This window comes from Vanellus vanellus, assembly GCF_965231255.1.
Source record: "Vanellus vanellus genome assembly, contig: HAP1_SCAFFOLD_343, whole genome shotgun sequence".
In the NCBI taxonomy this organism is placed as follows: Eukaryota; Metazoa; Chordata; class Aves; order Charadriiformes; family Charadriidae; genus Vanellus; species Vanellus vanellus.
The window spans coordinates 1049-142762 of record NW_028127916.1 but is presented as its reverse complement, the minus strand read 5'-3'; the positions used below and the strand labels follow the sequence as shown (position 1 = coordinate 142762).

At 51.9% G+C, this 141714-nt stretch overlaps 7 protein-coding genes across 7 annotated transcripts; 5 read left to right on the top strand and 2 right to left on the bottom strand.

Moving 5' to 3' along the window:
* Nucleotides 1–8981: 8981 nt before the first annotated feature.
* LOC309684846 (olfactory receptor 14J1-like) lies at nt 8982–9917 on the top strand (the record flags this gene model as incomplete). Its single annotated transcript, XM_082500693.1, has 1 exon — nt 8982–9917. The coding sequence occupies one exon, from the start codon at nt 8982–8984 to the stop codon at nt 9915–9917; it is 936 nt and encodes a 311-aa protein (XP_082356819.1).
* A 10422-nt stretch (nt 9918–20339) lies between these two features.
* LOC309684845 (olfactory receptor 14I1-like) lies at nt 20340–65921 on the bottom strand (the record flags this gene model as incomplete). Its single annotated transcript, XM_082500692.1, has 2 exons — nt 20340–20995; nt 65639–65921. 2 exons carry the CDS (start codon nt 65919–65921, stop codon nt 20340–20342), a joined length of 939 nt encoding a protein of 312 aa, XP_082356818.1.
* On the top strand, nt 49794–50723 carry LOC309684841 (olfactory receptor 14J1-like; the record flags this gene model as incomplete). The annotated part of the gene is made up of 1 exon (XM_082500688.1): nt 49794–50723. The coding sequence occupies one exon, from the start codon at nt 49794–49796 to the stop codon at nt 50721–50723; it is 930 nt and encodes a 309-aa protein (XP_082356814.1).
* Nucleotides 65922–71620: 5699 nt separating the features above from the next.
* LOC309684844 (olfactory receptor 8A1-like) lies at nt 71621–72580 on the bottom strand (the record flags this gene model as incomplete). Its single annotated transcript, XM_082500691.1, has 1 exon — nt 71621–72580. One exon carries the CDS (start codon nt 72578–72580, stop codon nt 71621–71623), a length of 960 nt encoding a protein of 319 aa, XP_082356817.1.
* A 7907-nt stretch (nt 72581–80487) lies between these two features.
* On the top strand, nt 80488–81423 carry LOC309684849 (olfactory receptor 6E1-like; the record flags this gene model as incomplete). The annotated part of the gene is made up of 1 exon (XM_082500696.1): nt 80488–81423. One exon carries the CDS (start codon nt 80488–80490, stop codon nt 81421–81423), a length of 936 nt encoding a protein of 311 aa, XP_082356822.1.
* A 12693-nt stretch (nt 81424–94116) lies between these two features.
* LOC309684843 (olfactory receptor 14C36-like) lies at nt 94117–95106 on the top strand (the record flags this gene model as incomplete). The annotated part of the gene is made up of 1 exon (XM_082500690.1): nt 94117–95106. One exon carries the CDS (start codon nt 94117–94119, stop codon nt 95104–95106), a length of 990 nt encoding a protein of 329 aa, XP_082356816.1.
* A 23305-nt stretch (nt 95107–118411) lies between these two features.
* On the top strand, nt 118412–119401 carry LOC309684842 (olfactory receptor 14A16-like; the record flags this gene model as incomplete). Its single annotated transcript, XM_082500689.1, has 1 exon — nt 118412–119401. The coding sequence occupies one exon, from the start codon at nt 118412–118414 to the stop codon at nt 119399–119401; it is 990 nt and encodes a 329-aa protein (XP_082356815.1).
* Nucleotides 119402–141714: the final 22313 nt, after the last annotated feature.

Below are 141714 nucleotides of genomic sequence, written 5' to 3'. Positions count from 1 at the left end.
TAGGATGAGGGATAACGGTTTGAAACTGAAAGAGGGGAGACTGAGATTAGATATTAAGAACAAATTCATTACTCCAAGGGTGGTGAGACACTGGAACATGTTGCCCAGGGAAGTGGTGGATGCCCCGTCCCTGGAAGGCTGGATGGGGCTTTGAGCTAGCTGGTCTAGTGGGAGGTGTCCCTGCCTATGGCAGTAGGGTTGGAAGTAGATGGTTTTTAAATTCCCCTCCAACTTAAACCATTCTATGATTCCATGAAATATGGAATAAGAAATATGAAATAAGAGATGACATAAGCTCTCTGAGAGATCTCCTCCAGTGCTTGACTATCTTGATGGGGAGAAAGATTTTCTTCATGTTTTTCAGCTGACGTCCATTGGCCTTCCTCCTCCCATCATGCACAACAAGGAAGAGCTTGGTAGACTTTTAATGCAAGAAGATACAGGGAACTCATGAAAGAGGATGAAGAGATTTGTCAAAGTGTTGGTGATGTTCCCCATTTGCAGGAGGGGAAACTGCATTAAGGAGGTTTGATTGTCCCCCTCCCCTTTCTTGGCCAAAAAGCCAAGGAGGGATAACATAGCAGACAGAGGAATTGGTAATGAGCCTGTCCAAGGCAGGTGAGATGAACCTCACTGGGATAGTGTGGGTTGTTCCTGAAGTCAGACACAAATGTCAGGGCTGTGAGGTGTCCCCACCTCATTTGGCCTCATGCACTCCTTGTACACACAGGGGTGTTTGGAGACACGAGTCCTTCCCTTCCACAGGCAGAGGCAGAGAACTGCAGCAGTCGTAGTGTCTCCCTGGCCTCCTGTTGCCAGTCCCAGAGGCTGGCCGGCACCTCAGCCCTGTGGTGTGTCCCCCTGCTCTTCACTCATCTGAGATGCCCCAAATCGTGAAGAATGAACAGGGGGATGTCAGTTCAAGGAAGCACATTCCAGTGCTTCATTAAGAGGGTTTCCCAGGGGACCATACTCTCCAGGTGGAGTGACCTCAGGACACCATCTGTCCCACAGTCCTTCATGGCACCCCTAAGAACAGCTGATGGCGTTTGTGCTCACTTGGGTTCATCTTACCACCCACATGCAATGTGTATACTTCTGTCTCCTCTGTACAACGCAAACACGGTCTTCACACCTCGTCTTTCAATGTCCCTCTGTGGAGGGAAGAACAACCTCTCTGAGCTGGGTGAGAGGGCAGTGCTGGAAGCGGTGCTTGTTAGTGGGTGCCCTGTGACGATTGCCCCGGGGCAGCTTCCCTGGGGTGTCCCATCAACAAAGGCAGAGACATCACCCTGCTCTGCTGCTCCTGTGTGTCTCTCCCAGGAGCCCGGGCTGTGTGAGGACACTGCTGTGTGCCCCTACCCTGCACGCTCACACACTTTAGCTGTACATTGGTGTTTCTCCCTCCCCAGCGTTTCCGAGCCCAGCCGTCCCAGTCCTTCCCAGCTCTCCCCACTCCTCTACCTTCTCCCCAGCCGAGCAGAGCAGCCCGGTCTGGTTGGGCCCTGCAGCAAGGAGGAAATGGAGGTAAGTGGCAGTGTCTCTTGTGCTGTCATGTCCTGGAGATCCCATCCCAGGAAGCGTGCAGCCCCCGTTACCAGCGGCGCTCCCCAGGAAAGCACAGAGTCCTGGCCCCGGCGCTCCTCTGGCAGCTTCTGCTGTCCCAGCCGCAGGGCAGCCTGGCCCAAGCTGGCACTCACAGCCAAGTGTTTCTCTTTCCATGTCTCCCCTGCACACACACCGTTCCCTGCTCTTCTCCCAGGACATCCCACCTGCCCACAGAGCCTTTTCCCAAGGTCAGCACGTCTGTGCTGGCTCAGCCAGTCATTGCTGCGCCCTGTCCCCATGGTCCCCACAGCCCCTGAGCTGGTGATGCTGCTCTGCAGAGCAAGTGAGCTGTGGTGCCCAGGACCAATGGGGTGATTCTGCTGGGCTGTGCTGGTCAGGCTGGGAGGCAGACCCAGCTGATGGTGGTCACTGCCACTGAGCACCTCCCACACAAGCTCTTATGTGGCCATGGAAGGTGCTCAGAGGTACCCTGCCTTACTCCAGTGCTGTGAGATGTGTTTGGGTGCTGCGCTGGATCCAGTCTGTGAAAGTTCACTGAGGGTAAAATGAATCACTTGCCAGACTCCTTTCCCTGTGCCAGCTGTCTCCCTCGCGGCTGCAGAGCTCTCATTTGCAGGCTCATACACAGACTTGGTGTGTTGTCTGTGGGTGACACCACAATGGACAGGCTCGTGCTCAGTCGGCACCATTCACTGCTGACTCCCTGGCACACGCTGTCCCTGCAGATCCCTTGTGCTCTTCTGGCAGCTCCCAAGTCCCTCCAGAAAAACGCTGCTCTGCCATCAGCCCTATGAACTGCTGCAGAGCCCCAGGCAGGTTCGTTGGAGACCATTCACTGTCTGCATGGGCCCTGGCCACCAACAAGCAACACCTGAACCAGCCCTAAGTCCCTAGAAGGCCATCCTGGGACCACAATCTCATCGCACTGAGCCCACAGAGAACAAACAAAGCAACAAGGCTCTTTAGAGTCTATTCCTTGGGCATGTTCCTGAGAGCAACTTTGGAAGAAGACCGAAGATTTCAAGCACTGTGCTGAGGACATCCCCTGTCATGATGGAGATGCCGTTATAGAGGTCAGCTGTGTCACAGAAGTGCTCATGGCCTGTCCCTGCCTGCAGTCACAGGACTACCACACAGCAGGACTGTGACCCCTGAGGCCTTACACCTACACAAGAGCTCCAAAGGAGAGCGTGGGAGTGGCAAGAGAGCAGCTCTGGCAAGACCGAGGCTGGTGCGCCCTGGCAGTGCTGCTGTGCTGGGACTCGTTCCCCTCCACCTCTGCACGCAGGCACTGCCCTGTGTCTTTACAGAGGTCTCAGAGGAAGGATCTAAGACAAACAAGTCACTGCAGGGTCCTTTCTTTTGTTTGAATACACAGAGAGCACTGCACCTGATTTACACAGTCTGTGGGTCAAATTCTACAGGTACACAATGAATTAGAAGTGGGAAGACTAATAAAATTTTGCTGAGCACAACATTATAACAAGAAAAACAAAGAAACACACACACAGCAAAAACCTGAGAACACATTCTGGACCTGCTATGAGTTACACTCTGAATGCTGTGCAGAAGAAAACAGGCACTCTGTTGCTTCTGAAAAACAAAAGATGAGGAGTTCTCTGCTGGAGGCACCACCGAGTACAGCACTGACACCACCAGGTCAAGGGATAGGGAGGTGAGATAGACAGGGGCTTCAGGTGGGTAAACGCTGATGTGCTGACAAACTGAAGCCATGAGGAGGTGAGGGAGGAACATTGGAAAGACTTTGTGCTGCCCCTGCTCCGAAGGGATCCTCAGCACAGCCCTGAAGATCTGCACATAGGACAGCACAATGAAAACAAAACCGCCAAATCAACCAAAAACGATACTAATCACAAGTACTGCATCTTCTCTGTGGTAGGTGTCTGAGCATGGGAGCTTGAGGATGTGGGGGATTTCACAGAAGAACTGGTGCAGGGCATTGCCCTGGCAGAGGGGCAGTGAAAATGTAGTGGCCATGTGCAGCACAGCATAGGGAAAAACACTGCCCCAGACAGCTGCTGCCATGCGGACACAAGCTCTGCTGCCCAGGAGGGTCCCGTAGTGCAGGGGTTGGCAGATGTCGATGTAGTGTTTGTAAGCCATGACAGTGAGAAGAGAAAACTCTGCTGCAACACAGAAAAAGAAAAAAAAAAACAACCAAACACCTGAACAGCACTTCCTGAGTAAGAGATGGCCCTTGTGTCCCAGAGAGAATTGGCCATGGCTTTGGGGAGAGTGGTGATGGAGCGCAGGTCAAGAACAGAGAGGTTGAGGAGGAAGAAGTACATGGGGGTGTGGAGGCGGTGGTCGCAGGTGATGGCGGTGATGATGAGGTCATCTCCCAGGAGGGCAGCCAGGTAGATGCCCAGGAAGAGCCCGAAGGTCAAGAGCTGCAGCTCCCGAGTGTTTGCACATGCCAGAAGGAGTACCTGGGTGATGGAGCTGCTATTGAACAGCTACTCTGGGCATGGCGCACTGCTGAAAGAGAAGACATTGACAAGTTAAGGGAGACATCTTTGAGCCCATCCTGTGCTGTTTCCCAACAAATCCCCCGATAATGACTTCTTTTTTCTTTGGCATAATTTCCTCCATTTCTGGGAGGACATGTGTTGAAGGACATGTGTCTGAACAACGTGTATTGGGCACAAGGACTAAAGGACAGCAGTAAAATGATGAGGCTTCTGGGTCAATACTTCCTTCAGTGAAAACCCTGACACAGTGTCCCAGCCTTCCTTTCCACAAAACCCTTCCAGAGGGGATGATGGCCACAGGGCCATGGTCTCATTGCAATTACAGAGACATGGTGGGATAGCTCGCAGGACTGGAATGCTGTCAGACACGGTTATGTACTTTTTCGGAATGATAGGCCAGCGGGGTGAGGTGGTGGAGTTTCTTTCTACGGGACAGAGCAACTGGAATGTCTTGAGCTCTGCCTGCAGCTGGATGAAGAACGTGTTGAGAGCTTATCGTTAAGAATTAAGGGACAGGCGATGTGGGAGACACTGCTGTGGGTGTTTACTACAGACCACCAGATCAGGAAGAGGAAGTTGATGAGGCCTTCTACAGACAGCTGGAAATAGCCTCATGGTCACAGGCCCTGGTTCTCACGGGGGACCTCAGCCACCCCGATATTTGCTGGAAACAACACAGCCAGGCACACACAGTCCCGGAGGTTTCTGCAGAGCATTGATGAGAACTTTCTGACACAGTTGGTGGGGAAACCAACGAGGAGAGGTGCGCTGCTGGACGTATTACTGACAAATAAAGGAGGACTAGTTGGGGATGTGAAGGCTGGGGGTAGCCTTGGCTGCAGTGACCATGAGATGGTGGAGTTCTGGATCCTGCGTGGAAGAAGCAGGGCAAAAAGTAGAATTACAAGCCTGGACATCAGGAGGGCTGACTTTGGCCTCTTCAAAGACATACTTGGAGGAATCCCATGGGCAAAGGCTTTGGCAGGAAGGGGGGTGCAGGAGAGCTGATTAATAGAAAAGCTCCACTTCCTCCAAGCTCAATATCAGTGCATGCCTATGAGTAATAAATCAGGCAGAGGAGACAGGAAATCTGCATGGACAAGCAAGGACCTTCTGGAAAAACTCAGGTGCGAGAGGGAAGTTTACAGAATGTGGAAAAAGGGACTGGCCACTTGGGAGGAGTATATAAACATTGCAAGAGTATGTAGGGATGCAACGAGGAAGGCTGAAGCCCACTTGGAATTAAACCTGGCCAGGGATGTCAAGGACAATAAGAAGGGCTTCTCCAAGTACATCAGTAGTAAAAGGCAGACCAGGGAAAATGTGGGCCTGCTACTGAATGAGGTGGGTGCCCTGGTGACGGAGGATGCAGAGAAGGCAGAATTACTGATACCTTCTTTGCTTCAGTCTTTACTGGTAAGGCCGGCCCTCAGCAATCCCAGACTCTGGAGTGAAGAGAAAGAATCTGAGAAAATGAAGACTTTCGCTTGGTCGAGGAAGATCGGGTTAGAGATCATTTAGGCAAACTTGACACCCACCGCCCTGATGGGATGAACCCAGGGGTGTTGAGGGACCTGGCAGATGTTATTGCAAAGGTGGTCTCCATCATCTTTGAATGGCCACGAGGGACAGGAGAGGTGCCTGACGACTGGAGGAAAGCCAAAGTCACGCCAGTCTTCAAAAAGGGCAGGAAGGAGGACCCAGGAAACGGCAGGCCGGTCAGTGAGACCTGGAAAGGCTGGAGAGCTGGGTGGAGAGGAACATAATGAAGTTCAACGAGGGCAAGTGTAGGGTCCTGCACCCTGGGAGGAAAAATGCCATGCACCAGTAAAGTTTGGGGGTTCACCTGCTGCAGAGCAGCTTTGCTAAGAGGGACCTGGGAGTCCTGGTGGACAATAAGTTGACCATAAGCCAGCAATGTGCCCTGGTGGCCAAGAAGGCCTATGGTCTCCTGGGGTGCATTACAAAAGAGCGCGGGCAGCAGGTGGAGGGAGGTCATCTTTCCCCTCTGCTATTCCCTGGTGATGCCACATCTGGAGTACTGTGTCCAGTTCAAGAAACACAGGGAACCACTGGAAAGAGTCCAGTAGAGGGCTACAAAGATGTTCAGGGGACTGGAGCACCTCTCTTATGAGAATCAGCTGAGAGAGGTGGGTACGTATAGCCTGGAGAAGAGAAGGCTGAGAGGGGATCTCCTCAATGCTTATCAGTTTCTAAAGGACGGGTGTCAAGAGGATGGGGCCAGACTCTTTTCTGTGCTGCCCAGCAACAAGACAAGGGGAAACGGGCACCAACTGGAACACAGGATATTCCATCTGAACACAAGGAAAAACGTCTTTACTTTGAGGGCACCAAAGATCTGGAAGAGGCTGTCCAGAGAGGCTGTGGAGTCTCCTTCTCTGGAGATATTCAAAAGCCGCCTGGCTGCATTGCTGTCCAGCCTGCTGTAGGGGACCCTGCTTTCGCAAGGGGGTTGCACTAGACAATCTCCAAGGGTTCCTTCCAACCCGTACCGTTCTGTGATTCTGTGATCCTGTGATTCTGTGATCTTCTATGATTTCTGTTGGCCAAAGGGATTCCCCACCAGTGCCCACGGATGCTGCCCTGTCTCTCAAAAGTGCTCCATTAGAGCTTGCAGTTCTCTGTACATGTCCTGAACCACCTCTAGCACCTCAAATGCCACCAGGTGTTTGCATTGGAAAAGCTCCCTCCTGGCCTCTGTCTCCATTACTCACAGGGCAGCTCAGAGAAGGAGCTCACACTGATTTAGGGCAGCTCAGCTGAGGCAAGAGGAATCCTCCCTCCAGTGGTTCTGTGGGGTGCACCGGGGAAGATGAATGTCCCTCCAGCCTCAGGAACACTGCTAAGAGCTGAGATGCCTCATTGACTTGGCTCAATCCCTGCCCTGCACTGGTGGAAATGATCCCTGGCATGTCACTGCCTCCGTGCCCTGCCTGGCAATGGGACAGGAATGGGGGTTTCCAGAGGGGAACACGGACACCTCCTGTAGGTCCGTACAACCTGGCAGAGCAATTCCCACCACAGGGATCAGTCCATCCAGGGTTCAGAAAGGGACAGTCAGTAATGACTTCATTCTACTTCAAACTCTGCTCCCCAGGGGAGACCCCGCTGCCTTGGAGGAGCTGTCAGCCCTGGAGGCGCAGGGACACCTCGAGGGATTGCGGCAGTGCGGGAAGGAGGCAGAGAAAGGCCCAGCGGGTCCTCTGCTGCTGAGCTGGGCCGGGCTGCTGGGACGGAGGGAGCTCCTGGCAAGCGGGCAGCGCTGCAGAGAGACAGCTCTGCCCAGGAGCAGCTCCTCTGCACAGCGCAGCAGGGCTGAGGGCACTGCCTGCAGGCAGCGAGGGCAGAGCAGGGAGGCAGAGAGAGGTTGAAGGCAGTCTGGAGAGGGAGGATGCTGAGGGCGAGTGGGGGGAGAACTCTTCCCAAAGCAGAGCAGCTGCAGTAGCTGGAGAGATCTCCAAAAGCTGGCACCTCCCACAGCCCGTGGGATCTTTCAGGAGGACGCTCACAACTTCTCTGCTGCGGAAGAAGAGGACATTCTCTAGATTGAGACTTCCCTGCCTTCACCATCAGAGGCACAGGGCATGACAGCTGCCTTCTCCCACGAACTGTTGAAGGGCTGTGAAAGTGGGTGTGCAGGCAGGGGTGGGCAGGGCTGTCCTTGCCAGCAGGGTCTCTGCACTCTGGGGGCTGTGTGCAGGGCAGGGACTCTGCCGCCTGCCAGGGTCAGCTCTCCGCCTGCCCGGGGAGCTCCCACGGCACTGTGGGGAGAAGCTGTGGGTGGGAGTAGCAACCCCTGGTGGGGAAGGGTCATTCTGTTTTTTAGAGGGATATGTGTGGGTCAGGACTGTTTACACCTCCAGATCACCTCTGGGCATTCCTGAGGGCACATTTCATGTTTGAGTTCCCTGAACAGTAGAGGGTCTGTCTTTTGATGTTTCCCATCTTGGTTGGCTGGGTGGGCAGTGGCAGATGTACAATGGGACATTAAAAGAAAGGTCAAAGGAGGGATCCCTGTAGAGATAAGGAGCTTTCTGGAGTCCGTGTCTTCGGTTTCCAGCTCTGGGGGCTACAGACAGCACCAGCATCCGCTTTCCAGTCTCACCAGGGTCTGTGGCACCTGCTCTTTAGCCCCTGCACACACGCAGAGGCTGCAGGGCAGAGCTGGGCACACGGGGGCTGCCATGGGGTCTGTGAGCACTGGCAGGGAAGAGACGTGGGGGCAGGGAAAGAGCTGCTGGCAGGGAGAGCTCCAGGCAGTGGAGACGGGCAGGGAAGGAGGGAGACTGCTCCTGGAAGCCCTGCTGCAGGGGAGATAGGGGCACCTCCAGCCACCCCTGCAGTGCAGATGCCTTCCCTGAGCCATCCAGCACAGCCCTCAGCCCTCACGGCCATGGGCTCTGGGGTGGGAGTCGACTCTGTGCTCGGCAGAGCAGCAGGAGAGGCGAAGGGCATCCCTCCTGCCACGTGCCCCATTGCTGCTGCCCAGCGGTGGGGCTGAGGGCACCTGCCCTGCATGATCAGTGTCTGGGCGGTGGCGTGCCCAGCAGGGTGAGGGTAATGCTGACCTGAGTGCCCGGCTGCCTCTCCCCATGCCTCTCCCAGTCAGACCCTCATGGCATTTCTCCGGGTTTCTCCACGTGTCTCCTTTAAAGTTGCCTTTTTATTGCTGTCAGCCTCCCTGGGATGGGAATTTCAGCTGCAGAGTCCCACACTGATCTTCTTCCACTCCTGCCGGTGTGTCCATGGGAACCAGTGTCCCAGCTTTCCTCTGACCTGTGGGGCCGTGGGCAATGCAAAGAGAGCCTACGGGAAATGGCTTTCATTTTTTTTACAGAAGTCTGCATTGACTTACTCTGTTTCCCTCCTTGGACAGGTGCCCCTGCCCAGAGGCAGCAAATGTCCAACAGCAGCTCCAGCACCCACTTCCTCCTCATGGAGTTTGCAGACACACGGGAGCTGCAGCTCTTGCACTTTGGGCTCTTCCTGGGCATCTACCTGGCTGCCCTCCTGGGAAACGGCCTCATCGTCACCGCCATCGCCTGCAACCACCGCCTCCACACCCCCATGTACTTCTTCCTCCTCAACCTCTCCCTCATAGACATGGGCTCCATCTCCACCACTCTCCCCAAAGCCATGGCCAATTCCCTCTGGAACACCAGGACCATCTCCTACTGGGGATGTGTTGTCCAGCTCTTTTTCTTTGTCTTCTTGATTGTAGGGGAGTATTGCCTTCTCACCGTCATGGCCTATGACCGCTACATTGCCATCTGCCAACCCCTGCACTACGGGACCCTCCTGGGCAGCAGAGCTTGTGTCCGCATGGCAGCAGCTGCCTGGGGCAGTGGGTTCCTCAATTCTCTCCTGCACACGGCCAATACATTTTCACTGCCCCTCTGCCAGGGCAATGCCCTGCACCAGTTCTTCTGTGAAATCCCCCACATCCTCAAGCTCTCCTGCTCACACTCCTACCTCAGGGAAGTTGGGCTTCTTCTAGTTAGTATCTGTTTAGCATTGGGATGTTTTGTTTTCATTGTGGTGTCCTATGTGCAGATCCTGAGGGCGGTGCTGAGGATCCCCTCTGAGCAGGGACGGCACAAAGCCTTTTCCACGTGTGTCCCTCACCTGGCTGTGGTCTCCCTCTTTATCAGCACTGGAGTGTTTGCCCACCTGAAGCCCCCCTCCATCTCCTCCCCATCTCTGGACCCAGTGGTGGCAGTGTTGTACTCGGTGGTGCCTCCAGCAGTGAACCCCCTCATCTACAGCATGAGGAACCAGGAGCTCAAGGATGCCCTGCGGAAACAGGCCCAATGGACGCTGTTTCACCGACAATAACCTGCCACCCCTTCTCTGCACATTGCCCAGGGCTTATCTTAGGCTGTGATTATGCTTTTTTCTCTTGTGATAATCCTACTTATAGATAATTTTCTGAGTTTACGCTGCTTGTCTTGAGGCTTGATCCTACTGTGTCTGACCCTTGCACAACACTGTGTCAGGTGTGGCCTGACAGATAACAGCTCTTCAATAAAAGGGCAGCTCCCAAGTGCAGTGCCTGAAAGATGGGCTGTTCATCCAAAGTTCCTTCCAAGAACACGTTCAAGGAATCAATATTTTAATGAGTCTCTTCTTGTGGTTTCAATGTTTCTGGAGCTAAGCTGATGGTACTATTGGTTTCCACTGCACCAAATATTCTGGATTTAAAAGCGCTCTTCTTGGTGCCCAATGGCAGGGGAGACGATCCATGAGCTCCCATTATCTCCTCAGTCTTCTTCATGTATGACAGGACTGATGGCATATACTGGACGTTCTGGAAATGTATGTCTTAGGCGGGAAGAGAGGCGGGATTAGGGACTCAACACTTGCCCTTGGGATGGAACGGATGGAGACTCTGAAGGTGAAACACCCTCAAAGTTGAAATCCACTAATATAAAGCACTGAATCAATGTGTCCACGCACAAGGACGCTGCAGTGCCGAGGGAGTCAGCAGGGCCTCATCAGGCACAGGGAGGGGAGAGTGGGGAGACACAGGAGGTGCCTGAGGGAACCCCAGGGCCAGGTCTGCTGTGCTGTCCTGGGGCATGGGGCTGACTGGGGAGACAAGGGGGCAAATTCAGTCAGGGCTTGGAATGAGGCACAGTATGAATTCCGGAGAGGCAGAGAGTGACCAGCCTCTTTTTCCTCATTCCCTGAGCACCAGCACGAGCCCCGGGGCTGATGGGCAGGCTGACCTCCTTGTCTGCCCTCCAGGAGCTGCTGTGCCCTTGGGAGGAGCTGGGGCTGTGCGGTGAGTGCCCAGAGCTCTGCATCAGCCTGCAGCGGGCAGTGCTGTGGGGCCAGCCCAGACTGGGCTGCTGGGCTGGGCTGTCCTGGGGAGAGGGCAGGGGAGGTGGGCAGAGCTGGGCAGGGGCTGGGGAGTGCTGAGAAGTTCCTGGGAGAGGACAAGGGCAGTGTTAGAGCCCTTTCCAGGGAAGACTGAGGCAAAGAAGTTGTTGAGGACCTCAGCCTTCTCCATGTCCCGGGTGACCAGGTCTCCCAGTTCCTTCCCGAGTGGGCCCACGTGTTCCCTAGTCTTCCTTTTGTCACCCACATACCTATAGAAGGCTTTCTTGTTGCCCCTCATGCTCCTGGCCAGATTCACCTCTACCTGGGCTTTAGCTTTCCTAACCTGATCCCTGGCTGCTCGGACAATTCCTCCCAGGATACCTGTCCTTGCTTCCACCCTCTGTAGGCTTCCTTTGTTTATTTGAGATTGACCAGGAGCTGCTTGGTCATCAACGCAGGCCTCCTGGCGTCTTTGCCTGACTTCCTCTTTGCTGGGATGTATCGCTCCTGAGCTTGGCAGAGGTAGCCCTTGGAGATTAGCCAACTCTCTTGGGCCTCTCTTCCTTCCAGGGAAGAGATCCCTGAAGAGGCCAAAGTCTGATCTCCTGAAATCCAGAGTTTACTGTGTGCCCTCCTGGCTACCTTAAAGATCTCAGAATCTGCCACCTCAAGGTCACTGCAGCCAAGGCTGCCCTTGACCATGACATTCCCCACCAGACCCTCTTTGTTGGTCAGGACAACGTCCAGCATGGCACCTCTTCTCATTGGCTCCTCTGTCACTTGGAGAAGGATGCGTTCCAGGTACCTCCTGGATTGCCTGTGCTCTGCTCTGCTTTCCTTCCAACAGCTATCAGGGTGGCTGAAGTTCCCTCTGAGGACCAGGGCTTGTGAATGTGAGCCTACTCCAATCTGTCTATAGAGGACCTTATCCACTCGGTCTTCTTGGTACCCCCATGTACTTCTTCCTCATCAGCCTCTCTGTTCTTGACCTGGGCTCCATCTCCACCACTCTCCCCAAAGTCATGGCCAATTCCCTCTGGGACACCAGCGTCATCTCTTATGCAGGACGTGCTACACGGGCCTTGCTGTTTGTCTTTTTCATTTCAGCAGAGTTTTCTCTTCTCACCATCATGGCCTATGACCGCTACGTTGCCCTGCACTATGGGACCCTCCTGGGCAGCAGAGCTTGTGTCCGCATGGCAGCAGCTGCCTGGGGCAGTGGGTTTCTCAATGCTGTGCTGCACACGGCCAATACATTTTCACTCCCCCTCTGCCAGGGCAATGCCCTGCACCAGTTCTTCTGTGAAATCCCCCACATCCTCAAGCTCTCCTGCTCACATTCAGACTACCTCAGGGAAGTTGGGCTTCTGGTGCTTAGTGTCTTACTAGCATTCAGGGCTTTTGCTTTCATTCTCTTTTCCTATGTGCAGATCTTGAGGGCTGTGCTGAGGATCCCCTCGGACCAGGGATGGCACAAAGCCTTTTCCACTGGCATCCCTCACCTGGTTGTGATCTCCCTGTTTATCAGCACTGCCATGTTTGCCTACCTGAAGCCCCCCTCCATTTCCTCCCCATCTCTGGACCTGTTGGTGTCATTTCTGTACTCAGTGGTGACTCCAGCAGTGACCCCTCTCATCTACAGCATGAGGAACCAGGAACTCAAGGATGCCCTGTGGAAACTGATGACTGGTATCTTGTCAGAAGCAGCAATGAACTGCCCATCTTCTGCATATCACACATGATGTAACTCATTAGAGGCCCAGATTGTCTTTAGTACTTTTTTTCCTTTCCTTTGTTTGTTTTTTAGCTTTTCTGGGGTTTGTTAATGCTGTCAATAAAAGTGAAGAATCATCCTTTATCCTATTGCTATGTCAGGATCTGTCTGTGTTGTGGGAGCCACAGACTTTGTGTAAATAAGAAACTGTTCTCTCTTTGTTTTTAAAAAACTGAAGGGCCCTGCACTGACTTGTTTGTCTGAGATCCTTTCTCCGAGAACTTCTCTGGAGGTGCAGGGGCCACGTCTGTGTGCTGAGGTGGAGGGGGCAGGAGCCACCCAAGCTGGGTCTGCCTCCCAGCCTGACCAGCATGGCCCTGGGCACCACAGCCCCCGGCTCTGCAGAGCTGCACCACCAGCTCGGGGGCTGTGGAACGCCTGGGGAGGGGTCCAGGAACGGATGGCCAGGCCAGCATGGATGAGCTCTCTCGGGAAGAGGCTCTGAGGGGAGATGGGCTGTGGCGGGAGAAGAGCAGGGCACCGCGTGCGTGCAGGGCAGCCATGGCAAGAGGAACCCTTTGCTGCAGTGGGGCAGCTCGGGGCAGGCTGCCCTGTCCGTGGGGCCAAAGGACCTTCCTGAGGGTGCCCTGGGCCAATTCTCTCATGCCATCCTGGGAAGGACGTTTGGCAGGTGGGGCTGCAAGCTGCCTGGGGCAGAGATCTCCTCATCATGCCGGATGGGTGGAAATTCTCACTGGCCTCTGTGTCCTGCTGTGGGACCAGTCCCAATGGGGCTGCTCTGCTGGTCTGTGCTGGGAGAGGGCAGGAGGTGGCCAGATTCAGGGAGGGTCTGGGCTGGCAGGGCTGGCAAGTGCCCTAGAGAAGAGAACCCCAGGGAAGAGCTGAAGTGTGGGAATGTGCAGGGTGGGGGCACATAGCAGTGTCCTGGCACAGCCGGGCTCCTACAAGGGACATGAGGGACCAGCAGAGCAGGGTCTGGGCTGTGCCTGTGCTCACTGGACACCCCAGGGAAGTTGTCCCAGCGCCATCATCACAGAATCGCACTATCACGGAATTTCCTAGATTGGAGAAGACCTGTAAGATCACATAGTCCAATCATTACCCTAACACAGACAAGCCCACCACTAAACTATGTCCCTCAGCACAATAACTACATGACCCTTAAACACCTGCAGGGATGGGGACTCCACCACTGCCCTGGGTAACGCATTCCAATGCCTGATGACCCTTTCAGTAAAGAAATTCTTCCTAATACCCAGTCAAAACTTCCCTTGGCTCAACTTGAACCATTTCTTCTTGTTCTAACACCCGTTACCTGACAGAACACGTCGACACCCACCTCTCTGCAACCTCCTTTCAGATATGTTTAGAGAGCGATAAGGTCTCCAATCAGCCTCTTTTTCTCCAGGCTAAACCACCGCAGTTCCCTCAGCCGCTCCTCATAAGACATGTGCTCCAGACCCCTCACCCATTTCGTTGCCCTTCTCTGGACACTCTCTGGTGCCTCAATGTCCTTTTTGTGGTGAGGGGGCCGAAAGTGAACACAGTACTCAAGATGCGGCCTCCCCAGTGCCCAGTACAGGGGGAAAATCACATCCCTGGTCCTACTGGCTACACTAGTCCTGATACAGGCCACGATGCCGGTGGGCTTCTTGGCCACCTGGGCACACTGCTGGCTCATGTTCAGCTGCTATCAACCAACAACAGAGGTCCCTCTCTGTGAGCAGCTTTCCAGACACTCCTCCCCAAGCCTGTAGCATTGGCGGGGGTTGTTGTGGCCAAAGTGTGAGACGCAGCACTTGGCCTCATTGAAACTCCTACAGTCTGCCTTGGCCCAGGGGTCCAGTCTGTCCGAATCCCTCTGCAGAGCCTCCCTACCCTCAGGCAGATCAACACTCCCACCCAGCTTGGTGTCATCCGCAAACTGACTGAGGGAGCACTCCATCCCCTCATCCCGATCATTGATAAAGAGGTTAAACAGGACTGGACCCAGCACTGAGCCCTGGGGGACACCACTCCTGACCGCCCGCCAACTGCAATTAACTCCGTTTACCACCACTCTCTGGGCACGGCCTTCCAGACAGTTTTTTACCCAGCAAAGCGTGTGCCCATCCGAGCCATGAGCAGCCAGTTTCTCCAGGAGAATGCTGTGGGAAACAGTGTCAAAGGCTTTTCTAAAGTCCAGATAGACAACATTCACAGTCTTTCCCTCATCCACTGAGCGCGTGACCACGTTGTAGAAGGAGATCAGGTTAGTCAAGCAGGACCTGCCTTTCATAAATGCCTTTGATAATGTGGCACTGAGTTCCACCTGTCTATATCAGATTTTATCCCACAGCGAAGGACCGCAAAACTAGAAAGGGCTACTGTGAATGTGCCAAGAGAATTGGAAAAAGCCATTAATGAGGGCAGGCAGTATGACAGCCTTAGAGGAAGAAATCAAATTATTATCAAAAATGGTAATATAGAATGGCTTAGCTCTAGAGCACCTTTTAGAAGTAGAGGACACAGTAGGTGCGTTCTTGAATAAGAGCTGCTGGGGTTTTTATGTCAGTCAAGACCAGAAAAACAAAACTGAGAGAAACAAGAGAAAGACTCATTTAAAAATATTACACAAAATAGGGCAGGGATCTCCCCTAAATCTCTTTGGGTGGCTAACCTCTTGGCTCCCAGACTTAGGAACAGGACTGTGAACTGAAAGGATTTGGGTTGTTGTATTCACTCTCTTGTTTTGCTTTCTAATTAGATGGGTGTGTATTACCTTATGAACTTGACTTACAACTTAAATAATGAAGAGTATAGTGTGACCCTGACGGTGAAAGGAAAAGGAGGGACTGTTAGGAAAATCTCATTCCCGAACTATTGTAACAATTACTTTTTAGAGTACGAAACTGTATGAACTTTCTTAAGATATACAGCATTTCTATTGCGTACTGCATAGCCATGGTTCAGTCAGCATGACTACAGGACCCAGCTCATTGTCGGGAGGAGAAGACAGCCCCCAGCCTGAAGAAGAAAGGATACTCCAGCACTGCCCGGATGACGCCAGCCTCCCAGCCCCTCTGACACCCCTGTGAAACCCTCCCCTGATCTGGCATCAGAGATAAGGAACTGCAGCAAGACCGACTCCAGGGACGTCTCCATTAGGAGAGCAGCAGGTGGATGATGATGCCACAGCATGATTGTTGCTTTGCCAAACAGCAGCCTGTGTGTACGTGTTAAGTAGCGATCACTCAAATTGTGTTGTACCTGAGTGCTCTAAAGGTATAAGAACCATGTGTGAAACTGCATTTGGGGTGTCCCAATTTGACTGGGACCACTCGTGCTCGTGAACAGAGAATCACTCGTGTAATTCCATACTTTGTGTCCCAGTCTCTCTCCTGGGACAGCATGGGCAGTTGGAAAGTTTTCATGATGTTATCCTCGAAGGCCGAGAATTGTCCCCAGGGGTGGCCCAGAAGGCACTTGACTGCCTTTATGGTGCTGTCCTCCCAGGCAATGATCGTTCAGGAAGGACTCTGACTGAAACCATGACTCGAATACGACTGCCTCAAGCACATGAGAGCAATGTGCCATCCTCCCCTATGCAAGATGGTCCCCTTTTCGAGCCCAGTCGAAAGGAACGGGTGGTTTGCAAACTCTTTTGGGCAAGGATTTCCGATGCTTGTGCAATGCCTCACACAACTGTGGCCTGGGCACTCATAGACAACACATACCTGATCATTTCCATAGTGTCAGTGTCAGTGTGTGTGCCTTCGGAAACCATGCACGTGCTAACAAGCAATGGGATTTGGGTGAGTGGCGTGTATGTACAGTGAATATGAACTACAAATTTATACCCTTGTGAAGGCAGGATTTCAAAAGTTTCAAGCAAAGTCCTTACTGTCAAAAATGCTGAGTTTATTTTTTCTAAGCTAAGAATAACGTAGACATTTTTGCTTTAAATAAATGCCCTCTGTCCCCCCTTCCACTCTTCCTTGCCCAGCAAGACTGCAACCTGCTGCCTCCTGTTCTGCGGGTTGTGAGCCATCCATTGCAGAACAGCCTTGAACATGTCCTCTTCTTTCCCACGGAGCTGCTCCTTCTGCAGTACGCGCTGGAGCTCATTGACGGAGAGCTCCAGAAACTCTCTCGACACCCTGGTCACCCTTTCCAAGTGATGGGGGATGAACGCCTGGGCTGCTTCCCGCAGGTCAATAATAAAGTCAATAATAAAGGCAGTAGTAATACTCGGTGAATCTCCAGATGCCGACGCAGTTCTCCAAGCACAGCTGGGACTTTAAGAACTCGCAGCACAGTCTGACAATGCCCATGATGTTGAACTGGTTGGCCGCTATCAGCAAACGTTCAACGTTGATGGCCTTGACCGGAACTGTGCCGGTGTAGGCGTACTTGGTAATGAGCCGCATCATTTCAGGTGAAGTGCCGGGGATTTTATAGACAACGTTCCCGGCATTGCTCCAGCGGGTGGAAAACAAAGCCCTGAAAAAAGCAAAGCAGTGCTGGGGGAAAAAGCATCTTTGCTGCATTAAACCCAGACCCTATTATCCCCTGTGCCTCCTTCCTGGGGCACCAATTTGGGCACACGCAGTCGCCATGCTGGGAGGCCGTGGGGTTTATTAATTCATGTGTTACGAGCCGGTTGTTTTAACAAGGAGTCACCGCCTCCGGCTGTGCACAGAGAGCCACAGGGCCAGTGCCCTCCTTGCTTCAACAAGACCACCAGAGAATGGCGCTGTGTGGGGAAGGAACACCTCCCGCCCCACGGCAGACAAGCCCGGCTGGCCATGCTCCAGCCCGACACCGCATCGGGGGGTTCGTCAGACACCGCTTCCAGCGCTGCTGTGAGATCTTGGGTTGGGGATGAATTCCGGTGTCCAGGGAGGCACCAGGACTGTGGGGAAGTGCTGGAAAAGAGGTTCAGTGCCGAGGGAAGCGCTGGAGAGACACTAAGGCAGCGTGACACAGCCTGGGAAATGCTGTGTGTCCCCATCCCATCTTGTTCCAAGCACTGACCTGAACTATTGACTGTAGCTACAGAGGATGTTCTTCTCATCACTGAACTCAATGCCACCCACGCTGAGAACCACATCGCAGAGTCTCTCCTCCAGGCAAAGCTCACTGAAGACGGTGCAAAGCACAGCACTCATCTTCCTCTCCCTGGGTGAGGATGAGTGTCGCTGGGAGCCAAGCTATCGCCCACGTCACAGCCTGTGGCAGTGGAAGGTGCTTCTCCTGGAGGTGCTACAGCGCTTTGTCCGTGCCCTCCCTCCAACACCGTCTCCCAACCCCTGCCTGTCTGGTGGCTCTGGAATGTGCCCCAAAGTGAAATCACAGGCGCAGGGGTGACCCGGGACCGGCTGTGAGCCCCCTTTGCAGCTGGTGCTTTACCTCCATATTGATTCATGGGTGGTGGCAAATGCTCTGTGGGTGTGGTTACAGCAGTGGGAGCAGAGCAACTGGCAGTGCAGAGGTAGACCCATCTGGGCTGCTGAACTGTGGCAAGACATTGCTGCCCGGATAGAGAATCTGGTTGTGAAAGTACATCATGTAGATGACCACGTACCCAAGGGTCAGGCCACTGAGGAACATCAAAACAACCAGCAGGTGGATCAGGCTGCTAAGATTGAAGTGGCTCAGGTGGACATGGACTGGCAACGTAAGGGTGAACTATTCATAGCTTGGTGGGCCCATGACGCCTCAAGCCATCAAGGAAGAGATGTGACATATAGATGGGCTCGTGACCAGGGGTTGGACTTGATCACGTTCACTATTGCACAGGTTATCCACGAATGTGAAAGGTGTGCTGCATTTAAGCAAGCCAAGCGGTTAAAGTTTCTTTGATATGGAGGACGTTGGCTGAAATATCAATATGGGGAGGCCTGGCAGATTGGTTCTATCACACTCCCTCAAACCTGCCAAGGCAAGCGCCACGTGCTCACAACGGTGGAAGCAAACACCTGACGGCTGGAAACACACCCTGTGACCCATGCCACCACCCTGAACAACTATCGTGGGCCTTGAACAGCAAGTCTGATGGCGACATGGCACCCCAGAGAGAATTGAGTCAGACAGTGGGACTCATTTCCAAACAGCCTCATAGACACCTGGGCCAAAGAGCATGGCATTGGGCGGGTGTATCACATCCCCTACCATGCACGAGCCTCTGGGAAAATGAAACAATACAACGGACTGCTATAAACTACACTGAGAGCCATGGGTGGTGGGACCTTCAAAAGTCGGGATACACATTTAGCAAAGGCCACCTGGTTAGGGAACATTTGAGGATCTGAATATGTTCGGGAAGACAGTCTGGGTTATTCCTGACACAAGCAAAGGCAAAACTCTCTGTGGGATTGCTTTTTTTAAGGCCCTGAGTGCACTTGGTGGGTGATGCGGGAGGATGGGGATGATCGATGTGTTCCTCAAGGGGATTTGATTTTGGTGAGAATGGCCAATGAATCAAATTATATGATATTTATTGCTAAATTTCCACTATATATCATCACTGATATGGTTGCTATATGCTCTATCTATGGCATTGCAGTGAGAGTGACCTAAATTAATGAAGAATGAACTTTGATGAAACTGAGCAAAGTGCAGAAGTGATGGAACCAGAAGTGGCTGCAGCAACTGGCACCCGGGAATTGTCTTGAGATCGACATCTTCAACCCACAGATGATGGGCATGGGGCATGCCGGCTACACCAGCTGTGAGCTCCAGATGCAGCACGCAACAATTCAACATCACACACCATGTCTCCTGCCAGGAAAGACAGTTACAACAGATGGAACCCAAAGTCATGGACTAAATGAACTCAAGGGACATTTCAGTGGGATGGGCCATGGACTAAGGGAATGATATCTGTGTGTATATACACATATATCAAAGACAGGAAAATGGTGGTGATTTATGGAAAAGTGTAAAACCTGGGCATGAGGTAGATGGTATAGAATAAGGGGCAGACGCTGTCCTGGTTTTGCCTGGGATAGAGTTAATATCCTTCCTGGTAGCTGCTGTGTTTTGGATTGACTATGAGAATAACATTGTTAACTCATATTGTTTTAGTTGTTGCTGAGTGATGCTTATATTAAGTCACGGACATTTTCAACTTCCCGTAGAAGGTGGGGGGGCACAGACAAGACAAGCTGGCCAAAGGAATGTTCCATCCCATAGCCGTCATGCTCAGTAAGTAAATGTGAGTCAGCTTGGGGGCAGGGATCGGTGATTACTTTTACAGACAGGAGGGGCAAATAAGCATTGTGTGGTGACAGCAATTTGTTTTGCATCACTTTATTCTAGATATACTTTATTATTATTATTATTATTATTATTATTATTATTGTTACTATTATTATTATTACTATTATTATTACTATTATTATTATTGTTACTGCTACTGCTTTTATTTTCTGTTACTGTTCTATTAAACAATATTTATCTCAGCCCATGTTTTCTTTTTCCCCTGCTTTTCCCTTTTCTCGCTATTCTACCTGAGACATCCCGTTTCATTTAGGAGCTGTTATCTGTCAAGCCACACCTGACACAGTGTTGTGCAAGGGTCAGACCCAGTAGGATCAAGCCTCAGAACAAGTAGTATAAACACAGAAAAATATCAATAAGCAGGATTATGACAAGAGAAAAAATAGGCTCATGATCTAAGATAAGCCCTGGGCAATGTGCAGAGAAGGGGTAGCAGGTTATTTTCGGGGAAACAGCATCCATTGGGCTTGTTTCCATAGGGCATCCTTGAGCTCCTGGTTCCTCATGCTGTAGATGAGGGGGTTCACTGCTGGAGGCACCACCGAGTACAGAAATGATACCACCAGGTCCAGGGATGGGGAGGAGATGGAGGGGGGCTTCATGTAGGCAAACATGCCAGTGCTGATAACGAGGGAGACCACGGCCAGGTGAGGGACGCACGTGGAAAAGGCTTTGTGCCGTCCCTGCTCAGAGGGGACCCTCAGCACAGCCCTCAAGATCTGCACATAAGACACCACAATGAAAACAAAACACCCAAAGGCTAAACAGACACTAACCACCAGAAGCCCAACTTCCCTGAGGTAGGAGTGTGAGCAGGAGAGCTTGAGGATGTGGGGGATTTCACAGAAGAACTGGTCCACGGCATTGCCCTGGCAGAGGGGCAGTGAAAATGTATTGGCCGTGTGCAGCACAGCATAGGGAAAAACACTGCCCCAGGCAGCTGCTGCCATGCGGACACAAGCTCTGCTGCCCAGGAGGGTCCCGTAGTGCAGAGGCAGGCAGATGGCAATGTAGCGGTCATAGGCCATGATGGTGAGAAGAGAAAATTCTGCTGAAATGAAGAAGCCAAAAAGAAAGACTTGAGCAGCACACCCTGCATAGGAGATGGCCCTGCTGTCCAAGAGGGAATTGGCCATGGCTTTGGGGAGAGTGGTGGACATGCAACCCAGGTCCAGAACAGAGAGGTTGAGGAGGAAGAAGTACATGGGGGTGTGGAGGCAGTGGTCGCAGGCGATGGCGGTGATGATGAGGCTGTTTCCCAGGAGGGCAGCCAGGTAGATGCCCAGGAAGAGCAAGAAGGTCAAGAGCTGCAGCTCCCGTGTGTCTGCGAATGCCAGGAGGTGGAACTGTGTGATGGAGCTGCTGTTGGACATTTGCTTCTTCTGGGCAGGGGGACGTGGTCGAGGTCTGTTACCAGAGATTTCCCTAAGGAAAATGAAAGCCATTTCCCATAGACTTTGCCCCTCCTGTAATACGCCCTTTTCCTTTTCCAGGAGACATTCCTCAGCTTCCTGACTCGAGCTCTGGTTTACTCTTGCTGATTGTGCTGTGAGGAGGGAAGAGTTCCTGGGAAGAGAGGGGTCCGTGCCGATGTTCTACCTGTTCTGATGGAAACACCTACAATGCAGAAGGGCTTGTCAGCATCTGCACATGCACTGCTAAGGGACCAGGATGGCAGAAGGCAGTTGGAGAGGCTTTGGGTATTTTACAGCTCCCCCACCTCCCCTGAGCATTGTTCTGGGATGTCAGAAACCCTCAGCATTTCTGCTGCACTCCAGGAGAACAGAGTGAGTGCTGTGAGACATGAGGATTGCCTGGGGCAGAGAGCAGAGTCAGGGGAGATGGTTTGTCCCTCCATCTTGCACCTTCATGAGATGGAGGGGGATCACCCTCTTCTATTATGCCATCAGACACTGCTGAGAGCAGAAGGATCCATCTCAGACTATGAAATGTCTCACACTTTCTCAAGTCTCAGCAGCCCACCTCTAGCCAAGGACACCCACGGCTCATTTCACCCACCCAACAGCATTTCCTCAGTCACAGAGTCTCTGTGTTTCTCTGTGGGGCTTTGCGATAACACAAAGGTGCTATGGGACAGGTTGGCATCCTGGAGGGCAGCTCACAGCTTCCATGGACACCCAAAGGACATACCCAGTTTTTGGCATCTCAGTGAGAGAAAATGGACTCCTTCCCCACCCCCACGGCCTACATTGCCCACAGCCCCACAGGTCAGAGGAAAGCTGGGACACTGGTTCCCATGGACACACCGGCAGGAGTGGAAGAAGATCAGTGTGGGACTCTGCAGCTGAAATTCCCATCACCAGGGAGGCTGACAGCAATAAAAAGATAACTTTAAAGGAGACATGTGGAGAAACCAGAAGAAATCCCATGAGGGTCTGGCTGGGAGAGGCACGGGGAGAGGCAGCCGGGCACTCAGGGCAGCATTACCCTCACCCTGCTGGGCACGCCACCGCCCAGACACTGATCATGCAGGGCAGGTGCCCTCAGCCCCACCGCTGGGCAGCAGCAATGGGGCACGTGGCAGGAGGGATGCCCTTCGCCTCTCCTGCACTGCCGGGCACAGAGCTGACTCCCACCCCAGAGCCCATGGCCGTGAGGGCTGAGGGCTGTGCTGGGTGGCTCAGGGAAGGCATCTGCACTGCAGGGGTGGCTGGAGGTGCCCCTATCTCCCCTGCAGCAGGGCTTCCAGGAGCAGACTCCCTCCTTCCCCGCCCGTCTCCACTGCCTGGAGCTCTCCCTGCCAGCAGCTCTTTCCCTGCCCCCACGTCTCTTCCCTGCCAGTGCTCGCAGACCCCATGGCAGCCCCCGTGTGCCCAGCCCTGCCCTGCAGCCTCTGCGTGTGTGCAGGGGCTAAAGGGCAGGTGCCACAGACCCTGGTGAGACTGGAAAGGGGATGCTGGTGCTGTCTGTAGCCCCCAGAGCTGGAAACCGAAGACACAGACTCAGGAAAGCTCCTTATCTCTACATGAACCCTCCTTTGATCTTTCATTTGAAATTCCTCTTGGACATGTGCTACTGCCCACCCAGCCAACGTAGAGAAGAAACAGCAAAAGAAATTTACCTTCATATTAAGGGAACTCCATCTTGAAAAGTCCCTCCAGGAATGACCAGAGGTTATCTGGAGGTGTAAAGAGCCCTGACCCACACAGCACCCTCTTCAAAGCAGAATGACCCTGCCCTGCCAGGGGTTGCTCCTTCCACCCAGAGCTCCTCCCCACAGAAGCTACGTGGGACGTCTCTGGGCAGGCGGAGAGCTGACCCTGGCAGGCGGCAGAGTCCCTGCCCCGGCACAACGCCCCCGGGCTGCAGGGACCCTGCTGGCAAGGACAGCCCTGCCCACCCCTGCCTGCACACCCACCTTCACAGCCCTTTGACCATTCCTGGGAGAAGGCAGCCGTCATGCTCGTGCCTCTGATGGTGAAGCAGGGAAGCCCCAATCTAGAGAATGTCCTCTTCTTCCACAGCAGAGAAGTGTGAGCATCCTCCTGAAAGATCCCACGGGCTGTGGGAGGTGCCAGCTGTTGGAGATCTCTCCAGCTACTGCAGCTGCTCTGCTTTGGGAAGAGTTCTGCCCCCTATCGTCCTCAGCATCCTCCCTCTCCAGACTGCCTTCAACCTCTCTCTGCCTCCCTGCTCTGCCCTCGCTGCCTGCAGGCAGTGCCCTCAGCCCTGCTGCGCTGTGCAGAGGAGCTGCTCCTGGGCAGAGCTGTCTCTCTGCAGCGCTGCCCGCTTGCCAGGAGCTCCCTCCGGCCCAGCAGCCCGGCCCAGCTCAGCAGCAGAGGACCTGCTGGGACTTTCTCTGCCTCCTCCCCGCACTGCCCCAATCCCTTGAGGCGTCCCTGCACCTCCAGGGCTGACAGCTCCTCCAAGGCAGCGGGGTCTCTCCTGGGGAGCAGAGTTTGAAGCACAAAGAAGTCATCACCGACTGTCCCTCTCTGAACCCTGGACGGATCGATCCCTGTGGTGGAAAGTGCTCTGCCAGGTTGTGCAGACCCACAGGAGGTGTCCATGTTCCCCTCTGGAAACCCCCATTCCTGCCCCATTGCCAGGCAGGGCACGGAGGCAGTGACGGGCCGGGGATCATTCCCACCGGTGCAGGGCAGGGATTGAGCCAAGTCAATGAGGCATCTCAGCTCTCAGCAGTGTTCCTGAGGCTGGAGGGACATTCTGCTTCTCCAGTGCACCCCACAGACCCACCAGAGGGAGGATTCCTCTTGCCTCAGCTCAGCTGCCCAAAATCATTGTGAGCTCCTTCTCTGAGCTGCCCTGTGAGCAATGGAGACAGAGGCCAGGAGGGAGCTTTTCCGATGCAAACACCTGGTGGCATTTGAGGTGCCAGAGGTGGTTCAGGACACGTGCAGGGAACTGCATGCTCTAATGGAACACTTTTGAGAGACAGGGCAGCATCGGTGGGCACTGGTGGGGAATCCCTTTGGCAAACAGAAAACATAGAAGATCACAGAATCACAGGATCACAGAATCACAGAATGGTAGGGGTTGGAAGGAACCCTTGGAGATTGTCTAGTGCAACCCCCCTACGAAAGCAGGGTCCCCTACAGCAGGCTGGACAGCAATGCAGCCAGGCGGCTTTTGAATATCTCCACAGAAGGAGACTCCACAGCCTCTCTGGACAGCCTCTTCCAGATCTTTGGTGCCCTCAAAGTAAAGACATTTTTCCTTGTGTTCAGATGGAATTTCCTGTGTTCCAGTTTGTGCCCGTTTCCCCTTGTCCTGTCACTGGGCAGCACAGTCTGGCCCCATCCTGTTGACACCCGTCCTTTAGAAACTGATAAGCATTGAGGAGATCCCCTCTCAGCCTTCTCTTCTCCAGGCTATACGTACCCACCTCTCTCAGCTGATTCTCATAAGAGAGGTGCTCCAGTCCCCTGAACATCTTTGTAGCGCTCTACTGGACTCTTTCCAGTAGTTCCCTGTATTTCTTGAACTGGACACAGTACTCCAGATGTGGCTTCACCAGGGCAGAGCAGAGGGGAAGGATGGCCTCCCTCCACCTGCTGCCCACACTCTTTTGTAATGCACCCCAGGAGAACATAGGCCTTCTTGGCCACCAGGGCACATTGCTGGCTTATGGTCAACTTATTGTCCACCAGGACTCCCAGGTCCCTCTTAGCAAAGCTGCTTTGCAGCAGGTGAACCCCCAACCTTTACTGGTGCATGGCATTTTTCCTCCAGGGTGCAGGACTCTACATTTGCCCTTGTTGAATTTCATTATGTTCCTCTCCACCCAGCTCGCCAGCCTTTCCAGGTCTCGCTGACCGGCCTGCTGTTTCCTGGGTCCTCCTTCCTGCCCTTTTTGAAGACTGTCATGACTTTGGCTCTCCACCAGTCCTCAGGCACCTCTCCTGTCCCTCGTGACCATTCAAAGATGATGGAGAGCACCTTTGCAATAACATCTGCCTGGTCCCTCAACACCCCTGGGTTCATCCCATCAGGGCGGTGGGTGTCAAGTTTTCCTAAATGATCTCTAACTCGATCCTCCTCAACCAAGGGAATGTCCTCCTTTTTCCAGACTCTTTCTCTTCGCTCCTGGGCCTGGGATTGCTGAGGGCCGGCCTTAGCAGTAAAGCCTGAAGCAAAGAAGGCATTCAGTAACTGCACCTTCTCTGCGTCCTCCGTCACCAGGGCACCCACCTCATTCAGTAGCAGGCCCACATTTTCCCCGGTCTGCCTTTTACTACTGATGTGCTTGGAGAAGCCCTTCTTATTGTCCTTGACATCCCTGGCCAGGTTTATTTCCACGTGCGCTTCAGTCTTCCTCGTTACATCCCTACTTACTCTCTCAATGTTTATATACTCCTCCCAAGTCGCCACTCACTTTTTCAACATTCTGTAAACTTCCCTCTCGCACCTGAGTTTTTCCAGAAGGTCCTTGCTTGTCCATGCAGATTTCCTGCCTCCTCTGCCTGATTTATTACTCATAGGCATGCACTGATGTTGAGCTTGGAGGAAGTGGAGCTTTTCTATTAATCAGCTCTCCTGCACCCCCCTTCCTGCCAAAGCCTTTGCCCATGGGATTCCTCCAAGTATGTCTTTGAAGAGGCCAAAGTCAGCTCTCCTGAAATCCAGGCTTGGAATTCTACTTTTTGCCCTGCTTCTTCCACACAGGATCCAGAACTCCACCATCTCATGGTCACTGCAGCCAAGGCTACCCCCAGCCTTCACATCCCCAACTAGTCCTCCTTTATTTGTCAGTAAAATGCCCAGCAGTGCACCTCTCCTTGTTGGTTTCCCCACCAACTGTGTCAGAAAGTTCTCATCAATGCTCTGCAGAAACTTCCGGGACTGTGTGTGCCTGGCTGTGTCTTTTCCCGCAAATATCGGGGTGGCTGAGGTCCCCCGTGAGAACCAGGGCCTGTGACCATGAGGCTATTTCCAGCTGTCTGTAGAAGGCCTCATCAACTTCCTCTTCCTGATCTGGTGGTCTGTAGTAAACACCCACAGCAGTGTTTCCCACATCGCCTGTCCCTTAATTCTTAACGATAAGCTCTCAACACGTTCTTCATCCAGCTGCAGGCAGAGCTCAAGACATTCCAGTTGCTCTGTCTTGTAGAAAGCAACTCCACCACCTCACCCTGCTGGCCTGTCTTTCCGAAACAGTACATAGCCATCCGTGACAGCATTCCAGTCCTGCGAGCTATCCCACCATGTCTCTGTAATTGCAATTAGACCATGGCCCTGTGGCCATCATCCCCTCTGGAAGGGTTTTGTGGAAAGGAAGGCTGGGACGCTGTGTCAGGGTTTTCACTGAAGGAAGTATTGACCCAGAAGCCTTATCATTTTACTGCTGTCCTTCAGTCTTTGTGCCTAACACATGTCCTTCAGACACATGTCCTTCAACACATAACCTCCCAGAAATGGAGAAAGTATGCCAAAGAAAAAGAAGTCATTATCAGGGGATTTGTTGGGAAAGAGCACAGGATGGGCTCAAAGATGTCTCCCTTAACTTGTCAATGTCTTCTTCTCCTTCAGCAGTGCGCCATGCCCAGAGTAGCTGTTCAATAGCAGCTCCATCACCCAGTTCCTCCTTCTGGCATGTGCAAACACTCGGGAGCTGCAGCTCTTGACCTTCGGGCTCTTCCTGGGCATCTACCTGGCTGCCCTCCTGGGAAATGGCCTCATCATCACCGCCATCGCCTGCGACCACCTCCTCCACACCCCCATGTACTTCTTCCTCCTCAACCTCTCTCTTCTGGACCTGGGCTCCATCACCACTCTCCCCAAAGCCATGGCCAATTCTCTCTGGGACACAAGGGCCATCTCTTACTCAGGATGTGCTCTTCAGGTGTTTGGTTGTTTTATTTTTTTTTTCTTTTTCTGTGTTGCAGCAGAGCTTTCTCTTCTCACTGTCATGGCTTACAAACACTACATTGCCATCTGCCAACCCCTGCACTATGGGACCCTCCTGGGCAGCAGAGCTTGTGTCCGCATGGCAGCAGCTGTCTGGGGCAGCGTTTTACCCTATGCTGTGCTGCACACGGCCAATACATTTTCACTGCCCCTCTGCCAGGGCAATGCCCTGCACCAGTTCTTCTGTGCAATCCCCCACATCCTCAAGCTCCTGTGCTCAGAAACCTACCACAGAGAAGATGCAGTACTTGTGATTAGTATTGTTTTTGGATTTGGTGTTTGTTTTTTTTTATTCTGCTGTCCTATGTGCAGGTCTTCAGGGCTGTGCTGAGGATCCCCTCGGAGCAGGGGCAGCACAAAGTCTTTCCCATGTTCCTCCCTCACCTCCTCATGGCCTCTGTTTGTCAGCACATCACCGTTTACCCACCTGAAGCCCCTGTCTATCTCACCTCCCTATCCCTTGACCTGGTGGTGACAGTGCTGTACTCGGTGGTGCCTCCAGCAGTGAACACCTCATCTACAGCATGAGGAACCAGGACCTTAAGGATGCTCTGAGAAAAATGATGGTTGGATGTTTTTCAGAAGCAATAGAGTGCCTGTTTTCTTCTGCACAGCATTCAGAGTGTAACTCATAGCAGGTCCAGAATGTCTTCTCAGGTTTTTGCTGTGTGTGTGTTTCTTTGTTTTTCTTGTTATAATGTTGTGCTCAGCAAAATTTTATTATTCTTCCCACTTCTAATTCATTGTGTACCTGTAGAATTTGACCCACAGACTGTGTAAATCAGGTGCAGTGCTCTCTGTGTATTCAAACAAAAGAAAGGACCCTGCAGTGACTTGTTTGTCTTAGATCCTTCCTCTGAGACCTCTGTAAAGACACAGGGCAGTGCCTGTGTGCAGAGGTGGAGGGGAATGAGTCCCAGCACAGCAGCACTGCCAGGGCGCACCAGCCTCGGTCTTGCCAGAGCTGCTCTCTTGCCACTCCCACGCTCTCCTTTGGAGCCCTTGTGTAGGTGTAAGCCTAAGGGGTCACAGTGCTGCTGTGTGGTAGTCCTGTGACTGCAGGCAGGGACAGGCCATGAGCACTTCTGTGACACAGCTGACCTCTATAACGGCATCTCCATTATGACAGGGGATGTCCTCAACACAGTGCTTGAAAGCTTCGGTCTTCTTCCAAAGTTGCTCTCAAGAACATGCCCAAGGAATAGACTCTAAAGAGCCTTGTTGCTTTGTTTGTTCTCTGTGGGCTCAGTGCGATGAGACTGTGGTCCCAGGATGGCCTTCTAGGGACTTAGGGCTGGTTCAGGTGTTGCTTGTTGGTGGCCAGGGCCCATGCAGACAGTGAATGGTCTCCAACGAACCTGCCTGGGGCTCTGCAGCAGTTCATAGGGCTGATGGCAGAGCAGCGTTTTTTCTGGAGAGACTTGGGAGCTGCCAGAAGAGCACAAGGGATCTGCAGGGACAGCGTGTGCCAGGGAGTCAGCAGTGAATGGTGCCGACTGAGCACGAGCCTGTCCATTGTGGTGTCACCCACAGACAACACACCAAATCTGTGTATGAGCCTGCAAATTAGAGCTCTGCAGCCACGAGGGAGACAGCTGGCACAGGGAAAGGAGTCTGGCAAGTGATTCATTTTACCCTCAGTGAACTTTCACAGACTGGATCCAGCGCAGCACCCAAACACATCTCACAGCACTGGAGTAAGGCAGGGTACCTCTGAGCACCTTCCATGGCCACCTAAGAGCCTGTGTGGGAGGTGCTCAGTGGCAGTGACCACCATCAGCTGGGTCTGCCTCCCAGCCTGACCAGCACAGCCCAGCAGAATCAGCCCATTCGTCCTGGGCACCACAGCTCACTTGCTCTGCAGAGCAGCATCACCAGCTCGGGGGCTGTGGGGACCATGGGGACAGGGCGCAGCAATGACTGGCTGAGCCAGCACAGATGTGCTGACCTTGGGAAAGGCTCTGTGGGCAGGTGGGATGTCCTGGGAGAAGAGCAGGGAATGGTGTGTGTGCAGGGGAGACATGGAAAGAGAAACACTTGGCTGTGAGTGCCAGCTTGGGCCAGGTTGCCCTGCGGCTGGGACAGCAGAAGCTGCCGGAGGAGCGCCGGGGCCAGGACTCTGTGCTTTCCTGGGGAGCGCCACTGGTAACGGGGGCTGCACGCTTCCTGGGATGGGATCTCCAGGACATGACAGCACAAGAGACACTGCCACTTACCTCCGTTTCCTCCTTGCTGCAGGGCCCAACCAGACCGGGCTGCTCTGCTCGGCTGGGGAGAAGGTAGAGGAGTGGGGATTGCTGGGAAGGGGCTGGGACGGCTGGGCTTGGAAACGCTGGGGAAGGAGAAACACCAATGTACAGCTAAAGTGTGTGAGCGTGCAGGGTAGGGGCACACAGCAGTGTCCTCACACAGCCCGGGCTCCTGGGAGAGACACACAGGAGCAGCAGAGCAGGGTGGTCTCTGCCTTTGTTGATGGGACACCCCAGGGAAGCTGCCCCGGGGCAATCGTCACAGGGCAGCCACTAACAAGCACCGCTTCCAGCACTGCCCTCTCACCCAGCTCAGAGAGGTTGTTCTTCCCTCCACAGAGGGACATTGAAAGATGAGGTGTGAAGACCATGTTTGCGTTGTACAGAGGAGACAGAAGTATACACATTGCGTGCGGGTGGTAAGATGAACCCAAGTGAGCACAAACGCCATCAGCTGTTCTTAGGGGTGCCATGAAGGACTGTGGGACAGACGGTGTCCTGAGGTCACTTCACCTGGAGAGTAAGGTCCCCTGGGAAACCCCCTTAATGCAGCACTGGAATGTGCATCCTTGAACTGAGGTACCCCTTGTTAATTTTTCTCGATTTGGGGCATCTCAGATGAGTGAAGAGCAGGAGGACACATCACAGGGCTGAGGTGCCGGCCAGCCTCTGGGACTGGCAACAGGAGGCCAGGGAGACACTACGACTGCTGCAGTTCTCTGCCTCTGCCTGTGGAAGGGAAGGACTCGTGTCTCCAAACACCCCTGTGTGTACGAGGAGTGCATGAGGCCAAATGAGGTGGGGACACCTCACAGCCCTGACATTTGTGTGACTGACTCCAGGAACAACCCCCACCATCCCAGTGAGGTTCATCTCACCTGCCTTGGACAGGCTCATTACCAATTCCCCTGCCTGCTATGTTATCCCTCCTTGGCTTTCTGGCCAAGAAAGGGGAGGGGGACAATCGAACCTCCTTGATGCAGTTTCCCCTCCTGCAAATGGGGAACATCACCAACACTTTGACACATCTCTTCATCCTCTCTTATGACTTGCCCCGTATCTTCTTGCATTAAAAGGCTGCCAGGCTCTTCCTTGTTGTGCATGATGGGAGGAGGAAGGCCAACGGGCATCAGCTGAAAAACATGAAGAAAATCTTTCTCCCCATCAAGATAGTCAAGCACTGGAGGAGATCTCTCAGAGAGCTTATGTCATCTCTATATTTCATGGAATCATAGAATGGTTTAGGTTGGAGGGGAATTTAAAAACCATCTACTTCCAACCCTACTGCCATAGGCAGGGACACCTCCCACTAGACCAGCTTGCTCAAAGCCCCATCCAGCCTGGCCTTGAACACCTCCAGGGACGGGGCATCCACCACTTCCCTGGGACACATGTTCCAGTGCCTCACCACCCTTGGAGTAATGAATTTGTTCTTAATATCTAATCTCAATCGCCCCTCTTTCAGTTTAAAACCATTACCCCTCATCCTATTGCTACACTCCCTGAAAACAGTGCCTCCCCAGCTCTCCTGTAGGCCCCCTTTGGGTACTGGAAGGGTCTATAACGTCTCCTTGAAGCCTTTTCTTATGCAGGCTGAACAACCCCAACTCTCTCAGCCTGTCTTCAGAGGAGAGGTGCTCCAGCCCTCTAATCATCTTTGTGAGCCTCCTCTGGACTCACTCCAACAGTTCCATGTCCTTTTTCTGTTGGAGGCTCCAGAGCTGGATGCAGTACTCCAGGTGGAGTCTCACAAGAGCAGAGGGGAAGAATCACCTCCCTCGACCTGCTGGCCATGCTGCTTTTAATGAAGCTCAGGATGTGCTTGGCTTTCTGGGCTGCAGGCACACATTTCTGGCTCATGTTGAGCTTCTCATCCACCAACACCTCCAAGTCCTTCTCCTCAGGGCTTCTCTCTATCCATTCTGCACTCAGCCTGTATTTGTGCTTTGGTTGATCTCCTCTTGCAACTCTAAACTTCAAACATTTTTGGTGTTGTTATTCTCTTTGCTTGGTTTTGTCTTGTTTTAATAAGTGATTTCTCAGCGATTTTGTGTGCTGCCTTTGTTTGCAAAGGCAAGTGATCATAAAATTGGGGTGGGATGCATTGGCAGGGACACGGGAGCGCGGTGCCAGTGTAGGTGCCTGGGACCCTCTGCTCAGGCTCCAGCTGCAGCTTCCCAGGGGCTCTGGTCTCCAGCAGCTCCTCTGGGACAGCGGCCAGGCCCAGGCAGGTGCTTCGGAGACACAGGGTCCTCTGGAGGTACCACTGGGTACTGATGGTCAGACAGCGGAGCACTGCCTGGAAGCCTGAGACATTTTGACATGTGTATGAGCACGACCTCATCAGCTAAAACAAGAGAATACTTTTAATAAACATTTGGTGTTCTCCCATGAGATGTAGATGAGGAGTTTTCAGGATGTCCATTGACAGCAAGACGAGAGCTACTGACCTTTCCCTCTCTTTGCATTGTCAGGACTCTCTCTCTCAGCCTCTGAATTTAATCTCCCTCACCTTTCACGTATTTCCACCTATCCTAAAGGAAGTGACCATGTCTGAAGGCACCTTTCCAGCCGTGCATGTGCACAGAAGCACTTGTGATTGCTCTCTACAATTCCCTTCCCCTTCCTCTTTCATCATTCAGACACCTCTCAACAATCCCACTGCTGCTTTGAGCTTCAGGCAGTTAAAATTTGTCTTTCACTAGTCTGTTGAATTCTGGTTTTAGGAAACTCTTCATTTGTGCTTATTTCCAGAAGAACAGGTTCAACAAGGCTTTAGGTTCAACAAGGTTTCAGGTTCAAGAAGGCCAAGTGCCGGGTCCTGCCCTTGGGTCACAACAACCCCACGGACACAACAGGCTTGGGGCAGAGGGGCTGGAAAGCTGCCCGGGGGAGAAGGACCTGGGGGTGTTGGTTGACAGCTGCCTGAATATGAGCCAGCAGTGTGCCCAGGTGGCCAAGAAGGCCAATGACATCCTGATTTGTATCAGAAATAGTGTGGTGAGCAGGACTGGGGCAGTGATCATTCCTCTGTACTCAGCGCTGGTGAGGACCCACCTCGAGTACTGTGTTCAGTTTTGGGCCCCTCACTACAAGAAGGACATTGAGGTGTTGGAGCGTGTCAAGAGAAAGGCAATGAAGCTGGTGAGGGGTATGGAGGACCAGCTTTATGAGGAGCGGCTGAGGGACCTGGGGTTGTTTAGCCTGGAGAAGAGGAGGCTGAGGGGAGACCTTATTGCTCTCTATAGTTCCCTGAAAGGAGCTTGTAGAGAGGTGGGGGCTGACCTCTTCTCCCTAGTGACAAGTGATAGGACAAGAGAAAATGGGTTCAAGTTATGTCAGGCAAGGTTTAGATTGGATATTAGGATTTTATTTTTTTTTTTCACTGAAAGGGTTATCAAGCATTGGAATAGGCTGCCCAGGGAGGTGATGGATTTGCCATGCCTGGAGGTGTTTAAAAAAAGGGTAGATGTGGTACTTGGGGACATGGTTTAGAAGTGGTTCTGCCAGGGTAGGTTAATGGTTGGATTTGATGATCTTAAAGGTCCCTTCCAACCTCAACAATTCTATGATTCTGTGATTCTATTCTATGAAATCCATGCTGATGGTTCTTGGACACATTCTTCTGCTGCTGGTGCCCAGAAATGTCACCACGGAGGACTCTGACTGATGGCACAACACTCCTCACCAAAGTGAGCTTGTACAGCCACTGGCTCCCTGGGTTGCACATTTGGACTCTTTCAAAGACAGGTGCTACACTTGCTTGTCCTCTTTCACCAGAGACCTCTGCCAATCCCATGACCTTTCAAAAGGGATATTCCAAAGAAATATTGATCTTCCCCTGTAACCTCATTACCACTCTTCTCCCTGTTACACACTGTGTGTACTTTCTCTAATCTTTCAGATGCTTACCCTTCTCCTGAGACAATGTTCATTTCTAAAGTCATCTTTGCAGATGCAGACTCTCTGGGCAAAGGCCCTTTCCTTTCTTCGCCAGTTTTCTCCTCCCCTTACTCTTTCTTCGCTCAGATACCTCTCACCTGTGCTGCTGCTTTGACTTTCAAGGAGTTCAAAGCTTGCCTGTCTTTCAACAATCTAATTGTCTCCTCAGCCAACTCCTTAATTGTGTTTATATCTGTCTTGTCTATCTACCTTCCTAAACTCTTTCTCATAAGAACTCCCTTGTAGAAAGGCAGCCTCATTAGAGGTAGCTTGTCCTGAGCGTGTGATTGCGGACTGTGTGTTATTGTTTAGGAAAACTGATTATGCTTTACTTTTCTTTTCTTACAAACAGGAAAAGTTCTCCTGTGCCTGGGTGCAGCCAGGGCTCTGAGGAGCGCAGGTGGGAGATGGGGCAATGGAGCTGTGACATCCAGCTGCAGACTTCAGTGGAGAAGTCTGATGCAAGGACCAGGGGTGTCAGTCCCAGGTGGCCAATGTCAGAAATGGGGAGGGTGGGGAGGTGAGGAGCAAAGCTGTCCTACAGTGTCAGACCTCCAGGGACTGCTTCTCCTCCCTGTCCAGACCCCCTGAAGGGACACCCTGTATCCAGAACAATCAGAGAATGCTTCTATCCTAATCGTAAGTGATAATCGGGAGTAATACATTATACCCTTTAAAATAAAAAAGACATTTTTCTTAGGTGCACTTTGAAATCTCCTCCTTAACTACACTCTGAAACCTCTCTAATTGGCTGTACAAGTCTTGAAGATTTGAAGAAAATTACAAGAACGATGAACACCTTGTTAGGGCTTTCTGTCTTTTAATGAGCCCCACGGTGTATTTGGTGCTGAGTCCATGAGCCTCAGGCACTGAGAGGAGACTGAACAAAGTGCTCCAGAAGTCCAAGTCAGAAGCAAAGTACCTTGAAGCCTTGATTGGCCCCACGGAGGGTCGTTACTGCCAAAGCCTCCCCAGGGACTCGTTAGAGGAGATAACTGGAGGCTGTGGCTGCAGGTAGGCAAAGACACTGTGCAGGTGGCTGTAATGCTGAGGAACCCCTTGGCTTGGTTGATGCAGCAGAAAGGCCAAACCTTGACCCTCAGGCCCTGGGAAGGCAAGTCCTGCCCACTGGTGGCTCAGGGCTCTTCCTGGTGGCCGTGGGGTGTGAGGGTGAGCGAGGCTGAGTGTAGGAAAATTCTGTGACACCTCCTGCCCTCCCAAAAAGGGGCAAGGACAAAACAAAATCCAGAGTCCCAAAAGAATCACAGAATCATTGAGAATTGCAAAAGACCTTTAGGATCATAGAGTCCAACTGTAAACCTAACACTGCCGAGTCCACCACTAAACCATGTCCCTGTGTGCCACATCTGCACATCCATTAAATACCTCCAGGGATGGTGACTCAACCACTTCCCTGGGCCGCCTGTTCCAGTGCTCGAAAGCCCTTTAGCTGAAGAAATTTTTCCTAATACGCAATGTAAATCTCCCCTGGAGAAACTTGAGGCTATTTCCTCAAGTCCTCTCTCTCATTACTTGGGAGAAGAGACCAACCCCCACCTTGCTACAACGTCCTTTCAGGGAACTGTAGGGAGCGAGAAAGTCTCCCCTCAGCCTCCTCTTCTCCAGTCTGAACAACCCCAGTTCCCTCACAAGACTTGTCCTCCAGACCCCTCACCAGCTTCGTTGCCCTTCTGTGGACACGCTTCAAGACCTCAATGTATTCCTTGTAGTGAGGGGCCCAAAACTGAACACAGTACTCGAGGTGGGGCCTCACCAGTGCCGAGTACAGGGGGACGATCACTTTCCTAGTCCTGCTCACCACACTCTTACTGGTACAAGCCCGGATGCTGTGGGCCTTCATGGCCACCTGGGCACACTGCCAGCTCATATTCAGCCACCAACACCCCCAGGTCCTTTTCTGCTGGGCATCTTTCCAGCCACTCTGCCCCAAGCATGTAGCGCTGCGTGAGGTTGTTGTGACCCAAGGGCAGGACCCGGCTCTTGGCCTTGTTGAACCCCACACCATTTGCCTCGGTCCATGGATCCAGCTTGTCCAGATCCCTCTGTAGAGCCTTCCGACACTCAGGCAGATCAACACTCCCACCTTAATTGGTGTCATCTGCAAACTTACTGAGGAAGCACTCCACCCCCTTGTCTAGATCGTTGATAAAGATATTAAAGACAACTGGTCCCAGTACTGAGCCCCGGGGAACATCACTTGTGACCGGCTGCCAAATGCATTGAACTCCATTCAGCACCACTCTTTGGTCCCGGCCGTCCAGCCAGTGTTTTACCCAGCAGAGTGTACACCTGTCCAAGCCATGAGCAGCCAGTTTCTCCAGGAGAACGCTGTGGGAAAACGTGTCAAAGGCTTTAATGAAGCGCAGGTAAACAACATCCACAGCCTTTTCCTCATCCACTAAGATGGTCACCTTGTCATAGGAGGTCAGGTTTCTGAGGCAGGACTTGCCTTTCATAAACTCATGCTGGCTGGGTCTGATCGCCTGGTTGTCCTGTATGTGCTGCATGATGGAACTCAGGATGATCTCCTCCGTAACCTTCCCCAGCACCGAGGTCGGACTGATAGGCCTGTAATTCCCCAGGTCCTCCTTCTGGTCCTTCTTGTAGATGGGCGCCACGTTTGTTATCTTCCAGTCAACTGGGACCACCCCAGTTAGCCAGGAATGCTGAATAAATGATGGAAAGTGGCTTGCTGAGCACTCCTGCCAGTTCCCTCAGTACCCTTGGGTGGATCTCAAGCGGCGCCATAGACTTGTGTATTTCTAAGTGATGTAGCAGGTTCCTCACCATTTCCCCTTGGATTGTGGGGGCTTCATTCTGCTGCCCAACCCTGTCTTCCAGCTCAGGGGGCTGGGTACCCAGAGAGCAACTGGTCTTACTCTTAAAGACTGAGGCAAAGAAGGCATTAAGTATGTCAGCCTTTTCCTCATCCCTGGTCACCGTCTTTCCCTCCACATCCAATAAAGGATGGAGATTCTTCTTGGCCCTCCTGTTGTTGATGGTGTATTTACAGAAACAGTTTTTTAATTGTCTTTTATGGCATGGCCAGATTAATTTCTAGTTGGGCTTTAGTCCTTCTAATTTTCTCCCTTCATAACCTCATGACATCCTTGCAGTCCAGCTGAGTTGCCTGCCACTTCTTCCAACTGTCATAAACTCCTTTTTTCCCCTCAGTTCCAGCCAAAGCTCTCTGTTCAGCCAGGTCTTCGGCTGAAGACGGCTCATCTTTCGGCACATGGTGACAGCCTGCTCCCGTGCCTTTAAAAGTTCCTTCTTGATGAATGTCCAGCCTTCCTGGACTCCTTTGCCCTTCAGGACTTCCTCCCAAGGGACTCTGTTAACCACACCCCTAAACAGGCCAAAGCCCACCCTCCGGAAGTCCCAGGTGGCAGTTCTGTTGACCCCCCTAATGACTTCACCAAGAATTGAAAATTCTGTCATTTCATGATCACTATGCCCAAGATGGCCTCCAATCCTCACATCCCCCACAAGCCCTTCTCTGTTGGCAAACAACAGGCCCAGTGGGGTGCTTCCCTCCTCTGCTCCCTCCCCACCTGTGTCAGGAAGGTACCCTCAACACACTCCAGGAACCTCCTGGGCTGTTTCCTCTCCACTGTATTGCATTTCCAGCAGACATCCAGTAAGTTGAAGTCCCCCACGAGGACAAGGGCTGGCTATCGTGACACTTGTCCCAGCTGCTTCTAGAATATTTCATCTGTCTCTTCATCCTGTTTGGGTGGTCTATAGCAGACTCCCACCATGATATCTGCCTTGTTGGCCTTAATTTAACACCTCCCAGTACAGACTGGGTCCTGTCCAGTACAAAGTGGATTATTTTAACATGTCCCAGTATAGACTGGGCCCCATCCCAGTAGCATTGGGATCCCCTGATCCCCTCAGAATGCAGACTGGGCACCATCCAAGTACAAACTGCATCTCCTGGCAACCTCCCAGCACAGACTGGGCCCTTTCAAGTCCAAAATGGGGCCCTTTGAACCAAGCCCAAGAAGACTGGACCCCGTCCCTGTACAAACTGGATCCCCAATCCCCTCCCAGTACAGACTGAGCCTTCTCCCAGTATAAACTGCACCCCTTTAACCCCTCCCATGACAGACTGGGCCCTGTCCCACCAGAAAGTGGATCTCTTCAACCCCTCCCAGTAGAGACTGGGCCCTGACGCAGTATGAAGTTGATCCCCTCTACCTCTGCCAGTACAGATGGGGCCCTCTCCTAGTACAAACTGGATCACTCGATCCCCTCTTAGTAAAAACTAGTTCCTGTCCCAGTACAAACTCCACCACCTCACCACCTCCACACAGAAACTGGGTCAGGTGCCAGTACAAACTGGATCCCATGGCCCCCTCCCTGTAACCACTGGGCTCCATTCCATTAGAAACTTTATCTCTTTAAACCCTGCTGTTAGACACTGCGCCCTTCCCAGTACACACCAAATCCCTTAACCCCTCCCACTACAGACTGGTCCCCGTGGCAGTACGAACTAGATGCTGTGGCCCCCTCCCAGTACAGACTGGGTCCCCTCCTGGTACAAACTGGATCCCGTGCTCCCCTCCCAGTACAGAACTGACTGTCAACAAATAGAGATTACTCCATTTAACCCCTCCAAGTACAGACTGGGCCAATGCCGAGTCCAAAATGGACTCCCTGGTCCCCACCCACTACCAACTGGCCACCTCCAATACAATCTGGATCCTCTAACTTATGCCAGGACAGACTGGGCCCTGTCCCAGTCCAAACTGCATCCCCTGATTCCCTCCCAGTACAGAAGCGGCCTTGTCCCAGTATGAAGAGAATCCCTTTAATTCCTCCCAGCGGAGAAAGAGCCTCTTCCTAGTCCAAAGTGGATCCCAGCCCAGCTCCCAGTGCAGACTGCTCTGTGTACCAGTACAAAATGGATTGCTTTAACACTGCCCTGTACAGACTGGGCCTCATCTCAGTACAGACTGGATCCCCCAGTTTCCTCCCAGTACAGACTGGGCCCTCTCCACGTAGAAACTGGATCCTCTGAGCCAATCCCAGCAGAGTCTGGGCCTCGTCTCAGTACAAACAGACTGGGCCCTGTCCCAGTACAAACTTTATCCCTTTAGACCCTCCCAGGGTACACTGGGCCACCCTCCCAGTCCACACTGGAACCCCTGGCCCCTTCCCACTACAGTCTGGGCTCTGTCACAGTACAAACTGGGTTGCTTTAACCCCTGCCAGTACAAACTTGGCCCCTCCCACTACAAACTAGTCCTCTTTAACCCCTCCAAGTACAGGCTGAGCACGTTCCCAGTATAAACTGCATCCTCTCATCCCCTCCCAGTACGACTGGGCACTGTGCCTTTTCAAACTGGATTTCATTAAACCCTTCCAGTACAGACTTGGTCCCCTCCCAGTAAAAACGGGCTCTGTTTAGAATCACGGAATGGTCTGGGTTGGAAGGGACCATTAAAGGCCATCTAGTGCAACCCCCCTGCCATGAGCAGGGACACCTTCAACTGGATGAGCTGTCTCCAAGCCCCAGCCAACCTGGCCTGGAATGTTTCCAGGGATGGGGCATCTCCTGTCTCTCTGGGCAACCTGGGCCGGTGTATCACCATCCTCATTGTTAAAAGTTTCTTTATATCGAGTGTAAATTTCCCCCATTTTAGATTAAAGCCCTCACCCTCTGTCCTATCGCAACAGGCCCTGCTAAAAACTCTGTCCCCAGCTCTCCTGTAGGCCCCCTTTAGGTACTGGAAAGCCACAATAAGGTCTCCCCAGAGCCTTCTCTTCTCCAGGCTGAACAACCCCAACTCTCTCAGCCTTTCCTCACAGCAGAGGTGCTCCAGCCCTCGGAGCATCTTTGTGGCCTCCTCTGGACCCACTCCAATAGGTCCATGTCTCTCCTGTGCTGAGGGCTCCAGAGCTGGAGCAGCACTGCAGGTGGGGTCTCACCAAAGCAGAGCAGAAGGGCAGAATCTCCTCCCTCGACCTGCTGGTAATGCTTCTTTTGATGTATCCCAGGATACCGTTGGCTTTGTGATCTGCAAGCGCACATTGCCAGCTCATGTCCAGCTTTTCATCCCCCAGTATACCCAAGTCATTCTCGGCAGAGCTGCTCTCCATCCCTTCATCCCCCAGGTTGTACTGATATCAGGGATTGCCCCAACCCACGTGCAGGACCCTTCACTTGGCCCTGTTGAACCTCATGCTGTTTATACGGGCTCACTTCTTGAGCCTTTCCAGGTCCCTCTGGATGACATCCTGTCCGCTGGGAGTTTCAATTGCACCACTCAGTGTGGTGTCATCAGCATACTTGCTGATGGTGCACTCGATCCCACTGCCTATGTCATTGATGAAGATATTGAACAGTACTGGTCCCAGTACGGACTGCTGAGGTTCACCGCTTGTCACCAGTCTCCATCTGGACATGAGGCCGTTGACCACTACTGGATGGGACCATCCAAGCAGTTCCTCATCCACCGAACAGTCCACCCTTCAAATCCACATCTCTCCAGTTTCACAGAATCACAGAGTGGTCAGGGTTGGAAGGGTCTTCTCGAGATCATCTAGTCCAAGCCCCCTCCAAGAGCAGGGTCACCTACAGCAGGTTGCACAGGATGGCAACCAGGCGGGTTTGGAATGTCTCCAGAGTGGGAGACTCCCCCACCTCTCTGGGCAGCCTGTGCCAGTGCTCTGCCACCCTCAAAGGAAAGAAGTTCCTCCTCACTCTAAGATGGAACTTCCTATGTTCAAGTTAGTGCACATTACCTCTTGTCCTGTCACTGGGCACCACTGACAAAAGACTGTTCCCATCCCCCTGGCACCCTCCCTTTAAGTATTTATAAGCATAGATAGGGTCCCCTCTTAGTCTCCTTTTCTCCAGACTAAAAAGCCCCATGTCCCTCAGCCTTTCCTCATAAGAGAGATGTTCCAATCCCCTCATCATCTTCGTAGCCCTTTGCTGCACCGTCTCCAGCAGTTCCCTGTCCTTCTTGAACTGGGGAGCCCGGAACTGGACACAGTACTCCAGATGAGGCCTCACCAGGGCAGAGCAGAGGGGGAGGATGACCTCCCTCGACCTGCCGGCCACACTCTGCTTAATGCACCCCAGGATGCCATTGGCCTTCTCAGCCAACAAGACACATTGCTGGCTCATGGGCATCCTGTTGTCCACTGGGACATGCTGCTGCATGTTCCCCCAAGATCTTCCTTTCTTCCAGCTGGACAAGCCCAGCTTTTTCATCTTCTTCTCACAGCAGAAGTGCTCCAACCCTGACCATCTTGGTGGCCCTCCACTGAATGGGCTCCAGTTTACCAGTGTCTCTCAGGCATTGCAGGAGGTCAGAACCTGGGGGAGTATTCTGGATCTGTTCTCAAATGTGCTGAGCCCAGGGCGATAATCACTCCCACTGGCTGTGCTCCTGCTCATACCACCCAGGATGCTTTTGGCCTTTGCTGATGGCTTCATGTTTTCCCTAATGAAACCGAAGGATAACCGGAGCCTTTCCTGCAGTGCTGATACCAACCTAGGCAGTCCCTGCCCTCTGTCACTTCAGGCCCTTAGTCAACCTCAGCGAAAGAACTTTAGATCTGTCCTTGTTGGATAACATGATGTTACTGTTGGCCTGTCCTTCAAGCCTGTCTAGGTCCCTTGGGATGGCAACCCTGCCCTCTAATATAGTGTCTGCTCTCCTCAATGAGGTGTCATCTACAAATGCTATAAGAAAAGCATTTTCTCATCTCCTTTGGGTAATTAAAAGCCCTTGAAACATGGTGGAACCCGACTAGATACATCCCTCTGGGCAGAACACTATGCATTCACCAAGTTCCTCCAAGCCCGATTATTCATCTCAGTTATTACCCATGTACTTATCCACCCAATCAGACCATAATGTCCTAACTGGACACAAGAATACTGTGGGGAATGAGGCTGATAGAATAGTGTTTGGAGGAGAGTCTAGTTGGAGGCCTGTCAGCAGCAGTGCTCCCCAGGGGTCAGTACTGGCCAGTCTTGTTCAACATGTTAATCAACGTCCTGGATGAGGGGACAGAGTGTACCCTCAGCAAGTTTGCTGACATCTGTTGGAAGGGTAACACAGCAGGGCATAGGCAGTGCAGGAGGTTCTTGGATTGTATTGACAACGTCTTTCTCCCAGTGGTAGAGGAGCAAACAAGGAGAGGAGCTCTGCTGGACCTTGTCCTTACCAACGAGGAGGGGCTGGTAGGCAGTGTCAAGCTCAAGGGCAGCCTGGGCTGCCATGACCATGAAATGGTCAAGTTTGAGATCATCAAGGCAGCGAGGAAGGTGCGCAGCAAGCTGACCACCCTGGGCTTTAGCAGAGCTGACTGTGGCTTCTTGAAGAATCTGCTTGGTATAGTGCCATGGGATGAAGCGCTGGAGGGAAGAAGGGCCCAAGTAAGCCAGTTAATATTCAAGGCTCACCTTCTCCAAGCTCAGGAGTCATGCATCCCTACAAAGAAGAAGGCAGGCAGAAAAGCCAGGAGGCCTGCGTGGATGAACAAGGAGCTCCTGGACATGCTCACAAGTGAAAAGGAGGCCTATAGGGGGTGGAAACAGGGGCGGGAAGCCTGGGAGGAATACAGAGAAATTGTTCAAGCAGCCCCGGATCAGGTTAGGCAAGCTAAAGCCCAGATTGAACTAAATCTGGCCAGGGGCATCAAGACAAACAAAAATCCTTCTTTAAGTATGTCAGCGAGAAAAGAAAGACTAGGGAAGATGTGGGCCCTCTCCGGAAGGAAATGCAAGAACTGGTCACCCGGGACAGAGACAAAGCTGAGGTCCTCAATGACTATTTTGCCTCAGTCTTCACTGGCAAAGACGGCAGCCGCACTGCCCATGATGCAGAGGGCAAAGGCAAGGAGTGGGAAAGTGAAGAACCACCCACTGTAGGTGAAGATCATGTATAAACCACCTGAGGAACCTGAAGGTGCACAAGTCCATGGGACCTGATGAGACACATCCGCGGGTCCTGAGGGAACTGGGAGACGAAGTTGCTAAGCCACTGACCCTCATATTTGAGAAGTCGTGGCAGTCTGGTGAGCTTCCTGCTGACTGGCCAAGGGGAAACATAAGCCCTGTTTTCAAAAAGGGAAATAAGGAAGACCTGGGGGACTACAGGCCAGTCGGTCTCACCCCTGTGCCTGGCCCGATCATGGAGCAGATCCTCCTGGAAACTCTGCTGAGGCACATAGAAAATAAGGAGGTGATAGGTAGCATCCAGCATGGCTTCACCAAGGGCAAGTCATGCCTGACAAAATTTGGTGCCCTTCTATGAACGCGTTACAGTGGTACTGGACAAGGGAAAAGCAACTGATGTCACCTGCCTGGACTTGTGCAAAGCCTTTGACATTGTCCCACACGATATCCTGGTCTCTAAATTGAAGAGACATGGATTCGACAGATGGACCACTTGGTGGATAAAGAACTGGCTGGACAGTCACACGCAAAGTGTTGTGGTCAACGGCTCGATGTCCAAGTGGCGAGCAGTGATGAGTTGCATTCCTCAGGGGTTGGTACTGGGACAATATCTTTGTTGGTGACATGGACAGTGTGATCGAGCGCACCCTCAGCAAGTTTGCTGATGATACCAAGCTGTGTGGTGAGGTAGACACACTGGAGGGAAGGGATACCATCCAGAGGGACCTGGACAGCCTGGAGAGGTGGGCCCATGCCAACCTCATGAAGTTCAACAAGGCCAAGTGCAAGGTCCTACATCTGGGTTGGGGCAATCCCAAGCACAAATCCAAGCTGGGCAGAGAATGGCTGGAAGCAGTCCTGAGGAGAAGGACCTGGGGGTGCTGATTGATGAGAAGATCGAAATGAGCTGTCAATGCGTGCTTGCAGCTCAGAAAACCAACCGCATCCTGGGCTGCATCAGAAGCAGCGTGGCCAGCAGGTCAAGGGAACTGCTCTGGTGAGAGCCCACCTAGCCTACTGCATCCAGCTCTGGAGCCCCCAACAGAGGAAAGACATGGACCTGTCAGAGCGGGTCCAGAGGAGGGACGCAAAGTTGATCCAAGGGCTGGAGCACCTCTCCTCTGAGGACAGGCTGAAAGAGTTGGGGTTGTTTAGCCTGCAGAAGAGAAGGCTCCAGGGAGACCTCATTGCGACTTTGCAGTACTTAAAGGGGGTCTACGGGAAAGCCAGGGAGGGACTTTTTACAAGGGCATGTAGTGATATGACCAGGAGGTATGGCTTTAAACTGGAAGAGGGGAAATTTAGATTAGATATTCAGAAGAAATTTTTCATTTCAATGGTGGTAAGGCACTGGCCCAGGTTCCCCGGAGAAGCTATGGTTACCCCATCCCTGGAGGTGTTTAAAGCCAGGCTGGATGGGACTTTGAGCAACCTGGTGTAGTGGAACATGTCCCTGCCAAGAGCAGGGGGGTTGGAACTGGATGATCTTCAAGGTCCCTTCCAGCCTAAGCCATTCTATGACTCTATGATTCGGCTTTCCAGGAGAGACAGGCAGGAAGGATCTGGGGTGGGGTTCACTGAAAGTGAAGAGGTTTGCTGGATGTATGGAGCTACTCTGTGGACCAGGTGAAAAGTTTGATGAGCCCCTGTAAGGGAAGGTCAGAGGAGAGGCTAGCAGAAGTGGCCTCCCATAGTGGGAGTTCAGGAACCTGCAGGCAGGGCGAGGAAGTGGGCATAGCCTTTGCTCAGCATGCCAAGGAAGTCTCTGGCTGTAGAAGCCCGAGTCTCCCTGGGGACTGCAGTGCCCCGGGCATTTTCTGGAAGGGGAATACGGCAGCGTGCACACTGCAGGCAGTTTCTGGAATGTCTGAGGACAACACCTTAGCACAGCGACCAGATGGGTCAACAGGGGTAATACAAACCCGGATCTGATCCTTGCAAGCAAAGAAGAGCTGGTGCGGGATGTGAAGATTGGCTGTCATGACCCCGAAACAGGGGGGTCCCAGGTCCCGAGGGGAGGGAGGGACAAGAATAGAAGACTGCAGATGCTGGGCATTAGAGACCAGACTTGGGACTGTTCTGGGCAGTTTTAGTGGGGATCCAATCAGCAGCAGCACTGAAGGACAGCAGAGCTCACTACAGCTGGTCTTCAAGGACAGCATCTTCCAAGCATTTGTCTGTATCAAAACCCAGTTGAAACCTGAGGGCAAATTCAGGGGAATCATAATGATCTTTGCCTACCTCAGGAGCAATTAAAGAAGAAAACAAAGATATTGACTGGACACTGCTGAATTGAGTAGGAGCCAGCGTAGATAGAACTGAGATACTCCATGTGTGTCTTGCCTCAGATTTCCCCAGCAAGGTCTCCCAGGCCTTGGTGCCTCAAGGCAAGACTCTGGAGGAGAAGAGCCAGGGCTGGATGGGAATCAAATCAAAGGTGATTTGGGCAAAGTCAACCAGTACCAGTATGTGGGAAAAGAGGTAGCATGCAAGGGTGCCGAGAAAGGAAGAGAATGGCACAGTGAGGCCACTCTCTATCATCTTGGAAAGGTCCTGGAGGCTGTGGGACTCCATGACAACTGCAAAAAGCAACGTGGCATGCATCTTTCCAAAAGATCCAGAGGATGAGCTGGGGAGCTGAGGCTGCTTAGCTTCACTTTAGATGAGTGTCCTGGTGTGAGGTAAAAGAGAACCAATTTTGTTCAGTAACTTCGCTTCTTAGCTGGGCCTCTTCTAACTACTGAAATTAACTGCATATTGTGCAGACAATGTTCACTCTCTCAGAGTGATCAGACCAATTGTTTATAGCTGATGCCCAGGCATGGTATGCAGAGAGGCTCCTGCTTATACTCATTGCTCTAACACGCAAGGCCAACCAACTTTGTTATATGCCACGTTGGAGGGTCGGAAGCGGAAAAGCATAGTGGGGTCCCACCTGCAGGGAGGAGCGGACAGGACAGGTGACCCAAAACTGACCAACAGGGTATTCCATCCCATCTGCCTCATGCTCAGTATAAAAGCTGAGGGATCAAAGGGTCACGGGCTCTTCCTTCAATGGCTGACGTCTGAGGAGGACTCTGTTCGTCTACCTGTGATCCCGATCCTGAATCCAGATCCGGAATCCAGTTCCCGTCCATCACTGAGTCCAGCCTGGGACTGCCCCAGCGCCAGCCGGTGACATGACTGTCATCTCGGGAGCTTGATACGGTTTTGTATATATTTTTCATTATTTCTTTTTATTTTATTATTAATATTTCATTAAAGTAGCTTAGTTTCTTCTAAACTCGTAAGTCTCTTTCTCCTCCTCTGCCTCTCTCTTTGAAGAGAGGTAGAGGGGAGCATCTGTCGGTCCCGTCTGGGGTCCCTCGGGTCCCCAGTGGTGGATTTGGCCTAAACCACGACAATGAGGAACATGTCCCAGGTCATGTCCCCTTGGATTGCTTTTCTGTGTGCCTGGAAGAGAAAGTGACTGGATGAACTCGGGCAATATGTGGATCAGTTGCCATCTAGCACTGACCCTCTCAAAGAAAGGGATGTCAGGAGGGAAGCGCTAGCAGGTGGGGGCAATGTTGGATAGCAAAGAAATAAAAGCAGGATCTATCCAGTTTACCCAAACTTCATTGCTCCCGGCGCTATTTAGATGTGAAACGTCCTGATAGAAACATGTTCTCGGAACACACTTTCTACATTCAGTTTGTTGGAGGAAATGTGTTTTTGCAGATGGCTGCACAAATCTCTACGTACATAGGAGCAGAGAAAGTATCATCTTGCTGGTCTGTCTTATGAAAAACATGAGAATGTACAGACCAACATCAAAGTTCTCAAGAGGAGGACTTCTTACACACACCTTAGATAAAGGCCTTTTCCGCATGTGTTTCAACTTCTCCATTTAGCTGTGAAATGGAGATGTAAATAAGATAAGAATTTGTCCCCTTCTTCTCCCTCATTATAGGTTCTTTAGGTCAGAGCAGAGTTGTGCTGGACCTCAGCCAAGGTACGAGGACCACACTCAGATGTGTAACAAAGAAAGCTGGTGCCAAGTGCCCAAGGTCCTATGCAAAGCAAAGGTTTTGTTCAGAGCATGCAGGGGTGGATGGCAGATGGCAATAGAAAGAGGAAATGAGGTGACCCGAAGGAGAGCAAACCCTCAGGACCAGAGAGAAGCAGGGCTGGACTGTGCAGCCGTGGCAGGAGAGGGCTTTGCTCTCTGGGATGTCTCTGCAGGCCTGCAGGGCCTGTGGTGCAAGGGGAAGCTGATCTCCAGGAAAGACAAGGTGCTTTGGAAAATGTCCTCGGCGATGGACATCCTGTGATCCAAGAACATGGGGTAAATCATTGCTCTGTTCCATGATTGCATCATCAAAGGGATGACTAAAGGCTGTGGGAGAAGCACTTACTACATCTACTGGATAGAGATGGGACAGGACTTGCCTCACTGCAGCTGCCTGAATGAAAGCACTGAACGTTCCAGAGGTTCTCTTGGGGTGTGTTACACGGCTGCTCTGAATGGCAATCGTGTTCTTGCAGGTCTTGTGCTGTCCCTGCTGGCTGCATGCGGCTGTGCAGGAGAGCCCTGGCGCCTCCTGTAGCGCCACAGGGTGTAGGTCACCTTCCAATGGAGCAGCTGCCCTGAATGAGGTTGGGCACTGTAGGGGTGTCTGTGAGAAACGGGCCATGGGTGCCAAAGGAGATGGGGTAAAGACAGCTGGTGGAGGAGAGAGAGTGTCACCACCATGCCCCACCAGCCTCAAAACGATGACTCCAGACACTGCCCTGTCCCTATTAATATTTCCATCAGTTACGAGCACGTGTCTTAGACCACCTCTGGCACCTCATGTGTCACCTGTGCTTTGCATGGGTACAGGAGGTACAGGAGACTCCTGCCTTTCACTGCCTGGGTGTGCTGTCTCCTAGTGGGGCAAGAAGAGGGGATTCTTGGACATAACTCTGTCTCCGAAAGGGAAATGGCACTGCAAGGAAGAAGTTTCTCTGCCCAGCAGAGGGAGAAAACATCAGCGATGACTTCAGCTTGTTTCCCAGGTGGTTCCCCTGGAGCCCCAGGGACATCTCTGAGGGAGCCCAGAGGGGACAGAGAGAGTGCCACCGTGGGCTGGTCCTCTGCTGCCAAACTGGGCCAGGCTGCTGGGCCAGAGGGAGCTTCTGGCAAGCGGGCAGCGCTGCAGAGAGACAGCTCTGCCCAGGAGCAGCTCCTCTGCACAGCGCAGCAGGGCTGAGGGCACTGCCTGCAGGCAGCGAGGGCAGAGCAGGGAGGCAGAGAGAGGTTAAGGGCAGTCTGGAGAGGGAGGATGCTGAGGGTGAATTGGGGTAGAACTCTTCCCAAAGCAGAGCAGCTGCAGTAGCTGGAGAGATCTCCAACAGCTGGCACCTCCCACAGCCCGTGGGATCTTTCAGGAGGATGCTCACAACTTCTCTGCTGTGGAAGAAGAGGACATTGTCTAGATTGGGGCTTCCCTGCTGCACCATCAGAGGCACAGGGCATGACGGCTGCCCTCTCCCAGGAATGGTCGAAGGGCTGTGAAGGTGGGTGTGCAGGCAGGGGTGGGCAGGGCTGTCCTTGCCAGCAGGGTCCCTCCACCCCGGGGGCTGTGTGCCGGGGCAGGGACTCTGCCGCCTGCCAGGGTCAGCTCTGCGCCTGCCCGGGGAGCTCCCACGGCGCTGTAGGGAGAAGCTGTGGGTGGAAGGAGTGATCCCCAACATGGTAGGGTAGGGATGAGCAGGTCAGGGCTTCTGCCCTCAAGAGAGTGTAGCCTGGGTGAGCTCTACCTCATGATATTTTTCAGAGGACCTCTGGGGCAACACACCAACTCAGCAGCATCTTCCCCTTTGCAGCCACATCAGGTTTGCTGTGAACAGGTTTTTAGCTCCCGCACACTCAGAGATGCCCCTGGGCAGCGCCCCGTCCCTGGAGGTGTTGGCAGGCAGAGGTGGGCGCACAGCAGTGGGATGGGGTTTGTGAGCACTGAGCGGGAGCTGAGCCGGGGACCCTGGGACGGCTGCCGGCAGCAGAGACACGGGCAGGGAGTGAGAGGGAGCTGCTGCCTGAAACACTGGTGAGGGGGATGTGGGCCCATCTGTGCTGTCCCTGAAGCACAGACACCTTCCCCTGGGCAGCTGCTGCCTGGTCTCCATTCCCAGCCTGGGCACATCTCTGCTCTCCAGCCCACGGGGTCTCGGGCACGCATTGACCCTGCAGCAGCCAGAGCCCAGCAAAGGACGAACCCCGGATTGCCATCTGCCTAGCATGTCCCTCCTCCCTTGTCAGGAGTGTTGTGGCATTTCAATGCCGTCCCCTCCTGCCTGAGCTGCCCTTGTTCTCACCGTTGGATAAACTGAGGATAAACTGAGTCAGTGCGGGGGGTGAGGGTTGCAGGTGGCAGATTCAGCTCCCGTTCAGATGCCGACCCTTTGGGTCCTGCTCTGCAGTCGTGTCTGTGGGAGCAATGTGCCCAGGACTCCTCCAGGCAACTTAAGGACATCAACTATTTCCCTGAGGAGTCCTGTGGGGCTGTAGGGTGCTCTCCAGAAGGGCACAGCTCTCCCATAGTATCTCTGTGCTCACTCGGATCCACATGGAGAAGACATCTCGGTGCTCAGGCCATGGAAATGCTGCTGGGCAGCTGTACGTGGGCAGCTGCAATGATCCCTCCTGGTCCCAGTCTGGGAGGGGAGAGATGAGAAAAGGCAATGAGCCTGTATATCTCCCCTTTGAACCTGCATTCCTCTCTTCTCCGCAGTGTCCTGCTTCTTTTGATCGCAACACCTGAGAGGGATCCTCCTCCAGCTGCAAGCTGCCAGCACAGGGCAGTGGTAAAGGGGACTGATGGGCAGAGCTGCTCTCCTCTCTCTGCACTAAGGGACTCTCCCTTTGCCTCTCAGGACCCACAAGACTTCACCTGGAGTGCATTAGAAATGTCAGGGATTTCAGCCATCCCAAACCGCTCCGAAATGTGGCAGGTACAACCAGAACAAAACAGAGAAAACAAAATCCCCTCTCCTCTGCTGTGCAGTTGGGCAAATTGCCGACAACAACACTGAAAAGCTCTTTGATATAACACAATTACATTTAATTGGAGATAGCCCTGCCGTCCTAGTTCCCTCTTGCTGCACAGCAAGGAGGACTCCTCCGGAGCCCATTACCCTGCTCCCAGTGGCAGCTTCAGCCAGCAAAAGCCGGAGCTCAAGTGAGGGAGCTGCAGAGAGGTGCTCCTGAAAAGAGGGTCTGAATGTGGGGCTGCAAAGACATATGCAATCCATTTTGCTGGGAGAAGTCTGCTCTGACTCAGTACTGTCTTTTCCTCCTTAACAGATAGTCACAGTTAAGAATAAGAGATACCCAGAGGCAGGAAATGTCCAACAGCAGCTCCATCACCCACTTCCTCCTCCTGGCATTCACAGACACACGAGAGCTGCAGCTCTTGACCTTCGGGCTCTTCCTGGGCATCTACCTGGCTGCCCTCCTGGGAAACGGCCTCATCATCACCGCCATCGCCTGCGACCACCGCCTCTACACCCCCATGTACTTCTTCCTCCTCAACCTCTCTGTTCTTGATCTGGGCTCCATCTCCACCACGCTCCCCAAAGCCATGGCAAACTCCCTCTGGAACACCAGGGCCATCTCCTATGCAGGATGTGCTGTCCAGCTCTTTTTCTTTCTCATTTTTATTTCAGCTGAGTATTTTCTCCTCACCGTCATGGCCTATGACCGCTACATTGCCATCTGCCATCCCCTGCACTACGGGACCCTCCTGGGCAGCAGAGCTTGTGTCCACATGGCAGCAGCTGCCTGGGGCAGTGGGTTTCTCTATTCTCTCCTGCACACGGCCAATACATTTTCACTGCCCCTCTGCCAGGGCAATTCCCTGCACCAGTTCTTCTGTGAAATCCCCCACATCCTCAAGCTCTCCTGCTCACACTCCTACCTCAGGGAAGTTGGGCTGATTGTAGTTTGTGTCTGTTTAGTATTTTTGTGCTTTGTATTCATTGTGCTGTCCTATGTGCAAATCTTGAAGGCAGTGCTGAGGATCCCCTCTGAGCAGGGACGGCTCAAAGCCTTTTCCACATGCTTCCCTCACCTGGCCGTGGTCTCCCTCTTTATCAGTACTGGAGTGTTTGCCCACCTGAAGCCCCCCTCCATCTCCTCCCCATCTCTGGACCTGGTGGTGGCAGTGTTGTACTCGGTGGTTCCTCCAGCAGTGAACCCCCTCATCTACAGCATGAGGAACCAGGAGCTCAAGGATGCCGTACGGAAACAGGCCCAATGGACACTGTTTCGCTGACAATAACCTGCTGCCCCTTCCATGCACATTGCCCAAGGCTTATCTTAGGCTGTGAGTCTGCTTTTTTTCTCTCGTGATAATCCTGCTTATAGATAATTTTCTGAGTTTATGCTGCTTGTCTTAAGGCTTGATCCTACTGTGTCTGACCCTTGCACAACACTGAGTCAGGTGTGGCCTGACAGATAACAGCTCTTCAATAAAAGGGCATCTCCCAAGTGCCGTGCCTGAAGGATGGGCTGTTCCTCCAAAGTTTCTTCCAAGAACATGTTCAAGGAATCAATATTTTAATGAATCTCTTCTCCTTGTGTTTTCAATGTTTCTGGAGCTAAGCTCATGGTACAATTGGTTTCCACTTCACCAAATATTCTGGATTTAAAAGCGCTCTTCTTAGTAGCCAATAGAAGGGGAGACGGTCCATGAGCTCCCATTATCTCCTCAGTCTTCTTCATGTATGACAGGACTGATGGCATATACTGGACGTTCTGGAAATGTATCTCAGGCAGGAAGAGAGGCGGGATTAGGGACTCAACACTTGCCCTTGAGATGGAACGGATGGAGACTCTGAAGGTGAAACACCCTCAAAGTTGAAATCCACTAATATAAAGCACTGAATCAATGTGTCCACGCACAAGGACGCTGCAGTGCCGAGGGAGTCAGCAGGGACTCATCAGGCACAGGGAGGGGAGAGTGGGGAGACACAGGAGGTGCCTGAGGGAACCCCAGGGCCAGGTCTGCTGTGCTGTCCTGGGGCGTGGGGCTGACTGGGGAGACAAGGGGGCAAATTCAGTCAGGGCTGGGGATCACGCACAACATGAATTCCGGAGAGGCCGAGAGTGACCAGCCTCTTTTTCCTCATTCCCTCGGTACCAGCACGAGCCCCGGGGCTGATGGGCAGGCTGACCTCCTTGTCTGCCCTCCAGGAGCTGCTGTGCCCTTGGGAGGAGCTGGGGCTGTGCGGTGAGTGCACAGAGCTCTGCATCAGCCTGCGGCGGGCAGTGCTGTGGGGCCAGCCCAGACTGGGCTGCTGGGCTGGGCTGTCCTGGGGAGAGGGCAGGGGAGGTGGGCAGAGCTGGGGAGGGCTGGGGAGTGCTGGGAAGTGGCTGGGAGAGGACAACGGCAGTGTTAGAGCCCTTTCCAGGGAAGACTGAGGCAAAGAAGTCGTTGAGTACCTCAGCCTTCTCCATGTCCCAGGTGACCATGTCTCCCGGTTCCTTCCTGGGTGCGCCCACGTGTTCCCTAGTCTTCCTTTGGTAACCCACATACCTATAGAAGGCTTTCTTGTTGCCCCTCATGCTCCTGGCCAGATTCACCTCTACCTGGGCTTTAGCTTTCCTAACCTGATACTTGGCTGCTCAGAAAATACCTCCCAGGCTACCTGTCCTTGCTTCCACCTTCTGTAGGCTTCCTTTGTTTCTGAGATTGACCAGGAGCTGCTTGGTCATCCACACAGGCCTCCTGCTGTCTTTGCCTGACTTCCTCTTTGCCGGGATGTATTGCTCCTGAGCTTGGCTGAGGTAGCCCTTGGATATTAGCCAACTTTCATGGGCCCCTCTTCCTTCCAGGGCTTTGTCCCAATGTAATTCACCAAGCAGATCCCTGAAGAGGCCGAAGTCTGCTCTCCTGAAGTCCAGGATAGCGAGCTTACTGTGTGCTCTCCTAGCCGCTTTAAAGATCTCAGAATCTGCCATCTCAAGGTCACTGCAGCCAAGGCTGCCCTGGACCATGACATTCCCCATGGGCCCCTCTTTCTTGGTCAGGACAAAGTCCAGCATGGTACCTCTCCTCATTGGCTCTGCTGTCACTTGGAGAAGGATGTAATCGTTAATGTGTTCCAGGAACCTCCTGGATTGCCTATGCGCTGCTGTGCTTTCCTTCCAACAACTATCAGGGTGGCTAAAGTTCCCTCTGAGGACCAGGGCTTGTGAATGTGAGCCTACTCCAATCTGTCTATAGAGGACCTTATCCACTCGGTCTTCCTAGTACCCCCATGTACTTCTTCCTCCTCAGCCTCTCTGTTCTTGACCTGGGCTCCATCTCCACCACTCTCCCCAAAGTCGTGGCTATTCCCTCTGGGACACCAGGGTCATCTCTTATGCAGGATATGCTACACGGGCCTTGCTGTTTGTCTTTTTCATTTCAGCAGAGTTTTCTTTTCTCACCATCATGGCCTATGACCGCTACGTTGCCATCTGCCGTCCCCTGCACTACGGGACCCTCCTGGGCAGCAGAGCTTGTGTCCGCATGGCAGCAGCTGCCTGGGGCACTGTTTCCCCTATGCTGTGCTGCACACGGCCAATACATTTTCACTGCCCCTCTGCCAGGGCCATGCCCTGCACCAGTTCTTCTGTGAAATCCCCCACATCCTCAAGCTCTCCTGCTCACATTCAGACTACCTCAGGGAAGTTGGGCTTCTGGTGCTTAGTGTCTTACTAGCATTCGGGGCTTTTGCTTTCATTCTCTTTTCCTATGTGCAGATCTTGAGGGCTGTGCTGAGGATCCCCTCGGAGCAGGGACGGCACAAAGCCTTTTCCACGGGCATCCCTCACCTGGTTGTGATCTCCCTGTTTATCAGCACTGCCATGTTTGCCTACCTGAAGCCCCCCTCCATTTCCTCCCCATCTCTGGACCTGTTGGTGTCATTTCTGTACTCAGTGGTGACTCCAGCAGTGAACCCTCTCATCTACAGCATGAGGAACCAGGAACTCAAGGATGCCCTGTGGAAACTGATGACTGGTATCTTGTCAGAAGCAGCAATGAACTGCCCATCTTCTACATATCACACATGATGTAACTCATTACAGGCCCAGATGGTCTTTAATACATTTTTCCTTTCATTTATGTGTTTTTTAGCTTTTCTGGGGTTTGTTAATGCTGTCAATAAAAGTGAAGAATCATCCTTTATCCTATTGCTATGTCAGGGTCTGTCTGTGTTGTGGGAGCCACAGACTTTGTGTAAATAAGAAGCTTTTCTCTCTTTGTTTTTAAAAAACTGAAGGACCCTGCACTGACTTGTTTGTCTGAGATCCTTTCCCTGAGAACTTCTCTGGAGCTGCAGGGGCCTCATCTGTGTGCTGAGGTGGAGGGGGCAGGAGCCACCCGAGCTGGGTCTGCCTCCCAGCCTGACCAGCATGGCCCTGGGCACCACAGCCCCCGGCTCTGCAGAGCTGCACCACCAGCTCGGGGGCTGTGGGACGCCTGGAGAGGGGTGCAGGAACGGCTGGCCAGGCCAGCACGGATGAGCTGTTTCGGGAAAAGGCTCTGAGGGAAGATGGGCCGTGGCAGGAGAAGAGCAGGGCACCGTGTGTGTGCAGGGCAGACATGGTAAGAGGAACTCTTTGCTGCGGTGGGGAAGCTTGGGGCAGGCTGCCCTGTCCCTGGGGCCAAAGGACCTTCCTGAGGGTGCCCTGGGCCAATTCTCTCATGCCATCCTGGGAAGGACATTTGGCAGGGGGGGCTCCAAGCTGCCTGGGGTGGATATCTCCTCAGCATGAAGGCTGGGTGGACCATTGCCAATGGGGCTGCTCTGCTGGTCTGTGCTGGGAGAGGGCAGGAGGTGGCCAGATTCTGGGAGGGTGTGGGCTGGCGGGGCTGGCAAGTGCCCCAGAGAGGAAAAACCTCAGGGAAGAGCTGAAGTGTGGGAGTGTGCAGGGTGGGGGCACATAGCAGTGTGCTGGCACAGCCGGGCTCCTGCGAGAAACATGACAGACCAGACAAGCAGGGTCTGGGCTGTGCCTGTGCTCAATGGACACCCCGGGGAAGTTGTCCCAGGGCCATCATCACAGAATCACAATATCACGGAATTTCCTATATTGGAGAAGACCTGTAAGATCACATAGTCCAATCATTAACCTAACACTGACAAGCCCACCACTAAACCATATCCCTCAGCACTATATCTACACGACCCTTAAACACCTGCAGGGATGGGGACTCCACCACTGCCCTGGGTAACGCATTCCAATGCCTGATGACCCTTTCAGTAAAGAAATTATTCTTAATATCCAGTCAAAACTTCCCTTAGCGCAACTTGAAGCCATTTCCTCTTGTTCTAACACCCGTTACCTGACAGAACAGGTGGACCCCCACCTCTCTGCAACCTCCTTTTAGATATGTTTAGAGAGCGATAAAGTCTCCCCTCAGCCTCCTTTTCTCCAGGCTAAACCACCGCAGTTCCCTCAGCCGCTCCTCATAAGACATGTGCTCCAGACCCCTCACCCGTTTCGTTGCCCTTCTCTGGACACGCTCCAGCGCCTCAATGTCCTTTTTGTGGTGAGGGGGCCAAAAGTGAACACAGTACTCAAGATGCGGCCTCCCCAGTGCCCAGTACAGGGGGAAAATCACCTCCCTGGTCCTACTGGCTACAATAGTCCTGATACACGCCAGGATGCCGGTGGGCTTCTTGGCCACCTGGGCACACTGCTGCCTCACTTTCAGCCGCTATCAACGAACAAGAGAGGTCCCTCTCTGTGAGCAGCTTTCCAGACACTCCTCCCCAAGCCTGTAGCGTTGGCGGGGGTTGTTGTGGCCAAAGTGTGAGAGGTGGCGTTTGGCCTCATTGAAACTCCTACAGTCTGCCTTGGCCCATGGGTCCAGTCTGTCCGAATCCCTCTGCAGAGCCTCCCTACCCTCAGGCAGATCAACACTCCCACCCAGCTTGGTGTCATCCGCAAACTGACTGAGGGGGCACTCCATCCCCTCATCCCGATCATTGATAAAGACGTTAAACAGGACTGGCCCCAGCACTGAGCCCTGGGGGACACCACTCCTGACCGCCCGCCAACTGCAAATAACTCCGTTTACCACCACTCTCTGGGCACGGCCTTCCAGACAGTTTTTTACTCAGCAAAGCGTGTGCCCATCCGAGCCATGAGCAGCCAGTTTCTCCAGGAGAATGCTGTGGGAAACGGTGTCAAAGGCTTTACTAAAGTCCAGATAGACAACATCCACAGCTTTTCCCTCATCCACTGAGCGCGTGACCACGTTGTAGGAGGAGATCAGGTTAGTCAAGCAGGACCTGCCTTTCACAAATGCCTTTGCTAACGTGGCACTGAGTTCCACCTGTCTGTAACAGATTTTATCCCACAGTGAGGGACTGCAAAACTAGAAAGGGCTACTGCAAATGTGCCAAGAGAATTAGAAAAAGCCGTTAATGAAGAGGCAGACAGTATGACAGCCTTAGAGGAAGAAATCAAATTATTATCAAAAATGGTAATATAGAATGTCTTAGCTCTAGAGCACCTTTTAGAAGTACAGGACAGAGTAGGTGTGTTCTTGAATAACAGCTGCTGGGGTTTTTATGTCAGTCATATATAGCGGCTTTCCAGTATCTGAAGGGGGACTACAGGAAAGCTGGGGAGGGACTTTTCACAAGGGTAAAGAGTACGTTAAAAAAATGTAGGGGTAGGACGAGGGGGGATGTTTTCAAACTGGAAGAGGGGAGATTTAGAATAGATATTTGGAAAAAAAAAATTCGCATGAGGGTGGTGAGCCCCTGGCCCGGGTTGCCCAGAGAAGCTGTGGCTGCCCCATCCCTGGAGGTGTTCAAGGCCAGGTTGCATGGGGCTTGGAGCAATCTGATCTAGTGGGACATGTCCTTGCCCAGGGCAGTGGGGGTGGGATTTGGTGATCTTTAATTTCCTTTCCAATCTAAACTATCCTATAAGTCTTAGATTCTACCATTCTACTCACACCACTCAAGCTGCACCATCTATTTGATGCTGTGCACTTCCCATACTGCCTCTACAGGGGCAAACACTCACAGAAATTTTCCTGCTCCAACCAGATAAAGCATTTTCATCGTGTTGTCTGTAAGCTCCAATTCCAGATTTACTGCCCTTCAGAGTTCTGTTGGTTGGGAGCATCCAGAGAGCCAGACCAAAAGCTGCGTGGTGGGTCATTATGGTCACCACCATCACCCACAAACCTTCCACTTTGACTGCAGAGAGTGTCCCTCAGTTTACAGACCACAGAACAAAGTTGGGATGAGGCTGTTCCTTCAGACGGCTTCCCAGACAAAATGCTGTTTGAGTTGAGCCAAGTTTGTGTCAGGGACAATTCCTGGAGGCAGCCAACCAAATATTAAATGAACACAAGTTATTTGTGGATGGAATTCCGTGTGCAGGAGCAAGGACTGCCTTCAGTCTAACAGTACAGTTTCCTTATTCTTACCGTGCTTTGGGCCACACTGGCCACTGCAGCAAACAACACATGCTATCCCCTACCTCTCTCTCTAGGGAGAGGAAGAAGAGAGAGCAAGAGACTTGTGAACTTAACAGGAAGTCAACTACTTTAATGCAATATTAATAATAAAATAAAAAAGAAATAATGACATACATACTAAACTGGATCAAGCTCCCAGGATGATAATCACGTCAACAGCAGGCCTGGGGAAAGTCCCAGGCTCAACTCTGGGACGGATGGGAACTGCATTCAGGAATGCACAGATAGGCATCAAAGTCCAACAAACAACCAGAGTCCTCCGAGGACACCAGCCACTAAAGGAAAAAAGCTGACTCTTTGATCCCTCAGCTTTTATACTGAGCGTGAGGCAGATGGGATGGATTACCCTGATGGTCAGTTTGGGGTCACCTGTCCTGGCCCCTCCTCCCAACAGGTGCAACTCCTCTATGCTCTTCTGCTTCTGACCTTCCAATGGGGCAAAGAACCAAGTCAGCTGGCCTTGGGGGTTATACCAATAAGTATGAGAAAGAGAATTCTGCAGACCATTCTTTGGCATAAATTACAACTAATCAGGTTTTATCACTCTGAACAGTGTCACCACAATATGCTGTTAATTTCAGAGAGTTCAGTTAGTTTGAAGAGGCTCAGCTGCAAAGTAAAGTTGCTGAACAGAAGAGGGGTTCTGTTTCACCTCAAACCAGCACAGGTGGGCTGTTCTTTTGGGAGGGTATGAGGAGAATAAAAGAGAAGCACTCGTGATTTCAGGGAATGAAAAGAGAAGCAAAGGATGCTGTTGGCTGTCTTTACTGATGGCTCCTGTTTTACCAAATGAAACCCAAGGACCACCACAGCCTTTCCTGTGGAGCTGCTACTCAGCCACACAGCCCCTGCCATTGACAGCGATGGAGTCACTGTGAAGGTGCAGTAGAAGAAATGAAACAGTTTGTGGTGCTGCAATGGATGGGCACATAGTTCTCAGTACAGACGGGCTGGAAGGCTCAGGGGTGGGGTTCCCTCTTGTGGCTCCATCTCTGGAGACAGAGGAGCATTAGGAGGGCTTTGGAAGAAGCTGCACAGGTTATGGGGAACTCATTGGCAAAAGCTCAGAAAAACATGGCTTTGTGTTTGAAGAATTAGTGAAGACAGAGAGTCATGAGTAAAGCTTGGGCCAGCACGGGGTGGGAATGAGGTGGGGAAGCAGGGGTGGTGGTTGAAATCTGCAGAGAAATGGGCACAGGCAGAGGACAGTGTAGGACAGCCTGTGGTCAGGATGCCCCTGCTCCCCCAGCAGAACTGAAATCCTTGTCCTTTCCACTATGGCTGTGGACTCTTCCACTGGAGCCCCTGAGAGCACTCCAGTTCCTCACACACACACTGCTTTGCTGCCTCCTCCCCCACCCTCCAGACAGCCCGAGAGGTTTCCTACATACACACCCTCATCGCACTGCTCCCAGAAGGAGCTCTGAGCATCCCTTGAAGGAAGAAGTCCCCATTGCCAGGGTGTGGGGGTCAGCGCTTGAATATCCTGCTTGATGAGACACGGCAAGGGCTTTCACAGACACTTTCACATTCTGCCTTCTTTCTTTTTTTTTTTTATTTGTCTGCTTCATTTCTCTGTCTATTGATATCAGCAATTTCCAAATGACACTGAAACTGGACCTCTCCAAACAGAGTCTGACTGAGTAGGGCAGTCAAGACCCTGTATGTCAGACACTCTGTGGGCAGCCTTTGTCCCCACCTCCAACCCCGCCTTTCTCTCATCAGCCACCTGGGACTTACAGCACCTTTCCTCAAATCTGAGCTTTCTCTGCTACACTCTGGAGTTGCAGGTTTCAGCCCTTTGGCACCAGTTTCCACCTGTTTCACTTAGGGAATAAACTGCACCCAGACACAGAATTTTCTTTGTAGCGAAAAAAAGGAGACCAAAGGAAGGCATGGTTCAATAGAAAATAAAATACTCTATTGTACATTAAGTCCACCTTTCCTCCTCTGAAGTCCACTCTCCACAGAGGACAGCCTTAGACCAAAGGCAAACACATTTCTGTGCCAAGCACGGATCCCGAGAACCCCCAAAGCACTCCCTGCCCCAGAGTCTCTTGGTTCATATGCGCTCACAGCGAGGCACACGCTGAAGTCACGAGCTCCCTCCATTCACAGAGGGAAGCAAAGAGACAAAGTGAACGGCATGCTCTCTTTGGAATGGCCAAAGGTGCACTAACCCCAAGGAGTCTGGGTTACATCTTCAGGCAGACGCTGCAGCATCCACACCCACTCCTTGCCCATCCTCCTCCAGCGATGGACAGCTTGGGTGCAATTGCCCAGGTTTCATTTTCTCCCGGAGGGAGAGAAATCAGTTGTCTCCACTCAGATACTTTGCCCTACCCTGCCTGTCCACCAGCCGCAGCTCCACAACTGCTCCCATCAGCCCGGGGTCACACTTCCTAGTCCCACATCGGGTCTTCAGCTATGCCTGGGAATCTGGGAGGCAGTGGGCACCTCTGTGTGGGCATCAGCCCCTGAATGACGAAGTGAGGCAGAAGTTGAAATATGCAGAAAAGACCTCGGTGTAATAAGTGTGTCAGAAGTCTTCATTTTCAGAACTTTGATACTGTTCTGTAAATTGTCATATTTTTTTGCATATGTCCTGGACAGAGACCAGACAGCTGAGGACACTTTGTCTCCCTCTGGCTGTTTACCTCTGGAGTCTTGCCTTGAGGCACAGTGGCTGAGAAGAACTTGTTTCTGAAACATGAGGCAAAGAGGGTGTGAAGTATACATCTGTCTCCACCTAGTCTTACTGAGATAAGCTGTGACCAGACATTATCTTTATTTCTTCTTCAACTGTTCCTGAAATAATGTTGAGTTCTTGAATTCTCTTCCATGTTTCAAGCAAATTTTGATAGACAAGCTTGCTGTGTTTGGAGGATGCTGTCCTTGAAGACCAGGTATACTTAGCTTTCCTGCCCACCAGTGCTGCTGACCATGGGATACTGGCTACCTCTCCCCAAAATAAGCCAAAATCTGCTCCACTGATGACCAGCATCTGCAGTCTTCTATTCTCCTTTCTCCCTCTCCTCAGGAGATCATGCCCCACCATTTCAGGGTCACAACAGACCGTCTTCACATCCCTGAGCAGCTCTTGCTTGCTTGCAAGTATCAGATCTGGGTTTGCATGGCCCTTGTTGGCCCATCTGGCAGTTGTGTAAAGAAGCTGTCCCAAAACTGCCTGGACTGTTTGCATCCTGCGGTGTTGCCCTTCCAGAAAATGCCAGGTCATTAAAGTCCCCATGGAGGACCAGGCTTCTTCTACACCCAGAGACTTCTTTGGGGTGCTTAGAAAAGACTATGCCAACTGCCCCACCCTGACTGTGGCTTCCTTATCTCCCACCACAAAAGCCCCGTTACTGACACTTCCTCTGACCTCCACTCACAAGGGCTCACCCAATTTGTCACTTGCCCCATGAAGGAGCTCCATACATCCAAGCAATTTGTTCCCTTTGAGGGAACCCACCCCCGATCCTTCCAGCCTGTCTGTACTGAAAACTATGAACCCATCCATTGCAGCACCCCAAACTCTGTGACTTCTTCTACCACGCCTTGGCAGTTACTCCATCAGTGTCAAAAACCAGAGGCTCCAGCTTGTCCTGGCTGAGGGCGTCAGTGCCTGTAAGGGGTGTAGCACCTCAGGTGTAGCACCAGGCCAAGCTCTGACTGAGAGAAACCTTGGACCAAGCGTTCCAGACACCCTATTTGCAAAGGCTTTGCCTCAGAGAAGAGCCATGCCAAAAGGGATGGAAACCCAAAGTTGAAATGATTGGATGTCAAGAGAGTGAGCAAAGCCTGCCGTCCCCAAGGACAGAGAGAAACAGGGCTGGGAAGTGCAGCCCTGGCAAGATACAGGGGTGCTGTCAATGCTGTCTCTGTTGCTCCAGAAGGCCTTCAAGTGGACGTGGACGCCCTCTCCATGAACAACAAGGTGCTGCTGAGCAGCCCACTGTGAAAATTGTCGGTCTGTTCCTTGACTGTGTCTTCAAGGGGGTAGGTCAAATGTGGGAGAGAGAAAACCCACCATTCTGAGAGTGTAGGCCCATGTGTGATGTGCCTCGTGTTCCTGCACTGCCCTATGTCTACTGAATGGAGAAGGGACAGACCTTGCCACGCTGTGGTGGGGGCAATCCGTGGCTGGCACAAAGGCACCGAACCTGTCTGCAGGGCCGTCTGGAGTGTTTGTCCCACACTCACTCGGAACGGGGATGGCTTTCCTGTGCGGTACCTGCCAGCCACATGTAGTGATGTGTGAGAGCCTTGGCATCTCGCAAAACTACAGGCTTCTGTTGGGACATCAAAGAGAGGAACTGCCCGGAATCTCATTAGGCAACGTGGGGATGAAAACCATCATCATAGTCAATGAAGATCTAGTCAACCCAGCTGACGGAAAACAGACAAAGTGAGCTCTCCCTGTGGTACAGGACACCATTTGGGTAGATGTCACATAGGCTGCAAAAAAAACAGTAAATAGGGACAGGTGCAATTCTCTTCCACTGTCCTTGGACAACCTCTGGCACCTCAAATGTCACCAGGTGTTTCATCTGAACAGCCAGCTCCTACCCTACATCTTCATTCATTACCATGGCAGCGGAGACAAGGAGCTCATATGCAGGTGCCTATTTAATGCCTGCCTGAAGTGAGGCAAGAGGAGTGCCACCGCCTGTGGGTTTGTGACAGGCATGGGAGGGAGCTGAGTCCCCTTCCGGTGCTAGCAATAGAAACGCAGGATGAGATGCCTCCATTGACTCAGCTGAACCCTATCCCCCACCAAGAGTAAAGAAGGTCCCTGCCTGCCATTGTCTGCATGTCCTGCCCAATAATAAGACAAGAAAGTAGTCTGAGTATCCTGGACAGGTCTTCCAGAGCTGGCACATGCCGTGGCTGAGAGGAGCTGTCACGGTGTCTGTCTTGGCTCCTCTAGGGTGGAGAAGGAGGACATGCTGCAGAGCAGGGCTTCCCTGCTGCACCGTCAGAGGGAAAGGTCATGATGGCTGCCTTCTCCTGGGGATGGCTTCAGGGGTGGGAAGCTGCGGGTGCAGCTAGGGCTGGCCCGGGCTGTCCTTCACAACAGGGTCCGCGCACTCCAGGGAGCCCCCTGTGTGCCAGGGCAGGGACTTTGCCCCCTGCCAGGATCCCCACTCAGCCTGCCCACAGAGCTCCCCACGCTGCTGTGGGGAGAAGCTGTGAGTGGAAGAAGGGATCCCTGCAAGGGGAGAATCACAGACTCATGGAATGGTCAGAGTAGGAAGAGACTTGAAGATCAACTAGTTCCACCCCCCCTGTCCTTGGCAAGGGCACCTCCATCTAGATCAGGTTGCTTAAAGCCCTGTCCAACATGGCCTTGAACACTTCCAGGGATGGGGCCTCAACAACCGCTCCAGCCAGCCTCTTCCAGTGTCTCACCACCTAAGAGTTAAGAATTTCTTCCTAAGACCTAATCTAAATCTACGCACTTTCAGTGTAAAATGATTACTCCTTGTCCTATCGCTGCACTCCTTGATAAAGAGTCCCTCTCCAGCTTTCCTGTAGGCCCCGTTTAGGTACTGACAGACTGCTATAAGGTCCCCACAGAGCCTTCCTTCTCCAGGCTGAACAACCCCAACTCCCTCAGTCTGTCTTCACAGGAGAGGTGCTCCAGCCCTTGGTCATCTTTGTGGCCCTCCTATGCACATGCTCCAACAGGTCACAGAATCACAGAACATTAGGTTTGGAAAGGACCTCTGGAGATCATCTAGTCCAACCCCCTGCCCGAGCAAGGGCACCTACAGCAGTTGCACAGGATGGCATCCAGGTGGGTTTTGAATGTCTCCAGAGTGGGAGACTCCACCACCTCTCTGGGCAGCCTGTGCCAGTGCTCTGACACCCTCAAAGTAAACAAGGTCCTTCTCATGTTTAGAGGGAACTCCCTAGCCTGCAAGATGGTGATCTAATCAGCATCATGGAGACCTGGTGGGATGGCTCCTATGACTGGAGTGCTGGAAAGGATAGATACAGGCTCTTCAGGAAGGACAGGCAGGGGAGGGACCAGCTGGAGTGTGTGGACTCTGCCTGCAGATGCATAAGGAGCCGACCGAGAACTTATGGGTAAAGATTTAAGGGAGGGCATGGAGAGGTGGCATTATAGGGGGGTTCTGCTACAGGCCCCTGACCAGGAAGAACAAGTGGATAAGACCCTCTATAGACAGATTGGAGCAGCCTCATGTTCACAAGCCGTGGTCCTCAGAGGGAACTTCAACCACTCCAATATCTGGTGGAAGGACAACACGCCTGTGCATAGGCAATCCCGGAAGTTCCTGGAACGCACTGATGATAACATCCTTCTCCAAGTGACAGAGGAGCCCACAAGGAGAGGTGCCATGCTGGACCATGTCCTCACCAACAAAAAGGGGCTGTTGAGGAATGTCATGGTCAAGGTCAGTGACCTTGAGATGGTGGAATTTAAGATCATTAAGGTGGTGAGGAGGGTGCACAGTAAGCTCACTACCCTGGACTTCAGGAGATAAACTTTGGCCTCTTTAGGGATCTGCTTGGTGGGACAAAGCGATACATCCCGGCAAAGAGGAAGTCAGGGAAAGACAGCAGGAGGCCTGCGTGGATGACCAAGACGCTCCTGGTCAATCTCAGATAAACAAAGGAAGCCTACAGAGGGTGGAAGCAAGGACAGGTATCCTGGGAGGAATTGTCTGAGAAGCCAAGTATCAGGTTAGGAAAGCTAAAGCCCAGGTAGAGGTGAATCTGCCCAGGGGCATGAGGGGCAACAAGAAAGCCTTCTATAGGTATGTGGGTGAAAAAAGAAAGACTAGGGAACACGTGGGCCCACTCGGGAAGGAACTGGGAGACCTGGTCACCCGGGACATGGAGAAGGCTGAGGTACTCAACGACTTCTTTGCCTCAGTCTTCCCTGGAAAGGGCTCTAACACTGCCATTGTCCTCTCCCAGCCACTTCCCAGCCCTCCCCAGCCCCTGCTCAGATCTGCCCACCTCCCCTGCCCTCTCCCCAGGACAGCCCAGCCCAGCAGCCCAGTCTGGGCTGGCCCCACAGCACTGCCCGCCGCAGGCTGATGCAGAGCTCTGGGCACTCACCGCACAGCCCCAGCTCCTCCCAAGGGCACAGCAGCTCCTGGGGGCAGACAAGGAGGTCAGCCTGACCATCAGCCCCGGGGCTCGTGCTGGCGCCGAGGAAACGAGGAAAGAGTCTAGTCACTCTTTGCCTCTCCGGAATTCAGATTCTGCGTGATCCCCAGCCCTGAATGAATTTGCCCCCTTCTCTCCCCAGTCAGCCCCACGCCCCAGGACAGCACAGCAGACCTGGCCCTGGGGTTCCCTCAGGCACCTCCTGTGTCTCCCCACTCTCCCCTCCCTGTGCCTGATGAGTCCCTGCTGACTCCCTCGGCACTGCAGCGTCCTTGTGCGTGGACACATTGATTCAGTGCTTTATATTAGTGGACTTCACCTTTGAGGGTGTTTCACCTTCGGAGTCTCCATCCGTTCCAGTCCAAGGGCAAGTGTTGAGACCCTAATCCCGCCTCTCTCCTCCCGCCTAAAAGATGCATTTCAGGAACGTCCAGTATATGCCATCAGTCCTGTCATACATGAAGAAGACTGAGGAGATAATGGGAGCTTATGGATCGTCTCCCCTTCTATTGGCTACTAAGAAGAACGCTTTTAAATCCAGAATATTTGGTGAAGTGGAAACCAATTGTACCATGAGCTTAGCTCCAGAAACATTGAAAACACAAGGAGAAGAGACTCATTAAAATATTGATTCCTTGAACATGTTCTTGGAAGGAACTTTGGAGGAACAGCCCATCCTTCAGGCACGGCACGTGGGAGATGCCCTTTTATTGAAGAGCTGTTGTCTGTCAGGCCACACCTGACTCAGTGTTGTGCAAGGGTCAGACACAGTAGGATCAAGCCTCAGGACAAGCAGCATAAACTCAGAAAATTATCTATAAGCAGGATTATCACGAGAGAAAAAAGCAGACTCACAGTCTAAGATAAGCCTTGGGCAATGTGCATGGAAGGGGCAGCAGGTTATTGTCAGCGAAACAGTGTCCATTGGGCCTGTTTCCGTACGGCATCCTTGAGCTCCTGGTTCCTCATGCTGTAGATGAAGGGGTTCATTGCTGGAGGCACCACCGAGTACAGAAATGACACAACCAGGTCCAGAGATGGGGAGGAGATGGAAGGGGGCTTCAGGTGGGCAAACACTCCAGTACTGATAAAGAGGGAGACCACGGCCAGGTGAGGGAGACACGTGGAAAAGGCTTTGTGCCGTCCCTGCTCAGAGGGGATCCTCAGCACTGCCCTCAAAATCTGCACATAGGACAGCACAATGAAAACAAAACACCCCAATGCTAAACAGGCACTAACTACAATCAGTCCAACTTCCCTGAGGTAGGAGTGTGAGCAGGAGAGCTTGAGGATGTGGGGGATTTCACAGAAGAACTGGTCGATGGCATTGCCCTGGCAGAGGGGCAGTGAAAATGTATTGGCCGTGTGCAGCACAGCATTGAGGAACCCACTGGCCCAGGCAGCTGCTGCCATGCGGACACAAGCTCTGCTGCCCAGGAGGGTCCCGTAGTGCAGGGGTTGGCAGATGGCAACGTAGCGGTCATAGGCCATGACGGTGAGGAGAAAATACTCAGTTGAAATAAAAAAGAAAAAGAAAAATACCTGGACAGCACATTCTGCATAGGAGATGGCCCTGGTGTTCCAGAGGGAATTGCCCATGGTTTTGGGGAGAGTGGTGGAGATACAGCCCAGGTCCAGAACAGAGAGGTTGAGGAGGAAGAAGTACATGGGGGTGTGGAGGTGGTGGTCGCAGGCGATGGTGGTGATGATGAGGCCGTTTCCCAGGAGGGCAGCCAGGTAGATGCCCAGGAAGAGCCAGAAGGTCAAGAGCTGCAGCTCCCGTGTGTCTGCAAATGCCAGGAGGAGGAAGTGGGTGATGGAGCTGCCATTGGGCATTTTCTTCTTTTGGGCACAGGGACCTTTTCAAAATGTAAAGACAGTGACAAGTTAGGGTAGAATTCATAGAATCATAGAATGGTTTAGGTTGCAAGGGACCTTGAAGATCACTGAGTTGCAACCCCCTTGCCATGGGCAGGGACACCTCCAACCACACCAGGTTGCTCAAAGCTCCATCCAGCCTGGCCTCTAACACCTCCAGGGTTGGAGCTTCCGAACTTCTTTGGGACACCTATTCCAGTGCCTTAACACCATAAAAGTGAAAAATTTCTTCCTAATATAAATCTACCTTCTTCCAGTTGAAAGCCATTCCCCCTCAGCCTATGTCTACATGCCCTTGTAAAATGTCCTTCCCCAGCTCTCCTGTAGCCCCTTTAGTTACTGGAGGGCCACAATAAGTTCTCCCTGGTGCCTTCTCTTCTCCAGGCTGAGAAACTCTAACTCTCCCAGCCTGTCCTAATAGGAGAGGGCCTCCAGCCCTCTGATCATCTTTGTGGCCATCCTCTGGACCCACTCCAACAGGTCCATGCCCTTCTTTTGTTTGGGGCTCCAGAGCTGGAATTCTCTGAGTATATTCTATTCAATTTCTCATAAAACACCCCCAAAACACTTTTACCTTTCCAGGAAGACCTTTTGTGAGCTGAGATTGGTGCTGTCTGAGGGTGCCCCAGAGAACAGGAGGTTCTGTTGTTGGCTCTGCAGGACTCAGACCTGTCCTACAGCAAAAGGAAAATAGGAACTTGGGGTGATCTCAGATTAAATCCACTTTTGATAGCAAAGAGCTGTTCAGCATTGTGGCTCCCAATGCACCAGACTGCAGAGCAGAGCTGTGGGGATTTTGTTGTGTTCGTACTGTTTTAGTTGCCCCAACCCACCTTAGGAGTGTTTTTAAGACAGAAATCCTGCTGCGCCTTGTGGGTCCTGAGATACAAACGGGCTGTCATTGCAGGGGGTTGACTAGGTGACCCGTAAAGGCCCCTTCCAACCATACCATTCTAGGAGTCTACGATTCTGTGGCACTGGTGCGAGCAGAGGAATGCACCTTCCAAGTGCATCTCTCTAAAGCCCTCAGCCCCTCTAATCATACCTGAGGAAGACCTCAGCTCTGCCCTCCCAGCCAGGGACACAGAGGGCTCATTACAGCTGCCCACAGACAGCTGCCCAGCAGCGTTTCCATGGCTTTAGCACCACGATGTCTTCTCTGTGGGACTGCTAGATAACACAGAGATGCCGTGGGAGAACTGTGTCCTTCTGGAGGGCAGCCTGCAGCCCAGCAGGACCCCTCAAAGAAGGAATCACTTATCTTAAATTTGCTTATCCTGAAGGCACGATCAGGTCATTTCCAGCCGCATACACTGTGATTCCCAGAGCGCCAAAGGCAGACAGGATGCAAGTTGGCTGCTTTTCCTCCATGGACATACGTGCACGAAAGTACGTGCAGTGTTGGTGTCTCAGCTGCGCTTCAATCCTTAGCCCCCCCCCCACCAGGGAGTGTAACAGTAAGAACAAGGGCAGATGGGAGAAGAGGGAATGCCAAAGTACCTCTGCCAGGGCAGGCAGGAGAGGGAGACACAGTCGGACACTTGAGCAAATCTCCTCTGTGGTGGTCAGGTTGCTGGAAAGGCAACTCATGACCAAACCCGCATGACACGAAGGGCAGAGGCTCTGCTGTGTGAGCGAGGGGACCAGGGGTTGCTCCAGGGAAGGCATCTGCACTGTCGGGGAGGGCAGGGAGATGCCTGTATCCCCCTTCCCACAGCATTTCTGGGAGCCCGCCTCTCTTCCTCCCTGCCCATGACTCTCTTACCTGGAGCTTGTCTTGGCCAGGACCTGTTTCTCTGTCCCCATATCTCCTCCCTCTTCATGCTCACAGACCCCATTCCGCCTGCTGCGTGCACAGCTCTGCCCTGCAGACCCCTCCTGGCATCAGGGCACTGCCCAGGGACATCTTCGTGTGCAGGGGTTAACGAGAACCTCAGACAAGTCCTATCAACAAATGGGGTCTCAGAGCCTTGTGCACGGTGGAGAAATCCGTTCCCATCTCTCCCTGCCCATCCAGCCGACCAAGAGGAGAAAACTCACAGCACAGACTTGTTCCCCTGCAGGTGAATAGTTCCTTGGCATCGTTTTTCAAAAGAACCCTCTGCAAATGTCCTTGGGGTGATCTGGAGCTGGGAGCAGTCCTCAACCCTGCAGTTCCCTTGCAAAAGCAGAAGTAATCTGCCTCACTGGCGGTCACTCCTTCCACCCACAGCTTCTCCACACAGCGCCATGGGAGCTCCCCGGGCAGGCTGAGAGCATACCCTAGCAGGCGGCAGAGCCCCTGCCCCGGCACACAGCCCCCGGGGGGCAGGGACCCTGCTGGCAAGGACAGCTCTGCCCACCCCTGCCTGCACACCCAGTGTCACCTCCTGCAGACGTCCCCAGGTGCAGGCAGCCATCATGCCCTGTGCCTCTGATGGTGGGGCAGGGAAGCCCTGCTCTGGAGCACGTCCTTCTCCTTTGCCCCAGCCATGGAAGGTGCCAGCTGTAGATAGTGCCAGGAGCTGCAGCTGCACTGCCCCGCAGCCAGAGACTTACTGTGCCGAGGGCTGTGGAGATGCCTCCCCTGGTGAACACTCCGCTCTGCACTCGCTGCCTGCAGGAAGTGCCCTCAGCCCTCCTGCGCTGTGCAGAGGAGCTGCTCCTGGGCAGAGCTGTCTCTCTGCAGCACTGCCCGCTTGCCAGGAGCTCCCTCCATCCCAGCAGCCCGGCCCAGCTCAGCAGCAGAGGACCAGCCCACGCTGGCACTGCCTCTGTCCGCTCTGGGCTCCCTGGAGGTGTCCCTGGGGCTCCAGGGGAACCGCCTGTGAAAAAGGCTGATGCAATCTCTGATGTTCCCTCCCTCAGGTGGGCAGAGACACTTACTTCCAGCAGTGTTATTTCTCCCAGCAGAAGAAGAGCTGGCCATGAGTACCTCCTCTTCTTGTCCCATCAGTAGCACACATGGGGTCTTGGACTCTTGGTACCAGGATTCCTTATGGCAAGTCACCGCTTGCCTGGTGCCACAGCTGGGGGGCTTCAGCCCAAATGTGCAACAATGATCTCAGCCAGTGTCTGAAGGAACTGGGCTTTTTTAGCCTGGAGAAAAGCAGGCTGAGGGGAGACCTTATTGCTCTCTACAACTACCTGAAAGGCGGTTGTAGAGAGGTGGGGCTTGGTCTCTTCTACTAAGTAACAAGCGATAGGACAAGAGGAATTGGGCTCAAGTTGCACCGGGGGAGGTTTACATTAGACATTAGGAAAAACGTCTTGACTGAGAGGGTTATCAAGCATCGGACCAGGCTACCCGGGAAGGGGTTGAGTCACCATCCCTGGAGGTATTGAAAAGACATGTTGGGGTGGTGCTGAGGGACATGGTTTAGTGGTGGACTTGGTTAACAGTTGGAGTCGATGATCCTAAAGGTCCCTTCCAACCTAAACGATTCCATGATTTTATGATTCTATGATTCCATGATTCTATGATTCCATGATTCTATTCTACATAAATTCTGAGAGCCAAGTTACAAAGAAAGGGAAAAATAGGTGAAGCTGTATTTTCCAGACTCACTAATTCTCTGTCAGTAAAGAGAAGGTCCCACAGCCTGTGGGAAGTTTTCATTAGTTGGCCCTATGGGAAGTTTTGTTTCTTGGGTCTCTTGGCTCGAGCCTGCTGCGTTCCTATTTCCAGCAAGGGCAAAAGTTCCCGTTCAGGTATCAAACTTTTGCCCATCCTGCCCGGAGAGCCAGGACAGTTGTGTCACACAACATTCAGTGTCAGAGTGAAGATGGAAAAGAAGTGTGAATTGAAATGATTTGTCCTCCAATGGAAACTCAAATCCTGAGCTGGCTGGACCACATTGGCTGCAGTTAGACATAAGTTACCTGAGACAAATGTGAGTTCAGACCTGTTTGGCAGAGTTTCTCACAGCCCTCACTGAGGAGAGCAGGGTGTTGCGAGAGGGGAGCGAGTATCTGTTCGCCAAATCCCCAGGTAGTGCCCAAACCATCTTGCCTTTGGCCTCTGGCATCTCATGCCTTGAGATGCAAGAAATGCTGGGCCTTCTGTCAGTAATCCTCCAACAATCCTTCAGGCGGTTGTGTGAGTTCCCTATCAGTATCTAAAAAAAGTAACACCCTCCCCCAAAACTAAACAAGCAAAAGCCCCACCAATCACAAAAAAAACAATCCAAAGTCACCCACAAACATTAATCTGCCTAAATCTAAATGCAGCAGTTTGCATCTTGGACAGCCGCTCTGGGCAGTGCCAGTGAAATCAGTATTTGCAGCGTGAGCTGTGATACCCCATCCTCAAGAACAAATCCAAAGCAGTTCAGAGGAAGGGTGGTCTTTCAAAAGGCACTGTGTGTGTCCCCAGGTGGCATGGACACTGCTGATTCCCCACTCCAGAGCGGCAGAGGCTGGAGCCCTTTTGCAGGATGGACTTCTTGCCAGGAAGCCACAGCTATGGGGTTGTCTCACCTGGTTCTTACTGTCCCTTAGCTCAGCATCCATTTCCGTGTATTTCACTCTTTTCTATGTCTACTCTTTCTATATGTCGGAATGACAGAAAAGCAAACATTTCCTAAAAGTTTGTCATAATGTCCTTGCTATAGACAAGAAGCCCATCAACCCTGGAGGCAGCCAAGAACATTGCCATGAGCATCAAGAAGATCCAAGAAGCTCAAGGCCTCTTCTGAAGGGCAGCAAATTCTTGCAACTGTGATTTGAGCCTGGAAGTGGGAAGGAATTTTCGTCTGTGCTTGGAGGAGGAATAAGTGTGTTGTGGCAGTATGTCAGGGCCGAAGGCCCTTGCGCAAATCAGGGATGATGGAGACATTTCCATCTTGTGTGCATGCCTCAGGGCAGGAAATGGGGCACGCCCGCTGCTGGGGGTGTGTGTACTCAGTCATGCCTCATGACCTGACCTTGTTCTCTCATGCAAGAAAGAAGAAAACAGGAGGACTGAATTTGCCATACCTCAGTCAGCCAGTGGGAAACAAAAAAGTAAAGACATTGGGAGAGGAGGGTCGGAGAGGGGGAGACAGATTAGGAGGAGGAAAGAAGGGGGAAAGTGATGATTGCTGTGTTAAAACATCGGGAAGCCAAGACCCAGCTTGTTTGCCTGTCTTCTGAAGATGGATCTTGGTTTTTCTTTTCGGGGGGGTGACCCTGTCAGACTAGCTTTCACAGTTGTCCTCTGCTAGGAAGCCCAGAGAACACGAGGGCTGGCATGCATCTACTGGAATTTAGACGTGTCCACTAGCGGGGCTTGATTCAGCTGCCCACTTCTCACTGCCAATAGGGAGGTGCCCTGAGGAGTCCCAGGCATGCAAGAATGGCAGCCCTCAGCTTGGCTGGGTAACGGAAGAGGAAACAGCATGTTTAGCGTAAGTTTTCTCCCACTCCTGGGCAGGTGTGGCATTTCACAGCTCCCACCTGCAGGATCACAATCGTGTTTACTTTAAAGAAGGAAGCAAGCCAGGGAAGATTTGACACTCTTCAACACCAGACCTGTATTTCTTTAAGACACAAATTCCCCTCTCCCACTTCTCATTCCACAACCAGTCCACAGATTCTGCACTTCTAAATATATACCCGGTACACAAAATATGCACTTACGAATTGTCCATGCTTGGTCAAAGGAGACCCACAACCTGTGCCTTCCTGGTGGATCTCAACTAGTATGAGCTCTTGACGCAGGCCACAGTTTTTCTGAGTGCATTTCCTAGAGCCCCCTTGACCTCCCTGTTCCGCAGGCTGTAGAGGAGAGGATTGACCATGGGCGTGAGGATGGTGTAGAAAAAGGAGAGCACTTGATTGAGCTGCCTCAGTGAGGCTGTCCTGGGTATCATATAGACAACGACGAGGGTGCCATAGAAAACAGTGACCACCATGAGGTGAGAGGAGCAGGTGGAGAAGGCCTTCTGCCTCCCCATGGTGGTCGGGATCCTCAGGATCGCAGCTATGATGCAGATGTAGGATACCAAAGTGACTACAAACGGGACGACTACATCCAGAAAACAGATTATGAAAGTCACCAGTCTAAGCACGGTGGTGTCACTGCAGGCGAGCTCTAGCAATGGGGCAAAATCACAGAAGAAGTGATCAATTGCATTGGGACCACAGAAGTGTAACTTGGAAAATTGTCCAGTGACTATGGTAGACATCAGTAATCCTGCTAGCCAGGACCCAGCCGCCAGCTGGAGACAGAGCTTCCAGTTCATGAGGCTTGCATAGAGCAGGGGTTGACATATGGCCAAGTACCGATCATAGGACATGGTGGCCAGCAGATAGCACTCAGCACCTGCAAAACAGCCAAAAAAAAAGAACTGCGTCATGCAGCCTTGAGCAGAAATGGTTCTGTCCCTGGTTAGGAAGCTGGCCAGCAGCCTGGGCAGGATAGTGGAGGTATAGCAGATTTCTACACTGGATAAATTCCCCAGGAAGAAGTACATGGGAGTGTGAAGATGCCGATGTGCCACCACCAGCACAACAACGAGGATGTTGCCGAACATGGTCACCATGTAGATCATGAGAGAGAGGATGAAGAGAGGCACCTGAAGCTTGGGGACGTTACTCAGTCCCAGCAGGAGGAACACCACTGGTGAGGTCTGGTTGTCCCATTCTTCTTTCTCCATGAGGTGCTGTAGGACCTTCTTTTCCCCATGAGGCAGGAAGGGAACCTGGGGAAGGGCATGTGTTTCTGTGTTTTTTGTGAAAATGAACTGGGAAGAAGTCACTGCCAGAGACAACATGGAGGTTTTCCCCCATTTGACTGAATTCCGACTTGGTTTAGGGGCACTATTCCTGGCGAAAGGGCAAGAAAAGGTTCTTTGAGAGGGCCAAACTGCTCTTCTTTGAAGAATCTCCTTTGATTAGAGAGGTGAGTTGCCGCATCAAGGTGCCTATTTCTGTGGAATGAAAGAGAACGTTCATTTGATCACATTAGATGATGATGCGTGAAGTTATTGCCAGGACTAGCCAGCATAGGTTTAGCCAAATCCTGCTTTCAAGCAACAGAAAGATGGGCCAGGGAGGAAAACTCCATCATGCAAAAAAGCCTTTAGGGGAATACATCACTGACCTCAGCATTGCCACCTGAGTGCTCAGGGCTCCCTGTTCAGCACTGCAATGAAGACACAAGAGTGTCCTGGGGGTGAGTGGGGGCTGAGGCGGTGCAGGATCCTCATGAAGCACAGGTTTCCAGTAAATGCCTGATACACACCTGGTTGCCTGCCCAGGGAACGCCTGTGGCTGAAAGAGAAAGCCCACACCACCTCTCTGGGCTTCCATAACACTCAGGTCAGACAAAACACTGTCCCTGATGATGCTCTGCCTCAAACTTCACACATTTGACAGAGAGTTGGAGATGGCCAAGGCAGGCACCTGGAGAGCCCAGAGAGTTCCTGGGACGGAGGAGCCCTTTGACTCAGTGAGTCAGTGCACCTACACTGGGATGCATTGTTCCAGAAGGTGCTTCCATGGGGAGAGTGCCCCAGAGTCAGTGCTCTCAGTAAATCACACCCCATGTGGATGGCTGAGAGACAGCTGTGAGAGAGCTGAGGCATTGAGGTGAAGCCCTAAGACACAAGCAAGATGGAGAAAGAGACAGAGAGAGATTAAGAGTTGAGACATTAAAGGACGTGTGTTGGCACGCTGGCCCCATACCCTCCTCTCCAACCTCTTCATGTCCACGGAGGTGTCCGAGTGCCCATCAGCTGATGCCCCGCAGCTCTGTCTCTGCACTGACAACCACGCTGCCTGTATCTGTTCAGTGGTGTCAAGGACCCAGGGAGGGTATCCAGAGGAAAGAGTGAGCTGGAATAAGAAGACGTGCAGGACAGGGCTGTACCAAGACACATGGTCCCACTTCCTAGTGGCCGCTGTGCAAAGAGCCACTGGCACACTAATGACACGCGCCTCAGCAAACCCAGCACCTACCTGTAGTCCCCAGCAGGATGTCACAGCCCTTCCTCTGAGGGGAATGGAGCATGAAAGGCAAGGTCTGGGGGCTATCTCCTGCCTCTTCCCCATTCCACCCTCCCCTTTCCAATTCTGCCTGCAGACCCTGACCCATGGCTTAGTCACTGCTCTGTCCTTGCACTCACCTGTCACCATCTCCTTCTGAGAGTCTTCAGCAGCACCTGAATATCCCCTTCTCTGCAGTGCCTCCCGGGTTTATAGAAGAGGCTCCTGAAGGTTCCTGCTGCAGCTCAACTCTCTGTGTCACAGCAAGTGAGCCCTGTGCAAGTGAAGCCCTGGGGGGATGAAAGCCCTGAGCTGCCCTCCCTTGGACCTCTGTGCTCTTCGGAGGCGGGGAAACAAGCCAGGGAATGAGCCGTGATCTCTTCCAGCTCACGGAGCAGAACTATAATGAGATGCTCCTCACAGCTTCTCCTTCTAGACTCCACGAATGGTTGTTGGGGAGGAAGGAGTGATTTCCTCCAAGCTGAGGAGACTGGGAATGTGGGACAGGATAAGTCCCCCACAGGGGTGCCAGGCTCTGCCCATTAAGGAGAGGGGAAACCCAAACCTTCCCCAGAGGCCAAGACCTTTATTTGCTGTTCAATATATTCATCGATGATCTGGATGAAGGGATAGAGTGTACCATCAGCAAGTTTGCTGATGACACTAAACCGGGAGGAGTCGCTGACACGCCAGAAGGCTGTGCTGCTTTACAGCGTGACCTGGACAGGCTGGAGAGTTGGGCAGGGAGGAACCTAATGAAATTCAACAAGGGTAAATTTAGGGTACTGCATCTGGGGAGGAATAACCCCACGCATCAGTAGAGGTTGGGGGCTGACCTCCTGGAGAGCAGCTGTGTGGAAAGGGACCTGGGAGTCCTGGTGGACAACAGAATGACTTTGAGCCAGCAATGTGCCCTGGCAGCCAAGAGGGCCAATGGCATCCTGGGGTGCATCAAGCAGAGTGTGGCCAGAAGGTCGAGGGAGGTCGTCCTCCCCCTCTACTCTGCCCTGGTGAGGCCGCATCCGGAGTACTGCGTCCAGTTCTGGGCTCCCCAGTTCAAGAAGGACAGGGAACTGCTGGAGAGGGTCCAGCAAAGGGCTACGAAGATGATTAGGGGATTAGAACATCTTTCATATGAGGAAAGGCTGAGGAACTTGGGTTTCTTTAGTCTAGAGAAAAGAAGACTGAGAGGGGATCTTATTAATGCTTTCAAATACTTAAAGGGAGGATGCCAGAGGGATGGGAGGAGTCTTTTTTCAGTGGTGCCCATTGATAGAACAAGGGGTAATGGGCACAAGCTTGAACATAGGAAGTTCCATCTTAACATGAGGAGGAACTTCTTCACTTTGAGGGTAGTGGAGCACTGGAACAGGCTGCCCAGAGAGGTTGTGGAGTCTCCCACTCTGGAGACATTCAAAACCCGCCTGGACGCTGTCCTGTGCAACCTGTTTTAGGTGACCCTGCTCTGGCAGGGGGGTTGGACTAGATGATCTCCAGAGGTCCCTTCCAACCTTGACTATTCCGTGATTCTGTGATTCTGTGCTGGGGGCTAAAGTGAGCTCAGCTGCTGATCTAGAGTGACAGTTAGGACTCCACCCTCCTAGAGGAATGGTGCACAGGGTTCTGCTTGGCTCCAGCTTTAGGTTAAGGGAGCTGACTTAGGTTAAGCTCTGCTGACTTGCTCCTCATGACAGGTGGACCCCTCAGGTCTCTCCTCTGAGTGCAAAGGGAGAGAAGGACCCTGGGACATCATTTAGGGTAGCAACTGCACAGAGCATTGTCTCCAGTGGAGTCAGACTTGGTGGTCAGGGCTGTGTCCCAGTAGGGTCTTGAAAACTTCAAAGAGTAGACATTCCATAGCCTGCCTGGACTACTTGTTCCAATGTCTGTCTGTCTGATGTTCTTCCTGTTCCAGGTCAGAATCTCCCCTTTCAGGTTATAGAATCATAGACTCCTAGGATGGTTAGAGTTGGAAGGGACCTTAAAAATCATCTTGTTCCAACCCCCTGTCATGGGCACCTTCCACCAGTCCAGGTTGCTCAAAGCCCCATCCACCCTGGCCTTGAACACTTCAAGGGATGGAACAGCCACGGCTTCTCTGGGCAACCTGTGCCAGTGTCTCACCACCCTCAGAGCGAAGAATTTCTTTTCCCATATCCAATCTAAATCTCCCCTTTTCCAGTTTGAAGCCATTCCCCCTCGTCCTATCACTACATGCCCTTGTAAAAAGTCCCTCTCCAGCTTTCTTGTAGGCCCCCTTTAAGTACTGAAAGGCCACTGTAAGGTCTCCCTGGAGCCTTCTCTTCTGCAGACTGAAAAACCCCAACTCTCTCAGCCTCTCTTCATAAGAGAGGTCTCCATCCACTTGCATCATAAGAATGAAACCATGTAGTTACCAAGGCTAATGGTTTCTTCAAAAGCAGAGTCCTTTTGTAACTGTAAGGTTGTAGCCGTTCCTGGTGGGGGTCTCTGCAGATCCATCTCTGATCACACATGAAGCCTTGCTCCAGATGTTCCCCAGCTGTTGGTGGCTTTCGATGTGTGTGAGGCCAGAGCGGGGGGACGAGGGGCCCATGAGCAGCCCTCCCTCGGCAGATCCCACCACCCTTCAGGCACACTAGCTGAAGGGGGGTTTAGCAGGTGGGTGGGACAAGACAATCTCCGGAGACCCCCTCCAAAACCCTACCGGTGTGATCCTGGGATTCTGTGAGTGATCTGGTTTGAGCCAGTGCACCTGAAGGAATTTTTTCCTGGATGAAATTTACGTTCACTCTTGGCTCTAGTTAAGGTCTGACCCACGCTTTAACTCCAGATGAGCTTTTCTGTCAAAAACAAGAGCATTTTACCTTTCCCACTTGGGTTCTGATAGTGACTCCCAGACACCCTGGCCACCTTTTTCCTCTACAAGACAGCTTGCTTCCAGACACTGCTCCCCTGACTGAAGGGAGCTGAGGGTCCTCACTGGTGCCTACCTGAGGCTGGTGGCAGCTGAAGAAGCGTGTCCTGATCAAACGGTGCAGGTACAGCCTGGAGAGTCAGGCCCGGCAAGGAGTCAGAGCCCATTTTGCCAAGTTGTACCATGCTGTTCCTCCAGGAGTTCCTCAGCTCTTGCAACGTTGAGGTCTATGGTCAGCAGGGTCCCGTGAGCCTTGTGCAGAGGGCAGGAGAGAGCCAGTCAGCCTTCTCCAGCCCATGAGTCTCTCTAGGAGAAGACCCAGGTCTGCCTTAGGCACTGGTTCTATCCAGCTGCTGGACCCTGGTCTTCATGGTCTCCTCATTGCCTGCACCCGGGCATTGGAGTCCTACAGGCCCTGCTGCAGTTGCTGGAAGACAGACCTCGTATCCTCCTCACCGGTGATTCCAGCTTGAAGTTCACTGCCATTCACACATGCCCACTAAGAACAGAGGATGCGCCCGCACAGAAGGTAGTTGGAAATCGGCTCCAATGAGAACACGGGACACAGGCTACTGCAGGGCTCCATCAGAGAAGCCTGCTGACTAGAAACCTGTTTCCACTCACACGGTCCCTTTTTCCCCCTTTGCTCTGTTTTCCTATTTTGTTGCCAAACCACTTTCCTGCTGGTTCTGTTTTCCTTTACACTCAAAAGGAGTTTTCCAGGGCTACACACAACAGGGACTTATGCGAGAGTCCCGATTTCAGTATGTATATAGCAACACACGGATTATGGTGCTGTAGGCATCCTAGTCAAGGGAAGGCTTAAAGGGAAATTGCAAGGAGACTTTTGCAATGGCTGCGTTGGTCTGTAGAAGAGATGCTTCTGAAATGATCATAGAATTATAGAGTGATTGAGGTTGGAAAAAGCCTTTTAGATCATCGAGTCCAACTGTTAACCTAACACTGCCAAGTCCAGCAGTTAATTTTGAAGGTGACTCATTTTGGCTCATTTTGGAGCTGGTTAATTTTGAAGGGGGTGACTCAACTCAGTCCTTTGGTTCCATGTCAATCCCCTCTCTCAGACCAGTGTCTCCTCTTGTCGATGTAGATGATGAGTTGGGAGGGTCCCTGGACCACCCAGGGGATTAATGACTGAAGAGCTCTGGCTGCACACTTGCACAGGCTTGATGCCCAGCTACACCACCATGAGAAATGTAACAGAATTCATACAGCTTTTGCCAGAAATATCAGTTCCTAGCTGGCAGTCCAGAATACCCATGCAAACCAGCAAGGCTGGAGAGGCATTTCCTGAGTCTGAAGACAAGTGGGCTGGATCAATATTTGTTTCATGCCACTGGGTAAAAACACAGAGAAAAGCAGAATCCTTACAGAGGGCAGTTCTGGTGTCCCATTTCAAGAAGGAAGAGGAAGCCCAAGAAAAGGGAAGGAAGGGTCAAAAACACAACAAGGTTTTAGTTACCCTTGTCATGCATTCAACTGACTGGGTACTGAAATTGATCCTCACAACCGTACCACATCTTTCCTGAAGACCTTTCCAGTCATTCCAGAGTGGAAAGTCCTCCTTTTCACACCGCTGCTGGTGTTTTATCTGCTCACTGTCACGGGGAATGCAGTCACCATTGCCGTCATTTGACTCTGCCGCTAGTACCACACCCCCATGGATCCCTTCCTCAGCACCTTGTCCTTCTTGGCCATTTGGTTCACTTTGGTCATTCCCCTAACATGTTTGGCAGTCTCTGTGGCTGCTTACAAGTCACAGACCTTCTCCTCTGTCTTCCTGGGCCCAGCTGAGTTTAACCTATGTGCTGGGATGTGTTTCCTTTGCTGCAGCGCCATTTGCAACCCCTCATACTACTCTGTCCTTACAAACTCCTGGTTGTGCTCCATGCTCATCTTTAGCTGCTGGGAAATGACATCTCTGTCCATGCTCAGCCCCACCAACTTGTATGCCATCGGACCCTCTGTGCCCAGTGTAGAGACTGCTTCTTCTGCGGCATCGTCCCTTTGCCGGGAGCAGCCCGCATGGGCACCAGCTACTATGAAACATTAGCGTTGCTCTCTCCTCTTATTTTCAGATAATTTAGGTGTCACCCAACAGATTAAGAACACACAACCCTTTGGGTGTTTGAACTGACCCAGAAAATGGAAACTGGGACTGTGACCTCTGTTGCACTGACTCACTATGCTCATCCTGCTGTAGGTGACTGAGCCTGAGCCACATCCAGCCAGTGGTTTAACCTCAGAAAGTTTTCCAGGCAAAGCCAGTGCAGAAATTACCCTGTGCCAGACTAGAGGCAAAGAACAAGCCGGGCGATTGGGTTCTAAGACAAGCCTGAGCCCCAAGCTCAAATGTCCATGCAAGCATGGGGCACCGCCCTATACTGAACTTCCCATTTTACTCCTTGGGTAAGTGCTACCCATTCTGCCCTGGACAGAGCCTGCGGGGACAACACAGGCTGTGGAGAAGCTTTGCATCCCTGCTTCAAACCCACCATCTCCTCCCCACCCTCTCCTCCCCTTGCATTTTGAATCATCCTAATTTGGGGGGTCATCTGTTCTGCTTCATTCTATGTCTAAAAGCAAATGCAAAGATGAAGAGAAAAACATCAGTCTTTAATGCGCTATTTTTTCTTGTGCTTCCTTCTGTTAGATGTGTATTTTGATGTAAAAAAAGAAAACCCACTAAGTTAATGAGTCAGAGATTTGAGACTCGAATAATGAGTTTCATGTACTTCGTTGCAGGTGCCTATGAGAACTTGCTTCCCCAAGGCTCCCTCTACAGTCAATGGAGACACAAGAAAATGCTAGAGGTTGGGTCCTCCCAACCCATAACTGGCATGCCAAAGAAAGATTACAAATCTCTTCCAGACACTCTTCTCTTGCCCTGCATTTAGGTCAGGACATTTGGTAGTAATAGCAATGAGCCGCTGTTTGGAAACCACTGCATTTCGGCCCAGACGAATGTCAGAGGAGACCGTGTGACAGAGTGTGTGGAACCATGGTAAATTTCAATCATTATTTAGAATACTGAAGAAGACAAGTTCTATGTGGTCCCTATTCCACCCACTCCCCCTTTCCGGAAGAAAGCAAGAAGAGAGCAAGAATCTGTGGAAGAGAGCAGGGGATTACAAAAGAGGTGCTCGATATTACTTGGTTTGAAATCAACAAATCCTCAGGGATTCCTAGCCCAAAAAGGCAAGTACTGAAAAGTACAAAAAAGAGCTTTCAACATACACATTTGATTTGATTTGATTTGATTTGATTTGATGTTTAACATTTGTGCAATAGAAGATATGAGTTTGGCACACAGGTATGACAGACGTTTGCAATAGGTCTGAGTGAATTTGGAATTTCCCAGGAATGGGCTGAAATGGCTAAAAGCCTCTTTAAAATCTTCTGTTCTGCAGAAAGAACCCTTTGTGAGTGTTTGAAAAAGGTAGAAAGAAGACGACAAATACTCTGGGGACTCTAACTGAAATGTAAAACATAAAAGCCAGGGTGTGAGAAATGCTTGAAGGACTATCTCTGTGTTCTATAGGAAGACTGCAGGAAAACAAAGGCGTAGAAGAGGAAGGATAGACCTGGTCATCCAGACCATGAAATTATCACACTTGGCTTTGTGCCGTGTTCCTGTCTCGGCAGGATGAACTGAAATTCAGCATGGGACCAGAAAATGAAACTGCAGTTACTGAGTTCATCCTCGAGGTTTTCTCGGGGCTTGATCAAAGACTACAGCTATTTCTCTCTCTGGTCCTTCTGCTCATATACCTGACAACAGTGATGGGGAACACAACCATCATTTTCCTCGTGTGTGTGGATCACCGCCTGCAAACCCCCATGTACTTTTTCATCAGCAACCTGTCCTTCCTGGAAATATGGTTTATGTCCTCCACGAGCATCAAATTGTTTGTGATCCTGGGTTCTGGTAGGAGAACAATCTCACTAAGCAGCTGCTTTGCCCAATCCTATTTCTATTTTGCCCTGGGCTGTACAGAGTTTGTTCTACTTGTTGTCATGTCCTTTGACCGCTATGTTGCCATCTGCCAGCCTTTGCGTTACACTGCCATCGTGAAGCCTCAGCTCTGCGTCCACTTGATTCTTGCTGCTTGGGTCATGGGCATCACACTCTTGACTTACCGTCCGGTCCTCCTCTACAAGCTGACTTTCTGTGGTTCGAACAAGATCCATCATTTTTTTTGTGACAACTCCCCCTTATTCAAATTGTCCTGCTCTGACACCAGCCTGATTTGGAAAATAGACTCGGTTTTATTTTCGTTTGTCATTCTCGGTTCCTTATGTTTAACTCTGACATTTTACATAGGCATCCTTCCCTGTATTCTACACCTCCCAGCAGCCTCCGGCAGGAAGAAGGCCTTTGCTACATGTTCTTCTCATCTCACCACCTTGGCCATCGTATACGGGAGCTGCATTGCTCTCTATGTGCATCCTTCAGGAGATGTTTCCTTGGAGGCAAACAGAATGGTAGCTTTGCTGAACACTGTCCTGTACCCATTCTTAAATCCATTCATCTACAGTCTTAGAAACAAGGCTGTGACACTGGCCCTGAATGAAGCCATTGCCCGTGCAACACGATAGCTTTTCCCTCAATCACGATGCCTTTCGGGACAGCAACTCCAATGATCTGCTCTCCTATGTTAAATAATACCAATGAATATGCATGTAACCACCAAACACAGATGTCTCAGGAGATTTATGTTCTCATTGGATTGATTTAGGTTGAGTGATAAGAAGCTCATCTGCAACTGAAGAAGGCACAAGCAATGTCAGGGGTGTAACTCACTTAATGTCCTGCTCCCCAACCCACCACAGCAGAGCCACCAGCTCATCAAGAGCCCATCTCCAGAAATCAAGAAGAGCACAGAGGCACAGTGGCAGATGGAAACCCCAATTACAGACTCCTGAGGAAGGACCATCTCAGCTCAGCTCCTTCCAGGGCTGTCCTGGAACAGCCATCAGCCCCAGGTGTGAAACCCATCAAGAAGAATCACAGAGAGCAGCTCTCTGGATCACCATTTGGACTACGGGGATTGTTGCCTAGGGCTGTAGGACACATTATGGGTACGCTCCTTTTGATGCAGCCCAGGATGTGGTTGGCTTTCTGGGCCAGTAGTTCCCTGAGCTGCACTTTTGGCCTCCTTCAAAGGTGGGTCCAACACTTGATTGTCCTCTCTCACAAGAGACCTCTACAAATCCAATGACTTTTCAAAAATTATATTCCGCAGAAATACTGATCTTCCCCCGCAACTTCATTGCCACTATTCTGCCTGTTAATAAAGTGGTTTTAATATCTCTCATCTTTCAGACCTGTATCACCTGTTTATATACAATGACCATTTCTAAAGTCAGCTTTTCAGATGCAGACTGTCTCGACAAAGGCCTTTTCTATTGCACTCCACTTTTCTCCTGCCCTTCCTCTTTGGTCATTCAGATTCCTGTCACCTATCCAGCTGCTGCTTTGAGCTTCAGGGAGTTACAAGTTTGGCTGTCTTTCCGTCGTCTAATTATCTCCTTTAGCCAAGTCTGTAACTACGTTTATATCTCTCTTTTTGTACCTGTCCATCTAAAGCATTTCTGATAAGATCATCCCTTGTAGCAAAGCAACCTCATTAGAGGCAGCTTGTCCTGAGCATCTGGTTGCAGAGGGTGTTTTATTGTTTATCAAACTTGATCATGCTTTACTTTTCTCTGCTTGCAAAGAGGAAAACTCCTCCTGCGCCTGGGTGCAGCCAGGTCTCTGAGGAGCACAGGAGGGAGATGGTGCAATGGAGCTGTAACACCCAGCTGCAGACTTCAGTGGAGAAGTCTGAGGTAAGGAAAAGTGATGCAAATCCCAGTTGGCCAATGACAGGGATGGGGAGGACAGGGAGGTGAGGAGCAAAGCTGTCCATACAGTCTCAGACCTCAGGGGACTGCTTTTCCTTGCTGTCCAGACCTCCTGAGGAGACCCTCTGCATCAATATCAACTGCTGACTGCTTCTATCGCATCTTTCTCACTGAAAAGTTAATAAAAAGAACCTTTGAAATAAATAAAAAAATATTTTCTATTAGGTTCTCTGTAAAATCTTCTTTCTAAATTACACTATGAAACATCTCCAATTATCTTTCTTGAAGACTTGAAGAAAATTACAGGGAAAGAAATAGCTCATTAGGACTTTCTGTACCTTAACGAGCCCCATGATGTATTTGGTCCTGACTCCATCAACCTCAGACACTGAGAGGAGACTGAACAAGGGCTCCAGAAGTCCAAGTCAGAAGCAAAGTACCTTGAAGCCTTGATTGGGCCCACTGAGGGTCGTTACTGCCAAAGCCTCCCCAGGGACTCGTTAGAGGAGATAACTGGAGGCTGTGGTTGCAGGTAGGCAGAGGCACTGTGCAGGTGGCTGTAATGCTGAGGAACCCCTTGGCTTGGTTGATGCAGCAGAAAGGCCAACCCCTGACCCCCAGGCCCTGGGAAGGCAGGTCCTGCCCCTCACTGGTGGCTCAGGGCTCTTCCTGGGGGTGGTGGGGTGTGAGGGTGAGTGAGGCTGAGTGTAGGAAAACCGCACACCACCTCCCGGTTTCCCCGAGCAATGGGGAAGAAGAAACCAAGTCCAGAGCCTCACCATAAAGTTGTGCCTGTGTTATGGTTTGAGAAACCCCTCAAAATTTATTGTCCTTTAGACAATCACTCTGTCACCCGATGACCCCTGCCCACCCAGGAAAGGGAATCAGGCAAAAAACAAGCAAACACATGGGTGGAAATGTCAACAGATTTAATAGACAAAGATTGGATAATTTACGTTACTAAAACCAAAGAACCAATATGGATCCAGATACCAATACAAAATATACAAAGACTACACTCAGCCAACGATATCAGTCGGAAGCTGTGCACTCCCAGCAGTGGACAGTAAATGTGGGACACTGCGAGCGCTACAGCTTCGGGAGGAGGGGGAGGGCTGGAGGATCTGGCACTGGGGAAGAAGTTCTCAGGATGGCAGCCATCAAGGGAGAGAATGAACTTTGCAGCAAACTTTCTAATCTATATTGAATGTGACGACGCTCATGGTATGAAATAACCGTGGTGGAAGCTTGGGTCGAGTGCTGAGGTCTCCTCCTGAGGTCCCCGCACCGGGTGAGCTCGAAAACGCTGAGACCTCGAAACCCACACACCACAGCTGGCTATAAAGTAAATATAGTCACAAATTCAGACACTAGAGTCCTCTAAAAGTGCAGTCTCACTCAAATTACTGTTATATTTGTCTTCTAAAGTATATATACACACACACGCAAAAATATAATTCTCTAAAGTGATGAACTATTCCTTTAAGAGGTCTGTTGAATTTCTGTAGTTCAAAACGAGGAGTCCCATCTATCGTAATTGTCAGCAGAACTGCTACCCTGGACTTCCGGGGGGCAGACTTGGGGCTTTTCAGGAGCCTGGTTGACAAAGTCCCCTGGGAGGCAGTCCTCCAGGGCAAAGGAGCCCAGGAAGCCTGCATGTTTTTCAAGAAGGAAGTCTTAAAGGCGCAGGAGCAGGCTGTCCTCCTGTGCCGAAAGACAATCTGTCAGGGAAAAAGACCGGCCTGGCTGAACGGGGAGCTAGGGTTGCAACGTAGGGAGAAAAAGAGGATTTATGGCCTTTGGAAGGGCAGGCCACTCATGAGGACTACAAAGAGGTAGTGAGGCTATGTGGGGAGAAAATTAGAAGGACCAAAGCCCAGCTGGAACTAAACCTGGCTCCTGTTTTCAAGGGCAACAAACAAAGTTTCTATAAGTGTATTAGCAATAAAAAGAAGACTGAGGATAATCTCTATCCTCTAGTAGATGGGACCGGTAACATCGTGACCAAGGATGAGGAAAAGGCTGAGGTACTTTATGCCGTCTTTGCCTCAGTCTTCAGCAGTAGAACCAGTTGTTCTCTGAGTGCCCAGACCCTTGAGATAGAAGACAAGGATGGGGAGCAGAATGAAGCCCCTGTAATCCAAGGGGAAATGGTGAGGGACCTGCTTCAGCACCTGGAGGTACACAAATCTATGGGGCTGGATGGGATCCACCTGAGGGTACTGAGGGAGCTGGTGGAAGTGCTCACCAGCCCACTTTGCATCATTTATGAGAAGTCCTGGCTAACCAGGGAGGTCCCAGCTGACTGGAGGTTGGCAAACGTGACACCCATCCACAAGAAGGGCAGGAAGGAGGATCCAGGGAAGTACAGGCCGGTCAGTCTGACCTCGGTGTCTGGGAAGGTCATGGAACAGATCATCCTCAGGGCCATTACATGGCACATGCAGGAGAATAGGGTGATCAGGCCCAGTCAGCATGGGTTTGTGAAAGGCAAGTCATGCCTGACAAACCTCATTTCCTTCTATGACAAGGTGACCCACTTAGTGGATGAGGGAAAAGCTGTAGATGTAATCTACCTGGATTGTAGCAAAGCTTTTGACACCGTTTCCCACAGCATTCTCCTGGAGAAACTGGCTGCTCATGGCCTGGACCACGTGTACTCTTCGCTGGGTAAAAAACCATCTGGATGGCCGTGCCCAGAGAGTGGTGGTGAATGGAGTTCAATCCAGTTGGTGTCCAGTCACAAGTGTTGTATCCCAGGGCTTGGTGCTGGGGCCGGTTCTCTTTAATATCTTTATCAATGGTCTGGATGAGGGGATCGAATGCACCCTCAGTAAGTTCGCAGATGACATTAAACTAGATGGGCGTGCTGATCTGCTTGAGGGTAGGTTGGCTCTGCAGAGGGATCTGGACAGGCTGGACTAATGGGCCGAGGTCAATGGTGTGAGGTTCAACAAGTCCAAGTGCCGGGTCCTGCACTTGGGTCACAACAGCCCCATGCAGCACTACAGGATGGGGGCGGAGTGTCTGGAAAGCTGCCCGGCAGAAAATTACCTGGGGGTGTTGGTGGACAGCCGGCTGAATGTGAGCCAGCAGTGTGCCCAGGTGGCCAAGAAGGCCAACAGCATCCTGGCCTGTATCAGGAATGGTTTGGTGAGCAGGACTGGGGCAGTGATCGCTCCCCTGTACTCGGCACTGGTGAGACCCCACCTTGAGTACTGCGTTCAGTTTTGGGCCCCTCACTACAAGGACATTGAGGTGTTGGAGCGTGTCCAGAGAAGGGCAACAAAACTGGTGAGGGGTCTGGAGGACAAATCTTATGAGGAAGGACTGAGGGAACTGGGGTTGTTTAGCCTGGAGAAGAGGAGGCTGAGGGGAGACTTTATCACCCTCTACAACTACCTGAAAGGAGGTTGTAGAGAGGTGGGGGCTGACCTCCCTGCTGACAAATGATAGGAGGAGAGGAAATGGCTTTAAGTTATGTCAGGGGAGGTTTAGACTGAATATTAGGAAACACGTTTTCACTGAACGGGTTCTTAAACATTGGAATAGGCTGCCCAGGAAGGTGGTGGATTCACCATCCCTGGAGGTGTTTAAAAACAGGGTAGATGTGGTACTTAGGGACATGGTTTAGAAGTGGTTTCTGTCAGGGTACATTAATGGTTTGACTTGATGATCTTAAAGGTCCCTTCCAACCTCAGCAATTCTATGATTCTATAACATATACTGCTGAATGGTGTTATTGCTGCCTGGGTATTTCCCCTTGTTGAACTCGGTGAAGTTCCCCTCTGCTCCTTTCTCCAGCCTGCTGAGGTCCCTCAGAAGGGGAGCACAACCATCTTGTGTAGCAGCAACTCCTCTCAGTTTCATATCGTCTGCAGCCCGCTGAGGGTGAACTCTGCCCCACCATCCAGGCCATTAACCAAGTTGTTAAAGAGCGTTGGTCCCAGTGTCGACTCCCCACGTACAGACGTAGTAAATGACCTCTAGCTGGATTGCGCATCTCTGGTCACAACCTTCTGACCCCAGGTGTTCAGCAAGCTTCCAATCGACCGCCCTTTCACAGAACCACAGAATCATAGAACCTATGATAGAGAACTCCTATATTCTTTTCTGTGTTCTCTCTCTAATCATAGAGATCTCCAGTGACAATAATGGCATTGTTCCCCTGTTCAGCCCCACATTGCCTGACAGAATTCGGGGCAGCTACTCAATTTCAGGTCTATTCAGAGGCAAGGTCTGACCCCTCTCTATCCCACAGTGACACGCGTTGCATGGACATGAAGCACATCGCACAGGCATCCTCACTCACTCCCTTGGTGATACAGTCAATGAAAAGACCAATAACTTGAACAGTGTGCCCGAATATATCTTGTCCTAAAGGAGAGCACTGTCCAGGCCCAGCAATGGTCCATATCAAAACTGAATTGAAACTCAAAAGGAATTCCAGGGCACCAAGATGAGCTTTTGCTACTTCGGGAACAGTTAAAGAAGCCCAAGGGATAATGTAGCAGCACTGCTGAATTTAGTAGGAGTAAGTGTAGATAGATCTGAGATACTTGATGTCCTCTTTTCCTCGGTTACCACCAGCAAGGTCTCCCAGGCCTTTGTGCTTTGAGGCAGGATTCCAGAGGAGAACAACCTGCAGTGGATGGGGAACAAGCCATGAGCCAACTACACACTTACCAGTGCGTAGGACCAGAGAGTTTGCATCCAAGGGTGTTTTGTTTTTTTTTTTCACCAGGAGGTGCTGCTCTGTGATGATCCCAGCAAGAAAGGCACTCAGCCTCCATAAGGGACCTTTGAAACTCTTCTGACATCTACCCAGAGAAGCCTCCAGGTGCATGAGCAGGTTCCTATGAAGAACCGTAAGTATCCTGGCATTCAGTGGCCAGGCAAAGCAACAGGGTGCCAACAGTCTGGAGGATCTTGGGATGACTTCTTAACACAGCTGCCAGGTGGGCCAGGAAGGGTGGTGCTCACCTAGCCCAGGTACTGGCCAACATGGAAGAGCTGGTCAGGGTGTGATCAACAGTGTCAGCCCTGGCGGTCGTGACCAGGAAATAGTGGCGTCCCAGGTGCCAAAGAGGAGTGAGGAAGGCCAGCAGCTGAGCACAGATGGGCAGGCTCCAGAGAAGACGACTTTGACGTGTGTGGGAGACTGATACAAGCGGTACCCTGGGAAGCAGCTCGGAAGGGTGAAGGAGCTCAGGGAATCTCATAGGCCTTACAGGACAGCCTCCTCCAAGGGCAGGAAGGATCTCTCTGAACAGCCATGAAGAGAAACATCCCTCTGAGGAGGCTGCTGGTGTAAAGTGAGTGAGCGCCAGGGTCAAAAGGCAGCCGGCAGGAGGTGGAAGCAGGGGCAGCTGCCAAGGAGGAACTGAGAACCCTTGGCCCAGCATGGAGGGAGGGTGTCAAAGCCAAAGCTGCCATGGGCTGGAGCGTTGCAGTGCTTGGGAGCAAAAGCCAAAAGAGCTGATGCAGGCTTGGAGGGTCATGGGGAATGAGTCAGCCTCTGCCGGGAGGCCTGTGACAAGTGGGCACTGCAGAGGTTTGCATCTTGAATGCATGCCTCAGCCTAGGAGAGGGGGGTGCCTCCTGCAAGGGATGGTGCGGGGGCTGTGCCAGTCCATCCATATGGCTCTGGATGGTGCCGACTCTACTTGAAGTCATTCCTCTAAGCCAAACGCATTGGCATTAATGCCAAAGGGGCTAGTTAAAATCAAACATGTTATTCCCTTTGTCTCTCTGCTTTGACATCTTTTCACTTTGACTGCACTCCCAAAATCTCTTTAATGAGCCACATCAGACCTGAAGACTAAAGGAAAATTATGCCCCAACTTGGTTCCTTCGGGTGGTTTTTTTTGTGGGAATGAGCCCTCTGGTGCCGAGTTCCTGAACTGCAGCTCCTGAAAGGCTGACCAAGCTTCTGGAGAAGCAGCAAACCTGGAGGTTTCTGAGGGTGTTGGCAGGCCCTGCTGACGTCCCTCACTGAAGAGACCATGGAGGGAATGAGCAGGCAAAGCACCTGTCTCTTTGGACTGGTAAAGCAGGAAGTCGAAGGCACTTGGTACAGGAGGAAATTTAAATGTGAAGACCCCTGTGAAAGCCCTTGATGTGCTTCACCAAGCAGAATGGTCAAGCCCAGAGCCCCAGCCCCTGGGAAGGGGTATCCTTGGCCTCTTAAAATACTCTGGTCACTTTGTGGGGGCAATGCAATGTGGGAATGTGTAACACGAGGTGCAGATCAGCAGTAGCGCACGTCCCAGGCTCTGTGGAGGGCAGGTGAGGAGAAAAAATGCACTGGAGCTGTCAGAATCTGGTGTCCTCTCATGGCGCACAGTGGGAGAGACAGAAGCCATAGCTGAGCAGACAAGGCTCTCAGTTCTGTTTGGGTGTCAAAGCCCCACCAAGGCCCTTGGCCGTCCCCACCACAGCTGCACACTCCTACTCCTGTGCCTGCTTCCTTCCTGTGAGCACTGGGATTTTCTGGGGCTTTGCCAATGCCTGTGACTTCCCGACAATGCATGTGGATTCTTCAGTCATGATGACCTTCCAAAATGTATCACAGCAGCCCTCTTGTGACATTGGGCTGATCTCCCAACATCTTTAGATTCATCCCATCTGGTCCAATGGACTACTAAGGGTTGACCTTAGCTAAGTATCCCCAGACTTGATCTCCATCCACTGCTGGGTTTTGCATGGGGTTTTGCCTCTTAGGCACATGGAACTGGGAGGCCTTGCTGGTGAAGAAGGAGGAGAGAAGAGAACACAGAAAAACTTGGATCTACACATGCTCTTACCGAATTCAGCAGTGGTCACACACGATGTTCAATTCTTCTTTCAAAGTTCATGGAGTAGTAACAGCTCATCCTTATGCCCTTGAACTTCCGTGCAAGTGTCAGCTCTATAGGACCTGTGGCTTTTCTAAAACCAACCGTATTTCTGAATTCTTCCTTTGTTTTAACACATGCCTCCTCATCTCACATGCTTCATTTTCTCTATGGAGCTTCCCCATGAATTTTCTGTTTCCCCAAGCTCCTCTCCTGACAGCTGGGCTTGTTTTTTTCTGACTATTGGTATGACTACACTCTCATACTTGACACATGCTGTCCTTGTAGATGAGGTATACTGAGCTCTGCTGCCCTTCTGTGCAGCTCACATGGGCTCCCCGACTAAAAGTCACAAGACGAGGCCAAAGACTGCTCGTCTGAGGTCTAGCATCTACACTCTTCTATTCTCCTTCCTTTTGGGAGGAGAGACCCCACTATTTCATGGATATGATAGCCAAAGCTGACATTCTTTTGACGTTCATGTCCAGCTCTACCTTCTTTGAAATTAACAGATGCAGATGAGCATTACCATTGTTGGCCGATCTGGCAGCTGTGCTATAAAGACTGGGGTCCTCAGCTGTGTCTTGACCAATATTCTCGAGAAGCCTCCAGGACAGTTTGCATCCAGTTGTGGTCCCCTTCCAGCGAATGCCAGGGCAATTAAAGTTGACAGGGTGATGTAAATAGGTTTGTTGTCTCCCACCACAATGTAACCCTTACCAGTCTCTTTTCTGACCCTTACTGGTTCACCCAGTTTATTTATCACCTAGAGGAGCTCCACAAATCTAAGCAGGTTCTTCACCCTTAGGGCAAGCCTCTCTCAAAATTTCTGGCCTCCTGATCATCCTGCACCCACCCATCACAGCACCCCAGTCATGGGAGATGTCCAAACACCCCTCAGCTCTTCTTCCCTCCAAGTGGAATGAAGAGATGGCACACACAGCTCCAGCCCCTCCTCTCTGTGCCCAGGCTGAAGACCTTGGGGCATGGCTGGGCTGCAGCACCTGAGCTGTGGCACACTTGGGCTGAGAGCAGACTCGCAAGACCTGCTTCCAAGGCCCCAAGACCTCAGCTGTGCAAAGGTTTTGCTTCAGAGCAGAGACCTGGTAGAGTGGATGGCAAAGGGCAGTGTGAAGAGGAACTGAGGTGCACACAAAGGGAGCAAACTCTGTGGTGGAGATGAAGCTGGTCTGAGGAAGAACAAGATGGTGTTGAAAATGTCCTTGGTGTGAACATGCTGTGATTCAGGCCCACTGTGAAAATCATTGGCCTGATCCATGATTCTATCATCAAGGGGATGGCTAAACAATTCAGGAGAGAAGAACCAGCATAGTTTGAGAGTGAAGGAGCATGAGAGGAGACCCTGGTGTGATGTGCTTGCTGTTCAGGTGTTGCCCAGTATCTACTGGAGAGAGAAGGGACAGAGCTTGTGCCAGTGCAGGGGTGGGACTCAGTCAGTGGCCCAAAGGCACCCACTCTGTCTGAGATGCTCTGGGTGATGGCTGTCACACAGCCAGGCTGGATGGGGACGGGGTGCCTGTACAGGACCTGAGCTGTCCCTGTCAGGCACATGCAGTTGTGCTGGAGAGCCCTGGCACCTCCCCTACCACTACAGCCCTGAATTTGTAAACTAAATTGAGGTTCAGCTGCCCTGAATTAGGTCAGGCAATGAAGGGATGCACGTGAGACACCTGCCATTCTACTCCAGGGACATGTGGAAAAGACAACTGATGGAGAAGAGAGAGACTTAACTCTGCCCATGCCGCACGACTCCATTTGGTCAGCTGAATCCCTCTATGGGCTGCCCTGGGCAGAAGGAAGAGTTACAGGGGCACTTGTCCTCCACGTGGACACCTTCTGTCATTGAAGTTGGCCAAAGGGATTTCCCTCCAGCCTCCTCCAAGATGCCCCCAGATGCTGCCCTGTCTCTCTGAACTGCTCCAATAGAGCTTGCAGTTCCCAACATGCCTCTTGGTCACCTCTGGCACCACAGATGTCCCCAGGTGTCTGTGTCCGAACATCTTCCTCCTGCCCTCCCTCTCCACTCATTCACAAGTGAGCTGAGATCAGGAGCTCTCATGCAGGAGCTGCTCTTGTGCCCATGTGAAGTGAGGCCAGAGGAATGCCACCTGCTGGGGGTTTGTGGTGGGCATGGGATGGAGCTAACTCCTCTTGTAGCCCCAGGGACTACAAACCCAGGCTGAGAAGCCTCCATTGACTCAGCTGAATCCCTTCCCTCCAAAGAGGAAAAGGAGATTTCTCCCTGGCATTGTCTGTGCGTTCTCTCTTATTAGAGAACAAAACAAACAACAAAAAAGGTATTCTTGGACCTCAATCTTTCTCTGACTGAGAACAGAAACTGCTGGATAGAAGTTTCTCTCCCCAGCTGAGGGAGGGAACATCAGTGATGACTTCAGCTTGTTTCCCAGCAGGTTCCCCTGGAGCCCCAGGGACATCTCTGAGGGGACAGAGAGAGTGCCACCATGGGCTGGTCCTCTGCTGCTGAGCTGGGCCGGGCTGCTGGGCCGGAGGGAGGTCCTGGCAAGCGGGCAGCACTGCAGAGAGACAGCTCTGCCCAGGAGCAGCTCCTCTGCACAGCGCAGCAGGGCTGAGGGCACTGCCTGCAGGCAGCAAGGGTAGAGAAGAGAAGAGAAGAAAGGTAAAGGCAGTCTGGGGTGGGAGGACAGGAGAGAGCTCACCGGGGGACAAACCTTCGCAGCCTTTCACATGGTAAGTCTCTGGCTGTGGGGCAATGCAGATGAGTTCCTGGCAGTGTCTCCTAGAGCTGGCACATGCCATGGCTGATAGGAGCTGTCAGGATGGCTGTCCTGGCTTGTCTGGTGTGGAGCAGGAGGACGTGCTTCAGAGCATGGATGTCCTGCTGCACCTTCAGAGGGACAATGAAGGTCAGCTGCCTTCTCCCAGGGATGGCTCTGGGGTTTTGAAGATAGGCATGCAGGCAGGGGTGGGCAGGGCTGTCCTTGCCAGCAGGGTCCCTGCACCCCGGGGCTGTGTGCCACGGCAGGGACTCTGCCGCCTGCCAGGGTCAGCTCTGCGCCTGCCCGGGGAGCTCCCACGGAGCTTCTGTGGGGAGAAGCCGTGGGAGGAAGGAGTGACCCCTGTCAGGGCAGGGTCTTTCTATTGTTGAGAGGGTGCTGCATGGGTCACGGCTGCTCACAGCTGCTGACCACCCCCAGAACATCGGCAGAGGCAGCACTGCAAGGGGAAAGTCAAGGAAGGGGCTACCTTAAAGACAAAGACCTTTCCAGGCTCTGTGCTCGCAGCTTTCTCCTAAGGGAAAGGAGCTGTCACTGTGACACTGAGGGATCAGCAGGTCTGCCACAAACCTCATCAAGTGCCTGCACTCACTCCTCTACCCACAGACAGCACCAGCATCCCCTTTGCCTGCAGCATCAGGCTGGATCTGCTCCACTCCTCAGGACCCGCACAGAGGGAGGTGGCCCTGGGCAGTGCCCTGCTGCTGGGAGGGGGCTGCAGGGCAGAGCTGAGCACACAGCGGGTGGGATGGGCTCTGGGGCACTGGCAGGGGGAGACCTGGGCACAGAGCAACAGCTCCTGGCAGGGACAGCCCCAGGCAGCAGAGACAGGGGCAAGGGCCGGGGGGAAACTGCCAACACGCCCGGGGGGAGGCTGCCTTCAGCCAGCTCTCCTGGGCTCCTCCATGGAGGTGTCTGCTGGGCGCTGTCTGCTGGGACCTGAGCGCACTCTCTCTTCACATCATCTCCTCTGCGGCACCCCGACTGCTGCTCTGCCGGTCCTGTGGGGCTTGCGAGCTGCCCCCAGCAAGGCACAGCGCTGCCGTCGGGTCCTGGGGAGTGCTGAGCCTTTCCTCGGGGGTGGGCAGTCTCCTCTCAGAGTGCTTTGCTTCTCTCGGGGAGGGGTGGTGTCCTGCTCTCTTCATCACAGCTCCATCTCTGCGCTGGGACAGGGAAGAGATTGCAGATCTGCCCTCTCAACCAGTGCTCCCCTCATCCCATATGAGTTCAGCTGTTTGGTATTTTTTAAAAAGTAGTTTGTGTGTGGAGTCATCTTGAAGGCAGATGAAACAAAAGCAGAGGGCAGATGGGCAAAACCCCGATGGACAGTGCAGCTCTGCTGACTCTGCTTTAAGCCAAAGAGAGCTGAACTCGTCTGTCCCGTCTGAAGAATTGTAACATGATTAGTCATCAAAATGAGGATTTCTACATTCATGAGATGTTATCATGGAAAATAAAAAGCACAGGCAAAAATTTATAAGGACATGCTAACCCTCTGCTCTGCAGCCCACGCTCTGGAGAGCCATGAGTGCAAATATTGAACTTTTCCATTACAGGTGGATTACATCTGACACCCCTTGTGACGGTTGGAGCTGTCACAGAGCAGCTCCCTTGTACCCACTGCAGCAGAGCAGGGCTGACTCCTCAGCAGCACAGGGGCAGAGGTGCTGCTCCTCACACCACACTCAGCCAGCACCACCCAGAGAGAAAAAATGCATTTCAACTGAGGGTGATATCTATGAAAAATGGAGTATATGGGCTCATAGAATTCTGTCCTGATTTTTTCCTGTCTTTTCCTTCCTTTAACAGAGCCCCCATAAAAGAAATAACTAATGTCCAACAGCAGCTCCATCACCCACTTCCTCCTCCTGGCATTCACAGACACACGGGAGCTGCAGCTCTTGACCTTCGGGCTCTTCCTGGGCATCTACCTGGCTGCCCTCCTGGGAAACGGCCTCATCATCACCACCATCGCCTGTGACCACCGCCTCCACACCCCCATGTACTTCTTCTTCCTCAACCTCTCTCTTCTGGACCTGGGCTCCATCTCCACCATTGTCCCCAAAGCCATGGCCAATTCCCTCTGGGACACCAGGGCCATCTCCTACGTAGGATGTGCTGCACAGGTTTTTATGCTTTTCTTCTTTCTTGGAGCAGAGTTTTCTCTCCTCACAGTCATGGCCTATGACCGCTACGTTGCCATCTGCCAACCCCTGCACTACGGGACCCTCCTGGGCAGCAGAGCTTGTGTCCGCATGGCAGCAGCTGCCTGGGGCAGTGGGTTTCTCTATGCTGTGCTGCACACGGCCAATACATTTTCACTGCCCCTCTGCCAGGGCAATGCCCTGCACCAGTTCTTCTGTGAAGTCCCCCACATCCTCAAGCTCTCCTGCTCAGACACTTACCTCAGGGAAGTTGGGCTTCTTATATTAAGTTCTTTCTTAGGTTTTGGGTGTTTTGTTTTCATTGTGGTGTCCTATGTGCAGATCTTCAGGGCCGTGCTGAGGATGCCCTCTGAGCAGGGACGGCACAAAGCCTTTTCCACGTGCCTCCCTCACTTGGCCGTGGTCTCCCTGTTTATCAGCACTGCTGTATTTGCTCACCTGAAGCCCACCTCCATCTCCTCCCCACCCCTGGATCTTGTTGTGTCATTTCTGTACTCGGTGGTGCCTCCAGCAGTGAACCCCCTCATCTACAGCATGAGGAACAAGGAAATCAAGGATGCCCTGTACAAATTATTGCAATACAATCTACTCACAATTAATATGGTCCCCATTATCCCACAAAGGCTCCCACAGTATTACAGCAAAGACCAGGACTAACTTTTCTTCAATTGTGCATTTTACCTCACTGCTTTTCTTCTTGTTTTGTTGTTTTGTTTTCTTTTTTTTTTTTCATTCTGTTTTTTTATTATATACCTATGATGTTACTGTTCTTCTTCTCATGCTTGGTTTTTTTGGGGTTTTTTTTTTTTTTTTTTTCTTTTCCTGGACCCAAAGACCTCATGTGCATAAGGATCACAGAATCACAGAATGGTCAGGGTTGGAAGGGACCTCTGGAGAGCATATAGTCTAACTCCACTGCCAGAGCAGGGGCACCTACAGCAGTGGCACAGGACGGCTTCCAGGCGGGTTTGGAATGTCTCCAGAGTGGGAGACTCCCCCACCTCTCTGGGCAGCCTGTGCCAGTGCTCTGCCACCCTCAAAGGAAAGAAGTTTCTCCTCATGTTAAGATGGAACTTCCTACGTTCATGTTTGTGCCCGTTACCTTTTGTCCTATCACTGGGCACCACTGAACAAAGACTGTTCCCATCTCCCTGGCACCCTCCATTTAACTATTTATACGCATTAATAAGATCCCCCCTCAGTCTTCTTTTCTCCAGACAAAAAAAGCCCCAAGTCAGCTTTTCCTCATCAGAAAGTTGCTCCAGTCCCCTGATCATCTTTGTAGCCCTTTGCTGGACTGTCTCCAGTAGTTCCCTGTCCTTCTTGAACTGGGGAGCCCAGCACTGGACACAGTACTCCAGATGCGGCCTCACCAGGGCAGAGTAGAGGGGAAGGAAGACCTCCCTCGACCTGCTGGCCACACTCTGCTTGATGCCCCCCAGGATGCCATTGGCCTTCTTGTCTCCAGGGCGCATTGCTGGCTCAAGGTCATCCTGTTGTCCACCAGGATTCCCAGGTCCCTTTCCACACAGCTGCTCTCCAGCAGGTCAGCCCCTAACCTGTACTGGTGCATGCGGTTATTCCTCCCCAGGCTCAGTACCCTACACTTGCCCTTGTTGAACTTCATAAGGTTTCTCTCTGCCCAACTCTCCAGCCTGGCCAGGTCACACCGTATGGCGGCACCACCTTCTGGCATGTCAGCTACCTCTTCCAGTTTTGTGTCATCAGCAAACTTGCTAATGGTACACTCTATCTCTTCACCCATGTCATCGATGAATATATTGAACAGGACTGCACCTGAGCTAGATCGAAGCTCCTTGTTTAGACTAGCTTAATAAAGAATCCAGCAGAAAATTAGTTGTATCAACTTCTGCATCTTCACATCTCCCCTGGAGCTGGGCCCCAGCATGCAAGAGGGGTTCAAGAGGCAAATGCCCAGCTGCCCCATGGAGGATCAGCCTTGGGGGCCCTTAGGGCTGCCCCTGGCTGCCTCGCTGGGCACTCTGTCTCTGCTGCCTGTGAGTCTGAGCTGCTGCTCCCCTTGAGCCATGGCCAAGGACAGCAGGATGAGGTCACCTTTTCAGTGCTGGTATCTCCACACATCCACAGTCTTCTGTGGTCTTGCCTTTGTGTTACCCAAAAGGTCTTGTGGAACTTGTGACAGTCCTGTTGTCCATACAGTGGCATCCCTGTGGCTGCAGGCAGGAGCAGGTCACGTGAACCTGTTTACCAGAGCTGGTCTCTGTGCAGGAACCACCATAATCAAAATGGTTTCTTAAGGGAGGGCCCAAAGGCTGAATGCCTCTTCCAAAGCTGGTGTCAGGAATGCACCCAGGGAACTGCTCCCTCAAAGGACCGTTTCTCTTCTTGAGACCTTGATGGATTTAGCGGGACAGGCTCAGAGTGCCAGGGGGATCTGTGAGGGACCAAGGACTGGGTGAAGACCTCCCTTCATGCTTGCACATGTCCACTCAGACAGCAACTGGTCTTTGACTTATTTGCCCGGTGCTGTCCCACCTGCAGTGGGGCTGATGAAAGATGAGGAATCAGGCACTACCAGGAGAGCTCAGGGGATCTTCCAGGACAGTGCGTGAGTCTGGGTGGGCAGTGAGCGGCACCTCATAAAATGAGTGACCGTCCAAGGTTGAAAATGTCAACCTGTAGAGCCCATAGGCTAAGAAGGAAACTTGAAAGCAATGACAGGTTGTGAGGACTCAGTAGGAAAAGGGACATAAGACTGGAGAGCAGTTCAGGACACCCTCTCGGAAAGCCTCAAGGGCTGGATCTAGTGCAGCCCTGTCCTGTCCTTTGTGCCATTGGAGACACCCTTTGGTCCTGCTCAGCCCTGTCCTCTCTTCCTGAGCCAGGAGGGGAGATGGAACGGGGCTCAGCAGCAGTCATCCCTTTCTGGCTGGGTCTGCTGCCCACCCTGACCAGCATGGCCAGTGCAGGCTTACCTCATGGCCCCAGGGCACCACAGCCCCCTCCCTCTGCACAGCAGCACCACCAGCTCAGGGCCATGCAGGGATCACAGGGTGGGAACCAGGAACGTCAACCTGGAGAAAGGCTCTCTGGGGAGAAGGGGTGTCCAGGGGGAAGAGCAAGGGAGCATTTCTGTGCCTGCAGGGAGGAACCCATGAGAAGGAGAAAGCTCTTTCTGCAGCACCCACTCGGGGCAGGCTGCTCCGTCTCTGGAGCAGGACTCTTGTGCCGGCCTGGGGAGAGGGGCTGGCACTGAGGGGGCAGAGGCCGCCTGTTGTGGGCACCTCCTTGGCCCGAGATCAGGGCTCCTGCAGGTTCACAGACCTCCATGTCCTCCTGCCACGTGCAGCCTCCAGCCCCGGGGCTGATGGGGAGGCTGAGAGCCCTCTCTGTTCCCCAGCAGCTGCTGTGCCCTTCAGAGGGGCTGTGGCTGTGGGGGGAGCAGCCAGAGCTCTGCAGCACCCTGTGGTGGGCATGGCCATGGGGCCAGCCCAGAGGGGGCTGCTTTGTGGGGCTGGGCTGGGGAGAGAGCAGGGGAGTTGGGGAGAGCCTGGGAGGGGCTGGGCTGGCCTTGGACATGCCCGGGAGAGGACACACACCCACTGGAGTGTGTGGTGCAGAGCCCGGTCTCGTGGCAGGGAGCTGAGACATGCGGGTGCAGGAGAGAGGAGGCCGTTCTGTGCCCTCGGTGCCATGGGCAGACTGGGAAGGTGCCCAGGGCATTCGTCACCCCCAGCCTCTCCCCTCGGCTCCTTCCAGCACTGGCCACTCGCTCCTGTTCATGGGGGAGGTTTGCTCTGTGGCCATCTCCTGCCTGAGTCCTTGATAGGCCAGCAGAAGGCACATGGCCTGAATGCCAGTTGTGAGGGTGTGTTGTGGTTTGGGCCGCACTGGGCACTGAAAGGAAAGACAGACACTCTCCACCACCTCTGTCTCCAAGGAGAGGAGGGAGACAGAGAAAGAGACACTTGGGTTTAAAAACTAAACTACTGTCGTGAAAATATTAAGAATATAATAATAATTTAAAAGGAAATACTGTTATAGATACACTGTATGTAAAGTGTATTGAGCTCTCTGGATGATGATGACATCATCATCAGGCACTGGGAAAGGCCCAGAATGGACTCAGTGCTGGACGGGAACTGGATTCCGGATCTGGATTCAGGAACACATGGATCGGGGTCAAAGGCAGATGGACAGAGTCCTCCTCAGACGTCGGCCATTGCAGAAAGGGGGCTGACCCTCTGACCACTCAGCTTTTACACTGAGCATGGGGCAGATGGGGTGGAAGATCCTGTTGGTCAGTTTGGGGTCACCTGTCCTGTCCGCTCCTCCGCGCAGGTGGGACCCCTCTACGCTCTTCTACTTTTGACCCTCCAACGTGGCACATAACCAAGTGAGCTGCCCTTGGCTGTTATAGCAATGAGCGTAAGCGAGAGCCTCTCTGCACACCATTGCGGTATTGTGACTCTGGAAACAGACACAGTCTGAAGAAGGAGCCGCTAATTTCAGAGAGTGCAGTTAGTTAGAAGACTTCACTGGGAAGTATAATTACGGAACAGAAAAATGGTTCTGTTTTACCTCAAACTAGGACAGACAGGGATCTTCAGAGCCTGGGTGGGTGCAGCTACACAAACACAGATGTCTTCAGTCACAGGGACACAGACGCCTGGTGCCCGTGCAGGTGCCCTGACACCTTCCCAAGGGGCTCTGGTCTCCTGCAGGTCCCGTGTGACATTGGCCTGTCCCAGACAACAACTCAGCTACGCCGGAGCCTCTACAGGTGGCCCTGGATGTCTGCGGTCAGAGAGCTGAACTCTGCCAGGAACAGCTTGCAACTTCTCAAAACACATGAGCACCTTTTCACCAACTGAGATGATGGTATCTTTTTTGTAAAATGGCAATTCTTTCCCACCATGCCAGAATGGGAATTTCCAGGAAGTGTTTTAATCGCAGGAGAAGAAATCTTGGCCTTCCCCTGGACTTGCCTTGCAGGACTTTGCCCGTGATCCTGTGTGTTTAATCTCCTGACGCTTTCCACCTGTCCTGACAAAATGACCGGGTCTAAAGGCACCTTCTCAGCAGGCCATCCGGACCGATGCCCTTCCCATTGCTCTCCAGTTTCCCCTTCCCCTTGCTGCTCGCTCAGTCTGATCCCTCTCAACTACCCAGGTGCTGCTTGAGAGTTAGAAGCCCGCCCTTGTCTTTCAGCAGTCTAATGGGCTCTTCAGCCAAATCCTTCCGTGTCTTTATACCTATCATTTCCCATCAGTCTCTCTCCAATACTTCTAGTGACGATGATGACCCTCGCTGGAGGAGTTTCACCAGGTTGAAGAAGCCCACCTGCCTCAGCGTTCCAACACAGGGCACGTGCTCTAGGCCCCAGGGCTCAAAACCAGGAAATTCCACCGGAATTAAGAAAACAGGTTGTGGCACCAAGGGTGCAGGACACTGGCCCAGGCTGCCCTGAGAGGCTGTGGAGTGTCCATTCATGGAGATATTCAAAACAGACCTGGGCATGCTATTGAGCAACCTGCTCTGGCCGACTCCCTTTAGGCAGGGGATTGAAGTAGATGATCTCCAAAGACCTCTCTCAATCTACATGGTACTGTGAGGACATGAAAGTCCAGCGAAAGGCTTTATGTCTAGGGTAGATGCTTCTGAGGTCCCTTCTGCCTGAGAAGGCAACAGGCCAGCAGCAGCCCAAGGCCTGGCATGTTATTGTGAGGTCACCTCTGCCAGAGTCCCAGATACCTGAACAGCCGGCGTCTGCTTTGGATGCTCATTTTGGGGCCACTTCTGTCTCTGCAGGTGACAGGCCAACCCCAGGCTCAAGGCTGGGTTCAGTGCCCATGACGTCCTTCCTTCATGAGTACCAGACAGCCCAGCAGCAGGCCCATGGTTTGGATGTTAATTCTGAGGTCAGTGCTGCCACAATCTCTGACAGGCCAGAAGCAGGCAGATCACCTGGATATGGATTTGGAGGTCAGCGCTCTCTGAGTGCCTGAGAGGCCAGCACCAGCCTCATGGGTGAGCTTGGTGTTTGCAGGTCCTTTCTGCCTGAGTCCTTAACAGGTCAGCAGCAGGCAAATGACCTGAATGCCAACTGTGAGGGTGCTGCTGCCGGAGAACCTGAGAGACCATGAGCAAGCTCAGGGGTGTTGGACGTGCTGTGTTTCAGAGCACCTCTTAGGGCAGCAGAGGGTTGATGACCTGGCTTGGTACTCGTGAGGTCCCAACTATAGAACATGTCAGCAGCAGGAGTGTGTATGTAACATACAATATGTGCATGACAGCATGTATGGAACATGCCAGCAGCAAGAGGTTACTTGTGAGGTCACCACTGCTTGGACACTGGACTGGCCAGTAGAAGGCCCGTGACCGGGATCTGTGTTTGTGAAATCATTTCTTTGTGAATATCTTTTTAAGCAAGGATCAGGTTTGTAGCTGTGTTAGGCGCCTGTGAGGTCTCTTCTTCTCAGAAACTTTCCTGGACTCTTCCCTAGGTGCTGGGATGCCTGCAGTAGTGTTCCCAAGGCTTCAGACAGCTTTTGCCTTCTCAGCATTGAAATGTCTCTGCTTTTCTCTCCCCTGGGTTGGGATTTCTGGACTCACTGGAAAGATGCCCAGCAGAGCCAAGATGCCTGGTCCCCTAACCCCTGTCCTGGATGGGGGTCATGATGGGAGGTGTGGCACTCAGCATGCTGTGTGGTCCCCATCACTGCCTGGTGGGCTTGTATCCCCCATCCTCTGGAAGCCATTCTATTTCCTGCAGCAGCAGGAGCCCTTTCCCATTGCCCCTTGGATGGTTCTGTCAGGCTCCAACCCCCGAACGAGATCTACACTGGGACAAAGGGGCTCCTTTCTCTTTAGTCCCCACCCATGCACACCACAACCTGGACGTCAGATGAACACGCAAGGGTGCATAAATGTGGGAGCAGTGTGACCACCACATCGGCAAAGATGTTTCAAGGGTGCACCCAAACCCTTGGCTCAGGATCTGCCTTCCCAGGGCCTGGGGCTCAGGGCTCGGCCTTTGTGCTTCAGAAAGCCAAGGCAGGGTTTTCTCAGCCGTGCAGCTGCCCCCACAGGGCCTTTGCCTACCCGCAATCATGGCCTCCAGTTGTCTGCTCGAACGAGTCCCTGGGGGATGTTGGTCAGTAACCACCCTCAGTGGGGCTCAGTCATACTTGAAGGTGCTTTTTCTCTGCTGACTGTGACTTCTTCATGAGAGGTTTGTGCAATCTCCTCTCAGTACTTGAGGTTCAAGGGCTCAGCAGCAAAAATGCCATGGGGCTTGTAACAGTGAAGAAAGTCCTGAAAAAACATGTCTCTTCCTGCCATTTTCTTCTACTGTTGTACAGTTAATTGGACAGTTTCCCAGTGTACTTATGGAGAAAGGTATCAAAGGGCTTCTAAGAAAAAAGACTGTTTATTTTCAAAATGGAGGAGAGGCTATAGCTGCACTCTCTGATTGATGTTGATCCAGGGTCTCTGCTGAGGAGATCTGGACTGGTCAGAGAAGCTGTCCCTTGAGGTCTGACACAGCATGGACAACCTTGCTCCGCATCTCCCCAACCCCAACACGTCTCTCCTCAGCCACCTGGGACGTGCCTTTTTCCTCACATCACACTTCTCCACCGCAGTCTGCAGCTGGAGGTTACAGCTCCTTTGCACCAGCGCCCACTGCTTTCCTTAGAGACCTGGAGGCACAAAGGCAAAGGGGGACTTGTTCTTATTTCTAACAAACCAAATAAGTTATAAGATTTGCCTCACAAAACACACTCAAAAACTCTATGTCAAGTACAAGCTGTCCCCAATGGGGTTCACCTTCCACAATGCATAACCATGCAAAAAATGATTTAGACAGATGGAAATTATAAAATCAACAAAACTAAAGAGGTTCCTGAAGACTGATAGCCACAGATTTTGGAAAGACCCACAAGCTTTTAACTGCCTGAAGCTCAAAGCTGCAACTGAATTGTTGAGAGGTGTCTGAATGATGAAAGAAAAAGGGGAAGAGAGATCTAGAGAGCAATCACAAGTGCTTCTGTGCAGATGCACTGCTGGAAAGGTGCCTTCAGACATGGTCGGTTTAGTTAGGAGAGGTGGAAATAAGTGAAAGGTGAGGGAGATGAAATTCAGAGCCTGAGAGAGGGAGTCCTGACAAAGCAAATAGAGGGGAAGGTCCATAGGTCTCCTCTTGCTATCAATGCACATCCTGAAAACTCCTCAATTCGATCTCATGGGAAAACATTGACACTTTATCAAAAGTATTCACTTCTTTCAGCTGATGAGGTTATGCTCTTACACGATGGTTGGGATCTGGGCTTGGTCATCCTGCTTGACGAAGCACATTGAGGGCTTTAACAATGATCTTCACATTTCATTTTCCTACAACTTCCCGCTTCACCAGCTCCCAGGGATGGCAAATTACCTGCTCATTCCCTCCATGGTCTCTTCATTGAGGGACGTCAGCAGGGCCTGCCAACACCCTCAGAAACCTCCAGGTTTGCTGCTTCTCCACAGAAGCTTGGTCAGTCTTTCAGGATCTACAGTTCAGGAACTCGGCACCAGAGGGCTCATTCCCACACAAAACACCCGAAGGAACCAAGTCGGGGCCTAATTTTCCTTTAGTCTTCAGTACTCATGGGGCTCATTAAAGACATTTTGAGAGTGCAGTCAAATCGAAAAGATGTCAAACTGGAGAGACAAAGGGAATAACATGTTTGATTTTAACTAGCCACTTTTGCATTATTGTCAATGCACTTGGCTTAGAAGAATGACTTCAAGTAGAGTCGGCACCATCCAGAGCCATATGGATGGACTGGCACAGCCCCTGCACCATCCCTTGCAGGAGGCACCCCCCCTCTCCTAGGCTGAGGCATGCATTCAAGATGCAAACCTCTGCAGTGCCCACTTGTCACAGGCCTCCCGGCAGAGGCTGACTCGTTCCCCATGACCCTCCAAGCCTGCATCAGCTCATTGGGCTTTTGCTCCCCAGCACTGCAACTCTCCAGCCCATGGCAGCTTTGGCTTTGACACCCTCCCTCCATGCTGGGCCAAGGTTTCTCAATTCCTCCTTGGCAGCTGCCCCTGCTTCCACCTCCTGCCTGCTGCCTTTTGGCCCTGGCGCTCACTCACTTTACACCAGCAGCCTCCTCAGAGGGATGTTTCTCTTCATGGCTATTCAGAGAGATCCTTCCTGCCCTTGGAGGAGGCTGTCCTGTAAGGCCTATGAGATTCCCTGAGCTCCTTCACCCTTCAGAGCTGCTTCCCAGGGCACTGCTTGTATCAGTCTCCCACGCATGTCAAAGTTGTCTTCTCTGGAGCCTGCCCATCTGTGCTCTGCTGCTGGCCTTCCTCACTCCTCTTTGGCACCTGGGACGCCACTATTTCCTGGTCAAGACAGCCAGGGCTGACACGGATGATCACACCCTGACCAGCTCTTCCATGTTGGCCAGTACCTGGGCTAGGTGAGCACCACCCTTCCTGGCCCACCTGGCAGCTGTGTTAAGAAGTCATCCCAAGATCCTCCAGACTGTTGGCACCCTGTTGCTTTGCCTGGCCACTGAATGCCAGGATACTTACGGTTCTTCATGGGAATCTGCTCATGAACCTGGAGGCTTCTCTGGGTAGATGTCAGAAGAGTTTCAAAGGTCCCTTATGGAGGCTGAGTGCCTTTCTTGCTGGGATCATCACAGAGCAGCACCTCCTGGTGAAAAAAAACACACTTGGATGCAAACTCTCTGGTCCTACGCACTGGTAAGTGTGTAGTTGGCTCATGTGAACCCTGGCTTGTTCCCCATCCACTGCTGGTTGTTCTACTCCGAAATCCTGCCTCAAAGCACAAAGGCCTGGGAGACCTTGCTGGTGGTAACCGAGGAAAAGAGGACATCAAGTATCTCAGATCTATCTACACCTACTCCTACTAAATTCAGCAGTGCTGCTACATTATCCCTTGGGCTTCTTTAACTGTTCCCGAAGTAGCAAAAGCTCATCTTGGTGCCCTGGAATTCCTTTTGAGTTTCAACTGAGTTTTGATATGGACCATTGCTGGGCCTGGACGATGCTCTCCTTTAGGACAAGATATATTCGGGCACACTGTTCAAGTTATTGGTCTTTTCATTGACTGTATCACCAAGGGAGTGAGTGAAGATGCCTGTGTGATGTGCTTCATGTCCATGCAATGCGTGCTGCTGTGAGATAGAGAAGGGTCAGACCTTGCCTCTGAATAGACCTTGTGACAGATACCTTTGGCTCATGCCTCTGAGTGACAGCATCAGACAACAGAACAGACACCAAATAGCACTCTCTGCGATGCTGTCTGGGGCATCTGTGATGCATCCACCCTGAATGGGAACTGTTTTCTCGTAGGTCCCGTGTGGTCCATGCCAGCCTTGGCGTCTTATGTAGCTCTCTGGGCCAAGGTTTGAACATGAAATTGAGTAGCTGCCCTGAATTCTGTCAGGCAATGTGGGGCTGAACAGGGGAACAATGCCATTATTGTCACTGCAGATCTCTATGATTAGAGAGAGAACACAGAAAAGAATATAGGAGTTCTCTATCATAGGTTCTATGATTCTGTGGTTCAGTGAAAGGGCGGTCGATTGGAAGCTTGCTGAACACCTGGGGTCAGAAGGTTGTGTCCAGAGATACGCAATCCAGCTAGAGGTCATATACTATGTCTGTACGTGGGGAGTCGACACTGGGACCAACGCTCTTTAACAACTTGGTTAATGGCCTGGATGGTGGGGCAGAGTTCACCCTCAGCGGGTTGCAGACGATATGAAACTGAGAGGAGTTGCTGCTACACAAGGTGGTTGTGCTGCCCTTCTGAGGGACCTCAGCAGGCTGGAGAAAGGAGCAGAGGGGAACTTCACCGAGTTCAACAAGGGGAAATGCCCAGGCAGCAGTAACACCATTCAGCAGTACATGTTGTAAAATCATAGAATCATAGAATTGCTGAGGTTGGAAGGGACCTTTAAGGTCATCAAGTCCAACCATTACCCTACCCTGACAAAAACCACTTCTAAACCATGTCCCCAAGTACAACATCTACTCTTTTTTTAATCACCTCCAGGGATAGTGAATCCACCACCTCCCTGGGCAGCCTATTCCAATGTTTAAGAACCCGTTCAGTGAAAAAGTGTTTCCTAATATCCAATCTAAACCTCCCCTGACATAACTTGAACCCATTTCCTCTCGTCCTACCACTTGTCACCAGGGAGAAGAGGTCAGCCCCCACCTCCCTACAAACTCTTTTCAGGTAGTTGTAGAGGGTGATAAGGTCTCCCCTCAGCCTCCTCCATGGTAAAGAACCCTAATTCCCTCAGTCGTTCCTCATAAGATTTGTCCTCCAGACCTCTCACCAGTTTCCTTGCCGCTCATCCAGCTCATCAAGAGCGCATCTCCAGAAATCGAGAAGAGCACGGAGGCACAGTGGCAGATGGAATCCCCAATTACAGACTCCTGAGGAAGGAACATCTCATCTCACCTCCTTCCAGAGCTGCCCTGGAACAGCCATCAGCCCCAGGTGTGAAACCCAACAAGATGAATCAAAGAGAGCAGCTGTCTGGATCACCATTTGGACTACGGGGATTGTTGCCTAGGGCTGTAGGACACATTATGGGTACGCTTCTTTTGATGCAGCCCAGGATGTGGTTGGCTTTCTGGGCTGCAAGTGCACATGCCCCACTATGTCCCAGTATGTAGCCTCAGCAAGTCCATGCTGACTGCATTTGGACACATTCTTCTCTTTTTGGTGCCCAGAAATGTCACACAAGAGGACTATGACTCATGGCACACTCCTCAGCAATCTGAGCTTGAACAGCCAGTGGTTCCCTGAGTTGCACTTTTGGCCTTGGTCAAATTTGGGTCCAACACTTGATTGTCCTCTCTCACGAGACCTCTACCAATCCAATGACCTTTCAAAAATTATATTCCACAGAAGTATAGATCTTCCCCTGTGACTTCATTGCCGCTATTCTGCCTGTTAATAAAGTGGTTTGAATGTCTCTCATCTTTCAGACCTGTATCACCTGTTTATATACAATGACCATTTCTAAACTCAGCTTTTCAGATGCAGACTGTCCCGACAAAGGCCTTTTCTATTGCACTCCACTTTTCTCCTGCCCTTCCTCTTTGGTCATTCAGATTCCTGTCACCTATCCAGCTGCTGCTTTGAGCTTCAGGGAGTTACAAGTTTGCCTGTCTTTCAGTTGTCTAATTATCTCCTTTAGCCAAGTCTGTAACTACGTTTATATCTCTCTTTTTGTACCTGTCCATCTAAAGCATTTCTGATAAGATCATCCCTTGTAGCAAAGCAACCTCATTAGAGGCAGCTTGCCCTGAGCATCTGGTTGCAGAGGGTGTTTTATTGTTTATCAAACTTGATCATGCTTTACTTTTCTCTGCTTGCGAAGAGGAAAACTCCTCCTGTGCCTGGGTGCAGCCAGGTCTCTGAGGAGCGCAGGAGGGAGATGGTGCAATGGAGCTGTTACACCCAGCTGCAGACTTCAGTGGAGAAGTCTGAGGTAAGGAAAAGTGATGCAGATCCCAGTTGGCCAATGACAGGGATGGGGAGGACAGGGAGGTGAGGAGCAAAGCTGTCCATACAGTCTCAGACCTCAGGGGACTGCTTTTCCTGGCTGCCCGGACCTCCTGAGGAGACCCTCTGCATCAATATCAACTGCTGACTGCTTCTATCGCCTCTTCTCTAACTGAACTGTTAATAAAAAAACCCTTTGAAATAAAAAAAAAATAATATTTTCTATTAGGTTCTCTTTAAAATCTTCCTTCTAAATTACAGTATGAAACATCTCCAATTAGCTTTATTGAATACTTGAAGAATATTACAGGGAGAGAAATAGCTCGTTTGGACTTTCTGTACATTAACGAGCCCCATGGTGTATTTGGCCCTGACTCCATTAACCGCAGACACTGAGAGGAGACTGAACAAAGTGCTCCAGAAGTCCAAGTCAGAAGCAAAGTACCTTGAAGCCTTGATTGGGCCCACTGAGGGTCGTTACTGCCAAAGCCTCCCCATGGGCTCGTTAGAGGAGATAACTGGAGGCTGTGGTTGCAGATAGGCAAATGCACTGTGCAGGTGGCTGTAATGCTGAGGAACCCCTTGGTTGGTTTGATGCAGCAGAAAGGCCAACCCCTGACCCCCAGGCCCTGGGAAGGCAGGTCCTGCCCCTCACTGGTGGCTCAGGGCTCTTCCTGGGGGTGGTAGGGTCTGAGGGTGAGCAAGGCCGAGTGTAGGAAAACCGCACACCACCTCCCGGCTTCCCCGAGCAATGGGGAAGAAGAAACCAAGTCCAGAGCCTCACCATAAAGTTGTGCCTGTGTTATGGTTTGAGAAACCCCTCAAAATTTATTGTCCTTTAGACAATCACTCTGTCATCCGATGACCCCTGCCCACCCAGGAAAGGGAATCAGGCAAAAAACAAGCAAACACATGGGTGGAAATGTCAACAGATTTAATAGACAAAGATTGGATAATTTACGTTACTAAAACCAAAGAACCAATATGGATCCAGATACCAATACAAAATATACAAAGACTACACTCAGCCAACGATATCAGTCGGAAGCTGTGCACTCCCAGCAGTGGACAGTAAATGTGGGACACTGCGAGCGCTACAGCTTCGGGAGGAGGGGGAGGGCTGGAGGATCTGGCACTGGGGAAGAAGTTCTCAGGATGGCAGCCATCAAGGGAGAGAATGAACTTTGCAGCAAACTTTCTAATCTATATTGAATGTGACGACGCTCATGGTATGAAATAACCGTGGTGGAAGCTTGGGTCGAGTGCTGAGGTCTCCTCCTGAGGTCCCCGCACCGGGTGAGCTCGAAAACGCTGAGACCTCGAAACCCACACACCACAGCTGGCTATAAAGTAAATATAGTCACAAATTCAGACACTAGAGTCCTCTAAAAGTGCAGTCTCACTCAAATTACTGTTATATTTGTCTTCTAATGTATATATACACACACACGCAAAAATATAATTCTCTAAAGTGATGAACTATTCCTTTAAGAGGTCTGTTGAATTTCTGTAGTTCAAAACGAGGAGTCCCATCTATCGTAATTGTCAGCAGAACTGCTACCCTGGACTTCCGGGGGGCAGACTTGGGGCTTTTCAGGAGCCTGGTTGACAAAGTCCCCTGGGAGGCAGTCCTCCAGGGCAAAGGAGCCCAGGAAGCCTGCATGTTTTTCAAGAAGGAAGTCTTAAAGGCGCAGGAGCAGGCTGTCCTCCTGTGCCGAAAGACAATCTGTCAGGGAAAAAGACCGGCCTGGCTGAACGGGGAGCTAGGGTTGCAACGTAGGGAGAAAAAGAGGATTTATGGCCTTTGGAAGGGCAGGCCACTCATGAGGACTACAAAGAGGTAGTGAGGCTATGTGGGGAGAAAATTAGAAGGACCAAAGCCCAGCTGGAACTAAACCTGGCTCCTGTTTTCAAGGGCAACAAACAAAGTTTCTATAAGTGTATTAGCAATAAAAAGAAGACTGAGGATAATCTCTATCCTCTAGTAGATGGGACCGGTAACATCGTGACCAAGGATGAGGAAAAGGCTGAGGTACTTTATGCCGTCTTTGCCTCAGTCTTCAGCAGTAGAACCAGTTGTTCTCTGAGTGCCCAGACCCTTGAGATAGAAGACAAGGATGGGGAGCAGAATGAAGCCCCTGTAATCCAAGGGGAAATGGTGAGGGACCTGCTTCAGCACCTGGAGGTACACAAATCTATGGGGCTGGATGGGATCCACCTGAGGGTACTGAGGGAGCTGGTGGAAGTGCTCACCAGCCCACTTTGCATCATTTATGAGAAGTCCTGGCTAACCAGGGAGGTCCCAGCTGACTGGAGGTTGGCAAACGTGACACCCATCCACAAGAAGGGCAGGAAGGAGAATCCAGGGAAGTACAGGCCGGTCAGTCTGACCTCGGTGTCTGGGAAGGTCATGGAACAGATCATCCTCAGGGCCATTACATGGCACATGCAGGAGAATAGGGTGATCAGGCCCAGTCAGCATGGGTTTGTGAAAGGCAAGTCATGCCTGACAAACCTCATTTCCTTCTATGACAAGGTGACCCACTTAGTGGATGAGGGAAAAGCTGTAGATGTAATCTACCTGGATTGTAGCAAAGCTTTTGACACCGATTCCCACAGCATTCTCCTGGAGAAACTGGCTGCTCATGGCCTGGACCACGTGTACTCTTCGCTGGGTAAAAAACCATCTGGATGGCCGTGCCCAGAGAGTGGTGGTGAATGGAGTTCAATCCAGTTGGTGTCCAGTCACAAGTGTTGTATCCCAGGGCTTGGTGCTGGGGCCGGTTCTCTTTAATATCTTTATCAATGGTCTGGATGAGGGGATCGAATGCACCCTCAGTAAGTTCGCAGATGACATTAAACTAGATGGGCGTGCTGATCTGCTTGAGGGTAGGTTGGCTCTGCAGAGGGATCTGGACAGGCTGGACTAATGGGCCGAGGTCAATGGTGTGAGGTTCAACAAGTCCAAGTGCCGGGTCCTGCACTTGGGTCACAACAGCCCCATGCAGCACTACAGGATGGGGGCGGAGTGTCTGGAAAGCTGCCCGGCAGAAAATTACCTGGGGGTGTTGGTGGACAGCCGGCTGAATGTGAGCCAGCAGTGTGCCCAGGTGGCCAAGAAGGCCAACAGCATCCTGGCCTGTATCAGGAATGGTTTGGTGAGCAGGACTGGGGCAGTGATCGCTCCCCTGTACTCGGCACTGGTGAGACCCCACCTTGAGTACTGCGTTCAGTTTTGGGCCCCTCACTACAAGGACATTGAGGTGTTGGAGCGTGTCCAGAGAAGGGCAACAAAACTGGTGAGGGGTCTGGAGGACAAATCTTATGAGGAAGGACTGAGGGAACTGGGGTTGTTTAGCCTGGAGAAGAGGAGGCTGAGGGGAGACTTTATCACCCTCTACAACTTCCTGAAAGGAGGTTGTAGAGAGGTGGGGGCTGACCTCCCTGCTGACAAATGATAGGAGGAGAGGAAATGGCTTTAAGTTATGTCAGGGGAGGTTTAGACTGAATATTAGGAAACACGTTTTCACTGAACGGGTTCTTAAACATTGGAATAGGCTGCCCAGGAAGGTGGTGGATTCACCATCCCTGGAGGTGTTTAAAAACAGGGTAGATGTGGTACTTAGGGACATGGTTTAGAAGTGGTTTCTGTCAGGGTACATTAATGGTTTGACTTGATGATCTTAAAGGTCCCTTCCAACCTCAGCAATTCTATGATTCTATAACATATACTGCTGAATGGTGTTATTGCTGCCTGGGTATTTCCCCTTGTTGAACTCGGTGAAGTTCCCCTCTGCTCCTTTCTCCAGCCTGCTGAGGTCCCTCAGAAGGGGAGCACAACCATCTTGTGTAGCAGCAACTCCTCTTAGTTTCATATCGTCTGCAGCCCGCTGAGGGTGAACTCTGCCCCACCATCCAGGCCATTAACCAAGTTGTTAAAGAGCGTTGGTCCCAGTGTCAACTCCCCACGTACAGACGTAGTAAATGACCTCTAGCTGGATTGCGCATCTCTGGTCACAACCTTCTGACCCCAGGTGTTCAGCAAGCTTCCAATCGACCGCCCTTTCACAGAACCACAGAATCATAGAACCTATGATAGAGAACTCCTATATTCTTTTCTGTGTTCTCTCTCTAATCATAGAGATCTCCAGTGACAATAATGGCATTGTTCCCCTGTTCAGCCCCACATTGCCTGACAGAATTCGGGGCAGCTACTCAATTTCAGGTCTATTCAGAGGCAAGGTCTGACCCCTCTCTATCCCACAGTGACACGCGTTGCATGGACATGAAGCACATCGCACAGGCATCCTCACTCACTCCCTTGGTGATACAGTCAATGAAAAGACCAATAACTTGAACAGTGTGCCCGAATATATCTTGTCCTAAAGGAGAGCACTGTCCAGGCCCAGCAATGGTCCATATCAAAACTGAATTGAAACTCAAATGGAATTCCAGGGCACCAAGATGAGCTTTTGCTACTTCGGGAACAGTTAAAGAAGCCCAAGGGATAATGTAGCAGCACTGCTGAATTTAGTAGGAGTAAGTGTAGATAGATCTGAGATACTTGATGTCCTCTTTTCCTCGGTTACCACCAGCAAGGTCTCCCAGGCCTTTGTGCTTTGAGGCAGGATTCCAGAGGAGAACAACCTGCAGTGGATGGGGAACAAGCCATGAGCCAACTACACACTTACCAGTGCGTAGGACCAGAGAGTTTGCATCCAAGGGTGTTTTGTTTTTTTTTTTCACCAGGAGGTGCTGCTCTGTGATGATCCCAGCAAGAAAGGCACTCAGCCTCCATAAGGGACCTTTGAAACTCTTCTGACATCTACCCAGAGAAGCCTCCAGGTGCATGAGCAGGTTCCTATGAAGAACCGTAAGTATCCTGGCATTCAGTGGCCAGGCAAAGCAACAGGGTGCCAACAGTCTGGAGGATCTTGGGATGACTTCTTAACACAGCTGCCAGGTGGGCCAGGAAGGGTGGTGCTCACCTAGCCCAGGTACTGGCCAACATGGAAGAGCTGGTCAGGGTGTGATCAACAGTGTCAGCCCTGGCGGTCGTGACCAGGAAATAGTGGCGTCCCAGGTGCCAAAGAGGAGTGAGGAAGGCCAGCAGCTGAGCACAGATGGGCAGGCTCCAGAGAAGACGACTTTGACGTGTGTGGGAGACTGATACAAGCGGTACCCTGGGAAGCAGCTCGGAAGGGTGAAGGAGCTCAGGGAATCTCATAGGCCTTACAGGACAGCCTCCTCCAAGGGCAGGAAGGATCTCTCTGAATAGCCATGAAGAGAAACATGCCTCTGAGGAGGCTGCTGGTGTAAAGTGAGTGAGCGCCAGGGTCAAAAGGCAGCAGGCAGGAGGTGGAAGCAGGGGCAGCTGCCAAGGAGGAACTGAGAACCCTTGGCCCAGCATGGAGGGAGGGTGTCAAAGCCAAAGCTGCCATGGGCTGGAGCGTTGCAGTGCTGGGGAGCAAAAGCCAAAAGAGCTGATGCAGGCTTGGAGGGTCATGGGGAATGAGTCAGCCTCTGCCGGGAGGCCTGTGACAAGTGGGCACTGCAGAGGTTTGCATCTTGAATGCATGCCTCAGCCTAGGAGAGGGGGGTGCCTCCTGCAAGGGATGGTGCGGGGGCTGTGCCAGTCCATCCATATGGCTCTGGATGGTGCCGACTCTACTTGAAGTCATTCCTCTAAGCCAAACGCATTGGCATTAATGCCAAAGGGGCTAGTTAAAATCAAACATGTTATTCCCTTTGTCTCTCTGCTTTGACATCTTTTCACTTTGACTGCACTCCCAAAATCTCTTTAATGAGCCACATCAGACCTGAAGACTAAAGGAAAATTATGCCCCAACTTGGTTCCTTCGGGTGGTTTTTTTTGTGGGAATGAGCCCTCTGGTGCCGAGTTCCTGAACTGCAGCTCCTGAAAGGCTGACCAAGCTTCTGGAGAAGCAGCAAACCTGGAGGTTTCTGAGGGTGTTGGCAGGCCCTGCTGACGTCCCTCACTGAAGAGACCATGGAGGGAATGAGCAGGCAAAGCACCTGTCTCTTTGGACTGGTAAAGCAGGAAGTCGAAGGCACTTGGTACAGGAGGAAATTTAAATGTGAAGACCCCTGTGAAAGCCCTTGATGTGCTTCACCAAGCAGAATGGTCAAGCCCAGAGCCCCAGCCCCTGGGAAGGGGTATCCTTGGCCTCTTAAAATACTCTGGTCACTTTGTGGGGGCAATGCAATGTGGGAATGTGTAACACGAGGTGCAGATCAGCAGTAGCGCACGTCCCAGGCTCTGTGGAGGGCAGGTGAGGAGAAAAAATGCACTGGAGCTGTCAGAATCTGGTGTCCTCTCATGGCGCACAGTGGGAGAGACAGAAGCCATAGCTGAGCAGACAAGGCTCTCAGTTCTGTTTGGGTGTCAAAGCCCCACCAAGGCCCTTGGCCGTCCCCACCACAGCTGCACACTCCTACTCCTGTGCCTGCTTCCTTCCTGTGAGCACTGGGATTTTCTGGGGCTTTGCCAATGCCTGTGACTTCCCGACAATGCATGTGGATTCTTCAGTCATGATGACCTTCCAAAATGTATCACAGCAGCCCTCTTGTGACATTGGGCTGATCTCCCAACATCTTTAGATTCATCCCATCTGGTCCAATGGACTACTAAGGGTTGACCTTAGCTAAGTATCCCCAGACTTGATCTCCATCCACTGCTGGGTTTTGCATGGGGTTTTGCCTCTTAGGCACATGGAACTGGGAGGCCTTGCTGGTGAAGAAGGAGGAGAGAAGAGAACACAGAAAAACTTGGATCTACACATGCTCTTACCGAATTCAGCAGTGGTCACACACGATGTTCAATTCTTCTTTCAAAGTTCATGGAGTAGTAACAGCTCATCCTTATGCCCTTGAACTTCCGTGCAAGTGTCAGCTCTATAGGACCTGTGGCTTTTCTAAAACCAACCGTATTTCTGAATTCTTCCTTTGTTTTAACACATGCCTCCTCATCTCACATGCTTCATTTTCTCTATGGAGCTTCCCCATGAATTTTCTGTTTCCCCAAGCTCCTCTCCTGACAGCTGGGCTTGTTTTTTTCTGACTATTGGTATGACTACACTCTCATACTTGACACATGCTGTCCTTGTAGATGAGGTATACTGAGCTCTGCTGCCCTTCTGTGCAGCTCACATGGGCTCCCCGACTAAAAGTCACAAGACGAGGCCAAAGACTGCTCGTCTGAGGTCTAGCATCTACACTCTTCTATTCTCCTTCCTTTTGGGAGGAGAGACCCCACTATTTCATGGATATGATAGCCAAAGCTGACATTCTTTTGACGTTCATGTCCAGCTCTACCTTCTTTGAAATTAACAGATGCAGATGAGCATTACCATTGTTGGCCGATCTGGCAGCTGTGCTATAAAGACTGGGGTCCTCAGCTGTGTCTTGACCAATATTCTCGAGAAGCCTCCAGGACAGTTTGCATCCAGTTGTGGTCCCCTTCCAGCGAATGCCAGGGCAATTAAAGTTGACAGGGTGATGTAAATAGGTTTGTTGTCTCCCACCACAATGTAACCCTTACCAGTCTCTTTTCTGACCCTTACTGGTTCACCCAGTTTATTTATCACCTAGAGGAGCTCCACAAATCTAAGCAGGTTCTTCACCCTGAGTGCAAGCCTCTCTCAAAATTTCTGGCCTCCTGATCATCCTGCACCCACCCATCACAGCACCCCAGTCATGGGAGATGTCCAAACACCCCTCAGCTCTTCTTCCCTCCAAGTGGAATGAAGAGATGGCACACACAGCTCCAGCCCCTCCTCTCTGTGCCCAGGCTGAAGACCTTGGGGCATGGCTGGGCTGCAGCACCTGAGCTGTGGCACACTTGGGCTGAGAGCAGACTCGCAAGACCTGCTTCCAAGGCCCCCAGACCTCAGCTGTGCAAAGGTTTTGCTTCAGAGCAGAGACCTGGTAGAGTGGATGGCAAAGGGCAGTGTGAAGAGGAACTGAGGTGCACACAAAGGGAGCAAACTCTGTGGTGGAGATGAAGCTGGTCTGAGGAAGAACAAGATGGTGTTGAAAATGTCCTTGGTGTGAACATGCTGTGATTCAGGCCCACTGTGAAAATCATTGGCCTGATCCATGATTCTATCATCAAGGGGATGGCTAAACAATTCAGGAGAGAAGAACCAGCATAGTTTGAGAGTGAAGGAGCATGAGAGGAGACCCTGGTGTGATGTGCTTGCTGTTCAGGTGTTGCCCAGTATCTACTGGAGAGAGAAGGGACAGAGCTTGTGCCAGTGCAGGGGTGGGACTCAGTCAGTGGCCCAAAGGCACCCACTCTGTCTGAGATGCTCTGGGTGATGGCTGTCACACAGCCAGGCTGGATGGGGACGGGGTGCCTGTACAGGACCTGAGCTGTCCCTGTCAGGCACATGCAGTTGTGCTGGAGAGCCCTGGCACCTCCCCTACCACTACAGCCCTGAATTTGTAAACTAAATTGAGGTTCAGCTGCCCTGAATTAGGTCAGGCAATGAAGGGATGCACGTGAGACACCTGCCATTCTACTCCAGGGACATGTGGAAAAGACAACTGATGGAGAAGAGAGAGACTTAACTCTGCCCATGCCGCACGACTCCATTTGGTCAGCTGAATCCCTCTATGGGCTGCCCTGGGCAGAAGGAAGAGTTACAGGGGCACTTGTCCTCCACGTGGACACCTTCTGTCATTGAAGTTGGCCAAAGGGATTTCCCTCCAGCCTCCTCCAAGATGCCCCCAGATGCTGCCCTGTCTCTCTGAACTGCTCCAATAGAGCTTGCAGTTCCCAACATGCCTCTTGGTCACCTCTGGCACCACAGATGTCCCCAGGTGTCTGTGTCCGAACATCTTCCTCCTGCCCTCCCTCTCCACTCATTCACAAGTGAGCTGAGATCAGGAGCTCTCATGCAGGAGCTGCTCTTGTGCCCATGTGAAGTGAGGCCAGAGGAATGCCACCTGCTGGGGGTTTGTGGTGGGCATGGGATGGAGCTAACTCCTCTTGTAGCCCCAGGGACTACAAACCCAGGCTGAGAAGCCTCCATTGACTCAGCTGAATCCCTTCCCTCCAAAGAGGAAAAGGAGATTTCTCCCTGGCATTGTCTGTGCGTTCTCTCTTATTAGAGAACAAAACAAACAACAAAAAAGGTATTCTTGGACCTCAATCTTTCTCTGACTGAGAACAGAAACTGCTGGATAGAAGTTTCTCTCCCCAGCTGAGGGAGGGAACATCAGTGATGACTTCAGCTTGTTTCCCAGCAGGTTCCCCTGGAGCCCCAGGGACATCTCTGAGGGGACAGAGAGAGTGCCACCATGGGCTGGTCCTCTGCTGCTGAGCTGGGCCGGGCTGCTGGGCCGGAGGGAGGTCCTGGCAAGCGGGCAGCACTGCAGAGAGACAGCTCTGCCCAGGAGCAGCTCCTCTGCACAGCGCAGCAGGGCTGAGGGCACTGCCTGCAGGCAGCAAGGGTAGAGAAGAGAAGAGAAGAAAGGTAAAGGCAGTCTGGGGTGGGAGGACAGGAGAGAGCTCACCGGGGGACAAACCTTCACAGCCTTTCACATGGTAAGTCTCTGGCTGTGGGGCAATGCAGATGAGTTCCTGGCAGTGTCTCCTACACCTGGCACATGCCATGGCTGATAGGAGCTGTCAGGATGGCTGTCCTGGCTTGTCTGGTGTGGAGCAGGAGGACGTGCTTCAGAGCATGGATGTCCTGCTGCACCTTCAGAGGGACAATGAAGGTCAGCTGCCTTCTCCCAGGGATGGCTCTGGGGTTTTGAAGATAGGCATGCAGGCAGGGCTGGGCAGGGCTGTCCTTGCCAGCAGGGTCCCTGCACCCCGGGGCTGTGTGCCACGGCAGGGACTCTGCCGCCTGCCAGGGTCAGCTCTGCGCCTGCCCGGGGAGCTCCCACGGAGCTTCTGTGGGGAGAAGCCGTGGGAGGAAGGAGTGACCCCTGTCAGGGCAGGGTCTTTCTATTGTTGAGAGGGTGCTGCATGGGTCACGGCTGCTCACAGCTGCTGACCACCCCCAGAACATCGGCAGAGGCAGCACTGCAAGGGGAAAGTCAAGGAAGGGGCTACCTTAAAGACAAAGACCTTTCCAGGCTCTGTGCTCGCAGCTTTCTCCTAAGGGAAAGGAGCTGTCACTGTGACACTGAGGGATCAGCAGGTCTGCCACAAACCTCATCAAGTGCCTGCACTCACTCCTCTACCCACAGACAGCACCAGCATCCCCTTTGCCTGCAGCATCAGGCTGGATCTGCTCCACTCCTCAGGACCCGCACAGAGGGAGGCTGCTGGGAGGGGGCTGCAGGGCAGAGCTGAGCACACAGCGGGTGGGATGGGCTCTGGGGCACTGGCAGGGGGAGACCTGGGCACAGAGCAACAGCTCCTGGCAGGGACAGCCCCAGGCAGCAGAGACAGGGGCAAGGGCCGGGGGGAAACTGCCAACACGCCCGGGGGGAGGCTGCCTTCAGCCAGCTCTCCTGGGCTCCTCCATGGAGGTGTCTGCTGGGCGCTGTCTGCTGGGACCTGAGCGCACTCTCTCTTCACATCATCTCCTCTGCGGCACCCCGACTGCTGCTCTGCCGGTCCTGTGGGGCTTGCGAGCTGCCCCCAGCAAGGCACAGCGCTGCCGTCGGGTCCTGGGGAGTGCTGAGCCTTTCCTCGGGGGTGGGCAGTCTCCTCTCAGAGTGCTTTGCTTCTCTCGGGGAGGGGTGGTGTCCTGCTCTCTCCATCACACCTCCATCTCTGCGCTGGGACAGGGAAGAGATTGCAGATCTGCCCTCTCAACCAGTGCTCCCCTCATCCCATATGAGTTCAGCTGTTTGGTATTTTTTAAAAAGTAGTTTGTGTGTGGAGTCATCTTGAAGGCAGATGAAACAAAAGCAGAGGGCAGATGGGCAAAACCCCGATGGACAGTGCAGCTCTGCTGACTCTGCTTTAAGCCAAAGAGAGCTGAACTCGTCTGTCCCGTCTGAAGAATCGTAACATGATTAGTCATCAAAATGAGGATTTCTACATTCATGAGATGTTATCATGGAAAATAAAAAGCACAGGCAAAAATTTATAAGGACATGCTAACCCTCTGCTCTGCAGCCCACGCTCTGGAGAGCCATGAGTGCAAATATTGAACTTTTCCATTACAGGTGGATTACATCTGACACCCCTTGTGACGGTTGGAGCTGTCACAGAGCAGCTCCCTTGTACCCACTGCAGCAGAGCAGGGCTGACTCCTCAGCAGCACAGGGGCGGAGGTGCTGCTCCTCACACCACACTCAGCCAGCACCACCCAGAGATAAAAAATGCATTTCAACTGGGGGTGATATCTATGAAAAATGGAGTATATGGGCTCATAGAATTCTGTCCTGATTTTTTCCTGTCTTTTCCTTCCTTTAACAGAGCCCCCATAAAAGAAATAACTAATGTCCAACAGCAGCTCCATCACCCACTTCCTCCTCATGGAGTTCGCAGACACACGGCAGCTGCAGCTCTTGACCTTCGGGCTCTTCCTGGGCATCTACCTGGCTGCCCTCCTGGGAAACGGCCTCATCATCACCACCATCGCCTGTGACCATCGCCTCCACACCCCCATGTACTTCTTCCTCCTCAACCTCTCCCTTCTGGACCTGGGCTCCATCTCCACCATTGTCCCCAAAGCCATGGCCAATTCCCTCTGGAACACCAGGGCCATCTCCTACGTAGGATGTGCTGCACAGGTTTTTATGCTTTTCTTCCTTCTTGGAGCAGAGTTTTCTCTCCTCACCATCATGGCCTATGACCGCTACATTGCCATCTGCCAACCCCTGCACTACGGGACCCTCCTGGGCAGCAGAGCTTGTGTCCGCATGGCAGCAGCTGCCTGGGGCAGTGGGTTCCTCAATGCTGTGCTGCACACGGCCAATACATTTTCACTCCCCCTCTGCCAAGGCCATGCCCTGGACCAGTTCTTCTGTGAAATCCCCCACATCCTCAAGCTCTCCTGCTCACACTCCTACCTCAGGGAAGTTGGGCTTCTTGTATTAAGTTCTTTCTTAGGTTTTGGGTGTTTTGTTTTCATTGTGGTGTCCTATGTGCAGATCTTCAGGGCTGTGCTGAGGATGCCCTCTGAGCAGGGACGGCACAAAGCCTTTTCCACGTGCCTCCCTCACTTGGCCGTGGTCTCCCTGTTTATCAGCACTGCTGTATTTGCTCACCTGAAGCCCACCTCCATCTCCTCCCCACCCCTGGATCTTGTTGTGTCATTTCTGTACTCGGTGGTGCCTCCAGCAGTGAACCCCCTCATCTACAGCATGAGGAACAAGGAAATCAAGGATGCCCTGTACAAATTATTGCAATACAATCTACTCACAATTAATATGGTGCCCATTATCCCACAAGGGCTCCCACAGTATTACAGCAAAGACCAGGACTAACTTTTCTTCAGTTGTGCATTTTACCTTACTGCTTTTCTTCTTGTTTTGTTGTTTTGTTTTCTTTTTTTTTTTCATTCTGTTTTTTTATTATATACCTATGATGTTACTGTTCTTCTTCTCATGCTTGTTTTTTTGGGTTTTTTTTTTTTTTTTTTTTTTTTCTTTTCCTGGACCCAAAGACCTCATGTGCATAAGGATCACAGAATCACAGAATGGTCAGGGTTGGAAAGGAACCTCTGGAGAGCATCTAGTCTAACTCCACTACCAGAGCAGGGGCACCTACAGCAGTGGCACAGGACGGCTTCCAGGCGGGTTTGGAATGTCTCCAGAGTGGGAGACTCCCCCACCTCTCTGGGCAGCCTGTGCCAGTGCTCTGCCACCCTCAAAGGAAAGAAGTTTCTCCTCATGTTAAGATGGAACTTCCTACGTTCATGTTTGTGCCCGTTACCTTTTGTCCTATCACTGGGCACCACTGAACAAAGACTGTTCCCATCTCCCTGGCACCCTCCATTTAACTATTTATACGCATTAATAAGATCCCCCCTCAGTCTTCTTTTCTCCAGACAAAAAAAGCCCCAAGTCAGCTTTTCCTCATCAGAAAGTTGCTCCAGTCCCCTGATCATCTTTGTAGCCCTTTGCTGGACTGTCTCCAGTAGTTCCCTGTCCTTCTTGAACTGGGGAGCCCAGCACTGGACACAGTACTCCAGATGCGGCCTCACCAGGGCAGAGTAGAGGGGAAGGAAGACCTCCCTCGACCTGCTGGCCACACTCTGCTTGATGCCCCCCAGGATGCCATTGGCCTTCTTGTCTCCAGGGCGCATTGCTGGCTCAAGGTCATCCTGTTGTCCACCAGGATTCCCAGGTCCCTTTCCACACAGCTGCTCTCCAGCAGGTCAGCCCCTAACCTGTACTGGTGCATGCGGTTATTCCTCCCCAGGCTCAGTACCCTACACTTGCCCTTGTTGAACTTCATAAGGTTTCTCTCTGCCCAACTCTCCAGCCTGGCCAGGTCACACCGTATGGCGGCACCACCTTCTGGCATGTCAGCTACCTCTTCCAGTTTTGTGTCATCAGCAAACTTGCTAATGGTACACTCTATCTCTTCACCCATGTCATCGATGAATATATTGAACAGGACTGCACCTGAGCTAGATCGAAGCTCCTTGTTTAGACTAGCTTAATAAAGAATCCAGCAGAAAATTAGTTGTATCAACTTCTGCATCTTCACATCTCCCCTGGAGCTGGGCCCCAGCATGCAAGAGGGGTTCAAGAGGCAAATGCCCAGCTGCCCCATGGAGGATCAGCCTTGGGGGCCCTTAGGGCTGCCCCTGGCTGCCTCGCTGGGCACTCTGTCTCTGCTGCCTGTGAGTCTGAGCTGCTGCTCCCCTTGAGCCATGGCCAAGGACAGCAGGATGAGGTCACCTTTTCAGTGCTGGTATCTCCACACATCCACAGTCTTCTGTGGTCTTGCCTTTGTGTTACCCAAAAGGTCTTGTGGAACTTGTGACAGTCCTGTTGTCCATACAGTGGCATCCCTGTGGCTGCAGGCAGGAGCAGGTCACGTGAACCTGTTTACCAGAGCTGGTCTCTGTGCAGGAACCACCATAATCAAAATGGTTTCTTAAGGGAGGGCCCAAAGGCTGAATGCCTCTTCCAAAGCTGGTGTCAGGAATGCACCCAGGGAACTGCTCCCTCAAAGGACCGTTTCTCTTCTTGAGACCTTGATGGATTTAGCGGGACAGGCTCAGAGTGCCAGGGGGATCTGTGAGGGACCAAGGACTGGGTGAAGACCTCCCTTCATGCTTGCACATGTCCACTCAGACAGCAACTGGTCTTTGACTTATTTGCCCGGTGCTGTCCCACCTGCAGTGGGGCTGATGAAAGATGAGGAATCAGGCACTACCAGGAGAGCTCAGGGGATCTTCCAGGACAGTGCGTGAGTCTGGGTGGGCAGTGAGCGGCACCTCATAAAATGAGTGACCGTCCAAGGTTGAAAATGTCAACCTGTAGAGCCCATAGGCTAAGAAGGAAACTTGAAAGCAATGACAGGTTGTGAGGACTCAGTAGGAAAAGGGACATAAGACTGGAGAGCAGTTCAGGACACCCTCTCGGAAAGCCTCAAGGGCTGGATCTAGTGCAGCCCTGTCCTGTCCTTTGTGCCATTGGAGACACCCTTTGGTCCTGCTCAGCCCTGTCCTCTCTTCCTGAGCCAGGAGGGGAGATGGAACGGGGCTCAGCAGCAGTCATCCCTTTCTGGCTGGGTCTGCTGCCCACCCTGACCAGCATGGCCAGTGCAGGCTTACCTCATGGCCCCAGGGCACCACAGCCCCCTCCCTCTGCACAGCAGCACCACCAGCTCAGGGCCATGCAGGGATCACAGGGTGGGAACCAGGAACGTCAACCTGGAGAAAGGCTCTCTGGGGAGAAGGGGTGTCCAGGGGGAAGAGCAAGGGAGCATTTCTGTGCCTGCAGGGAGGAACCCATGAGAAGGAGAAAGCTCTTTCTGCAGCACCCACTCGGGGCAGGCTGCTCCGTCTCTGGAGCAGGACTCTTGTGCCGGCCTGGGGAGAGGGGCTGGCACTGAGGGGGCAGAGGCCGCCTGTTGTGGGCACCTCCTTGGCCCGAGATCAGGGCTCCTGCAGGTTCACAGACCTCCATGTCCTCCTGCCACATGCAGCCTCCAGCCCCGGGGCTGATGGGGAGGCTGAGAGCCCTCTCTGTTCCCCGGCAGCTGCTGTGCCCTTCAGAGGGGCTGTGGCTGTGGGGGGAGCAGCCAGAGCTCTGCAGCACCCTGTGGCGGGCACGGCCATGGGGCCAGCCCAGAGGGGGCTGCTTTGCGGGGCTGGGCTGGGGAGAGGGCAGGGGAGTTGGGGAGAGCCTGGGAGGGGCTGGGCTGGCCTTGGACGTGCCCGGGAGAGGACACACACCCACTGGAGTGTGTGGTGCAGAGCCCGGTCTCGTGGCAGGGAGCTGAGACATGCGGGTGCAGGAGAGAGGAGGCCGGTCTGTGCCCTCGGTGCCATGGGCAGACTGGGAAGGTGCCCAGGGCATTCGTCACCCCCAGCCTCTCCCCTCGGCTCCTTCCAGCACTGGCCACTCGCTCCTGTTCATGGGGGAGGTTTGCTCTGTGGCCATCTCCTGCCTGAGTCCTTGATAGGCCAGCAGAAGGCACATGGCCTGAATGCCAGTTGTGAGGGTGTGTTGTGGTTTGGGCCGCACTGGGTACTGAAAGGAAAGAGAGACGCTCTCCACCACCTCTGTCTCCAAGGAGAGGAGGGAGACAGAGAAAGAGACACTTGGGTTTAAAAACTAAACTAAACTACTTTAGTGAAAATATTAAGAATATAATAATAATTAAAAAGGAAATACTGTTATAGATACACTGTATGTAAAGTGTATTGAGCTCTCTGGATGATGATGACACCACTGTCAGGCACTGGGAAAGGCTCAGACTGGACTCAGTGTTGGACGGGAACTGGATTCCGGATCTGGATTCAGGAACACATGGATCGGGGTCAAAGGCAGATGGACAGAGTCCTCCTCAGACGTCGGCCATTGCAGAAAGGGGGCTGACACTCTGACCACTCAGCTTTTACACTGAGCATGGGGCAGATGGGGTGGAAGATCCTGTTGGTCAGTTTGGGGTCACCTGTCCTGTCCGCTCTTCCCCGCAGGTGGGACCCCTCTATGCTCTTCTGCTTTTGACCCTCCAACGTGGCACATAACCAAGTGAGCTGCCCTTGGCTGTTATAGCAATGAGCGTAAGCGAGAGCCTCTCTGCACACCATTGCGGTATTGTGACTCTGGAAACAGACACAGTCTGAAGAAGGAGCCGCTAATTTCAGAGAGTGCAGTTAGTTAGAAGACTTCACTGGGAAGTATAATTACGGAACAGAAAAATGGTTCTGTTTTACCTCAAACTAGGACAGACAGGGATCTTCAGAGCCTGGGTGGGTGCAGCTACACAAACACAGATGTCTTCAGTCACAGGGACACAGACGCCTGGTGCCCGTGCAGGTGCCCTGACACCTTCCCAAGGGGCTCTGGTCTCCTGCAGGTCCCGTGTGACATTGGCCTGTCCCAGACAACAACTCAGCTACGCCGGAGCCTCTACAGGTGGCCCTGGATGTCTGCGGTCAGAGAGCTGAACTCTGCCAGGAACAGCTTGCAACTTCTCAAAACACATGAGCACCTTTTCACCAACTGAGATGATGGTATCTTTTTTGTAAAATGGCAATTCTTTCCCACCATGCCAGAATGGGAATTTCCAGGAAGTGTTTTAATCGCAGGAGAAGAAATCTTGGCCTTCCCCTGGACTTGCCTTGCAGGACTTTGCCCGTGATCCTGTGTGTTTAATCTCCTGACGCTTTCCACCTGTCCTGACAAAATGACCGGGTCTAAAGGCACCTTCTCAGCAGGCCATCCGGACCGATGCCCTTCCCATTGCTCTCCAGTTTCCCCTTCCCCTTGCTGCTCGCTCAGTCTGATCCCTCTCAACTACCCAGGTGCTGCTTGAGAGTTAGAAGCCCGCCCTTGTCTTTCAGCAGTCTAATGGGCTCTTCAGCCAAATCCTTCCGTGTCTTTATACCTATCATTTCCCATCAGTCTCTCTCCAATACTTCTAGTGACGATGATGACCCTCGCTGGAGGAGTTTCACCAGGTTGAAGAAGCCCACCTGCCTCAGCGTTCCAACACAGGGCACGTGCTTTAGGCCCCAGGGCTCAAAACCAGGAAATTCCACCGGAATTAAGAAAACAGGTTGTGGCACCAAGGGTGCAGGACACTGGCCCAGGCTGCCCTGAGAGGCTGTGGAGTGTCCATTCATGGAGATATTCAAAACAGACCTGGGCATGCTATTGAGCAACCTGCTCTGGCCGACTCCCTTTAGGCAGGGGATTGAAGTAGATGATCTCCAAAGACCTCTCTCAATCTACATGGTACTGTGAGGACATGAAAGTCCAGCGAAAGGCTTTATGTCTAGGGTAGATGCTTCTGAGGTCCCTTCTGCCTGAGAAGGCAACAGGCCAGCAGCAGCCCAAGGCCTGGCATGTTATTGTGAGGTCACCTCTGCCAGAGTCCCAGATACCTGAACAGCCGGCGTCTGCTTTGGATGCTCATTTTGGGGCCACTGCAGTCTCTGCAGGTGACAGGCCAACCCCAGGCTCAAGGCTGGGTTCAGTGCCCATGACGTCCTTCCTTCATGAGTACCAGACAGCCCAGCAGCAGGCCCATGGTTTGGATGTTAATTCTGAGGTCAGTGCTGCCACAATCTCTGACAGGCCAGAAGCAGGCAGATCACCTGCATATGGATTTGGAGGTCAGCGCTCTCTGAGTGCCTGAGAGGCCAGCACCAGCCTCATGGGTGAGCTTGGTGTTTGCAGGTCCTTTCTGCCTGAGTCCTTAACAGGTCAGCAGCAGGCAAATGACCTGAATGCCAACTGTGAGGGTGCTGCTGCCGGAGAACCTGAGAGACCATGAGCAAGCTCAGGGGTGTTGGACGTGCTGTGTTTCAGAGCACCTCTTAGGGCAGCAGAGGGTTGATGACCTGGCTTGGTACTCGTGAGGTCCCAACTATGGAACATGTCAGCAGCAGGAGTGTGTATGTAACATACAATATGTGCATGACAGCATGTATGGAACATGCCAGCAGCAAGAGGTTGCTTGTGAGGTCACCACTGCTTGGACACTGGACTGGCCAGTAGAAGGCCCGTGACCGGGATCTGTGTTTGTGAAATCATTTCTTTGTGAATATCTTTTTAAGCAAGGATCAGGTTTGTAGCTGTGTTAGGTGCCTGTGAGGTCTCTTCTTCTCAGAAACTTTCCTGGACTCTTCCCTAGGTGCTGGGATGCCTGCAGTAGTGTTCCCAAGGCTTCAGACAGCTTTTGCCTTCTCAGCATTGAAATGTCTCTACTTTTCTCTCCCCTGGGTTGGGATTTCTGGACTCACTGGAAAGATGCCCAGCAGAGCCAAGATGCCTGGTCCCCTAACCCCTGTCCTGGATGGGGGTCATGATGGGAGGTGTGGCACTCAGCATGCTGTGTGGTCCCCATCACTGCCTGGTGGGCTTGTATCCCCCATCCTCTGGAAGCCATTCTATTTCCTGCAGCAGCAGGAGCCCTTTCCCATTGCCCCTTGGATGGTTCTGTCAGGCTCCAACCCCCGAACGAGATCTACACTGGGACAAAGGGGCTCCTTTCTCTTTAGTCCCCACCCATGCACACCACAACCTGGACGTCAGATGAACACGCAAGGGTGCATAAATGTGGGAGCAGTGTGACCACCACATCGGCAAAGATGTTTCAAGGGTGCACCCAAACCCTTGGATCAGGATCTGCCTTCCCAGGGCCTGGGGCTCAGGGCTCGGCCTTTGTGCTTCAGAAAGCCAAGGCAGGGTTTTCTCAGCCGTGCAGCTGCCCCCACAGGGCCTTTGCCTACCCGCAATCATGGCCTCCAGTTGTCTGCTTGAACGAGTCCCTGGGGGATGTTGGTCAGTAACCACCCTCAGTGGGGCTCAGTCATACTTGAAGGTGCTTTTTCTCTGCTGACTGTGACTTCTTCATGAGAGGTTTGTGCAATCTCCTCTCAGTACTTGAGGTTCAAGGGATCTCAGCAGCAAAAATGCCATGGGGCTTGTAACAGTGAAGAAAGTCCTGAAAAAACATGTCTCTTCCTGCCATTTTCTTCTACTGTTGTACAGTTAATTGGACAGTTTCCCAGTGTACTTATGGAGAAAGGTATCAAAGAGCTTCTAAGAAAAAAGACTGTTTATTTTCAAAATGGAGGAGAGGCTATAGCTGCACTCTCTGATTGATGTTGATCCAGGGTCTCTGCTGAGGAGATCTGGACTGGTCAGAGAAGCTGTCCCTTGAGGTCTGACACAGCATGGACAACCTTGCTCCGCATCTCCCCAACCCCAACACGTCTCTCCTCAGCCACCTGGGACGTGCCTCGCTTTGCCTCACATCACACTTCTCCACCGCAGTCTGCAGCTGGAGGTTACAGCTCCTTTGCACCAGCGCCCACTGCTTTCCTTAGAGACCTGGAGGCACAAAGGCAAAGGGGGACTTGTTCTTATTTCTAACAAACCAAATAAGTTATAAGATTTGCCTCACAAAACACACTCAAAAACTCTATGTCAAGTACAAGCTGTCCCCAATGGAGTTCACCTTCCACAGTGCATAACCATGCAAAAAATGATTTAGACAGATGGAAATTATAAAATCAACAAAACTAAAGAGGTTCCTGAAGACTGATAGCCACAGATTTTGGAAAGACCCACAAGCTTTTAACTGCCTGAAGCTCAAAGCTGCAACTGGATTGTTGAGAGGTGTCTGAATGATCGAAGAAGAAGGGGAAGAGAGATCTAGAGAGCAATCACAAGTGCTTCTGTGCAGATGCACTGCTGGAAAGGTGCCTTCAGACATGGTCGGTTTAGTTAGGAGAGGTGGAAATAAGTGAAAGGTGAGGGAGATGAAATTCAGAGCCTGAGAGAGGGAGTCCTGACAAAGCAAATAGAGGGGAAGGTCCATAGGTTTCCTCTTGCTATCAATGCACATCCTGAAAACTCCTCAATTCGATCTCATGGGAAAACATTGACACTTTATCAAAAGTATTCACTTCTTTCAGCTGATGAGGTTATGCTCTTACACGATGGTTGGGATCTGGGCTTGGTCATCCTGCTTGACGAAGCACATTGAGGGCTTTAACAATGATCTTCACATTTCATTTTCCTACAACTTCCCGCTTCACCAGCTCCCAGGGATGGCAAATTATCTGCTCATTCCCTCCATGGTCTCTTCATTGAGGGACGTCAGCAGGGCCTGCCAACACCCTCAGAAACCTCCAGGTTTGCTGCTTCTCCACAGAAGCTTGGTCAGCCTTTCAGGATCTACAGTTCAGGAACTCGGCACCAGAGGGCTCATTCCCACACAAAACACCCGAAGGAACCAAGTCGGGGCCTAATTTTCCTTTAGTCTTCAGTACTCATGGGGCTCATTAAAGACATTTTGAGAGTGCAGTCAAAGTGAAAAGATGTCAAAGTGGAGAGACAAAGGGAATAACATGTTTGATTTTAACTAGCCACTTTTGCATTATTGTCAATGCACTTGGCTTAGAAGAATGACTTCAAGTAGAGTCGGCACCATCCAGAGCCATATGGATGGACTGGCACAGCCCCTGCACCATCCCTTGCAGGAGGCACCCCCCTCTCCTAGGCTGAGGCATGCATTCAAGATGCAAACCTCTGCAGTGCCCACTTGTCACAGGCCTCCCGGCAGAGGCTGACTCGTTCCCCATGACCCTCCAAGCCTGCATCAGCTCATTGGGCTTTTGCTCCCCAGCACTGCAACTCTCCAGCCCATGGCAGCTTTGGCTTTGACACCCTCCCTCCATGCTGGGCCAAGGTTTCTCAATTCCTCCTTGGCAGCTGCCCCTGCTTCCACCTCCTGCCTGCTGCCTTTTGGCCCTGGCGCTCACTCACTTTACACCAGCAGCCTCCTCAGAGGGATGTTTCTCTTCATGGCTATTCAGAGAGATCCTTCCTGCCCTTGGAGGAGGCTGTCCTGTAAGGCCTATGAGATTCCCTGAGCTCCTTCACCCTTCAGAGCTGCTTCCCAGGGCACCGCTTGTATCAGTCTCCCACGCATGTCAAAGTTGTCTTCTCTGGAGCCTGCCCATCTGTGCTCTGCTGCTAGCCTTCCTCACTCCTCTTTGGCACCTGGGACGCCACTATTTCCTGGTCAAGACAGCCAGGGCTGACACGGATGATCACACCCTGACCAGCTCTTCCATGTTGGCCAGTACCTGGGCTAGGTGAGCACCACCCTTCCTGGCCCACCTGGCAGCTGTGTTAAGAAGTCATCCCAAGATCCTCCAGACTGTTGGCACCCTGTTGCTTTGCCTGGCCACTGAATGCCAGGATACTTACGGTTCTTCATGGGAACCTGCTCATGAACCTGGAGGCTTCTCTGGGTAGATGTCAGAAGAGTTTCAAAGGTCCCTTATGGAGGCTGAGTGCCTTTCTTGCTGGGATCATCACAGAGCAGCACCTCCTGGTGAAAAAAAACACACTTGGATGCAAACTCTCTGGTCCTACGCACTGGTAAGTGTGTAGTTGGCTCATGTGAACCCTGGCTTGTTCCCCATCCACTGCTGGTTGTTCTACTCCGAAATCCTGCCTCAAAGCACAAAGGCCTGGGAGACCTTGCTGGTGGTAACCGAGGAAAAGAGGACATCAAGTATCTCAGATCTATCTACACCTACTCCTACTAAATTCAGCAGTGCTGCTACATTATCCCTTGGGCTTCTTTAACTGTTCCCAAAGTAGCAAAAGCTCATCTTGGTGCCCTGGAATTCCTTTTGAGTTTCAACTGAGTTTTGATATGGACCATTGCTGGGCCTGGACGATGCTCTCCTTTAGGACAAGATATATTCGGGCACACTGTTCAAGTTACTGGTCTTTTCATTGACTGTATCACCAAGGGAGTGAGTGAAGATGCCTGTGTGATGTGCTTCATGTCCATGCAATGCGTGCTGCTGTGAGATAGAGAAGGGTCAGACCTTGCCTCTGAATAGACCTTGTGACAGATACCTTTGGCTCATGCCTCTGAGTGACAGCATCAGACAACAGAACAGACACCAAATAGCACTCTCTGCGATGCTGTCTGGGGCATCTGTGATGCATCCACCCTGAATGGGAACTGTTTTCTCGTAGGTCCCGTGTGGTCCATGCCAGCCTTGGCGTCTTATGTAGCTCTCTGGGCCAAGGTTTGAACATGAAATTGAGTAGCTGCCCTGAATTCTGTCAGGCAATGTGGGGCTGAACAGGGGAACAATGCCATTATTGTCACTGCAGATCTCTATGATTAGAGAGAGAACACAGAAAAGAATATAGGAGTTCTCTATCATAGGTTCTATGATTCTGTGGTTCAGTGAAAGGGCGGTCGATTGGAAGCTTGCTGAACACCTGGGGTCAGAAGGTTGTGTCCAGAGATACGCAATCCAGCTAGAGGTCATATACTATGTCTGTACGTGGGGAGTCGACACTGGGACCAACGCTCTTTAACAACTTGGTTAATGGCCTGGATGGTGGGGCAGAGTTCACCCTCAGCGGGTTGCAGACGATATGAAACTGAGAGGAGTTGCTGCTACACAAGGTGGTTGTGCTGCCCTTCTGAGGGACCTCAGCAGGCTGGAGAAAGGAGCAGAGGGGAACTTCACCGAGTTCAACAAGGGGAAATGCCCAGGCAGCAGTAACACCATTCAGCAGTACATGTTGTAAAATCATAGAATCATAGAATTGCTGAGGTTGGAAGGGACCTTTAAGGTCATCAAGTCCAACCATTACCCTACCCTGACAAAAACCACTTCTAAACCATGTCCCCAAGTACAACATCTACTCTTTTTTTAATCACCTCCAGGGATAGTGAATCCACCACCTCCCTGGGCAGCCTATTCCAATGTTTAAGAACCCGTTCAGTGAAAAAGTGTTTCCTAATATCCAATCTAAACCTCCCCTGACATAACTTGAACCCATTTCCTCTCGTCCTACCACTTGTCACCAGGGAGAAGAGGTCAGCCCCCACCTCCCTACAAACTCTTTTCAGGTAGTTGTAGAGGGTGATAAGGTCTCCCCTCAGCCTCCTCCATGGTAAAGAACCCTAATTCCCTCAGTCGTTCCTCATAAGATTTGTCCTCCAGACCTCTCACCAGTTTCCTTGCCGCTCATCCAGCTCATCAAGAGCGCATCTCCAGAAATCGAGAAGAGCACGGAGGCACAGTGGCAGATGGAATCCCCAATTACAGACTCCTGAGGAAGGAACATCTCATCTCACCTCCTTCCAGAGCTGCCCTGGAACAGCCATCAGCCCCAGGTGTGAAACCCAACAAGATGAATCAAAGAGAGCAGCTGTCTGGATCACTATTTGGACTACGGGGATTGTTGCCTAGGGCTGTAGGACACATTATGGGTACGCTTCTTTTGATGCAGCCCAGGATGTGGTTGGCTTTCTGGGCTGCAAGTGCACATGCCCCACTATGTCCCAGTATGTAGCCTCAGCAAGTCCATGCTGACTGCATTTGGACACATTCTTCTCTTTTTGGTGCCCAGAAATGTCACACAAGAGGACTATGACTCATGGCACACTCCTCAGCAATCTGAGCTTGAACAGCCAGTGGTTCCCTGAGTTGCACTTTTGGCCTTGGTCAAATTTGGGTCCAACACTTGATTGTCCTCTCTCACGAGACCTCTACAAATCCAATGACCTTTCAAAAATTATATTCCACAGAAGTATAGATCTTCCCCTGTGACTTCATTGCCGCTATTCTGCCTGTTAATAAAGTGGTTTGAATGTCTCTCATCTTTCAGACCTGTATCACCTGTTTATATACAATGACCATTTCTAAACTCAGCTTTTCAGATGCAGACTGTCCCGACAAAGGCCTTTTCTATTGCACTCCACTTTTCTCCTGCCCTTCCTCTTTGGTCATTCAGATTCCTGTCACCTATCCAGCTGCTGCTTTGAGCTTCAGGGAGTTACAAGTTTGCCTGTCTTTCAGTTGTCTAATTATCTCCTTTAGCCAAGTCTGTAACTACGTTTATATCTCTCTTTTTGTACCTGTCCATCTAAAGCATTTCTGATAAGATCATCCCTTGTAGCAAAGCAACCTCATTAGAGGCAGCTTGCCCTGAGCATCTGGTTGCAGAGGGTGTTTTATTGTTTATCAAACTTGATCATGCTTTACTTTTCTCTGCTTGCGAAGAGGAAAACTCCTCCTGTGCCTGGGTGCAGCCAGGTCTCTGAGGAGCGCAGGAGGGAGATGGTGCAATGGAGCTGTTACACCCAGCTGCAGACTTCAGTGGAGAAGTCTGAGGTAAGGAAAAGTGATGCAGATCCCAGTTGGCCAATGACAGGGATGGGGAGGACAGGGAGGTGAGGAGCAAAGCTGTCCATACAGTCTCAGACCTCAGGGGACTGCTTTTCCTGGCTGCCCGGACCTCCTGAGGAGACCCTCTGCATCAATATCAACTGCTGACTGCTTCTATCGCCTCTTCTCTAACTGAACTGTTAATAAAAAAACCCTTTGAAATAAAAAAAAAATAATATTTTCTATTAGGTTCTCTTTAAAATCTTCCTTCTAAATTACAGTATGAAACATCTCCAATTAGCTTTATTGAATACTTGAAGAATATTACAGGGAGAGAAATAGCTCGTTTGGACTTTCTGTACATTAACGAGCCCCATGGTGTATTTGGCCCTGACTCCATTAACCGCAGACACTGAGAGGAGACTGAACAAAGTGCTCCAGAAGTCCAAGTCAGAAGCAAAGTACCTTGAAGCCTTGATTGGGCCCACTGAGGGTCGTTACTGCCAAAGCCTCCCCATGGGCTCGTTAGAGGAGATAACTGGAGGCTGTGGCTGCAGGTAGGCAAATGCACTGTGCAGGTGGCTGTAATGCTGAGGAACCCCTTGGTTGGTTTGATGCAGCAGAAAGGCCAACCCCTGACCCCCAGGCCCTGGGAAGGCAGGTCCTGCCCCTCACTGGTGGCTCAGGGCTCTTCCTGGGGGTGGTGGGGTCTGAGGGTGAGCAAGGCCGAGTGTAGGAAAACCGCACACCACCTCCCGGCTTCCCCGAGCAATGGGGAAGAAGAAACCAAGTCCAGAGCCTCACCATAAAGTTGTGCCTGCGTTATGGTTTGAGAAATCCCTCACAATTTATTGTCCTTTAGACAATCACTCTGTCACCTGATGACCCCTGCCCACCCAGGAAAGGGGAATCAGGCAAAAAACAAGCAAACACATGGGTGGAAATATAAACAGATTTAATAGACAAAGATTGGATAATTTACATTATAACACCAAAGAACCAATATGGATCCAGATACCAATACAAAATATACAAAGACTACACTCAGCCAACGATATCAGTCGGAAGCTGTGCACTCCCAGCAGTGGACAGTAAATGTGGGGCACTGCGAGCGTTACAGCTTCGGGAGGAGGGGGAGGGCTGGGGGATCTGCCACTGGGGAAGAAGTTCTCAGGATGGCAGCCATCAAGGGAGAGAATGAACTTTGCAGCAAACTTTCTAATCTATATTGAATGTGACGACGCTCATGGTATGAAATAACCGTGGTGGCAGCTTGGGTCGAGTGCTGAGGTCTCCCTCCTGAGGTCCCCGCACCGGGTGAGCTCGAAAACGCTGAGACCTCGAAACCCACACACCACAGCTGGCTATAAAGTAAATATAGTCACAAATTCAGACACTAGAGCCCTCTAAAAGTGCAGTCTCACTCAAATTACTGTTATATTTGTCTTCTAAAGTATATATACACACACACGCAAAAATATAATTCTCTAAAGTGATGAACTATTCCTTTAAGAGGTCTGTTGAATTTCTGTAGTTCAAAACGAGGAGTCCCATCTATCGTAATTGTCAGCAGAACTGCTACCCTGGACTTCCGGAGGGCAGACTTGGGGCTTTTCAGGAGCCTGGTTGACAAAGTCCCCTGGGAGGCAGTCCTCCAGGGCAAAGGAGCCCAGGAAGCCTGCATGATTTTCAAGAAGGAAGTCTTAAAGGTGCAGGAGCAGGCTGTCCTCCTGTGCCGAAAGACAAGCCGTTTGGGAAAAAGACCGGCCTGGCTGAACGGGGAGCTAGGGTTGCAACCTAGTGAGAAAAAGAGGATTTATGGCCTTTGGAAGGGCAGGCCACTCATGAGGACTACAAAGAGGTAGTGAGGCTACGTAGGGAGAAAATTAGAAGGACCAAAGCCCAGCTAGAACTAAACCTGGCTTCTGTTGTCAAGGGCAACAAAAAAAGTTTCTATAAGTGTATTAGCAATAAAAAGAAGACTGAGGATAATCTCTATCCTCTAGTAGATGGGACCGGTAACATCGTGACCAAGGATGAGGAAATGTCTGAGGTACTTTATGCCATCTTTGCCTCAGTCTTCAGCAGTAGAACCAGTTGTTCTCTGAGTGCCCAGACCCTTGAGATGGAAGACAGGGATGGGGAGCAGAATGAAGCCCCTGTAATCCAAGGGGAAATGGTGAGGGACCTGCTTCAGCACCTGGAGGTACACAAATCTATGGGGCTGGATGGGATCCACCCAAGGGTACTGAGGGAGCTGGCGGAAGTGCTCACCAGCCCACTTTGCATCGTTTATGACCAGTCCTGGCTAACCAGGGAGGTCCCAGCTGACTGGAGGTTGGCAAACGTGACACCCATCCACAAGAAGGGCAGGAAGGAGGATCCAGGGAACTACAGGCCAGTCAGTCTGACATCGGTGCCTGGGAAGGTCATGGAACAGATCATCCTCAGGGCCATTACATGGCACATGCAGGAGAATAGGGTGATCAGGCCCAGTCAGCATGGGTTTGTGAAAGGCAGGTCATGCCTGACAAACCTCATCTCCTTCTATGACAAGGTGACCCGCCTAGTGGATGAGGGAAAAGCTGTGTATGTAATCTACCTGGATTTTAGCAAAGCTTTTGACACCGTTTCCCACAGCATTTTCCTGGAGAAACTAGCTGCTCATGGCCTGGACAGGTGTACTCTTCGCTGGGTAAAAAACTGGCTGGATGGCTGTGCCCAGAGAGTGGTGGTGAATAGAGTTCAATCCAGTTGGTGTCCAGTCACAAGTGGTTTCCCCCAGGACTCGGTGCTGGGGCTGGTTCTCTTTAATATCTGGATGAGGGTATCTAATGCACCCTCAGTAAGTTCGCAGACGACACTAAGCTAGGTGGGCGTGTTGATCTGCTTGAGGGTAGGTTGAATTGCAGAGGGACCTGGACAGACTGGACTGATGGGCCAAGGTCAATGGTGTGAGGTTCAACAAGGCCAAGTGTCGGGTCCTGCACTTGGGTCACAACAACCCCATGCAGCACTACAGGATTGGGGCAGAGTGGCTTGAAAGCTGCCGGGCAGAAAAGGACCTGGGGGTGTTGGTGGACAGCCGCCTGAATATGAGCCAGCAGTGTGCCCAAGTGGCCAAGAAGGCCAATGGCATCCTGACCTATATCAGGAAAGGTGTGGCCAGAAGGACAAGGGAAGTGATCATCCCCCTGTACTTGGCACTGGTGAGGCCCCACCTCGAGTACTGCATTCAGTTTTGGGCCCCTCACTACAAGAAGGACATTGAGGTGTTGGAGCTGAATGGGTTTTTAAACATTGCATTAGGCTGCCCAGGGAGGCGGTGGTTTCGCCACGCCTGGAGGTGTTTAAAAAAACGGTAGATGTGGTACTTAGGGATATGGTTTAGAAGTGGTTTTTGTCAGGGTAGGGTAATGGTTGGACTTGATGACCTTAAAGGTCCCTTCCAACCTCAGCAATTCTATGATTCTATGATTTTACAACATGTACTGCTGAATGGTGTTACTGCTGCCTGGGCATTTCCCCTTGTTGAACTTGGTGAAGTTCCCCTCTGCTCCTTTCTCCAGCCTGCTGAGGACCCTCAGAAGGGCAGCACAACCATCTTGTGTAGCAGCATCTCCTCTCGGTTTCATATCATCTGCAACCCGCTGAGGGTGAACTCTGCCCCACCATCCAGGCCATTAACCAAGTTGTTAAAGAGTGTTGGTCCCAGTGTCGACTCCCCACGTACAGACGTAGTAAATGACCTCTAGCTGGATTGCGCACCTCTGGTCACAACCTTCTGACCCCAGGTGTTCAGCAAGCTTCCAATCGACCGCCCTTTCACTGAACCACAGAATCATAGAACCTATGATAGAGAACTCCTATATTCTTTTCTGTGTTCTCTCTCTAATCATAGAGATCTGCAGTGACAATAATGGCATTGTTCCCCTGTTCAGCCCCACATTGCCTGACAGAATTCGGAGCAGCTACTCAATGTCATGTTCAAACCTTGGCCCAGAGAGCTACATGAGATGCCAAGGCTGGCATGGACCACACGGGACATACAAGAAAAGAGTTCCCATTGAGGGTGGATGCATCACAGATGCCCCAGACAGCATCGCAGAGAGTGCTATTTGGTGTCTGTTCTGTTGTCTGATGCCGTCACTCAGAGGCATCAGTCAGAGGCATCAGTCACCAGGTCTGTTGAGAGGCAAGGTCTGACCTTTCTCTATCCCACAGCAACATGCATTGCATGGACATGAAACACATCACACAGGCATCTTCACTCACTCCCTTGGTGATACAGTCAATGAAAAGACCAGTAACTTGAACAGTGTGCCCGAATATATCTTGTCCTAAAGGAGAGCATCGTCCAGGCCCAGCAATGGTCCATATCAAAACTCAGTTGAAACTCAAAAGGAATTCCAGGGCACCAAGATGAGCTTTTGCTACTTCGGGAACAGTTAAAGAAGCCCAAGGGATAATGTAGCAGCACTGCTGAATTTAGTAGGAGTAGGTGTAGATAGATCTGAGATACTTGATGTCCTCTTTTCCTCTGTTACCACCAGCAAGGTCTCCCAGGCCTTTGTGCTTTGAGGCAGGATTCTGGAGGAGAACAACCTGCAGTGGATGGGGAACAAGCCAGGGTTCACATTGAGCCAACTGCACACTTACCAGTGCGTAGGACCAGAGAGTTTGCATCCAAGGGTGTTTTTTTTCACCAGGAGGTGCTTCTCTGTGATGATCCCAGCAAGAAAGGCACTCAGCCTCCATAAGGGACCTTTGAAACTCTTCTGACATCTACCCAGAGAAGCCTCCAGGTGCATGAGCAGGTTCCTATGAAGAACCGTAAGTATCCTGGCATTCAGTGGCCAGGCAAAGCAACAGGGTGCCAACAGTCTGGAGGATCTTGGGATGACTTCTTATCACAGCTGCCAGGTGGGCCAGGAAGGGTGGTGCTCACCTAGCCCAGGTACTGGCCAACATGGAAGAGCTGGTCAGGATGTGATCATCAGCGTGAGCCCTGGCTGTCGTGACCAGGAAATAGTCGTGTCCCAGGTGCCAAAGAGGAGTGAGGAAGGCCAGCAGCAGAGCACAGATGGGCAGAAGACAACTTTGACGTGCGTGGGAGACTGATACAAGCGGTACCCTGGGAAGCAGCTCTGAAGGGTGAAGGAGCTCAGGGAATCTCATAGGCCTTTCAGGACAGCCTCCTCCAAGGGCAGGAAGGATCTCTCTGAATAGCCATGAAGAGAAACATCCCTCTGAGGAGGCTGCTGGTGTAAAGTGAGTGAGCGCCAGGGCCAAAAGGCAGCAGGCAGGAGGTGGAAGCAGGGGCAGCTGCCAAGGAGGAACTGGGAACCCTTGGCCCAGCATGGAGGGAGGGTGTCAAAGCCAAAGCTGCCATGGGCTGGAGCGTTGCAGTGCTGGGGAGCAAAAGCCAAAAGAGCTGATGCAGGCTTGGAGGGTCATGGGGAATGAGTCAGCCTCTGCCGGGAGGCCTGTGACAAGTGGGCACTGCAGAGGTTTGCATCTTGAATGCATGCCTCAGCCTAGGAGAGGGGGGTGCCTCCTGCAAGGGATGGTGCGGGGGCTGTGCCAGTCCATCCATATGGCTCTGGATGGTGCCGACTCTACTTGAAGTCATTCCTCTAAGCCAAACGCATTGGCATTAATGCCAAAGGGGCTAGTTAAAATCAAACCTTTTCTTCCCTTTGTCTCTCTGCTTTGACATCTTTTCACTTTGACTACACTCCCAAAATCTCTTTAATGAGCCACATCAGACCTGAAGACTAAAGGAAAATTAGGCCCAGATTTGATTCCTTCGGGTGTTTTGTGTGGGAATGAGCCCTCTGGTGCCGAGTTCCTGAACTGCAGCTCCTGAAAGGCTGACCAAGCTTCTGGAGAAGCAGCAAACCTGGAGGTTTCTGAGGGTGTTGGCAGGCCCTGCTGACGTCCCTCAATGAAGAGACCATGGAGGGAATGAGCAGACAAGTTTGCCATCCCTGGGAGCTGGTGAAGCGGGAAGTTGTAGGAAAATGAAATGTGAAGATCATTGTTAAAGCCCTCAATGTGCTTCGTCAAGCAGGATGACCAAGCCCAGATCCCAACCATCGTGTAAGAGCATAACCTCATCAGCTGAATCAAGTGAATACTTTTGATAAAGTGTCAATGTTTTCCCATGAGATCGAATTGAGGAGTTTTCAGGATGTGCATTGATAGCAAGAGGAAACCTATGGACCTTCCCCTCTATTTGCTTTGTCAGGACTCCCTCTCTCAGGCTCTGAATTTCATCTCCCTCATCTTTCACTTATTTCCACCTCTCCTAACTAAACCAACCATGTCTGAAGGCACCTTTCCAGCAGTGCATCTGCACAGAAGCACTTGTGATTGCTCTCTAGATCTCTCTTCCCCTTCTTCTTTCATCATTCAGACACCTCTCAACAATCCAGTTGCAGCTTTGAGCTTCAGGCAGTTAAAAGCTTGTGGGTCTTTCCAAAATCTGTGGCTATCAGTCTTCAGGAACCTCTTTAGTTTTGTTGATTTTATAATTTCCATCTGTCTAAATCATTTTTTGCATGGTTATGCATTGTGGAAGGTGAACCCCATTGGGGACAGCTTGTACTTGACACAGAGTTTTTGAGTGTGTTTTGTGAGGCAAATCTTATAACTGTTATTTGCTTTGTTAGAAATAAGGACAAGTCCCCCTTTGCCTTTGTGCCTCCAGGTCTCTAAGGAAAGCAGTGGGCGCTGGTGCAAAGGAGCTGTAACCTCCAGCTGCAGACTGCGGTGGAGAAGTGTGATGTGAGGAAAAAGGAGGCACGTCCCAGGTGGCTGAGGAGAGACGTGGTGGGGTTGGGGAGGTGCAAGGTTGTCTATGCTGTGTCAGACCTCAAGGGACAGCTTCTCTGACCAGTCCAGATCTCCTCAGGAGAGACCCTGGATCAACATCAATCAGAGAGTGCAGCTATAGCCTCTCCTCTATTTTGAAAATAAACACTCTTTTTTCTTAGAAGCTCTTTGATACCTTTCTCCATAAGTACACTGGGAAACTGTCCAATTAACTGTACAACAGTAGAAGAAAATGGCAGGAAGAGACATGTTTTTTCAGGACTTTCTTCACTGTTACAAGCCCCATGGCATTTTTGCTGCTGAGCCCTTGAACCTCAAGTACTGAGAGGAGATTGCACAAACCTCTCATGAAGAAGTCACAGTCAGCAGAGAAAAAGCACCTTCAGGTATGACTGAGCCCCACTGAGGGTGGTTACTGACCAACATCCCCCAGGGACTCGTTCGAGCAGACAACTGGAGGCCATGATTGCGGGTAGGCAAAGGCCCTGTGGGGGCAGCTGCATGGCTGAGAAAACCCTGCCTTGGCTTTCTGAAGCACAAAGGCCGAGCCCTGAGCCCCAGGCCCTGGGAAGGCAGATCCTGAGCCAAGGGTTTGGGTGCACCCTTGAAACATCTTTGCCGATGTGGTGGTCACACTGCTCCCACATTTATGCACCCTTGCGTGTTCATCTGACGTCCAGGTTGTGGTGTGCATGGGTGGGGACTAAAGAGAAAGGAGCCCCTGTGTCCCAGTGTAGATCTCGTTCGGGGGTTGGAGCCTGACAGAACCATCTAAGGGGCAATGGGAAAGGGCTCCTGCTGCTGCAGGAAATAGAATGGCTTCCAAAGGATGGGGGATACAAGCCCACCAGGCAGTGATGGGGACCACACAGTATGCTGAGTGCCACACCTCCCATCATGATCCCCATCCAGGACAGGGGTTAGGGGACCAGGCATCTTGGCTCTGCTGGGCGTCTTTCCAGTGAGTCCAGGAATCCCAACTCAGGGGAGAGAAAAGTAGAGACATTTCACTGCTGAGAAGGCAAAAGCTGTCTGAAGCCTTGGGAACACTACTGCAGGCATCCCACAACCTAGGGAAGAGTCCAGGAAAGTTTCCGAGAAGAAGAGACCTCACAGGCACCTAACACAGCTACAAACCTGATCCTTGCTTAAAAAGATATTCACAAAGAAATGACTTCACAAACACAGATCCCGGTCACGGGCCTTCTACTGGCCAGTCCAGTGTCCAAGCAGTGGTGACCTCACAAGCAACCTCTTGCTGCTGGCATGTTCCATACATGCTGTCATGCACATATTGTATGTTACATACACACTCCTGCTGCTGACATGTTCTATAGTTGGGACCTCACGAGTACCAAGCCAGGTCATCAACCCTCTGCTGCCCTAAGAGGTGCTCTGAAACACACCACGTCCAACACCTCTGAGCTTGCTCATGGTCTCTCAGGTTCTCTGGCAGCAACACCCTCACAGTTGGCATTCAGGTCATTTGCCTGCTGCTGACCTGTTAAGGACTCAGGCAGAAAGGACCTGCAAACACCAAGCTCACCCGTGATGCTGGTGCTGGCCTCTCAGGCACTCAGAGAGCGCTGACCTCCAAATCCATATGCAGGTGATCTGCCTGCTTCTGGCCTGTCAGAGATTGTGGCAGCACTGACCTCAGAATTAACATCCAAACCATGGGCCTGCTGCTGGGCTGTCTGGTACTCATGAAGGAAGGCCGTCATGGGCACTGAACCAAGCCTTGAGCCTGGGGTTGGCCTGTCACCTGCAGAGACTGCAGTGGCCCCAAAATGAGCATCCAAAGCAGATGCCGGCTGTTCAGGTATCTGGGACTCTGGCAGAGGTGACCTCACAATAACATGCCAGGCCTTGGGCTGCTGCTGGCCTGTTGCCTTCTCAGGCAGAAGGGACCTCACAAGCATCTACCCTAGACATAAAGCTTTCACTGGACTTTCATGTCCTCACAGTACCATGTAGATTGAGAGAGGTCTTTGGAGATCATCTACTTCAATCCCCTGCCTAAAGGGAGTCGGCCAGAGCAGGTTGCTCAATAGCATGCCCAGGTCTGTTTTGAATATCTCCATGAATGGACACTCCACAGCCTCTCAGGGCAGCCTGGGCCAGTGTCCTGCACCCTTGGTGCCACAACCTGTTTTCTTAATTCCGGTGGAATTTCCTGGTTTTGAGCCCTGGGGCCTAGAGCACGTGCCCTGTGTTGGAACGCTGAGGCAGGTGGGCTTCTTCAACCTGGTGAAACTCCTCCAGCGAGGGTCATCATCGTCACTAGAAGTATTGGAGAGAGACTGATGGGAAATGATAGGTATAAAGACACGGAAGGATTTGGCTGAAGAGCCCTTCAGACTGCTGAAAGACAAGGGCGGGCTTCTAACTCTCAAGCAGCACCTGGGTAGTTGAGAGGGATCAGACTGAGCGAGCAGTAAGGGCAAGGGGAAACTGGAGAGCAATGGGAAGGGCATCGGTCCGGCTGGTCTGCTGAGAAGGTGCCTTTAGACCCGGTCATTTTGTCAGGACAGGTGGAAAGTGTCAGGAGATTAAATACACAGGATCATGGGCAAAGTCCTGCAAGGCAAGTCCAGGGGAAGGCCAAGATTTCTTCTCCTGCGATTAAAACACTTCCTGGAAATTCCCATTCTGGCACAGTGGGAAAGAATTGCCATTTTACTAAAAAGATACCATCATCGCAGCTGGTGAAAAGGTGCTCATGTGTTTTGAGAAGTTGCAAGCTGTTCCTGGCAGAGTTCAGCTCTCTGACCGCAGACATCCAGGACCACCTGTAGAGGCCCCGGCGTAGCTGAGTTGTTGTCTGGGACAGGCCAATGTCACACGCGACCTGCAGGAGACCAGAGCACCTTGGGAGCTGCTGATAGAGGGTGTCAGGGCACCTGCACGGGCACCAGGCATCTGTGTCCCTGTGACTGAAGACATCTGTGTTTGTGTAGCTGCACCCACCCAGGCTCTGAAGATCCCTGTCTGTCCTAGTTTGAGGTAAAACAGAACCATTTTTCTGTTCAGTAATTATACTTCCCAGTGAAGTCTCTTCTAACTAGCTGCACTCTCTGAAATTAACGGCTCCTTCTTCAGACTGTGTCTGTTTCCAGAGTCACAATACCGCAATGGTGTGCAGAGAGGCTCTCGCTTACGCTCATTGCTATAACAGCCAAGGGCAGCTCACTTGGTTATGTGCCACGTTGGAGGGTCAAAAGCAGAAGAGCGTAGAGGGGTCCCACCTGCGCGGAGGAGCGGACAGGACAGGTGACCCCAAACTGACCAACAGGATCTTCCACCCCATCTGCCCCATGCTCAGTGTAAAAGCTGAGTGGTCAGAGGGTCAGCCCTCTTTCTGCAATGGCCGACGTCTGAGGAGGACTCTGTCCATCTGCCTTTGACCCCGATCCATGTGTTCCTGAATCCAGATCCGGAATCCAATTCCCGTCCAACACTGAGTCCAGTCTGAGCCTTTCCCAGTGCCTGACAGTGGTGTCATCATCATCCAGAGAGCTCAATACACTTTACATACAGTGTATCTATAACAGTATTTCCTTTTTAATTATTATTATATTCTTAATATTTTCACTAAAGTAGTTTAGT